Source organism: Hyperolius riggenbachi, chromosome 6 (assembly GCF_040937935.1).
Source record: "Hyperolius riggenbachi isolate aHypRig1 chromosome 6, aHypRig1.pri, whole genome shotgun sequence".
Taxonomy (NCBI): Eukaryota; Metazoa; Chordata; class Amphibia; order Anura; family Hyperoliidae; genus Hyperolius; species Hyperolius riggenbachi.
The window spans coordinates 281915265-282059443 of record NC_090651.1 but is presented as its reverse complement, the minus strand read 5'-3'; the positions used below and the strand labels follow the sequence as shown (position 1 = coordinate 282059443).

The window sequence follows — 144179 nt, the reverse complement described above, 5'->3', positions numbered from 1 at the left end:
CCGAATTTACTGTTTCCGTTTCAGGTAACTCCAAAACAGAAAAAAAGAGACGGCACTACACTGGTTGCAATTTAAATTGCTATATTCCTTGAATATAGAAATTTGAATTGCAGCCAGTGGAATGCTGTGAATGTACTGTATGTTAAGCAGGCAGTGCAGCATTGTCCCCAGACTGCGTGTTTGTAGCAAATGGATCTAATTGCTAGGGCGACAGTTTGGGGGCCCCCGATGCTATACAGAGGCATCACTAAGCAATGGCACACAATGTGTGTGTACAGCTTTACTGTTGTTTCATTTTTATTTGATCGTTTCATTATGATTGGTAGTGTTGCTCAGATACCATCCATGATCACGGCATAGCCCCCAGTGGTTACAGGTTGTACATCCACTGAGGTTGAATATAATAGATTATTATATCTAGCAGGCCAATTATGTTGAATATGACTGGAAATACAATATTATGCTGTTTTTAGATGTTTTAAAAAATTTTTGTGTATCATTGATATGTGTTTGCAAAGATTGTAATAAAGGACATTTTTTTTGTGATTGACACATATGGTCTGCAGTGGTGCTGTTTATAGGGGTATCTTTTCTCTTATAGTATTATGTGAATTTGCCAGATATGTTAAGAAGAACAGTGGGAACAAGAAGAAATCTTTTTTTCAAAAAGACCTTATAGTTTTTGAGAAAAAACATCCCTCCATTGAAGCGCAGGGACCCCCCGAAGTGCGGCAAGATAAATATTTACCTTCCGCGATCCTGCCCAGGCGCACTAACGACTCTTCGTTTGAGTAAGGCGGAAATAGCCAAACCCGATCGTATCCGCTTTACTGCGCAGGCGCGAGTCCTTTGCGCCTGCGCAGTAGAGTGGATAAGATCAGATCACGGAGAGGTAAATATATCACCGCTTGTTGGGGGGGGGGGGTTCGGGGGAGCCACGCTGGATTTCTCCAAGCTTCAGAGGTCAGGGAAGTCTCATTGGGACCCTGAGGCCTCCCCCCCCTCCCCCCCCGAGGTAAGTATCCCCCAGAGGGGTTTTTTTTTTGTTACAGATTCTCTTTAAGTAGCCGATTAGAGTCTGACACTTTGAGTCTAGAATATTGAACATTTTCACAATATTCTAACGGTCTGAGATTTTGATTTTTGGGTGTTCATAAGCTGTAAGCCATAATCATCAAAATTATAACAAATAAAAGCTTGGAATATCTTGCTTTGCATGTAATGAGTCTATTGCATATATTAATTTCACCTTTTAAGTTGAATTAAATAAACATTTGCATGAAATTCTAATTTTTTTAGTTTCACCTGTATACCTAGTTTCACTTTTAACCATAGCAGTAACTTATTTCCACCTACCTGTCTAGACAATGATCAGGATGCTTTATGTCTCATAATCTCAATCACTGTTATAAGTCACCCAAATTCCTATTACATGAAAAAGCTACGATATAGAGAACCTGAAAGCGAATATCTGACAGATTCAGGACATATTTCTGCTTGTTCAAGTAAATTAAAAAGCTGATTAAAGAGGATTGAAAATTAACTTTGCATGAAATTTGTATTATTCAGTTATTGTCCTGTTGGGTTTTGTTCAATAGTTTTTTGAAGTAGGATATCAAAGTATCCTTTTATAACCCCCCCCCCCTCTCCCCTTTATAAGGCCCTGAGAAAATTTCCCCATGTTTACCACCTGATCTTGTCCCACTCAACTGCCCCTCCGTCATACTTTCTCATTCTTCCCGGTCACATGATGAAACATAACTGCCAGGTTCGCAAGAATCTCGAGAAGCAATATTGGGGCCTATTTGCTGTGAGACTGAACTTGTAGATTTTTCCAGTTCATCCATACTGAGGATCTACTAAACAGCAAAGCCTCAATACACTGCATCAGAACAGATTAATATCAAATATAAAACATTTATTGAACTACATGACAATTAAAAACATTAATCAGAATCAAAAATGGCAGGGCATATGCAATAACATGAATATGAAATCAAGGGTTTTTAATGAGCAAAGTAATCCTGTGGGACAAATAAATAATGTCATAATACAAATAGAAATGTCGCGAACATAGAATTTTCCATTCGCAAACAGCGAACTCGAACTTGCGCAAATGGTTGTGAACATGCAAACCCGGCGAACCGCCATAGACGTCAATGGGCAGGCACATTTTAAAACCTACAAAGACTGTTTCTGGCCACAAAAATGATGGAAAAGTAGTTTCAAGGGGTCTAACACCTGGACTGTGGCATGCCAGAGGGGGATCCATGCCCAAAGTCCCACCATATATTACGGAGTTGAGGCAAAGTCGGGTATCTGCAGCAAGTCTGACCCTGCTCTCACTAACAGTCAGCAGCCAGCAGAGAATGAATGAATCCAATATGGCCACCACAACTGCTTTTTGATAGGGGGTGGGGTGTCCAGGAGGGGTGCTAGCTGATTGGCTGCCATGTGTCTGCCGACTGTAGGGTAAGGGTTTAAAGTTTGGCTCCATGATGATGTATGGGGGCAGGACGAACACGCCATATGTTCGCAGTTCGTCGGAGAACGCGAACAGCAGAAAATCGTCGGCGAACTCTTCGGGCCATCTCTAAATACAAACAATGACACAATACATGTAATGATACATCATATAACCCTTGGGAGTTTGAGGAGTTTAACTTATACCCTGGTAGGACTCTTCTTATGCACGGCACTGATATTGGCAATCTGCATTGTCATTTAATTTTCTCACTGATACACTCTTGATGCTGACTCTCATGTGTTTTTGATTGACTTAATTATGTATTATTTGGTGATTCATTACTTTGGTTCAGGCTGGTCCTTGGTTGCTCTCTAATGCTTTTTTTCCCTTATATTGCACATGCACTAGCACTTTACTGTCATCATATGCAGACATTTCTATGATGTATCCTTACACGTATTGTGCCATTATTTGTATTATGATGCACTAGCACTTTATTTGACCCCCAGGATTACTCTGATCATTATTACACTTGATTTTTATATTTATGTTATTGCATACGCCATGCCATTTTTTATTCTGTTTGACTTTAAATGTTTTTAATTGTCATGTAGTTCAATAAAGGATTTATATTTGCCATTAATCCGGTCTTGTGAAGTATATTGAGGCTTTGCTGTTTGGTGGATCCTAATGCGCCGTTCTGCGCATTCTGGATTTTATGTTTACTGCGAATGGGATTCATGACTCCTTGTGTAACATGATTGACTTGGCTTCATGATCTTCAGAAACCTGCTAGATTTCATGTATGTTTGCATGAGCTCACTGGCCTGCTGATCAGAAAGCTTGCATAATTTAACTTTATCAGTTAGCTATTAAAAGGTATTACTTTTAAAAGAATTTGTTTTTTTTTCTACCCACATGTTTAATTTGATTATTATTGTTGTTGATGGTGCTTGCCCATTTTTGTTGTGGCGTTCATCCACACTGGAGAACCTTGAAAAATTAAGATGTATTAGTCTTTTCTGGTACCAGGGACAGCACAGATAATCCTCCTTTCAGGTGCATCAAAATCACTGTATTTTCTTTTAAAATTAAGTTGACAAATACAGATTTTTTGGACTATAAGACTCACTTTTTCTCCCCCAAAAGTGGGGAAGAAAGTCACTGCATCTTATAGTCCAAATGCAGGGAGTTCCTGACTTGTGAACGCCTGCCAATATGAACCTCCAACCCACCGCAACATTGGGAACTCCCTGAACTCCCTGTACTGTGCCCATGCAAACGGAGGACACAGGGGGGCACAAAGGAACATAGAGGATACAATGTGGACACAAAGGGGCATAGAGGAGGACACAAGGAGGACAGAGGTGGACACATGGGGGACAGAGGAGGACCCAGGGAGACACAAAAGGTAGAAGGGGGCATGAGGTACAAAGGAGGCATAATCCACAAGATGCCCCTTCACCATGGATGCACCAGGTTTAGTATATATTTTTCCCCTGGTTTTTGTCCTCTAAACCTAGGTGCGTCTTATGGTCAGCAGCGTCTTATACTCAGAAAAAATACGGTAATAACTATGTATCATGTTTTGTAATGAGTTTGTGATTTTTCACTCTAAAATAAATTATTTTTTAAGTTGTTGTGAATTGTAGCACTAAATTCTTCTTTTTTTTGCGTTTTTCTGGGAATTTTCGCTATGTTGCTAAAATACAATGGCCCATATGCAATTTACTTTTTATGAGTTTTCTCCTAAAGGATATTTTCAAATTTGTCAATGAAATGCCTTTTAACCCACCAGCAAGCAAGAAAATACTCACAATAATTTGGATAGTACTTTTTCACCTAAGTTTTGGTAGTTTTTCAATTGCAAATGCTGAAAAGATATTTTAAATTGAAGATAGAAAATTATCTCCAAGGAGAAATGCATTTTCGTATTGAAAATGACTTTGGCAAGAATTCATGAGCAACACTGCTAAAAAATCCTACTCATTCAGTTTCTCCTCCTACATTCATGATTTTTTTTCTTGGGACAGTTTGATAAAGGATATCTTTTGTGCTTTACAATATGCGAACCATAGGCTGTATCCAAGTCTCCTTAAACCACCTGCCTCTTTTAACTTTGTCTGGATAATTATTATCAATCATGCAGTATTGTTCTACTAGTGGCACCTGAGTCAGCATTGTAAATCCCTGGTACTAACCAAGCCCATTATTGTTGCCATGTATTATGCAGCTGGCACAAGGCAAATATTGTAAAAATTTTGCATCCTGGTATTGCTTCTTTGGAACCTAAAATAGTAGGTAATTAGCAAAGAGACAAGTAGTGTTGTTTTGGTCTCACCAGAATCACACCACCACTGTAATCACTGTTAGGCCTTCAACCAACTAGCAGCGCTTTTCGAAGCCTTTTGTAAGCACTTGTGACTTGAAAAGCTCTTGCTAATGTGATGCTATTGGTGTGATCCCACTTGAGGGATGTAATTTTTTTTTTGAAACCATAACATTACATTAGTAAGAGCTGTACAAATCACAAGTGCTTAGAAAAACTCTCCTAGTGCCTTATTTTTTCCCTACAGAAGAGCTGTAAAAGTGAATGGTACCAAAATGGCATGGGAAGTCCAAAAAAAAAAAAAAAGGCAAAAAACTGAACAATAATGGAAAGTGGCTATTTTATACCGTTTCAAGGCCAGCACAGGAAATTTGATTTGAGATTGAGATGTGATTCTGTTATCCACTTGATTATAAACCCAATGACATTTTTCAGGTTTGATCAATGCAAATCAATCAAAACCTGTCAGATAGTAAAAAAAAACGCTTTGATCGTGCAGGATGGAATATTTCCATTCATTTTACATTTCCGTTACTATATTGTTTGCTCCATAAGATGCACCCCTCCCCCTAAAAAAACCCAAAACCCCACCAAAAAGTGTGTGTGTGGGGGGAGGTCTGTGCATCTTACCAAATAATACATCCTACCTAATAAAACCTAACTGTCCCTGCGTACTCCTGTCCCTGTGTGCTTGGGTCCGTGCTTTTTGTTACTTCGCATGTGCAAAACACGGACAGCCGTTGGGACAGGAGGATGGGGCCAGTAAGCCGGGATGGTGTGTGCGCGGGTGGACAGGTGTGTGCACACGTGCAGAAGGTGCGGGTGCGCGCGCATGCGCACTGACATGCTGTGATGGCAGCGGTGAGAGACAGACCTAGAGCCCGTTTTTAAATGGGCTTAGTTCTACTAGTTATTATTTTAATACATTAGGGCTGGCACAAGGTCTCCCCCCATGCTGTCTTTTCACCACTCCCAAGCTAATAGTAATCCCTTCGGCCCCTACAAAGTGTAGCAGCAGCAGAAAGCACTCACCTGTCTGGCCGCTGCCTTCCTCCCTGTCTTTGTCCTTCTTTCTTCATTGTGCTGGCGCCCCCAGTGATGGGGAACTAACGTACATGCTGCAGGATCATGGAGAGGGGGAGCCAGTAAGGATCAAATCAGAATGTTGGTATTCTGATCAAATCTATTTGTACTGCATGCAGGGTTGTAAACCTGAAGTGAAAATACATTTACCGTAAGTGATAATGAATTGTATGTGTAGTACAGCTAAGAAATAGAACATTAGTAGCAAATAATAAAGTCTCTTGTTGTTTTCCAGTACAGGAAGAGTTAAAAAAATGTTCAGTTGTCATCTATGCAAAAGAGCTTCTCTGAGCTCTTTGACCCACTGGGTTGAATACAGTTCTGTTTTCTGAAGCAATTAAACAGCCAAGAAACAGTGAGATACAGATAAGGTTTCACTGCAAGTAAGTTCAAAGGTTCATTATGTCTGCTTTATTTTATGCGTGTGGTTTCTGAACTGCAAATATGACAGAATTAATGAAAATAATAAGATGATCCTACACATGCAATTAATTATATCATACTTTTGCGTGCATGAAAAAAGGGCGCCGTAAAAAAAGGGCCCGACTTATTAATGAATTTTGTGCCAGGTATTAACGAAATTTGATAGTGAGAACCATTATTGTCAAGCTTTATTAATGATATTTACTGTTGCAAAAAAAAACGAGATATAATAACGAATAAATATTAACGTTAAATGTTTTCGTCAATACTGCTTAACCCAACCCCACCCTCACACAGAACCCTCTCCTGGTTGTGCCTAAAACTAACCACTCCCCTAGTGGCGCCTAACACTAACCACCTCCCCCGTTGGTGCCTAAACCTAACCGCCCCCCGATGGTGCCTAACCCTAACAACCCCCCTGGTGGTGCCTAACCCTAACCACCACCCCTGGTGTTGCATAAAACTAACCTCCGCCGAGGTGGTGCCTAACCCTAACTACTCCCCCTGGTGGTGCCTAACCCTAACCACTCCCTCTGCAGAAACACCCTTATACTGTACATTACATATTAACGATATTACATTTCAAAACTTAAAATCTGTACTTATTAATGAAATAATATGACAAAAACTATAACATTGTAGACTTCTAAAACGATAACTACCTCAAAAACTATAATGTTGTAATGTTATTAACGAAATTTTTTGCGGCGCCATTTTTTCTGTTTTTTTGCCGTATTAAAGGGAACCTTAACTGCTGCGGAAAAATAAATTCACTTACCTGGGGGCTTTCCCAAGCCTCCTGCAGCCGTCCTGTGCCCGCGCCGGTCCTTCGGTGCCCTCCGGTCTCCCTCCGCCGCTAAGTTTCGATTTCGGACGACTGCCAGTCGTCCTGGGGCCTCTTCCGCATTCCTGGTCGTAAACTGCAGTAAAGCGCGTCCGCATGACGCGTTTGACGTCATGCGATGACGCGTTTGGCGTCATGCGGACGCGCTTTACTGCAGTTTACGACAAGGAATGCGGAAGAGGCCCCAGGACGACTGGCAGTCGTCCGAAATCGAAACTCAGCGGCGGAGGGAGACCGGAGGGCACCGAAGGACCGGCGCGGGCACAGGACGGCTGCAGGAGGCTTGGGAAAGCCCCCAGGTAAGTGAATTTATTTTTCCGCAGCAGTTAAGGTTCCCTTTAACGATAATTGCCTTAAAGTCTATGATGGCGCCCTTTTCATCCACCCTCAGCCAGCGCCCTTTTTTCCTGCTACCATACTTTTTTTTGCTCCAGGACCCTTTCTTAACAAGGCAGTGCAGTATTTTTACCGCACCCCACCACCGGTAAATTAAAGCCTATGTAGACTTTCATATTTGTGCGTTGCGTTGCGATGCGGAGGAAGTGATTTTTTTTGTCACATCCTCGACGCAGGTCAAGAACTACATTAATGCTGCGGCAGGGCTGGCCTTAGGTTTCACAGGGCCCTGAGAGAAACCTGATTTTTGTGCACCCCCCTTCTTCCTCTTCGCGCATGCGCGCACACACACGTTCGCACACACACACAGGCCCGTATGCAATTTACCTTTTCTCCTGAGTTACCTCCTAGGACAGTGGTTCCCAACCATTTTGACATTGTAACACATCACGCCAAATGCTCAGAAATCCATGACACATCACATATGTATAATAGAAAAAATACTATTAATAACCATGAATGGATGGAAAGAGTGCATTATCCTGAATCCTAAATATACCGTATATACTCGCATACAAGCCGAATTTTTGACCCCCAAAAAGGGGGTCAAAAGTTGGCTATTACCTGCAGCGGCTTCCTCTTCCCCGGCGCTTCCTCTTCCCCGCTCTGCGCTCTCAAGGCCGTATGAAGAGATCACAGCAGCGCGCTCGGCGCTGCTGCTGTGACGATGCAGGGGGCAGGAAAGAGCGCGGCTCCCTGTAGCGGCGATCTGTATCGCCGTTACCAGGGGAACCGCTCTTTCCTGCCCCTTGCATCGTCACAGCAGCAGCGCTGAGCGCGCTGCTGTGATCTCTTCAATTCATACGGGCATGAGAGCGCAGAGCGGGGAAGAGGAAGCACCGGGGAAGAGGAAGCCGCTGCAGGTAATAGCAGCAGCAGCGGCGGCGGGAGGGGGGCGAGCAGGGCACTATACTGGCCACTACCTACCTACACTGGGTACTATACTAGCTATACCGGGGCACTACCTACCTAAACTGGGCACTATACTAGCTAAACTGGGCACTATACTAGCTAAACTGGGCACTTTACTAGCTATACTGGGGCACTACCTACCTATACTGGGGCACTACCTACCTATACTGGGGCACTATACTAGCTAAACTGGGCACTTTACTAGCTATACTGGGGCACTACCTAGCTATACTGGGGCACTACCTACCTATACTGGGGCACTACCTACCTATACTGGGGCACTATACTAGCTATACTGGGAATTACACTAGCTAAACTGGGCACTTTACTAGCTAAACTGGGCACTATACTAGCTATACTGGGGCACTATACTGGCTATACAGGGGCACTACCTACCTATACTGGGGCACTATACTAGCTATACTGGGAACTATACTAGCTAAACTGGGCACTTTACTAGCTAAACTGGGCACTATACTAGCTATACTGGGGCACTATACTAGCTATACTGGGGCACTATACTAGCTATACTGGGCACTATACTAGCTATACTGGGGCACTACCTACCTATACTGGGCACTATACTGGCTAAACTGGGCACTATACTAGCTATACTGGGGCACTATACTAGCTATACTGGGGCACTATACTAGCTATACTGGGCACTATACTAGCTATACTGGGGCACTACCTACCTATACTGGGCACTATACTGGCTAAACTGGGCACTATACTAGCTATACTGGGGCACTACCTACCCTTACTGGGCACTATACTAGCTATACTGGGACACACTGGGGGGATCACGCGGCCAGCATTTCCTACCCCCGGCTTATATGGGGGTCAATCATTTTTCCCTGGTTTTTCATGGAAAAGTTGGGGGGTCGGCTTATATGCGGGTCGGCTTATATGCGAGTAAATACGGTACTTAAAAATAAAGGCTAGAACCTTTCAGGAATATTAATAAAAACAATCAGAGGGACAGTAAGCCGCCCCACTCCCCATTTAGAATGATAGCACAGCACAGACAATTTGCACTTTATAGCTGCAGTGCGCCCCCCCTCCTCCCCCCCCCCAAAAAAAATGCCCTCAGACTCAGTATAGGTAGGTAGCCAGATATAGGTGCCACCAGTATAGGATCTCATGTGTAGGTGCCCTCAATATAGGTTGCCAGTATAGGAAGTCAGTTGAAGGTCTCTATCACCCCCATAGGTAGCTAGGCTGGGGTGCCTCCAGTATAGATAGCCAGGTGTTGGTGCTCTCAGTAAAGGTAGCCAGCTATAGGTGCCCCCAGTAAAGGAAATCAGGTGTAGGTGCCCTCGGTATAGGTAACCAGCTGACCACTCCGGTCGCTCAGGTCAAAGCCAAAGGCCGGCTATGCGAAATGGAAATCACATACAAATAATAAGTACATTTCTTCCAGAGTAAAATGAGCCATACATTACTTTTCTCTTATGTTGCTGTCACTTACAGTAGGTAGTAGAAATCTGACATTACAGACAGGTTTTGGGTTAGTCCATTTCTTCATGGGGGATTCTCAACATGGCCTTTATTCTTTGACATTCCCTGAAAAGGCTGAACAAGTTTTTCCCCAAAAAACATGAATACATATATATGCTTCACTGTTAATACGCTATATAAAACTAAACAAATGTCCACTAAAAATATATAACAGGAACGCATATGCTTCACTGATATTGCTTCACACTTGCTAGTCTCAGGGACCTCCAACACACCCTTTGTGTGTGACTCACCAGATAAAAAGACCCTCCAGGGTCTATAAGCGCCTTGGGACAGTTATGCGAATCGTCCCTCACCTCTCTGGCATCCACAACCTCCACAATCTCCTTAATACAGCTGGAGAACTTCCAATAAAAAAGTCTTGTCCCAAGAACCTCAAATAAAAAAGCTCACCATAGCGTAATACTGTTTAACATTTATTACAAATAAAAATCTATTGCACTCACATGTCCATTGTTGCATAAAAATGCTCAGAGTGATTTATTACACAGGCTCTCCCCCGTATGTTGGCCTCTGGGTGGGCTCGCCTACTAGGCTCCTAGGCTCCCCAATTCTAATGTCCCACTGCCACGCGCACAGCAAGAGCCTCGGTAACAGGTGCCGATAACAACCCTCTACATGTATCTCCTACAGCGTGATCAGGCTCCGCCCATCTAGTTTCGTCGTTTGACTCATCAGGGGTGAGCCAGAGAGGTGAGGGACGACCCGCATAACGGTCCCAAGGCGCTTATAGACCCTGGGGGGTCTTTTTATCTGGTGAGTCGCACATAAAGGGTGTGGTGGAGGTCCCTGAGACTAGCAAGAGTGAAGAAATATCAGTGAAGCATATGCGTTCCTGTTATATATATTTTTAGTGGACATTTGTTTAGTTTTATATAGAGTGAAGCATTAACAGTGAAGCATATATATGTATTTATTTTTTTGGGGAAAAAACATGTTCAGTCTTTTTTACACTGTGAAGCGCCAAACCTCTCTTATATAGTGCGTATGTGAACTGATAATGAGAGGGGGCGATTGTGTATCTAAAAGGTTTGTTTTTTGGCAGAAAATCGTTTTTCCTGAAATTAGCAAGAGTGAAGTAATATCAGTGAAGCATATGCGTTCCTGTAAAATGTTTTTAGTGGACATTTGGTCAGTTTTATAAAGAGTGAAGCATTAACGGTGAAGCATACAGTACAGACCAAAAGCTTGGACACACCTTCTCATTCAAAGAGTTTTCTTTATTTTCATGACTATGAACATTGTAGATTCACACTGAAGGCATCCAAACTATGAATTAACACTTGTGGAAGTATAATACATAACCAAAAAGTGTGAAACAACTGAAAATATGTCATATTCTAGGTTCTTCAAAGTAGCCACCTTTTGCTTTGATTACTGCTTTGCACACTCTTGGCATTCTCTTGATGAGCTTCAAGAGGTAGTCACCTGAAATGGTCAGGGCCGGATTTGTACTTACCAGTGCCCTGGCCACCACCAAAAAACATTCTGGCCAACTATCTGACTAGTGATCACTGGTTTGAATGGGCTCATTTCAGTTGTGCTGCTGTGCCCCTCATTGAACAAAGAATCAGTGGATGCTCTGTCCTCTCACGATGGAAATTTGCGCTCCTGCCCCGAATGTGCACAGCAGCCGATAGTGTTCTGGGCATGCATACTTGAAAAATTACGGTGATGTATGATCGGTACTTGTCAAGAATGCATAACACTATACTGGCCTCGGTTGCTGTGCACATCTGTGCAGGAACAGGAAATTACAGGGAGCGCAAGTGGCCAGAGCATGCGCTGCTTCTTTATCCTCTGTGCGATTGGCTGCAATCAGAGACACAAACAGGTGACAGGGCAGAGCAATGGAGAAAAGCCCATCCAAAACAGAGAACAGGTAAGTAGCAAACATCCTGTCAAGACCCACTTTGGATGTTCTGTTGTAATTACAGTGGACCTGAACTCAGAACTTCCTCTCTGCTCTAAAAGATACGCAACAACATAACCTTTACATAAAAACATTTTTGTTACAGCTGATACAAATCCTGCAATAAATAGACAGTGTGTCTAATTCCTACTTTCATGGAAGCAAATATATTAACATCTTGTGCTTTAAAATAAGCTTATATGCTGTGGCAGTCAGGTGACACAGGGAAGATATCAAATTTGTGATTAGACACAGATGTTCGAAAGGCTCTCTAAATACTTACAGGGCGCATTTCTCTGTTTTCCTTCTGTCCTGTGCAAGAGTTCAGCTCCATTTTAAAGCATCTGAATGACATTTATTTATATTTGCTGAAAAAATCTACGTATCTCTTTTGAATGCTGAATGTACATATGGTGGTGTGCTCTAACATATTGACAGTATACGGGGACAAAGTCTGAAGAAGGCTTATTAGCAGAAAGATTACTCTTTTTCTTTTAAGCCAATAAATGGTATCATCCTGATTCAAAACTCTCTGCTTTTGCTGATGGCTAAGATGGTAGAATGCTCTAATGCTACAGGAAAGCAGAAGGATGCCAAACCATACACACTAGCATAGAGGTAGTAACAGCTCAGCTGACAGTGACAGTTTAGCAATGAAAGGGAAGCATACAGCATTTTTATTCCAGGCTGCAGCAGTTCTTATAGATGGTCGGAGCTGACGGACAGAAAATTAGTCAGGAAAGAGTTAACTTAAGCAGAGACGAGATCACTGGCTAGGAAGAAAAAAAAGCAATAAATTACGGCTAGATAAGAAAGTGTAATTTACAACTGCTGTGGTCAGTGTCACAGTTGTAAAAAAGAAGGCAAAGAAGCTAGCAGAAATGTTTGTGAATGCCTGCATTAGAACTCAGCGGAACTTAGTTTTATCTGCTTTGTAATGTAAATCCCTGGTATTTCTCACATCCACTTGTACTGTGTGTCGATCATAATTGGATCATCAGGTGACAGTTATAATTGATCCTGATTGTTATAACACATCAGGAAGTGAGAGGTGCAGGGATTGGGGAACTCTGGAATTCAGCTATTAGTGCAGAGCAGGGCGCTGGATGGCTGTGCTGCGGGAACAGAGGAGATGATTTACTTTGACATATGACCTCTTCTCTCTCCAAGTCATGCCGCCCTTCTGATCTTATCTGATTTTATCGCCCTAGGCCATGGCCTTTGTGGCCTTTGCAGAAATCCGGGCCTGGAAATGGTCTTCCAACAGTCTTGAAGGAGTTCCCAGAGATGCTTAGCACTTGTTGGCCCTTTTGCCTTCACTCTGCGGTCCAGCTCACCCCAAACCATCTCAATTGGGTTCAGGTCTGGTGACTGTGGAGGCCAGGTCATCTGGCGCAGCACCCCATCACTCTCCTTCCTGGTCAAATAGCCCTTACACAGCCTGGAGCAATAAGATAACAGAGGCGCCAAAAGGATAAAAGGGACTAATAGTAATAGAGGAGGCAGTGGTGGACTCCCCCCCCCCCACCCCCCAAGCAGAACACACGACTGTAGATTTTCAGTCAAAAAACGTTGATTGGGTACGCCAAAATAAAGTACAATGCGTTTCGCAGGTTAAACCTGCTTCCTCAGGCAATACAGATAGGAGTAAAAGAGCATCTGCTAGTAACATCAAAGCTGAGCATCTCAGAGGCGCTCAGCTTTGATGTTACTAGCAGATGCTTTTTTACTCCTATCTGTATTGCCTGAAGATGCAGGTTTAACCTGCGAAATGTGTTGCACTTTATTTTCGAGTACCCAATAAACGTTTTTTTGACTGAAAATCTACAGTCGTGTGTTCTGCTTGGAGGGGGTAAGTCCACCACTGCCTTCTCTATTACCAAATTGGTTTTTAAAACCACTTAACAACCGCCTAACGCCGATAGGCGGCGGCTGGTCGTAAGTGGATTTCCATGGAAACGGTTCGAGCGGCTGTTCCATGTCAGTTCACGGAGGGTGTCTCCATGAACAACCTGCGGGCCTCCGATCGCGGCTCGCAGGCTAAATGTAAACACGTGGGGAAATAATCTTCTGTGTTTACATCCTACGCAGCAGCGCCGTAAAGGAGATTGGCGATCCCCGGCCTCTGATTGGCCGGGGATCGCCGGCATCTCATAGGCTGAAGCCTATCAGAGGCGGTACAGGACGGATCGCCATCCTGTACCGCCCATGGGAAGGAGGGGAGGGAGGGAAGGAGAGGGAGAGCGGAATAGCGCTGCGGAGGGGGGCTTTGAGGAGCCCCCCGCAAGGCACAACAGAGCGGTGGCAATCAGACCCCCCCCCCCAGCAGGATATCCCCCTAGTGGGGAAAAAAGGGGGGAAGTCTGATCGCCCTGCCTGCAACGTGATCTGTGCTGTGGGCTGAAGAGCCCACCCAGCACAGATCACACAAATGTGTCCCGGTCCTTAAAGTGAATGGGAACCGCATTTAAAAAAATGAGATAGATACTTACCCAAGGAGAGGGAAGGCTCTGGTTCCTATAGAGCCTTCCGGCTCGTCTCCTGGTCCCGTCATTCCGGTGCTGGCTCGCCCGGTAGCAGTATTTGACTAAATTAGTCAAATACTGCTTTACCCGGCCAAAGGAGGCTTCAGAAGTCTTCAGGGAGCCCGAGTGCTCCTGAAAAAGGGTGGCCCTGCACTGCGCCTGCGCAAGCACGATCTCTTGCACGCTCACGCCTGTGCAGTATGGAGCCCCACATCTTTGGGAGGACACGGCTCCCGAAGACTTCCAAATACCCTTTCGGCGGGGGATTGAAAAGGGGGGGAGCCAGCACAGAATAGAGAGCACCGAGAGAGTAGACGGAAGGCTCTATACAACCCAGAGCCTTCCCTCTCCTTAGGTAAGTATTTGCTTAATTTTTTAAAAAATGCGGTTCCCATTCACTTTAAAGGACAAGCGACACCCATGCTAACCTATAAATAAAAACCACATATGTAAGTAGATAAATACTACCTCTACTTACATAACAGATGTATTGTGCTATCCACGTAATGATTCCTGTGAATTTTACAAAGGAAAAGCAGAAAATCCTATTCTAGGCAGTGGCCATCTTGCCAAGCAAATGCTGACATCATATCCTCCCTGACTCTTGTTTCCCCCCCTCCCTTCTCTTGCTGATTGTGTATTCATTAGCTGCCCTCCTCCCAGAGTCTTTTTTTAATTTACACATCCAATCACTGAGTCACCTCAGCCTTGCTTGTAAACACAAGTTATCAGCTAGGCAGGGAAATAAATGGAAGAGGAGGAATATATTATAGATAAAAAGAACTCCCAGCATTCAAAAGAACTCCCAGCATTCAAAAGAACTCCCAGCATTCAACTTTTTGGCACTGTTTGGCCCTAGGGCCAGTGCTCCTATAGTATGTAAGAACTCCAAACCATAACAGCAGAAAAAAGTTTTGAATGCAGGATTAGCATCTTTATCACTTAATACACTCAGACCAGTTGCTGTTGAAATTTGATTTTTATGGTGACAATACTGCTTTAAGTGGCTCATTTAGTCCCTTTCATCCTTTTGGCACCTCTGTTATCTTATTGCTACATTGAGTCCACCCTAGGGGGAGGGTTGTACCCACTTCCTTCTTCTACTACAGAGAGTGACTTCTTAATCCTGAGTAGGGTCAGGACAATCTCCTCACCTGCCTTGACAGTGGTTGCCTAATGGTAACCCTGGTTTGTGAGTATTACATTTTGAATTACTCTATAAATCTTCCATTACCAGTACATACTACACTATATTGGGTTCTTTGTGTTCTCTTCTTCTCTTCCCTTACACAGCCTGGAGGTGTGTTTGGGGTCATTGTCCTGTTGAAAAATAAATGATGGTACAACTAAATGCAAACCGGATGGAATAGCATGCCGCTGCAAGATGCTGTGGTAGCCATGCTGGTTCAGTATGCCTTCAATCTTGAATAAATCCTCAACAGTAACTCACCAGCAAAGCACCCCCACACCATCACACCTCCTCCTCCATGCTTCACGGTGGGAACCGGGCATGTAGAGACCATCCGTTCACCTTTTCTGCATCACACAAAGACATGGTGGTTGGAACCAAAAATCTCAAATTTGTACTCATCAGACCAAAGCACAGATTTCCACTGGTCTAATGTCCATTCCTTATGTTCTTTACAGGGCTGTGGAGTCAGTACAAAAATCTTCTGACTTCAACTCCTCAGTTTATGAAACCACGACTCCGACTCCGTGTACCCAAAATGGCTCCGACTCCTCGACTCAGACTCCTTAGTCTAATACTTAACAGGGCTGTGGATTTTGTACAAAAATCATCCAACTCCGACTCCCGACTCCGACTCCTCAGTTTATGAAATCAACGACTCTGACTCCAACTCCGACTCCGGGTGCCCAAAATTGCCCCTGACTCTGACTCCTCGACTCCGACTCCGACTCCAACTCCACAGCCCTGGTTCTTTAGCCCAAACAAGTCTTGTCTTCTTGTTGCCTGTCCTTTGCAGTGGTTTCCTAGCAGATATTCTACCATGAAGGCCTGATTCACACAGTCTCCTCTTAGCAGTTGTTCTAGAGATGTGTCTGCTGCTAGAACTCTGTGTGGCATTGACCTGGTTTCTAATCTGAGCTGCTGTTAACCTGCGATTTCTGAGGCTGGTTACTCGGATTAACTTATCCTCCGCAGCAGAGGTGACTCTTGGTCTTCCTTTCCTGGGGTGGTCCGCATTTGAGACAGTTTCTTTGTAGCGTTTGATGGTTTTTGAGACTGCATTTGGGGACACTTTCAAAGTTTTTCCAATTTTTCGGACTGACTGACCATCATTTCTTAAAGTAATGATGGCCACTCGTTTTCTTTACTTAGCTGCTTTTTTCTTGCCATAATACAAATTCTAACAGTCTATTCAGTAGGACTATCAGCTGTGTATCCACCTGACTTCTCTACAACGCAACTGATGGTCCCAACCTCATTTATAAGGCAAGAAATCACACTGATTAAACCTGACAGGGCACACCTGTAAAGTGAAAGCCATTTCAAGGGGACTACCTCTTGAAGCTCATCAAGAGAATGCCAAGAGTGTACAAAGCAGTAATCAAAGCACAAGGTGGCTACTTTGAAGAACCTAGAATATTACATATTTTCAGTTGTTTCATACTTTTTGTTTATGTGCTATAACTTCCACACGTGTTAATTCATAGTTTGGATGCCTTCAGTGTGAATCTACAATCTCATAGTCATGAAAATAAAGAAAACTCTTTGAATAAGAAGGTGTGTCCAAACTTTTGGTCGGTACTGTATATACAGTGGCTTGCAAAAGTATTTGGCCCCCTGGAAGTTTTCCACATTTTGTCATATTACTGCCACAAACATGAATTAATTTTATTGGATTTCCACGTGAAAGACCAATACAAAGTGTTGTACACGTGAGAAGTGGAACGAAAATCATACATGTTTCCAAACATCTTTTACAAATAACTGCAAAGTGGGGTGTGCGTAATTATTCAGCCCCCTTTGGTCTGAGTGCAGTCAGTTGCCCATAGACATTGCCTGATGAGTGCTAATGACTAAATAGAGTGCACCTGTGTGTAATCTAATGTTAGTGCAAATACAGCTGCTCTGTGACAGCCTCAGAGATTGTCTAAGAGAATATTGGGAGCAACAACACCATGAAGTCCAAAGAACACACCAGACAGGTCAGGGATAAAGTTATTGAGAAATTTAAGCAGGCTTAGGCTACAAAAAGATTCCAAAGCCTTGAATATCCCACGGAGAACTGTTCAAGTGATCATTCGGTAATGGAAGGACTATGGCACAACTGTAAACCTACCAAGACAAGGCTGTCCACCTAAACTCACAGGCTGAACAAGGAGAGCGCTGATCAGAAATGCAGTCAAGAGGCCCATGGTGACTCTGGACGAGCTGCATAGATCCACAGCTCAGATGGGGGAATCTGTCCATAGGACAACTATTAGTTGTGCATTACACAAAGTTGGCCTTTATGGAAGAGTGGCAAGAAGAAAGCCATTGTTAAAAGAAAAGCATAAGAAGTCCCATTTGCAGTTTGCCACAAGCTATGTGGGGGACACAGCAAACATGTGGAAGAAGGTGCTCTGGTCTGGATCAAAATGAAACTTTTTGGCCAAAATGCAAAACGCTATGTGTGGCAGAAAACTAACACTGCACATCACTCTGAACACACCATCCCCACTGTCAAATATGGTGGTGGTAGCATCATGCTCTGGGGGTGCTTCTCTTTAGCAGGGACAGGGAAGCTGGTCAGAGTTGATGGGAAGATGGATGGAGCCAAATACAGGGCAATCTTGGAAGCAAACCTCTTGGAGTCTGCAAAAGACTTGAGACTGGGGTGGAGGTTCACCTTCCAGCAGGACAACGACCCTAAATATAAAGCCAGGGCAACAATGGAATGGTTTAAAACAAAACATATCCATGTGTTACAATGGCACAGTCAAAGTCCAGATCTAAATCCAATCGAGAATCTGTGGCAAGATCTGAAAACTGCTGTTTACAAACGCTCTCCATCTAATCTGACTGAGCTGGAGCTGTTTTGCAAAGAAGAATGGGCAAGGATTTCAGTCTCTAGATGTGCAAAGCTGGTAGAGACATACCCTAAAAGACTGGCATCTGTAATTGCAGCAAAAGGTGGTTCTGCACACGTACACATCATTCAGCTGAAAGGTTGACATGAAATCAATCCTATGTAAAAGCATAGAAGGATAATATTAAATCAACATCTCTATAACTCACCCAGCATATCTAAGTCTTTGATATGTAAGAAAAATGTCAGAATACTGAAAGCTCACAAATGGAAATATTATTTGCTAACTTCACAAAAATGTCTTGTTACAATTTCCTGCTCCAAAACTCTTGCTGTGCAGTTTACCATTTATTACCATATTAGCAACTTATCATTTTTCACACCTACGCCTACACCTACAGTATGCAATATTGCCATACAAGGGTTTAGTTGTACTATTGGAAAGAAGAAGGTTCTTTAACCACTCCTGACCATGTGGCTGCTATCTCCTTAGAGAGCAATTTTCACATTTCGGCACTGCTCCCATTTATTTGGCAACAATTTTATCACTACTTATCACACCTAAATGATCTATTTATATATATATATATTTAAGGAACAAATGATTCTTTGTATTAGTAGTTATTTTCTATGCATTTGAAAGGGAAAAATAATCATCCACTATAGTTTTAAAATAAGTAGCGCTACTGTAGATAAAACCCACACATTTAATTTGGCTATCTTGAATACTCAAGTATAAGCCAAGTTTGACAGTACCCAAAATGTTGTGACACATTTAGCTTTGGCTTACACTCGAGTCACCACATGACAGCCATCCAAAAATCCTACTGTGCATCCAAAAATCCTACTGTGCCTGCTGGTATTCAATAGAGACTGCTTCACAGGGTTGAGGCAGACGCTGTGAGCCCTCTTCCCCCCCAACTGTCCCCTCGCCATATGCAGAGTGGAGTGTGCAGCAGTTACTCACCTGTCGGCCCAGAGTATTAGTCAGCATCCCCCATTTCCAGAGTGGAGCAGAGCAAGCTTATAGCAGTGACTCACCTGACAGCACTGTCAGGATCTCTCTTCAGCCCTGTCTGTTACACACACAGAGTTGTATCTCTATGACCTCCTCCAGTGGTGCATTTAATGAGAGACACCATTAGAGGGAGTCATAAAGATGAGACACTGCGAGTGTGTCAGACTGGGCTCATGAGAGATCTCGACAGCGCTTGCAGGTGAGTCACTGCTACAAGTACTCTCTGCATGTGGGTGAGGCTGCCTAAAACTGTGGGGATATCTGGCCACCTATGATGAGTTAGGGGCTAGGTTCTCTGGTACATATAAGAAGGTTAAACTGACACTTACCTGGGACTTCTATCGGCCCCCTGCAGCTGTAATGTCCTGCGTCGTTTTCCTCCAATGCGTCGTTCCCCGCCGCCGGCACCGGGCTAATTATTTGTCTAACTAGACGAATAGAACTGCAGCTGCTCACTCCCGTGTGCATCAGCAGGAGCTTACTGCGCAGGCGCAGTACAAGAAAACTTCCACAGCCGCAGTTCTATTCGTTTATTTAGACGAATAATTAGCCCGGTGCCGGCGGCAGGGAATGGCGCATCGGAGGAGGATGGCACGGGACATTACAGCTGCAGGGGGTCGATAGAAGCCCCAGGTAAGTGTCAATTTTAGCTTTTTTTATATGTACCAGAGAACCCCTTTACTGTGGGCACATCTGGCTTTATACACTGGGTTGCAAGAGGCTACCTAAAACTTGGGGCACATCTGGCTATCTATACTGGGGAGAGGAGCTTCCTCATTCTGGGGCATATCTAGCTATGTATACTGCAGAGGGAGATAGCTAACACTGGGGGCACATCGGGGAAGTTACACTGAGGGGTGGGCTATCTAATACTAGGGGCACATCTGGCTAGTTATACTAGGGAGGAGACTACCTAACACTGGAGGCACATCTGGCTAGCTGCACTGGGGGTACTGTACTGTACTTTATACACGAGTCACTTTTTCCTTGTTTCATAGGTAAAAATGGGTACTGGCTTATATTCAAATTGGCTTGTACTCAAGTATATACAGTACAGTATTTAGCTTGGTTATCACTACTTCTAAATGATGTTCCTAGTACAATGTTTGTTGACAATATTTTATTTGGAAATAAAGGGGCTTTTTGTGTTTTTTCATTGCACATTATCAATAATTACATGCCCTTATTTGAAAAAAAATACAGTAACAGTAATGCATCCTCATGACATACATTAAAAGTTAAGAGTTAAGTTAAGTAAGCTGAAAGGTTAAAGGTTAGCTAGCACACCAAAGGTATTTTGCAGGAGTATTTATTAATTAATGCATGTGTCAACACAGAATTGACAATTGTTTTGGGGCCATGGGGAGTCTCCTTCTTCAGGAAGTTCAGACAAACTGTCTGCAATTTCTGAAGAAGGGAACCCCCCATGACCCCAAAACAATTGTCAATTCTGTGTTGACACATGCATTAATAAGGAATATATACTGCAAAATGCCTTTGGTGTGCTAGCCAACCTTTAACCTTTCAGTACTGGATTGGATGTTGCTTTGCATCCAGTTATGCACCCAATGACTTCATGGTAAGCTGTGCCGCTTCCAAACTGTTGATTACAATTGAGTAAGCTGGGTAATAATTTAATTTACACAATTTATGTATTTTCTTTTAAATCTTGTCACTTTCGTTTGTTTTTTTACACTTTTTTTTATTTTGTTCAGAGTATATGAAAATAATAATTTTACTGCTTTTGATTCAGTTTGTCACTGAAAAGAATTCACTTAGCCCCAATGACCCTTAAACTCCCTAAAACACTGTATAATCTATTATATTACTTATCATGGTTTAAATTATACCACATGTCTCATTTGATAGCTTTCTGGACATTTAGCAGGCAAAAAACCCCAAAATGTTCATGTGGTTTTCTACAGACCAATTTTTAGTACAACAACATATTATAATGCAATTCTTTCTTGGAAGAGCCACAAAAGAGTATGCATATCAAGAAAAAGGCCACAAATGTCACCATTATGAAAATGAAAAATCTAGGGTTATTCAAATATGGGAATCTTTTGAGTTTCTACTTCTGTAATTTTCCTGACAATTTTCCAAATTTGACCAAATGTTAGATTTAGTTTTTTACTAATTCCTACTTTTTTATGTGACATATGCCTTAATTTCATATCACCCTAAAATCTATTCTTATAATTGTTATGGTTTCAAATATTCCAATGATAGTGAAATACAGAGACTGACATAAGTCAAGAAGTGGACTGTGGATGAAGTCAGCTCTTCAAGAACCACCACACTCAGACATATCTGGTACATGGGCTACAACAGTCACATTCCTTCTGTCAAGCCACTCTTGAACCAGGGACTACGTCACAAGCATCTTACCTGGGCTAAGGAGAAAATGGACTGCACCGTTGCTCAAGGTACATTTTTCATTTCTTTTGGAAATCAAAGGCCTAGAGTCAGGAGGAAGAGTGAGGCACATAATCTAAGTTTCTTGAGGTCCAATTTGAAATGTCCATAGTCAGTAACGATTTGGAGAGCCATGTCATTGGCTAGTGTTGTTGGCCCACTGACGTTCATCAAGTACAAAGTCTGCACAGCCACCCATGAGGAAATTTTAGAGCACTTTCCTGACAAGCTTTAAATAGATGCTGAGTGATTTCCTTTTCCTGCAGGACTTGGCACCTGGTTTAATTAAGATGGTATCACTGTACTCAACAGCAGACTTGCCTAACCTAAACCCCATAGAGAATCTATGGGGTATTGTCAAGAAGAAGATAAGAGATACCAGACTCAAAACTGCAGACAAGCTAAAAGCTGCTATCAAAGCATCTTGAGATTCCATAACACCTTAGTAATCCATGCAAAAGAAAACCTGCAAAGCATACATGCTGTTATGGATATCACACGTTTCCCAATGATGCTTCTCCAGAGGTAAATGTCTGAAACACAGAACCAATTTAAATAGCAGGGATGATGTGCCTAATTAATATTCACTACATACATGGTCAAACTTTCCAGTAGGCCAAGATTTCTACATTAACCATCTTTTTTTTTTTTTTTTTTTTTTTTTTATAGATTTTATGTGATACACATTACCAAGGTAAACCTTTTTTCTTACCTTTTAAATATTTTTTTAAATCATTTTAATCTTTGAACGAGACTCCTCCCTCTATAGTGTATTTACTTAAGGAGAATCTGAACTGAAAATTAAAGGTCAAAATAAACATACATTGGTCATACTTACCTCCTGTGTAGTCTACTCATCAATCTCTTTCTCCTCCCTTGCATCCTGTTTGTCCCCTGTGATCAAGGGAATTCTCTGTCTTCCATTTTGAAAATAGCCTTCACAGCTTCCAGGTCAGCACACTGTTAGGCCTGGGGCACACCAGAGGAGTTTTTCTGAGCGTTTTGAGTTTTTAAATCTGCTGCTAATGTTATCCTATGTGTCTGTGCACACTGGAGCAATGAGGTTTTGTAAAAAACCCCATAGCATTACACTGGGAAGAGCTTTTGAAACCTCTAAAAGCTCTTCCCAATGTAATGCTATGGGTTTTTTTTTACAAAACATCATTGCTGCAGTGTGCACAGACACATAGGATAACATTAGCAGCAGATTTAAAAACTTAAAACGCTCAGAAAAACTCCTCTGGTGTGCCCCAGGCCTTAGACTGTAATATCTCCCACTTGAGTCGTAGGGAAACATTGACATTACCTTGCACATTCAGTTGTAACTGACAGCAGCTGCTATATAACTGACAGCAACTGGTATATTTCAGTTCTGACAAAATATTGTCAGAACTGGAAGCAATTGTTGTTAGAAGAAAATGGTGAGCTTCTGAAAGGAACTGACGGCGAGGAAAGTATGTAATATTCATTTGCAGCGGCATCATGTGTTTCTTTTAAATAATTTTACTCGGTTCAGGTTCCCTTAAAGTGTGGTTGTTTTTAAAGTAATAGCTATACTATAGCCTTTACCCTAATCCCATTTTATTAGGAAATGACCCAACCTTCTACCTTTTACCATCCGAGTGAAAATGGGTTTCTTCACAAGTGCTTCACCATGCTTGCTGCGCTGACTTAGCAACCCAGGTTTGTGAGTACCCTCCTTCTCATCATGTATATCCACCTGTATCAACATACTACACCAAGCAGGTCTCCCAATCTCCCTGTAACTTTTTCTCCATGTAAAGGCTCCTGTTTTCACCAGACCTGCCTTAAACCACATATAAAATCTACGGGCTATTGTTAAGAAGATAAGAGATACAAGACTAAAAAGTGCAGATGAGCTGAAGACTGCTATCAATGCATCCTGGGCCTTCATAACACCTCAGCAGTGCCACAGGCTGATTGCCACCATGCCACACCACAATGATGTAGTGATTCCTAAAAAAGGAGCCTTGACCAAATATTGCATTGTTACATGGTCATACCTTTCAGTAGGCCAGCATTTCTGTATTAAAAATCCTTTTTTAATTGTTTTTTTGCAATCTAATGTTCTGAGATATTGCATTTTGTGTTTTCATTACCTGTAGGTTATAATCAGCAAAATTATTGAATTATATCTCTCTGTGTGAAATAAATCTAGATAATATGAGTTTTACTTTGTGAATTGAATAACTGAAATACAATAGCTTTTTGATGATATGCTAATTTATTGAGATGAACCTGTATGTCAAAGAGGGCTGAGGAGCACGTCCCATGAAGATCCAACCATTTCATGATGGGCCACCATGCCAACTGACACAAAATAGCATGAAGGTATGTGAAGAAGTGAACTTTCTTATGGACATACAAAAAGTCCTCAGCATTGCATCACCACTGTTGTCTAAAAGTCTCTCTCTGTTAAAGCTGATTCATACTTGTATTATTTATCATTATTATTTTTTATTAAAAATTATAGATTTAGAGTAAGTTTCATGTATGGAACAAACAACAATAATCCCGGTAGCCATCACATATGAAAAATGTTTCAGTTCTAAATTAACCAACATATGAGAGCAGTTGACTAATAAGAAGTAAGACAGAGAGGGGTTGAGAATCAGTGGTGCTTGAAGGCCCTAGCAGGTGTTTCCTTACAAAACTAATGTCCGCAGGGACTTCCTCTCATTAAAAGAGGCAAATAACACATTGACTGAACTCATCTCTAAAAAAACATTATAAAGTTTACATAAACAGCTTATATTCAAAATCAGTGTCTATATTACAAAGTACAACTCATGAAACACTGCACAAGTCACATCCCTGGTACTATTTTCTCAGTACACTATTAATATAAACATTTAGTGTGCCCCAGAAGCTGCAATTAATACCTAAATGATTATCTTTTTTTCCTACTACTAGTACTATCCAACATCTGTTATTTTTTAGCTTCCTTGCTGGTGCATTTAGTTTGACACATTTGTTTTGTGGTCATGTGATGATGTCATCAGTGAAACGGGCACTTAGGGCTTATAAAAACCCTGATGAAGATGTTCTCTCTTGTCATCCTGCTTTCAAAGGTGAGAAAAGTTCCATACTGAGAGCCTTCAAACTGCCAAGCTGTCTACTTCAAAGACGAAAAAATCCAACCTGCTGTCAAAGAACATGCACTGGCAAAAATGTGAGTTTCCATACAAGATCTATGACATATATGTATAAGTTATATGCAACAGGCGATGGAATACATACATAAATGTATATTCTTTTAGAGACATGCTGTCAGAGCAGAAAGCTGGATAAAGAACATAATAAAAAGGTGTGAAATAATGATTGCAGTTGTATATGTTTAATCAAAGCATTTGTTTGAAGAAACTTTACTGTAATCAAAATCCAGCCATTAGCCATAATAATGTCATCATTACACCATTTTTTCAGGTTTCTGCTTTACAAGGTACTGATTTTGGAGCTATTTTAAAAGTTACCTTCCAAGATCCCAAGTGAAATCCTAAACGAGCCTATAGATCTTTGAGGGTTGTGTAATAAAGAAGTCTGACCAGCCATGTTTGTTGTAGTCTAGAGCATACATTAACATTAGCACTTTTTTTTATTTCGGAAACGACTTGTGTTGAAGTAGGGAAGGGAGGTAGGAAGATCTACTCTTCTGATTGTAGGTTATAGGAACTACTGACAGCCAATGAAACTGAACAATATTTACAAAATCAATGCAAGTATTACATTCTGTACCACAATTCAAAAATAATGTTGCTTTTTGAACCTAAGTATTTAATAAGTGATATGTTAAAGAAAAATCTACTGCTGATTTCTATAAATACATATGTATGCCTGTTCTGAAAGCAAGGTTTTTGATATGTATAGATGTTTGCTGTGAGAATTATTGATCTGTTTTAAGATGACACTGGCATCAGAGCAGGGACGCACCTACAAATCATGCCCCCTCCCAGCAAAATTTTGACAGGTCCCCCCAACGTTTACACCCTTTTCCTTGCCTAGTCCTGTTGACCCTCACAGCTTGAGGGTCCATCTTCTAAGGGTCATAACATGTGTGGGCATAATAATCTTCACACCCGTAACAACTGTAGCCACAAAAACACCTGATCTAAAGGATGGAACCCTGTATCAGAGGAAGTGAAGTAATAATTGGGGCCACCTTACAGCTCTGGACCCCCTGCAGTCACAGCGGCAGCTCCCATCTAGTTACACCCTACATCAGAGGCAATAGCAACAACATTCCAGGTTTGATAGAATTGTTGGGCAGGAAATCAGCTGGATAGAAAATCTCCTCTGGACTGCTCATTGCCATTTAGTAAATGTTGTCTATTGAAATAGTCTAAGACAATTAAGATTTTCTTATTATTATATGGAGCTCTGTGAAGAGTTTCATTGTAGTCCCTTCAAAACTATCCACTGAAAGCTTTCAAATCTGGGAGGTCCCTTCAACCTCCCCAACTAGATAAACACTAACCGTTTTTTTTAGTCCAAAAATGTCCAAACACAGCGATCACAGGCTGTGTTCCTCCTTTTAGGCAACCATCTGATTCCTAATCATACTCTTTGGGATCTTGTCTGTCTGGAACAATATTCACCTCTTTCCAATGGACACTAGTGTGGCTGGATAATGCATTGGTTACATTTATATATCACCTTTGACATAACTGTCCAGGGTCTGCATCCTGGTTGAAGCCAGTACCTTAGTAAAGAGTCCTTGGCCAAGACTCCCTGAAGCTTAAGGGTGACCTACTGAGTGCACCCTTATGGCCCATACCCACAATGCGATTTTTACAAATGATTTTTTTATGACAAACAATTTTTTCTGACATATCAAACATCTTTTAATGAAAATTCATAGTAGCAAAAACGTTTCTGTACCGTGTTAGCCAAACAAATTATATAGGTAGAAAAAAACAATGTTTTTGTAAAAAAGAATAGCTTTTAATAGCTAACTAATAGAGTTAAATGATGCAAGCTTTCTGGGATCTAGTCCCATTCTTCAGGCATATTTCCAGATGTTAGCTGAAGTAAAACACTGATGCAGATTATTATTAAGATACCATTTATCTGCATCAGTGTTTTACTTCAGCTAACATCGGGAAATATGCCTGAAGAAGGGGCTAGATCACAGATAGCTTGCATCATTTAACTCTATTAGTTAGCCATTAAAAGCTATTATTTCTCACAAAACATTGTTTTTTTCTACCTAATGAACTCATTAAATTGTGTTTCACAATGCACACCCCTCACAGCGATCATTCCTTTTTGAACAATTGCCATGTTGGATTACGTCATAGAGGATCGTTCCAATCCTCATTGACTTTCACGGGTTTTGCTGCGATGATGTAAATAAATGATCGTTTGTTTACAATGGCGCAAACGATGCTTGCAGATTTAGCCAGATGGATTGTAGAATAATTGTTCATTGATGGACATCCTCAATCCATCTGGCTGTGATGTGCCCATGGGTTAAGTAAGTTGAGTGGCTGCAGTTTTCAACTGCTTGCAATGTAACAAGACAAAAACACTGTACAAGTGATGGCATTTCTCTAAAAGGAAAGAGAGTAGCACTGGCAGGGCTCCATAAGAGCCCTCAGAATGTGGTGCAGTAGAGAGGAAGATCAGCAGACCAGGAACCCTTCTATTAGAAGGGAGTGTAGAAAGCTAAAGGTAGCCATACACTGGTCGATTTGCCATCAGATTCGACCAATAGATAGATCCCTCTCTGATCGAATCTGATCAGAGAGGGATCATATGGCTACCTTTACTGCAAACAGATTGTGAACCGATTTCAGCCTGAAACCGTTCACAATCTGTTGTGGTGGTGGTGCTGCTGCCGCCGCTCCCCCCCCCCTCCGCCGCATACATTACCTGCTCTGCCGGCGTGACTGCCCCCGGTCACGCTGCTCCGTCTCCGCTCTGGTCTCCAGGTCCGGCATGCTTTACTTCTTCCTGCCCGGCAGGAAGTTTAAACAGTAGAGTGCCCTCTACTGTTTAAACTTTCTGCCGGGCTAGAAGAAGTGAAGCATGCAGGACCCAGAGACCAGACCAGTGCGGAGACGGAGCAGCGGTGACCAGGGGCAGTCGTGCCGGCAGAGCAGGTAATGTATGCGGGCTCTATTGCGTCGGTCATTGGGTGCTCGAACGCCGCTAGCGACACGCTCCCTACCCGCGGGTGATCGACGGTAATTTTCCGCACGGAGCGATCAACGGGATCGGACGAAATGGATCGAAATTCGGCGTGTTGCGGGAATGATGTGACAGCAGATTCGATCCCAGTGATCGAATCTGCTGTCGATCTAGTGGGAATCGGCCTAGTGTATGGCCAGCTTAAGAGTTGATGGAATAATGCAGTGCCACACCTCCACCAGGGAGGAGGAAGGCCTAGAAGCCCAACCCAAATGTCATGTGACTGCAAGCTTTAGAAGAAAGCAAAAAAGGCCTTTCTACAGCTTTAAAATACTACTAATACTGATTATCTGCTTTGCGTGGGTGGCAGAAGTAGGAAACTGTTTTTCAAAATTCTCAGAATTCAACTCTTCTTGAAAAGATAACATCTTGTACACAAATCTCTGCTCCACCTCTTATATTTGATAATATTAGCACATTATTGTCACCAAAATAATTGACTGTTATCATAATGATGCCATGTTACCATTTCACGTAAATCATATTTCCTGACTGTTGCTGTAACTGGGTGGCACATCTTTTCAGCTTCTTAATCTTTCTTCATCCTCCAGCTTTTTTTTTTTTGTTAAGCTTACTCAACACCTTTTGTTCTTCTATGCTATCATTCTTACTGTAATAGTTTTTATGACTTTTTTTTCTGACACCAGGAAGGTATCTTTAGCAGTAGAGATGGCCCGAACGGTTCGCCGGCGAACGGTTCCCAGCGAACTTCCGTGGTTCGCGATCGCAGTGAACTTTTCCGGAAGTTCGGTTCGTCCCCATAGTGCACCATTAGGGCCAACTTTGACCCTCTACATCACAGTCAGTAGGCACATTGTAGCCAATCAGGCTACACTCCCTCCTGGAGCCACTCCCCCCCTTATAAAAGGCAGGCCCCGCCGGCCATTATACTCACTCGTGTGCCTGCAGTAAATAGAGAAGGGACAGCTGCTGCAGTGCAGACTCCCTCATAGGGAAAGATTAGTTAGGCTCTTGTAGGCTTGTTAGCTTGCTCCTTGCTGATTCTTATTGCTAAAATAGCAGCCCACAACAGCTCTTTTGAGAGCTAATCTTGTTCTTGTAATCTATTTTTTTTTCTGTGTGTCCCACTGACACTTGTGTTGCATAGACAGCCTTGATAATCTATACTGTGTGTGTGCCACTGCCAGGCCCAGCACATTCAGTGACTACCTGTGTGTTTGACAGATGCACATTGTAATACCCAGTACTGCATATACCTACCTACCTGTTGTTCACAGTGCACCCACCTACCTATGTGAGCTGAGCGCAAGCAGTGTCACTGTGCCTGTCCGCTACCTGTCTGTGTGTGACAGGTGCACATGTAATACCCATCCCTGCATATACCTACTACCTGTTGTTCACTTCAGTGCACCCACCCACCTACCTACGTGAGCGCACGCAGTGTGATATACCACTCAGTGCATACCTGTTAACTGCACCTGTGTGACTGACTGCACATGGTATTAGTCAAGTCAGTGCATACCTTTCACTTCATCCCCCCCAATATGGACAAAACAAAATGCAGGGGCAGGCCACCTGGCAGGTCTGTTTGAGGTCGCGCTGTTGTGATTTAGTGCTGTCCGTGTTCAGAAGAAGGCACGTGCCATCAACCCCCAATATTGTCAGGACGTAGTTGACTATTGAACACAGAACACCTCATCTTTCTCAGCTTCCGCATGGAAGCGTGACATATCTTCCTCCTCCTGCTCTGATTCTGACACCCCATTTAAAGAGACACTGAAGCGAAAAAAAATATGATATAGTGAATTGGTTGTGTACTATGAATAATTACTAGAAGATTAGCAGCAAAGAAAATATTCTCATACTTTTATTTTCAGGTATATAGTGTTTTTTCTAACATTGCATCATTCTATAATATGTGCACATTACACAACACTCAGCATTCAAAATGAGTCTTTCAGAGCAGTCTGTGAAGTAATGACCTCTCCTCTAGCAGAGGAAAAGTAAATAGTCCAGGAACAGTTGAGATAATAAAAGTCAGATAACAGCCCTCTCCACGACTAACTTAGTCGGAGAGCTTAATGGCTTGTTTGCATAGAGATAACAACTGGAGTTTCTCAACTCTTCCTGTACTGGAAACAATTACACTGATGTATCTGATCTTAATGTTTTATTTCTTAGCTGTGCTACACATACAAATCATAATATCATCATTTTTTTTTCGCTTCAGTGTCTCTTTAATACACAGTTAGCCGCCACCACCAAAGTGCCATCACCCCAGTGCTCAGCGGTGTGGAAATTTTTTTGTGTGTCTGCCTCAGATGAGAGCAATGCCATATGTACTCTCTGCCACCGAAAATTGAGCCGTGAAAAGACCAAGACCCGCGTAGGGACAACTACCTTACAAAGGCACATGATTACAAAGCACAAACTGCAATGGGATGATCACCTGAGGGGACGCAGCACACAAAAGCAAATCCACACACCGCAATGGAAGATATGCAATTATTACTCAAAAAAGGCGATACCCAAACTTTACCGTAATGTTGAAAGGCAAGTGGTGTCATCTCTGGCACACAGCGTTGGGTCAAGGGACTATCTGACCACGTGGTCTGCAAAGCACGGTCAGGCCTGCCCGAAGACTAAGTCAGTCCCCACACACAGCATCTCTGCCTGTACGCCGTGTGACTGCCTGCCCCAAGACTAAGTCGCTCCCCACACAGCATCTCTGCCTGCAGGCCGCTTGCCTGCCTTCTCCGTCACCACCAACAGGGTCCAGGACTCCAGGCGGATTCCTGAATTTTTAAGGCCGCTGCTAGCAGCAGCCGCTGTACTAATTTTTCTGGTGCATGTACATGCCTGCCTAATTTTTCTGGCTGCACTGCGGCTGCAACAACAAAACAAAAGGCATGTACATGTGCCAATTCTCTTTCGTGATCATTACCTTGCCGCGGTGAAGGGGCTTGCGTATCACAATGAAGCAATGACTGCCGGCTATGCGAGTGTCGCGCGGGGGGGAGGGGGCACACCCAAGATAATAAGGTTGTTGCTTCATTGTGGACAGACCAAATTTGATCAGCTGGACAGTCACTGTTCTGTTATTCAACTACCTCAGCACGGCAACCATATGGGCTTGAAAAGCGCCACGGCTTGTACTCTGGCCATGGTGCGAACCAGTCCAGCACGGCCGTCACTACGCAAACAGCTGTTTGCGGTGCGTTACACAGTGAGTTTGGTGTGTCAGTGTGAAGCAGTACTCTAATTACACTCCCTGATTGATGTATACACATGCAAGATATTTTAAAGCACTTTAGGCCTGCAATTTAGCATTCAATGTGATTTCTGCCCTTAAAACGCTGCTTTGCATCAAATCCAGATTTTTGCCCGGGACTTTTGGCGTCTATCCCACTCATCCATGCAAAAACTCAGATGTTAGACCCCTTGAAACATCTTTTCCATCACTTTTGTGACCAGCATAAATGTTTCTAGTTTTCTAAGTTCGCCGCCCCATTGAAGTCTATTGCGGTTCATGGAAGTTTGCTCGAACCAAACATTTTGCGGAAGTTCGCGAACCCAGTTCGCGAACCGAAAATAGGAGGTTTGGGCCATCTTTATTTAGCAGTAAGGAACAAAAATTTCTATTCATTTTCCCAATTTCTATAATTAGGGATATTTTTAATTGAGTGGATATAGCTTATGTTTCCTTTTCATGAAGTGAAGTGAGGTTTTCTCACACTATCTTCACATCTTACCTTTTAGTAAATCTATCTTCAGTTGATTTTAGTATTTTTGTCATGTGTGGTTGAGGTTATTATTCTTTAACAAGTCTTTAAACTGAATCTGAGGCGGACATTTTTCTAAAGAAAAAACAAGCTACCTGATCCGAAGGGCTAGACGGATGAGGTAGCCTTAATTACCACCGCTCTCCACCGCTCCTGTGGCCAGAAATCCTATACTTTTACTTTCAGTGGCCCCTGGGGTCACAAAGCTGCAAGCTCTGCTCTGTGTGTTTCGCCACAGAGCAGAGTGCAGGGAGGCAGAGCTGCCCAATGAGAGCTGGGGAAGGGGCTTTGGGAACACCCACAGCGTGCATTTTGCAAAAGTGCCTCTCTTCCCCCTCAAAATTTCCGCAAGATGCATGTCGGCAATTTCAGAGGGTGACAGTGTGGAGCAGGGGGGGGAGGGGCGGGCAGAGAGCGGCACATAGGGGACACAGGAACATGCTTCTGTGCTCCATCTCTTCCCCCCTCCCCCGCGCCGCCTCAGGAGCACATTAAATTAAGAGGAGTGTATTTTAGCAGAGCCATTGCCTGTGAAGTTTTGTAAACTGGAGTAGATATCCTGCATTGGTGACACATCATTTTAAACTAGCATTCACTGTGCAGGCATAGAGTGTGGGATGCCACTAGAGCTTATTTAGTGATTTGTGTGATGTGAGGTGTATGTGAGTGTGTTGTGACATTACATGAAGAGTGCTCTTCATGTTGTAGTTTATCGTTAAGTTTGACCTATTTGTATGTTGAAGACATTGCTATATTAAGGCATACATTTAAAATGGGTGCCATAAGAATTTCGATCCCAGAGAAAGCTGCAAGTAGAATATTGGAAAATTACCGATATTCTATTATGAATAACTTCACAATTCTGATAATAATATATCAGTAATCTTTACTGATATTTTCCTGCTGCCTAACCTAATCTTACTCTTACTAATCTTATCTTACTCTCACACGAGCCCTCCTTCTTGATGCCTAACCCTAACTGACCCACCCACGGATGCCTAACCCTAACCATTCTCCCACTGATGCCTAACCTTAACCAGCCCCCCACTGATGCCTAACCATAAATTACCACCCCCCCATGAAGCCTAACTCTGACTGAGCCCCCCACCCCCAGGCAATGCCAAACCAAACCAGACACAGACAGACACAGAACATTTATATTGTGCTTTTCTCCTGCCAGACTCAAAGCGCCAGAGTGGCAGCCACTAGTATGTGCTGTATAGGCAGTAGCAGTGTTAGGGAGCCTTGCCCAAGGTCTCATCCTAAATAGGTGCTGGCTTACTGAACAGGCAGAGCCGAGATTTGAACCCAGTTCTCCTGTGTCAGAGGCAAAGCCCTTAACCATAACCACACTATATAATGTCCCCCCACTCCCACCGGAATATCCACCAATGTGATGCCTAACACTAACCTACCACACTATACTGATTTCAATTAAGAAATGCATGCTTTGGGAGACAATTTAGGATTAAACTTAACTTTTAATGCATCAATAAAAACAGATGTTGACTGTGCAAATTTTTGACATGGAAAAGAGGTGAGAGATCAAAATTCTGAACACCCTATTGGAAGCCTATATATTATAGGGATGTTGGTCCTCTCTTAACCTCTTTAAAATAAATGCATATAATAAATAAGACAATCACCCCCTCCACCTATCCCAACATGTTTCACCCCATAAACTCTGTGGGCTTCATCAGGGGACAATTATAAAGTGCAGAATTGCATAAGGTGCAACAAGCAATTAAAATACAAAATACAAATATAATTACAATTAAAATACTATCATTACAAATTATGTAGCATATATGGCTATATGTACAAGCCAGAGAGAAGGGCATCCTAGAGCAAAGTATTTTATGAATGGGAACCAACTGGAGAAAATCTGACAGTTAAATAGTAGAACATTAACTATTTCAGACAGAGAAAGATAAAAAGCATAAATACATCACAGCATATTGATTTGATTGCCTGCCACTGTACACACACATATCACCTCATCATGTTACATGTCTCTTAAAGAACAAGCGACACACATGCTAACCTAGAAATAAAAAACACATATATAAGTAGATAAATACTACTTCTACTTACATAACAGATGTATTGTGCTATCCACGTAATGATTCCTGTGACTTTTATAAAGAAAAAGCAGAAAAATCCTATTCTAGGCAGTGGCCATCTTGCCAAGCTTATGCTGACATCATATCCTCCCTGACTCTTGTTACCCCCCTTCTATTGCTCATTTTGTATTCATTAGCTGACCTCCTCCCAGAGTCTTCAGACACTCCCACTGAGATGTATAACAACTGCACTTTTTTATTTACACATCCAATCACTGAGTCACCTCAGCCTTGCTTGTAAACAGAAGTAATCAGAGGGTGTTTCTGTAAGCAGCTAGGCAGGAAAATAAACGGTAGAGGAGGAATATATTATTGATAAAAAGAACTCCCAGCATTCAACTCTTTGGCACTGTTTGGCACTAGGGCCAGTGCTCCTAAAGTATGTGATAACTACAAACCATAACAGCAGAAAAAGTTTTGCAAGTTTTGAATGCAGGTGTAATGAATAGCAGAGATACCGCCGCGCGGTCTGACGGCGGGGCGGCTGTCTCCACATTCAGACCAGCGGTTTACGCACAGCAACATGTGTCTGGTTTGCCTGGGCCTTCTATTGCACACAGATGGAGAGCTACGCGCGTGCGCGCCAGAAGACAGGACCTTTATGCCAGCAGGAGAGGTATCAGCTGATCAGGACGATCAGCTGCTCCCAGCGAACTTCTGGTTGGCTGAGTTGCTGGGGGCGGCGCTGCGGAGCGCTGTAGTATATATTAATCTTGCTTGTCAGTTGCTGGTTGTCTGCTGTTGCGAATACTTACGTGTGAGCACTCAGACCTCAGTCAGATCCTACAGTGTGTTAGAACCAGTTGGAACTGAGAATTCACACTTAGCCAGATTCCGCTCTTGAAGTTTACTGTGTTATATCTTAGACCAGTTCCAGGGTGTTGAGACCAAGGACCTCACACCCAAGTATAGGATTACTGTGTCATTGCTGTGTTATACTTTAGACCAGTTCCCGAGTGTTGAGACCAAGAACCTCACACCCTAGCCTAGGATACTGTGTTATTCTTTATACTAGTTCCCGGGTGTCGAGACCAAGGACCTCACACCTCAGACTAGGATTGTGCTTATTGATATTTGTTATGACCTCTGGCTCTGTTGACCTCTCTCTTGCTTTCTGATTCGGTACCTCTGGCCATCTGTCTACTAGTTGCCAACCTTGCCTGTACCTGGTTACCGAATCAGTCTTCTGTCTCTGTAATTTATCTGCTAGTGTGTTGACGACCTGGCCTGTCTGACCCTTCTGGCTGTCACTCATCCCTTGAGTGATCAGTCTGACTGTGCTACTCGTGACACTATTCCTCCAGGTGTCAATTAGCTGCTAGGGCTTCCTGCTCCTCAGGAAGTCCTCCCTGCAGTCCAGCCAGGGGTCTCTACTCCATTGGAGTCCACTGGTTGCAGTACAGTCTGATTTCCAATCCATCAGGGAATCCTTGGCTGCAGTACAGTCTGATTCCCAATCCATCAGGGAATCCTTGGCTGCAGTACAGTCTGTCTCTCTTACGCTCAGAAAGAGAGATGAAGTACAGCTAGTGGCCACCTGCACCTCAGGGGTCCACTGGCTGCAGTAGAGTCTGTATCTCCCGCTCTTCGGGAGATAACCTTTCTTACTGTTGCACCAAACACTTTATCACTTTAGGTGTCCTGTGTTAGCTATACTGGTATTATTGGTGATTCTGCAGATCACACATAATCGGGTATAGCCTCTGCATTATTGGTGATACTGCAGATCACCAATAATCAGAAATCCACTGTGTGCTGACACCAATGGTTACAGCAGGATTAGCATCTTTATCACTTAACCACTTGAGGACCACAGTCTTTCTACCCCTTAAGGACCGGCCACTTTTTTTCCATTCAGACCACTGCAGCTTTCACGGTTTATTGCTCGCTCATACAACCTACCACCTAAATGAATTTTGGCTCCTTTTCTTCTCACTAATAAAGCTTTCTTTTGGTGCTATTTGATTGCTCCTGCGATTTTTACTTTTTATTATATTCATCAAAAAAGACATGAATTTTGGCAAAAAAATGATTTTTTTAACTTTCTGTGCTGACATTTTTCAAATAAAGTAAAATTTCTGTATACATGCAGCGCGAAAAATGTGGACAAACATGTTTTGGATAAAAAAAACCCCATTCAGTGTATATTTATTGGTTTGGGTAAAAGTTATAGTGTTTACAAACTATGGTGCAAAAAGTGAATTTTCCCATTTTCAAGCATCTATGACTTTTCTGACCCCCTGTCATGTTTCATGAGGGGCTAGAATTCCAGGATAGTATAAATACCCCCCAAATGACCCCATTTTGGAAAGAAGACATCCCAAAGTATTCACTGAGAGGCATAGTGAGTTCATAGAAGATATTATTTTTTGTCACAAGTAAGCGGAAAATGACACTTTGTGACAAAAAAAAAAAAAAAAAAAGTTTCCATTTCTTCTAACTTGCAACAAAAAAAATGAAATCTACCACGGACTCACCATGCCCCTCTCTGAATACCTTGAAGGGTCTACTTTCCAAAATGGGGTCATTTGTGGGGTGTGTTTACTGTCCTGACATTTTGGGGGGTGCTAAATTGTAAGCACCCCTGTAAAGCTTAAAGGTGCTCATTGGACTTTGGACCCCTTAGCGCAGTTAGGCTGCAAAAAAGTGCCACACATGTGGTATTGCCGTACTCAGGAGAAGTAGTATAATGTGTTTTGGGGTGTATTTTTACACATACCCATGCTGGGTGGGAGAAATATCTCTGTAAATGACAATTTGTTAATTTTTTTTACACACAATTGTCCATTTACAGAGATCTTTCTCCCACTCAGCATGGGTATGTGTAAAAATACACCCCAAAACACATTATACTACTTCTCTTGAGTACGGCGATACCACATGTGTGGCACTTTTTTGCACCCTAACTGCGCTAAAGGGCCCAAAGTTCAATGAGTACCTTTAGGATTTCACAGGTCATTTTGAGAAATTTCGTTTCAAGACTACTCCTCACGGTTTAGGGCCCCTAAAATGCCAGGGCAGTATAGGAACCCCACAAATGACCCCATTTTAGAAAGAAGACACCCCAAGGTATTCCGTTAGGAGTATGGTGAGTTCATAGAAGATTTTATTTTTTGTCACAAGTTAGTGGAAAATGACACTTTGTGAAAAAAAACAATAAAAATCAATTTTCCGCTAACTTTTGACAAAAAATAAAATCTTCTATGAACTTACCATACTCCTAACGGAATACCTTGGGGTGTCTTCTTTCTAAAATGGGGTCATTTGTGGGGTTCCTATACTGCCCTGGCATTTTAGGGGCCCTAAACCGTGAGGAGTAGTCTGGAAATCAAATTCCACAAAATGACCTGTGAAATCCTAAAGATACTCATTGGACTTTGGGCCCTTTAGCGCAGTTAGGGTGCAAAAAAGTGCCACACATGTGGTATCGCCGTACTCGGGAGAAGTAGTACAATGTGTTTTGGGGTGTATTTTTACACATACCCATGCTGGGTGGGAGAAATAACTCTGTAAATGGACAATTGTGTGTAAAAAAATCAAAAAAGATTGTCATTTACAGAGGTATTTCTCCCACCCAGCATGGGTATGTGTAAAAATACACCCCAAAACACATTGTACTACTTCTCCCGAGTACGGCGATACCACATGTGTGGCACTTTTTTGCACCCTAACTGCGCTAAGGGGCCCAGAGTCCAATGAGTACCTTTAGGCTTTACAGGGGTGCTCAAAATTTAGCACCCCGCCCACTTGCCAGGACAGTTAACAAACCCCACAAATGACCCCATTTTGGAAAGAATACACGCTAAGGTATTCCATGAGGGCCATGGTGAGTTCATAGAAAATTTTATTTTTTGTCACAAGTTAGCGGAAAATGACATTTTGTGAAAAAAAAAAAAAAAAACACAAAACCACAATTTCTGCTAACTTGTGACAAAAAATAAAACATTCTATGAACTCACCATGCACCTCACGGAATACTTTGGGGTGTCCTCTTTCCAAAATGGCATCATTCGTGGGGTCTGTCCTGGCATTTTAGGGTCTCTGCAATCATTACATGTATGGCCAGTATTAGGAGTTTCTGCTATACTCCTTATATTGGGCATAAGGGTAATGCACTGTGGGCTGAAAGGAAAAATGAACGTCAAACAATCAATCAATGTGGATGAAAAAATATCTGCCAAAAAATTTTGAAAAAAAAAAAAAAAAAAGAGGAGGAAGGCGTCTGCCAGGACATAGGAGCTGCCGCCCCAAATATCCAAACCCACCAGCTCGTATGCCCTGGCAAACCTGATTTATCCATTCACACTGATCGATGTGGATGAACAAATCATTGCCAGAGTTCTTTTTTGATACAAAGTGTTTGCCAAAGCATATGAATCCCCAACACCACTCCTCGGCCCATATGCCTCGGCAAACGTATCTTTTTGACTGCGGAGGAGAAATCTCGTCCTGCAGCGCTGCATGCACCGACTTGTGTGTAAGCTGACAGACGCGCAATGTTCTGTCAGGATGCACCATCAGTGCTGCAGCTGATTGGTCGGTCTGGATAGAAAAAAAGAGAGAAGAAAAAAAGACAAAACAATACAAAAAGGAGGGGAAGGCGTCTGCCAGGACATAGGAGCTGCCGCCCCAAAAATCCAAACCCACCAGCTCGTATGCCCTGGCAAACCTGATTTATCCATTCACACCGATCGATGTGGATGAACAAATCATTGCCAGAGTTCTTTTTTGATACAAAGTGTTTGCCAAAGCATATGAATCCCCAACACCACTCCTCGGCCCATATGCCTCGGCAAACGTATCTTTTTGACTGCGGAGGAGAAATCTCGTCCTGCAGCGCTGCATGCACCGACTTGTGTGTAAGCTGACAGACGCGCAACGTTCTGTCAGGATGCACCATCAGTACTGCAGCTGGTTAGTCATTCGCTCGGTCCACCTGGAAGGTTATTGGATGGAAAAAGAGAAAAAAAACCCCAAAAAACAAGCAAGCAGCAAAGCAATTACTTCATTAACATTAATAACCTTTGAACTTTTTTAATAAAAAACTTAACATTGCAAACCAAACATTAACTTCTTTGCTTACCTGTTTTTTGTTTTTTTTTAACTTACCTCCCGAGGACAAACCTCTCCTCCCCCATGGAACAATGTGCGAAGTGCAAATTGCACAGAGTTGTGGCGAAATACATTACACAATTTGTCCCAAGTGAAAGGAGAGGTTTCTGGCAGCCCTGTGTATTAGGGTCTCTGGAAACCCGATGTTTGGTTTCACACTGCATATTGACATATCCGGTGGGTCGAGCCCGCCGCACCGTATCGTCCAAAACAGACCTTCAGGCAATACCACAAGAGTAGCATTCGGCCTAGTAATGAACTGCGTCGCCATAGACTAACATGACTTCCGCGCCGATCGATATTGCCACAGAAGCCACGCAGTAACGTAGGCATGCACTAGCGTTAAGTCAAGCACTTCCGGCGTAGGGGGGGACCGCAAAGTGTGACTTTTGCTAGGCATTTTGCCCTAACGCATCGCAGCAGTGTGAAATAGCACTGAGAGACCCTTGTGTGCCTACCGCTGTGTGTGGAGTTCCCTACTCTCTAATAGTATACCTGCTCGTGGTACCTCTCAAAACACTCCCCTAGGCATAGGCCAGGCTGGTCAGGACAGGTGGGACAATAAACAGTGGTGTCACGCCTTATTCCAGCCCTGCTGCAGACACGACAGCGTTTTCTTCGGATTCGTTGACCTGGGGTAGTCGGAATTGGATAGGCGTAATGCCTTCCATGCAGCCGGCTAGTTGCATCTTGGGGTTGGGCCACGGCACCTCCTGGATACAGGAGTTCCATCACGATCTGTTTATTAAATTGAATAAACGAGCCAGTTCTCCCAGCCTTACTGTAGAGAACAAAGCTGTTGTAAATTGCCAATTGAATGAGGTAAAAAGACACTTTTTTATACCAGCGTCTTGTTTTTCGGGCAACTAAATAGGGCGCTAACCTCTGGTCATTGAAGTCCACCCCTCCCATGTTAGTATTATACTCGTGGACGACAAGGGGTTTTTCAATGACCTTAGTTCGCCGTTGAATTTCAACTGTCGTGTCTGCGTGAATGGTGGACAGGAAGTAAACCTCCCTCTTGTCCTTCCATTTCACCGCGAGCAGGTCGTCAGCACACAAGGCGGCCCTCTGCCCCCGTTGAAGTCTGGTGGTAATGAGCCGTTGGGGGAAGCCCCGGCGACTAGGCCGCACGGTGCCACAGCATCGGATTTTTTCTATTTTTAAGTGCTGAAAGAGGGCCACACTTGTGTAATAATTGTCCACAAAAAGATGGTACCCCTTCTGGAACAAGGGTGACACCAAGTCCCACACAACCTTTCCACTGCTCCCCAGGTAGTCAGGGCATCCGACCGGCTCCAATTTTGAGTCTTTTCCCTCATAGACCCTAAAATAAGATGTATAGCCTGTGGCCCTTTCACAGAGCTTATACAGTTTCACCCCATACCGGGCGCGCTTGTTTGGGATGTACTGTTTGATGCGAAGGCGCCCGGTAAAGCGTATGAGGGACTCGTCTACGCAGATGTCCTGGTCAGGGGTATAAGCATCTGCAAATCTGGATGACAGGTGGTCTATGAGGGGTCGAATTTTGTGGAGCCGGTCAAAAGCAGGGTGGTCACTTCGATGACAGGTTTCGTTGTCATTGAAGTGCAGGAAGAGCAGGATGTTCTCAAATCGTGTCCTGGACATGGCAGCAGAGTACAGGGGAACATGATGTGCTGGGTCCGTAGACCAATAAGACCGCAACACATTCTGCTTTACTAGTCCCGTGTGAAGGAGAAGGCCCAAAAAAATGTTCATTTCGGAAACTTGGACTGGTTTCCACCGAAAAGGCTGGGCAAGGTACTTTTCCGGATTGGCGGTTATATATTGTGTGGCCTTACGGTTGGTCTCTGCCACAATTAAGTCCAAGAGATCCTGGGTGAAGAACAGATAGAAAAAGTCTAGGGCCGATCCTAGATTATCTGTCTCCACCTGGACTCCAGACTGGGAGGTGAAAGGGGGAAGTACGGGTGCGGCGGAATCAGGGGATTGCCAATTTGGGTTTGCCAGCACCTCTGGTAAATTAGGGGTAGTACGGGCCCGTCTTCTTGGTGGCTGCGACTGGGATCTTACTGCACGTGCCACCGAACCAGTTTCAACTTCCATGCTGGTGCTTGCCACTTCACCAGGGTCTACGGAAGTACTGGTGCTAGGTCCAGGAGATGTTGTGCTGCTGGTGCCTGCCCCACCATGAAATCTCAGACCAGCACGAACACCACTCTGCTGCCCTTGAGGCTGATCCTGCGCCACCTGCGGTCCAACAACATGGGGTGTGGTACGCCTGGCTTTAGCCGGGACCTCAATCTCGTCATCACTATCGGTCAGTGAGCCACTGCTCAATTCAGGTTCAAACTCTGACCCGGAAGATTCGTCGAATGAGGCGTCCCAATCGTCCTCATCCGACTGGGCCATGTACCTGAGAACCTCATCATCGGAATACCCCTTTCTTGCCATGGTGGGCTGCTAAATTTAGGGGGTATTCCTCTGAGACTACGCAGAAAAAAGAGCACCTACCTAGCAAAAGGGAGTATTTGAGAGGTAGAAAGCTGTGCTCACTGAGTTTTGATAAAAAAAATAAATCAAAACTGAGGTTTACAGTGCCACAGCTATTGTACAGTGTTTTTTGCAGTGATCAGAAAAAAAATTCTGTCACTGCGGTGGGGCGGGCTGAACGCAAGTGCAGGCGAACGATCAGGCCTGATCGGGCAAACACTGCGTTTTTTTGTGTGGATCCTAGTGACCCTAATAGATCTGACTGCGATCAGTAATGATCACTTACAGATACTATATAGTACCAATGTTGATTAGCGACAGTGATGACGCTAATTAGTGACTGTGGTGCAGTGGGCTGAGCACTAACTGACACTTACAAAGGGGCCTAGCTAACTGGCCTAACTGCTAACACTAGTGATACTAAAAAAGTGACAGTTTTCACTGTTTTTAGATCACTTGGATAGTGACAGGGGGGTGGTGGCGAGTGGGGAATCGGAGGCAATCAGAAACAATCACAGGACAATCAAAGGCAATCACAGCGCAATCGCAGGCCAATCACAGGGCACTCAATTCCCGGGACAATCAAAGTCAATCACAGGGCAATCAAACCAATCACGACACAATCAAAGCCGATCACAGGCCAATCAAAGCAAATCACAGGCCAATCACAGGCCAATCACAGGGCAATCACGACACAATCAAAGCCGATCACAGGCCAATCACAGGGCAATCACAGGGCAATCAAAGCCGATCACGGGACAATCAAAGCCGATCACGGGACAATCAAAGCCGATCACGGGACAATCAAAGACGATCACAGGCCAATCAAAGGGCAATCACAGGGCAATCACGGGACAATCAAAAAAAATCACGGGGCAATCAAATACAATTACAGCACAATAAAATTGAATGTCAGCACAATGAAATTGAATGTCAGCACAATCAAATACAATTGCAGCACAATCAAATACAATGCACTGGGAAGGTGATTGGGGGGGGGGGGGGGGGGCTGAGGGCGATCTAAGGGTGTGGGGGGTTGATTAGGTGCCCGCACGGGGCAGACTGGGTCCTGATCTGGTGGGTGGCAGACACAGGGGGTGACGATAGGAAATCAGTGAGGGATTACAGGGGAGAATAGATGTAAACAATGCACTGGGGAGGTTATCAGGAGGGGGGGGGTCTGAGGGCAATCTGAGGGTCTGGGTGGGTGATCAGGTGCCCCCAAGGGACAGTTTAGGGTCTGCGCTGATGGGTGGCGGTGACAAGGGGTGATAGACAGGTGATAGATGGGTGATAGACAGGTGATCAGTGGGTAAGACAGCTATATAGCTGTATACAGCATACAGGGGGGTGGTCTGGGAGAGGGGTCTGGGGGGGATCTGAGGGTAGGGGGGGTGATCAGGGGACCCTAGGAGGCAGTTAGGGACCTAACCTAGGGGATAGCGTCCCTAGATAGTGACAGGGAGTGATTGATGGGTTTTTAGGTGGGTGGTGGGGTGCAGATGCTGGTGTGCTGGGGTGGTCAGGGGGGTTCTGAGGGCTGGGGTGGGCGATCGGGGGGTCTGTGTGGGGCAAAGTGTGTTTTTTTTTACTTATCTGTGGGCTGCCTGTCCTCCCTGATGGTCGCACGACGAGTGACCATCAGCGGAGGAGGCAGCCAGTATAATACACTTTGTTACAATAACAAAGTGTATTATACTCCTCTGATTGGCCGGATCGCCGCATTTGAAACCCGCCGGCGCTGCTAATTGGCCGGCGGGTTTCCGTGCAGAGTGGGCGGAGCCTATTGCCAGCGGCGATCGCGTCATTGATGACGCGATCGCCGCACAGCCACCGCTGATGCCGCCCCCGCCGATGGGCGTATTGCGGTCGTTTGGGCCCGGTCTTTGCCGCCGCCCATCGGCTGGGGGCGGTCCTCAAGTGGTTAATATACTCAGACCAGTTGCTGTTAAAATTTGATTTTTATGGTGACGATACCGCTTTAAAGTAGCCATATATCTAGTGATGATGGGCAGATTCGACCAAGAGACAAATCTCTCTCTAATCCAATCTGACTAGATAGAGAGCTGTTGGCTGTCCATACACCGTAGCCAATTCCAGCTCAATTTCATTCTGAAATCAATCCAGAATTTGCCCTGTGACACTGTACCCCTAATGTTCAATGTGCCCCCCCTATGCCCAGTGCACTATACATTACCTGTCTATGTCAGCCACTGGCTCCTGGGCTCCATCCTCCATTCATACATGCGCCCTATGCGGTTGCCGGATTAATGTGGGTGCATTTGTGACATCACACACATGCCCACATGTACGCTGGCAACCATGTAGGGCGCATTTGGACGGAGGAAGGAGCCCGAAATCAGTGGTCAACATGGACAGGTAATGTATAGTGCACTGGGCACTGGGGGGAGGGCACAATATATTAGGGGGGACAGTGTCGGGGGTTTCAATGAGTTTGTTGCTGATCCCGATATTGATCGCTGTTACTGCCGAGCACACAATCGACCACAACTGCCCGACATCTTGCATCATATGCGATTGACATGCTTTGCCCGAAATTGGTCAGATATTCAATCGACATGCACTTGGCGGCACCGATTTTCATACGATTGGATAGTAATTATCAAATTGGATGAACAGTCACCAAGTCGCTAGATGTATGGGTGCTTTTAAAAAAGGGCTGTCAGCCATACTATCTCAGAAAAAAACAGATATATAAGTAGATAAATACTTGTTCTACTTGCATAACATATGTATTGCACTGTCCATGTTTTGATTTTAGTGATTTTTCTATAGTAAAAAAAAAGAGAAAATCCTTCTTAGGATTCTCAATTTTAACTGTGTCTATCTTGAAGCCAATCCTGATGTCATTTCCTCACTTATTCTCCTTTGTTTGATTGAGTATGCATTGCCGACCTCCCCCTAGTCTTCAGGCACTCCCACCCAGCTCTGCAATGGAAAGTGCATTGTTGCAGCATGAAAAATATTAGCCAATCAGAGAGGAACAGAGGTGTGGGAGGGGAAAATAGGAAGGAAAGAGGCTTCAGCCAATCAGGCTGCATTAGTTAAGTCTGAGGGGAAAGTAAAGAAGCAAAAAAAGACAACCCAGCATGCCCTGCAACTTCCTTTGTGTGGCAGATGTACCAAATAAAAGCCAGGGAAACTGGGAAATGTTATTTTATGGATAAGAAAACTAAGAGTGATTTTAACTTTTGGATTGCCTGATTAGCAATCTTATTACCTGTTTACTAGATAAAAATAAACAATTGATTTTTGATGTTATGCCGGACAGTTACACTGTAAGGTTTCCTTTAAGCTACTAGATGGTACTGTACAGTATGTGTACATCTGTGACTAGAGATGCACTTTAAAGGGGAATTTGCAATGTTGTTGTTCCTTAGCAGTTATAACAACTGTGCCTTTGTCCTAGTGCACAGGCCAATATTTACTTCTACTATCAGATTTCCTGAGAACTGGATGTAAATTCTTCTGCAGATTGTTTGGAAACAATCTAGACTATAACTAGATTGTCTCCTGGTTGTTCAACCACTTCCGTACCAGCAGTCTCTCCCCCCTTAAGGACCAGAGACTGCTGGCACAGTACAATGGCGCTTACCAAAGAATACTGACGAATTGCCGCAATAATCCATCGCTCCGGCCGATCACACCATTCAGGCCCCGCCACAGGCTCCTCTCTCTGCTGTCTCTATAATGGCAGAGCGCTGTGCGCTAGTCAGCAGCTGCTTTCATTGGCTTCTGACCCTGTCAATCAATTTAAGCCAATGGGATTGGCTTACAGTGATAACAGGGCCAGGACCCAATGAAAGCAACTCCTGACCGGCTCACAGAGCTCTGCGGTCTTATAGATGGCAAAGCGAGCGAATTGCGGTGGGTGCAGAGCAGTGAGATCGGCGGTATCTGCCGGGGACACCCGATTTACTGCGATGTAGAGTCTATGTCCAGTCAGGGCCGCAGCACCACCTGCTGGACGTAATTAGTGCTGCGTTGGTCCGAGAGAGGTTAATGATCAGACATGCTGGTAATAAAACTATTGATCATACACATGTTGTACTGCATGTATGTCTGAATAATTAGTCTGTGCAATAAGACTAAAAGAGGAAATTGCTTAAAAACAGATGATTGGACCAAAGAGTCACCATTGCTATGTCATTTCTGCCTGATCAATTGGGACATTGCTCGGAAGGACTGATTAGCCACAATATTATACGGTATAAGGATCTGACTTGGGGTTGATTCACTAAAGTTATTACTCACAAGCAGCGTAGGTTAATAATACCGTGCTGTCCTGTCAGTGTAGCATGCGCTGCGATAGTGTGTCTGCGATACTTCACTAGCACTGCCGCTACTATGTCAATTAATGTTAATGTAGTAGTGGTCGCGCTAGTAAATTATTGTGGTCGTGCTACCCTCACATTGTGCACTTGTGTAAGTAAAGAGCGCGCAATGCACTGACTGGATGGTGCGTTTTTATTCATTTGTTATGAATTTTTACTAATGAAATATAGCTGTAAGATTGCTATTGACTTTCTTTTTTTTCTTTCTTTTTCTTATTTTTTTACATCATTTTTTTTCATCACTTATTTTTACATCATTTATTTTAAAATGAAATGGTTATTTTTTTCTTCCGTAGCGAGGCAAACTTGATCGCTAGTTAAAGTAACAGGGCCTCTAGTGGTTTCCGTCTCCAGTGACACCCTGCCTTACAAAATCATGCAGACACCAGTCTCAATGCAATATATTTATTACCCACAGACCAACGTGGTCTAATGGGGTAGAGTAAGAAATAGAAAGTATAGCACTAATCAAACAGGGTTGCCAACCCAATTTCTAATTTTTCCTGGACAAAATGGGGAAAAAATTTGGACACCCCAAGTTTTGGAAGGACAGGGGGTGGAGTCAGGGGCAGAGTCAGTAGCAGGCTTTTTAGGCAACTTCTTCTGAATTTTGGGAGGAAAGATACATAGCTGAAGCAGGTGATTACTGCATAAGGCTCATGTGAAATAGCCCTCCTGAACTGGGAAGACTTTTTTCCCCATAAAAGAAACATGATGTCAGTGCTAAATAAATACATAATAATAATAATAATATGGTAGGGCATTAGACTATGACTATGGTAGGATTGGATTGTGAGCTCCACCGAGGACAGTCAGTGACATGACTATGTACTCTGTAAAGTGCTGCGGAAAATGTCAGTGCTATATAAATACATAATAATAATATGGTAGGACATTATACTAGGACTATGGAAGGATTAGATTGTGAGCTCCTCTGAGGACAGTCAGTGACATGACTATGTACTCTGTAAAGTGCTGCAGAGGATGTCAGCGCTATATAAATACATAATAATCATATGGTAAGACATTACAGTATGACTATGGTAGGGATTAGATGGTGAGCTCCTCTGAGGACAGTCAGTGACATGACTATGTACTCTGTAAAGTGCCGCAGGAGATTGTCAGCGCTATATAAATACATAATAATAATACATTAGGACATTAGACTATGACTATGGAAGGATTCGATTATGAGTTCCTGTGGGGAAAGTCACATGACTATGTACTCTGTAATGTGCTGCAGAAGATGCCAGTGCTATATAAATACATAATAATATGGTAGAGCATTAGACTATGCCTATGCCTATGGTATGATTAGACTGTGAGCTCCTCTTAGGACAGTCAGTGACATGACTATAAAAACAATGAACACCAAGAGCCCCAATAGTGTAATATGTACTGGTAAATGGTTACTAGATAGAGTAAATATTAATACTCACAAACCAGGGTTACCATTAGGTAACCACTGTAAAGGCAGGTGGGGAGATTTTCCTGACACACACACACCAACTATTTTTGTTTTTGACAGGATTATGCACATATCTGTGATCTGTTATCTGCACATCGATCCTGGTTATTGCTCTCATAATCCCTTCCTGCCTGCTCATGCACGGACTACTGGTAATTTGGAATTGTATATATATATATATATATATATATATATATATATATATATATATATATATATATGCAGTGGTGTGAAAAACTATTTGCCCCCTTTCTGATTTCTTATTCTTTTGCATGTTTGTTACACTTAAATGTTTCTGCTCATCAAAAACTGTTAACTATTAGTCAAAGATAACATAATTGAACACAAAATGCAGTTTTAAATGATGGTTTTTATTATTTAGTGAGAAAAAAAACCTCCAAATCTACATGGCCCTGTGTGAAAAAGTGATTGCCCCCCCTTGTTAAATAATAACTTAACTGTGGTTTATCACACCTGAGTTCAATTTCTGTAGTCACCCCCAGGCCTGATTACTGCCACACCTGTTTCAATCAAGAAATCACTTAAATAGGAGCTATCTGACACAGAGAAGTAGACCAAAAGCACCTCAAAAGCTAGACATCATGCCAAGATCCAAAGAAATTCAGGAACAAATGAGAACAAAGTACTGTAATTGAGATCTATCAGTCTGGTAAAGGTTATTAAGCCATTTCTAAAGCTTTGGGACTCCAGCGAACCACAGTGAGAGCCATTATCCACAAATAGCAAAAACATGGAACAGTGATGAACCTTCCCAGGAGTGGCTGGCCGACCAAAATTACCCCAAGAGCACAGAGAAAACTCATCCGAGAGGCCACAAAAGACCCCAGGACAACATCTAAAGAACTGCAGGCCTCACTTGCCTCAATTAAGGTCATTGTTCATGACTCCATCATAAGAAAGAGACTGGGCAAAAATGGTCTGCATGGCAGATATCCAAGGCGCAAACCACTTTTAAGCAAAAAGAACATTAAGGCTCGTCTCAATTTTGCTAAAAAAACATCTCAATGATTGGCAAGACTTTTGGGAAAATTCCTTGTGGACCGACGAGACAAAAGTTGAACTTTTTGGAAGGTGCGTGTCCCGTTACATCTGGCGTAGAAGTAACACAGCATTTCAGCAAAAGAACATCATACCAACAGTAAAATATGGTGGTGGTAGTGTGATGGTCTGGGGTTGTTTTGCTGCTTCAGGACCTGGAAGGCTTGCTGTGATAGATGGAACCATGGATTTTACTGTCTACCAAAAAATCCTGAAGGAGAATGTCCTGCCATCTGTTCGTCAACTCAAGCTGAAGCGATCTTGGGTGCTGCAGCAGGACAGTGACCCAAAACACACCAGCAAATCCACCTCTGAATGGCTGAAGAAAAACAAAATGAAGACTTTGGAGTGGCCTAGTCAAAGTCCTGACCTGAATCCTATTGAGATGTTGTGGCATGACCTTAAAAAGGCGGTTCATGCTAGAAAACCCTCAAATAAAGCTGAATTACAACAATTCTGCAAAGATGAGTGGGCCAAAATTCCTCCAGAGCGCTGTAAAAGACTCGTAGCAAGTTATCGCAAATGCTTGATTGCAGTTATTGCTGCTAATGGTGGCCCAACCAGTTATTAGGTTCAGTGGGCAATTTCTTTTTCACACAGGGCTATGTAGGATTTGAGTTACTTTTCTCACTAAATAATAAAAACCATCATTTAAAAACTGCATTTTGTGTTCAATTATGTTATCTTTGACTAATAGTTAACGGTTTTTGATGAGCAGAAACATTTAAGTGTGACAAACATGCAAAAGAATAAGAAATCAGGAAGGGGGCAAATAGTTTTTCACACCACTGTGTATATATATATATATATATATATATATATATATATATATATATATATAAATATATATAAAAGTAGCTAGATGCTTCTAATATCTCTTGAGTGGAACACCATCTGAAATGGATTATAAAATGTAGTGACTCACCTGTCCCAGCTGAAGCGCTCCTCCTTTAGTCCGTAGCTCCGTGCATTGCTGGATGCATACTCACTATCCATATCTTCTCAGTGACCCCCTACCCCACCTGCGTCAATGAGAAAATGCAGGCAGTGGGGATGATAGGAATGCAATGGACTACTTATGAGGAGCATGTCTGCTGGACCGGTGAGTGGATGATACACTGCTGAAAACTTTGCAGGGGCACTGGGACCACAGCAAAGTTGGGGGAAGGGGGTGGGGGATTTGGCTGTTGGAGTTAACATCTGGAATCTAGCAAAATGTTTTCTTTCAAAGTTTTAAACTATTGAAAATAGGGCCTGGACAAGATTCTCAAGCAGTAGAGGAGAGGTGGAGATTTCAAAGTGCGCCACCCCCCCTGAAAAAAAATATTGTGCCTGCTCAAGTATAGGAGCACCCCCTCTTCAGTTTGCATAGCCAGTTGTGCCCTCAATGTTAGCTAGCCCCCTGCCCCAGTAAAGTTGATCAGATGTGCCCCCAGTATGAAGGTTGGACCCTCACCAATATAGATAGTCAGATGCGCCCCCAGTATTAGGTAGCCCCCTCCTCAGTGTAGCCATCTGTCCCCCTGCTCGGTATACGTGCACCACTCTGCATATTGTTAGGAGAGGAAGGGACTTGGGGGCTCAGTGCTCCCTCAGAGCAGTGCACCCAGAGGCTAGTGTCTCTAACCTGGGCCCGGCCCTGTGTGGAAATTTTCATTACATTTTGTCTTGGCGTCGGGACTAAATAAGATACTAATTTTTAGCAAAAAAGCAGATATTTTACCTGGATAAGCTATTCAAGTAAAAAAAATGCACATACGTTTTTCCTTGCAATTACTTGCACTTCAGAAGCATAAAAAAGGCCCTAGGCCCCCAAGCCTAATCATCATTTAGCCCCCTGCACTACCCCCTCATACATAGTGGCACCAACAACAGTAGTGCAGGGAGCTGTGTGTACTTGCTCTTCATGCATTGGGTCTGCTTTCCCTTTCAGCAGCCACTCGCTTTATGCACCATACCTTGCTCATGATCACATGACATGCATTGGGAAATGATGACAGCATAGAGCTGAGGGGAGGAAGAGGACAGCCAACGCAGCAAGAAGAAGTAAATATGCTCCTTTACGTTACTCTGCCCACATTGGCCTCAATTCACTAAGCTTTATCAAACACTTATCAAACATTTGATAATTTACCTCATGGGTAAAATCTAATTTTGAATTCACTAAGGTGTTATAGATTTATCAAATGTTTTATCGATAAAACGTTCAATAAATCAATAACACCTTAGTGAATTCCAAATTATATTTTACCCATGAGGTAGTTTATCAAACGTTCGATAAAGTGTTTGATAAAGCTTAGTGAATTGAGGCCATTGGTTATTGCATACCTGAATGCTAATTTATGCAATTCCTGCTAGATTTGGTACAGCAGGCAAAGACTGTATAACAGTACACCTGATTGGCTGACTGGCGTCTGCTGACCAGGACATTGCTCTAGCTGGGAGCAGGACATTGCTCTAGCTGGGAGTTAGCAATTTTGTTTGTTGCAGTTAGCATTCAGTTTAGAGGTGGTGGGGGTGAGTTCCCTGGAGGTGAGAGGTCCAGGGCTTGCCCACACTTCCCTCTAGGTATCGCATGGTGGTTTGGGGGCCCCAGCTAGTGAGAGAGACCTGGGGCCCCCGGCTGTCGTGCGGACCAGTGTTTGTGATAGTAAGCAGTGGAAATCTGAAAGAACTGACAAGTTTTGGGCTAGCCCATCTCCTCAAGGGGGATTCTCAGGGTTTTCTTTATTTTCAAAAGAACTTAGTGAGTAACAGTTGCTTCGTCCAACTGCCAAAAAAAGTGTAAGGTGAACAGGGAGGCTGGCCAGCATCTTTATATAAATCCTTTTCCGGGAATGTCTTTATAAAGAATACAGGCTATGCTGAGAATTCCCCATGGAGAGATGGACTAGACCAAAACCTGTCGGTTCTGTCAGATTTCTACCATTCACTGTAAGTGATAGCAACATAGGAGAACAGTAATCTATGGCTCATTTTACTATGGAAGAAACGTACTTCTTATGTGTATGTGTTTACATATATTTTAAATTTTAAGATTTTCACAACAGTGGTCCTTTACTACAACCTGGGGACTTTACCTTCACAGTCATCTACCTGTGGAAAAACCAGTTCCTAGACAGTATCCTTATCTGTATGTTATGTCAAGTTACACATTTCTAAAATGTTAATTGATTTCCAAACCTATGTGGATAATGTCACATTAGCTAATTTTACACATTTTATGATTCGTAACAATAGAGGAACTAGTGGTGCGATTTTACACTTCTAAGAGGTATAAAGTCAAACTCAGAGACAAACTCTCAAGATCAGGCATCTATCTAAAGGATCTTTCTAGAGGATCACTCTCTCTCTCTCTCTCTCTCTCTCTCTCTCTCTCTCTCTCTCTCTCTCTCTCTCTCTCTCTCTCTGTCTCTCTCTCTCTCTGTCTCTCGTATGTGTCTAATCCAGGCATGGGCAAACTTGGCCCTCCAGCTGTTAAGGAACTACAAGTCCCACAATGCATTGCAGGAGTCTTACAGCCACAGTCATGACTCATAAAGGCAAATGCATTGTGGGACTTGTAGTTCCTTAACAGCTGGAGGGCCAAGTTTGCCCATGTCTGATCTCTATATTTCATTTTACTTAATTTGCAACATCCTATAACACTTGTACTCATGCTACTGAACACCCACATTATTTCCTCTACATGGTTGAGTCACAGCTCAACCAGATTTCATTTTAGTCATTTTTTTGTTCTTTATTATGAGTCAGTTCATTTAATGATGTTTACTTTCCAAAGTCTTTTGTCGTGATCTCATTTATCGACACATCTTTTTACTTAGTACTGTAATTGTCTAAATATTTTTTTTTACTTCAAAGTTGTTTTGGCAGATGGTAAGTCTTACAAATGTTACAAAACAGAAAAGAAAAAAAAAAAAAAAAAAAAAAACTATGATATGATATGTGGTAATAATACGAAAAGAAAGCATTTCACTTGTGTCTATTGCACTGGTTAGAGTGTAATTTAGGGTATTGCTGTTGTGGAGAGAAATGAATCCCTCCTCCTTCTCTTACTAAAGCTTTACATGCTCTACTGATCAAGTAATAATCACTGTCCTCTGACCATTAAGATGTAATGGGACCCTAGGCAAGGTAGTATGTTTGAGGCCCTCTTGTGGTCCTTGTGGTTAGCTGAAGTACTAGAGACGAGAGAGGTCAGAGAAGGTGGCAGGTGGGCCCTTTGACACCCACTAGGTCCCAAGCACCCGCCTAGGTTGCCTGGTAGATGATCCTGTTCTGCATCTGACCACTATTATTCTTCCTAAAACTCCCTCTGAAATTCCCTCAGTGTAGGGCTTCTTGTTCAGGAATTACAGCTGTTAGCCACCACATTCACCACCGTTAGCCGGCGTTCATCTATATTATAACTAAAAGACGGCACATCTGGTGCCCCAATTACCCGCAATTTAAATTCAATGCATTGTTACCCATGGCAACGCCCGATTAATGTTGCATTCATCACACCCAAATTACCTGTTTCGGTATGACAAACCAATTATGTGTCAACCATTCAGTGCCAAGGCAATGGAAACAATGGCCTCAAGTTAAAAGACATTTGAAGGCCTATAGAGTTGTAGGAAGCACCATCAGCAGATTATTGTAGTCCACTGCTGCTACCCAGGAGATCAGGGCTCCACTGAGGTAGGAAGACACCGAGGCTGATCGGGAAACATTGGCCTTACTGGATGTCAGCTCTGTTCATCCACCGGTTGCTGCTCCACCGCAGCAGGGACACCTCTGCTTCAGCCCCTCCATGATGCTAGCCACTAAACCGAAAGTAAGGGCCACCGCAGCTGGATGCTTCTGTGGCAGCCAGATTATCATGACCAACCCTGATGAATGCTGCCCAGGAGTCGGGACCCACCACAGAAATGAACACTACTGCACCTTTTGAATTTTAACACTTTGGCCAGCACTGCCAGATGCGTCAGCCATCACTGCAGGTTTCTATGAAGAACTGGGCCATCACTGCTGAACCTTCACCTCCCTCTGTCCCACCTCCCCCATGTCTCCTTAGGAAAGACAGGTGATTGCCAGTTGCAACCAGTGGCACTGTAGCATGGCGGCCTTGGCTCTTGGACATTATGCCGCACCATCCTTCCAGAACCTGTATGAGCGAAAACCAATTATGGGTACAACTCACCGTTTGCACTTGGCGAAATAAATGATTCTAATTCTGTACGTTACTAATAGAAACTGTTGTTTGTCATTGTATGAACTTTAGATTACATGTAAGAATTTTTTTTTTCTTTGCACTCTACCTTTAACAATGATATTACTTCACCTTAGTAAAAGCTTGCAGTTTTCTGGAGGTTCCAAATCTGATTAAAGCAGGCCTAAAATCAGAACTTCCTCCCTGCTCTAAAAGATAAGCAACAACATAATCAAATTCAAAGAAAAAACATTTCTTTGTTACAGCAATAAATATGCAGTGTGTCCACTTCCTGCTTTCATGGAAGCAGACATAGGCTTAACATCCTGTGTTTACAAATTAGATGCTCTGCCGAGGCAGCCAGCTGACACAGCTGAGATACCAAATTACAGTGGTGATCAGTCACAGACGAGGATAAATTATACAGGCTAAACTCTCTAAATACATACCGGGTGCATTTCTTTATGTTTTCCTTCTGTCCTGTGCAAGAGTTCAGGTTCACTTTAATCATGGCAATAGGGGATAATGGTGTGAAACACCTGTACTGACGTTTTATCTGTATATGTAAAAATCATTCAGTTTGTTAATACACATGAAATATGCATAGATTTTGAGCATATTAATGATAATGCTCGAAACTCAAAACTACACAAGTACCTCTTTTGGGCAAGTACCAGGTAACTTTTAATTTGTTTTTTCCACTAACATTGGGGGTCACCTAAGGTGCGCTTTTAAGATCTATATTACGTACTGTATGATCCATGTTGGTGAAATAATATGTAGTTAAAAAAGAACTGTGATGAAAAAAAATATAATGAATAAAGTTGTTATTTTTTTACAATATTCATTTTATAAAATACTAGTCGACCCAAGACCGTTTAAAAATGGGCTCTTGGTCTACTTTCTAACGCCACCGCCACCGCATGTCAGTGCACATGCGTGCGCACCTGCCACGTGTGCGCTCGCACTCACCCGCTGCTCGTGTGCGCGCACACATCTGCCCGCGCACAAGCCCCCCCAGCTCACTGGCCCCGTCCTCAAGTCCCAACGGCTGTCTGGGTTCGTGCTGCGCACATGTGCAATAGCGAAGAGCACGAACCCAGCAACACAGAGACAGGTGTACACAGGGACACCTGTCTCTTATTATATAGGATTTAGTCAGTGTTTGCCCATTGTAAAATCTTTTCTCACCTTAATTTACATTGTGAAATTTATCACAAGCGGTAACATCTTTACTGCTGGCAGGTGCATTATTGCGGAATGCTTGTGTACTGTGTGTTCTGAACCCAATAGAAATAATACCTGGTCTCCCAGGGTGCACTGGAAAGAAAATTACACATATTCAAGCAGCCTAGGCTGTGACATCACTGAAAGGGCAGTACTGCATACCAATATACAGCAATATATATACAAAGGAAGTGTTTTTGAAGCCGAAACCAGGATAATTACTGTAAAAGAGGGTATGCTGAAAAATGTACTACATTTATAATGCCACCACTACAGAGCCTCGTTAAAGTGAACCTGAGACGAGGGGGAAGAAACGTTTTATACATACCTGGGGCTTCCTCAAGCCCCCTCTGCACTGATCGCTCCCTTGCCACAGTTCGAAGCCTCCTAAATCCTCCGGTAGCAGCCCCGATCTTTGTGCGGGCAGTCGAGCATACTGCGCATGTGTGGCCCAGCCGTGCACCCGCCCCGCCACTCTACCGGTGTTGGTAACGTTCTGTGCCTGCACAGTACTACTGCACAGACGCAGAATCCTCCAAGCAATAGGGGCAGAGTGCTTGGCTGCACTGTGCCGACTGGCTGCAGAGAACGGGGCTGCTACTGGAGGATCTAGGATGCTTTGGACTGCAGTGAAGGGAGTGATCTGAGTGGAGGGGGATGGAGGAAGCCCCGGATATGTATAAAATATCTTTCCCCCCTCGTCTCAGGTACACTTTAAGCATAGCTCCCAACTGTCCCTCTTTTGGAGGGACAGTTCCTCTTTGGAAGCCCTGTTCCTCTTTCCCTCTTTCCTCCTCATTTGTCTCTCTTTCAGGACTATGTCCCTCTTTCTATGTAAATAAATATATATCTCTATTAAAAAATTGGTTTGATTGACTCTAAACTTTATTCATATCCTTTAAATTGATATTTTACTAATTGTAAAATGTTACTATGAAGGAAAATGAACCAGGATAGAAAGGACCAGTGTGGTTTAACCACTTTGAAACCCTTGCTACGCTTATCTACTCCCCACAAAACTTCATCTGAAGCTCAGGGGAGTAGATAGGCGTACTTGTGGTAAACAGTGTGCTGTATGCCCAATAAGCTATCTGATTATGTACAGTGGTGTGAAAAACTATCTGCCCCCTTCCTGATTTCTTATTCTTTTGCATGTTTGTTACACTTAAATGTTTCTGCTCATCAAAAACCGTTAACTATTAGTCAAAGATAACATAATTGAACACAAAATGCAGTTTTAAATGATGGTTTTTATTATTTAGTGAGAGGAAAAAAACTCAAAACCTACATGGCCCTGTGTGAAAAAGTAATTGCCCCCCTTGTTAAAAAATAACTTAACTGTGGTTTATCACACCTGAGTTCAATTTCTGTAGTAACTCCCAGGCCTGATTACTGCCACACCTGTTTCAATCAAGAAATCACTTAAATAGGAGCTATCTGACACAGAGAAGTAGACCAAAGCACCTCAAAAGCTAGACATCATGCCAAGATTCAAAGAAATTCAGGAACAAATGAGAACAAAAGTACTGTAATTGAGATCTATCAGTATGGTAAAGGTTATAAAGCCATTTCTAAAGCTTTGGGACTCCAGCGAACCACAGTGAGAGCCATTATCCACAAATGGCAAAAACATGGAACAGTGATGAACCTTCCCAGGAGTGGCTGGCCGACCAAAATTACCCCAAGAGCGCAGAGAAAACTCATCCGAGAGGCCACAAAAGGCCCCAGGACAACATCTAAAGAACTGCAGGCCTCACTTGCCTCAATTAAGGTCAGTGTTCACAACTCCACCATAAGAAAGAGACTGGGCGAAAACGGCCTGCATGGCAGATATCCAAGGCGCAAACCACTTTTAAGCAAAAAGAACATTAAGGCTCGTCTCAATTTTTCTAAAAAAAACATCTCAATGGTTGCCAAGACTTGTGGGAAAATACCTTGTGGACCGCCGAGACAAAAGTTGATTTTTTTGGAAGGTGTGTGTCCTGTTAAATCTGTCTTAGAAGTAACACAGCACTTCAGCAAAAGAACATCATACCAACAGTAAAATATGGTGGTGGTAGTGTGATGGTCTGGGGTTGTTTTGCTGCTTCAGGACCTGGAAGGCTTGCTGTGATAGAAGGAACCATGAATTCTACTGTCTACCAAAAAATCCTGAAGGAGAATGTCCGGCCATCTGTTCGTCAACTCAAGCTGAAGCGATCTTGGGTGCTGCAGCAGGACAATGACTCAAAAGACACCAGCAAATCCACCTCTGAATGGCTGAAGAAAAACAAAATGAAGACTTTGGAGTGGCCTAGTCAAAGCCCTGACCTGAATCCTATTGAGATGTTGTGGCATGACCTTAAAAAGGCAGTTCATGCTAGAAAACCCTCAAATAAAGCTGAATTACAACAATTCTGCAAAGATGAGTGGGCCAAAATTCCTCCAGAGCGCTGTAAAAGACTTGTTGCAAGTTATCGCAAACGCTTGATTGCAGTTATTGCTGCTAAGGGTGGCCCAACCAGTTATTAGGTTCAGGGGGCAATTTCTTTTTCACACAGGGCCATGTAGGTTTTGAGTTTTTTTTCTCACTAAATAATAAAAACCATCATTTAAAACTGCATTTTGTGTTCAATTATGTTATCTTTAACTAATGGTTAACGGTTTTTGATGAGCAGAAACATTTAAGTGTGACAAACATGCAAAAGAATAAGAAATCAGGAAGGGGGCAAATAGTTTTTCACACCACTGTATATAGGGTATCATTTTAACCGTGACAAGTGAGAGAATAGATTTTGTGGTGTTTGACAACTGAGGGCTAAGTCATGTGATTTTTTTTACCGGAAAACTGAATGAAAAGCAATACAACTGTTATTTTCATGTACTCTATACCCCCAAATAAATACTTGTAAAAACAACAAATGTGACAGCATTGAAAAGAGAATACATAGTTACCCTAGGGACTTAGCTTTTAAAATATGTATGCCATAAGAGTGTATTACTGTTAATCATGAAGATAAGGGCTTTTAATTACTGATAGAGTACAATGAGAAATCAAAAAACACAAACCAGAAACTAATATATTATCGCCATACATTGTACTAGGAACATTATTTAAATGTTGAGATAACCAGGACAAATTAGCAAATACAATGTGTGAGTTTTACCTATGGTAACATTGTTTATTTAAAAACTATAGTGGATGAAAATGGAGAAATAGTGTATTTTTTCTTTTTTTTTCTCATTTTTCCCTTTAAAATGCACAGATAATAACATAATTACTAAAAGCAAATATCACCCTCACAAAGCATAATTTGTGGCAAAAACAACAAGATATAGATCATTTACATCTGATGAGTAGCAATAAAGTTTTTGGTGAATGAATGGGAGGAGCGCTGAAATGTGAAAATTGCTCTGGTTTTTAAAGTGAACCTCCAGACTAAAAATCAACTCAGCAGCACTAAAAAGGCCTGGTGTTTCTTTAACAGTTTCACAGCATCAGAGCTTTGTTTCTCTTATACAAGCCTCATTTTTAGCTGCACAGAAGAAAACTGCCCGGGCATTTTTCCCCTGATGCTGTGCAAAGCATGATGGGATTTCTGATGATGTTGTTCTCGTTCTGCTGTTTTGGTGCAATTTTTTTTTTTTTACATTTTGAATTTGGCATTTGAAGCCCAGCGCATGCAGCTAGGAGGGGTTATCAGGACACAGGACAGTTGAAACTGTGTCTTATGCTCCCTGTCACCTCCTTTCAACCAAAAAGATGGCTGCCCCTATGACAAAGATGGCAGCCCCCATAAATCACAAACATTTGCCTGTTCTTTTAAAACAGGGTGGGTAAAAAAATTATATTACTTCTCTATTCTAATTAACATAACTAATGTAACTTAATGACAGTATGTTTGTTTAGGCTGAAGTTCCCCTTTAAGCAAAAAACCCTGTGGTGCTGAAGTGGTTAACTTATAAAACAACATATTTTTGTTATGAAATCTTTATGGTATGCGTGACTAGGGGTGTGACAGAGGCATGGCGAGGGGTGTGGCAGGGGCGTGGCTTAAGTGTCCCTCTTTCTCATCTCAAAAAGTTGGGAAGTATGCTTTAAGCTCGATACATTTAAATTATTTTCCAGAATATTAAAGGGACCCTGAGCACTAATTAAAAATGAAGTTGGGACTTACCGGGGGCTTCCTCCAGCCCACCGTAGGCCGCAAGGTCTCCTGGCATCCTCCTGGCTCCTCTCCGGGTCCCAGCTGGCGTCACCTTTACTAGACGACTTCAGCCAGGGCTGCTGGGAGAGGAGCCAGGAGGATGCCGGGGGACCTTGCGGCCTATGGTGGGCTGGAGGAAGCCCGGGTAAGTCCCAATTTAATTTTTAATTAGTGCTTAAGGTCCTTTTAATCAAATGAAAAAAATAAATAAAATTTTATCTCGAAGATGTTCCATTGCTACTACAAAGCGTCAGGGTTGAGCTCAGACTTCCATTGAGTTAGTAGGAGAAGGAGTAAGATGGACAAAGGTACATAGATTGTCAAGCAGGTCTAAATTCTTTCAGTGGATTGGTCCATTTGGCAGCAGATTGGGAACCAACAGCAAAGATACTGCTAAACACTTTAGGGTTCATTTCCTAATGCTGGAGTTTGGTGATGCACACTGAAAAAGTTTTTTTTGTAATATTGCTTTCTATTAAGAAAAAAATGTGCAACCTTGTCAGAACATAGTAAGAATTACAGAAAGGATAGTGAAATAGCAGCTGCGTGACTGCAGTCCCCCGCAGCACCCAAAGCGAGATCCCCTTTTTAATAAAAACAAGCTGTTCTTGACTTATTAAATGTATGTATTTCCTTTCTGTTGATGTCAGCCTGTCACTGCGATACAACAAACTCAATTTCACTACCCTTTACATACAGTACTTCTCACTGTATTCTGATATATGGCCCATCGGAACTGTCACCATCTTTGGGGGATGGGAGAGTAACACTTTGGAATATGTACATAGGCTTTAACGGAACTGGTAGACAGGCGTTTCAAAGTTTGCTGCCAGTTAATCGATCAGTGCAGTCAGGGTCAGATTCATGGGCCTATGGCATGTACCTATGTGGGCTGTTTCCCTAGAAGGCAGCTGGACATGAAAGAGAGAGATTTTTTAAGCAATAGAAAGATAGAACTTACAGTTTTGTACACAGTAGAGAGGAATGGGAGCACATCTAAACAAAGCAGCACCTAACTGTCCCTATCTGCATAGAGCTGCAAGGCCTCTTAAAGACACAACTGCACTCGTTACAGCTGAGATTGGTGCTAAACACCTAATTGCTTCCAAAACAATTTGCATGCAAAGGGTTTCATACTAGACCCTTCCACCGCAATGAGGTCATCCTGTTGAAAGGGAACCTAGCAACTAGCCATTATAATGGAGGAAGCGGTGCAGTGTGGACCATGCACAACCATAACCTCTGTTTAAAATGACCGAAAAACCTGACAAAACATAAGTGTTGACCTGGGTGCAGCTAGCCATTAAAATGTAGGGAGGGGGTGCAGGGTGGACTGTGCACACCCTTTCAGGTTTTTACACAATATAAAGATAGAACTTTTTTGGGCTATCTTGGTAAATCCTTCCCACGATGGACATCTCAGAATTATCTGAATAGTTGTTACAGAAGAGACACTGTGTATATTTTCTGGTTAAGCCCTTGCTACTGATCACTCAGTCATGCGTCTCAGTGGCTTCCCAGGAAGCTATGTAACGCCTGTTCATAAAACTTTCCACACCTACACACCTCATTAAAAATAAAGTCTTTTTGAAGATATTGATCTTCTGAGCGTTCCTATTCTCAATACTAAGAAATGAAAAATGAAAGCTATGCTTGTGAGCAGATTTATGACCTGAGCACAATTTGCTTCTTTGTAAGCAAATATCATAGTTTCAAATGTTCAGAGGTGGTAACTTTCATCTTTAAATTTGCATACAATGCTAGGGATATTTTCTTGGAAACCAGCTTACTGTAAGTCCATGACTTGGAAACCAACCACTTTGCATTTAGTTTGAGGTCCAGCTGAGTTTTAGTTTTACAGCTGGTGGGCGGCATGCAGAGTCAGAGGAAGTATGTTGCCACCATCATAAACATTACTAAGATCTCCACAGATGGCATAACTCCACAGATGACAGAGAATAGACAATAGTGAGCACAAATTTCGCAAAGTCGTAATTTCGCATCGTAAATCACAATTATGATGCAAAGTTTTAATGCAAAATTACAGGAAAATGTGTAATAAATTTCGCATATAAACGTAATCCATCCATAATTTTGCATAATTTCATGAAATTTTGTGCCGATTTTGGTGGTTAATAGCAAAGCCCCATACATGTTATCATCACCAAAATTGCTACGTATGTCAAAAGGAATACTGGGAACAAGTAAAAAAATAATTTTTTTTAAAGACCTTGTGGTGTTCGAGGAAATTGATTTTAAAATTAAAAGAAAACATGTTTTTTAAACTGTCATTTTTCTGAGTTGAAAAACCATTTTCTTTGCATTTTTAAAATCAATTTTCTCAAAAACTACATGGTCTTTTTTTTTTTTTTTTTTTTCCTTGTTCCCAGTTTTCTCCTTAACAAATGTAGCAATGGTGACAATAGCATGTACGGGGGCTTTGCTATTCACTGCTAAAGTCGTCACAAAATTAACATTAACATTTTGCGTAATCATAATTAGCTGATTACGATCATCACTATTAAGGGACCCATACACCTAATGATTTTCCCGCCGATATACAGCAGATTTGATCACTGTGATCGAACCTGCTGTGAAATCGTTGCGCAAATGCGAACGCAAACGATTGATTTCAGTCCAAAATCAATCGTTCCCGTCATTTCCTGTCCAGCTGTCCGTGCGGAAGATTTTGCTCGATCGCCGGCGGGTCGGGAATGCGTCGATAGCGGCGTTCGAATGCCCGACGACCGACGCAATACAGCGGCAATACATTACCTGCACTGCTGGCGTGTGTCCCGCTGTCACCGCTGTCTTCTTCTCCTCTGGGTTCTGGATTCCTGGACCGGCTAGCTACTTCCTGTCATGGCAGGAAGTTTAAACAGTAGAGCGCCCTCTACTGTTTAAACTTCCCCCGACAGAAAGAAGTGAAGGCAGCCGGTCCGGAACCCAGCAGAGAAGAAGACAGCGGTGACAGCGGGACACGCGCCAGCCGGAGCAGGTGATGTATGCGCTTGGCAGCGGCAGCACCACCACAATCACAGATTGTGATCGGTTTCATGCTGAAATCGATTCACAATCTGTTTGCCGTAAAGGCAGCCATACGATTCCTCTCTTATCAGATTCGATCAGAGAGGCATCTATCTGTTGGTCGAATCTGATGGCAAAACGACCAGTGTATGGCCACCTTTAGACAGTTTCCCAAAGTGATTTACTTTTGTTGCCACCTATCACAATACCAGCAGAGCTCACTAAAAGTCTAAAGCTACATACACGCGCCTGATCTCTTCCATTCTGACGACAGTTTCCCCATGTGTACAGTCTGTCGGCAGGCTGATAAGGCTGGTTTTGACTGATCTGCTCTGCCGATCTGTCAAAACGGCCGTCCAGGGGGCAAGTCTGATGAGGATCCGTCATTTGAAGAAATCAGGCGTGTATACGCACCTTAAGTGGGACTGTCTTAAGTCCTCTTTGGTGCTCCAGGATCCTCTTTTCCCCTTCCCATAAATGATTGCCTTTTTTAAGCTCTTGTATCTTCAGTGCTGCTTTCTTCAAATCTGACAGCTTGACACTATGGAGTTGATTCATCAAGTGATACATTGATGACCGCGAGTTAAATGTAATGCGCACACGCTATGCTCGCTGGAAACAGCCTAATGTGCGCTCTTAAGGTGTGCGCACTCCTCGTAAAGTACCCGCGCTAGTGCAGGACCATGACTGCTACTACGTCAATTAACATAGTAGTGGCCGTGCTAGTCAAGTAACGCGGTTGCGCTTCTGCATTAGCATGCAAGAACAAGAATTGCTTGTAACAGGTGTTCAGTGATAACATATAGCAGAGTTGACAGCAGAGTTGTGCAGCGTAACTTGTAGTATGCTAGCAATGTGTGCATTGTGTACATTACACAAATATTTGCTCAATGCCCATTACACTGCTTCTTTAAACACTGGTAAAATTTACGTGCGCTGTGTACACACATACATTTTACCAGAGGCCAATGTAAACAACATTATATGTGATTTAACAAATAAATAAATGGATATCTTATTTTTCTGACCATAAGATGCTCCTGACCGATGCCCCTTGGTTTAGAGGAAAAAAACTGGTGAAAAAATACACTAAACCTAGGTGAGTCCATGTGGCAGGGCATCTTGTGGAGCTTATCCCCACCAGCTACGCTAACTAACCAGCTACACTAACTACTCCACCAGCTACACTAACTACCCTACCAGCTACACTAACTTCACTACCAGCTAAGCTATACACAATACACTAAATCAAATACCAAGTAATAGCACAAATACAATTAAAGACATATATAAAATTGTGAATGAAGCCCTATCTTGGGCTAGTAAAGTTTATCTATGCAATCAAAATAAGGTGCAATAGTGCTATATAATGCATGCGGCATATGAACACTTGAAAATACAGATACTGCGCTGATATTAAAAACCAGGGTGTATCAACTGGTGGTGTGCTGCCCAAATATACATAATGTCCACACTTCTCACAATTGGCTGCGCACTAATGTTCCTATGAACAAACAGTCTTCATACACAAGAAAGCTGTCTCAGTGGTTACTATATTCAGCAATATTGCTTCAGCAGGTAGTCTGCCCAGTTCCACTTCAGTGAGACTCCACCACCACACCCCAAGCAGTGGGCACTCACCGTATTTATATGACCCTCTGTTAGATGCGTCTTGAGTGCCTATGGGGTCATCAGGCCACCCCCTGCCTCACCAAGCAATCTCTGTCCTCTGATTCCACCTCCTCATAGGATCATTTCACCTCAAAAAGACATAACCGGAGCCACCATAGTGTAAAACCATAAAGACTATTTAATGATAAAAGAAATTTGCACTGTCAAGCATATTCGTGGTTTTATGGCACAGAGTTTTTTTTATGTTCGCCCCTTCTCCGCGTCCGCCTCTGTCCCCACGTCACCTGTAATTAGCCGCGTACGCTTGTCTAGTTCGTCACCGTTTGCAACTCATCAGAAGCATGTACGGCCATTATCTGATCACCTAAAATACCCTCTACCGATATTTTCCCCTCCCCCCTCCCCTCCCTCCCTAACCCGGAAATTCCTTTCCACATCAAGGCTCATACAATGAGCAGCGCTAATTACCCGGAAGTGTCCCCTCCCAGGTTTTCCCGCGGGTAATGACGTAGCCGAGCAGGCGCCCTCCCTTCATTGTTGCCGAAGATCAGCCGGCGTGATGTATCCATGAATACGGCCACGTCAAGCCGGGCCCACCCATCCTGCCTTCATCACTCTCCTAGCGTTGCCTTGGGGACGGATGCCTCTCACTAAGGGCTTCCCCTACTCTGAGGATTTTACCACCCACCCGTCGCCACAGCAACCTCTCTGATTCTCCCTCACTAGTTACAAGCTTAGAGCGCTGCGCTCATAGCCCAAGGATTCGGCCCTGCATATGGCTTCACTTAGCCTGCTTCTAAGCCTGCCATTTCTGCGCTCATACACAGTGCACTCGATTTTCCAAAGACCTACTTGGGGCATTTCCCTCACATACACATTATACAATTGGGTACATTCTAGTTACAATCTTGTTAGCAGCCAAGGTCTGAAGATTCGTATCCTATGATATTCTTATTAACATACATTCCATTAATACAAGATGGTAAGCTTTATGCCAAATTAGAGGTGTGCCTATCTTTACACTATTCCCCCTCCTCACCCTCATGTATTAAAATTCCCCCTATCAAACTAATAATTCATTAGGAGTCAAAAGACTCTGATCCTAGACAGTAGGTAATGAATGTATTTTATGGCTTGGGGTCTGAATACAGACCTCCCTGCCAAAAAATTAGAATCACTCGTATCCTACAGTTACCAACACAACCAGTTCATGGAACTATTAAATTATAAATGATAGGTATCAAGTGTAATTACAAAACATATATTACTTTATTGTATCAAAAATAGGGATAAAAAATAGGACATACATTTAAAAAGAAGGAAAGTGTTGCAGAGTTTACAAAAAAACACATTCCTGGCCAGCCAGTAAACCATGCACGCCAGCTCAATCAGCTCATACATACTCCCCCAGTCTGCTTGATATTATGACAGCGCTGCCTGTAATGTATTTAGTAGTGATAGCTTGGTACGATTGGGTCTCACTTTGACTTTAAATCTCTGTACAGCCCCCAGAGAGATACGTTCTATCAACACTTCATATTTAGAATGTTGTTTGTATTCAGTGCTCAACTACTCCATGCGTTCCCATCATGCATACGCATTCAAACGCAAAAAAAGCTCTAAGATCTAATTCTCTATTTAGGCCATGTGGATACGTATTGAGCTTATACATCCACGTGGCCTCTTTACAATACTACACGTCATCATAGTCACCACGTCCACCCGAGATGTTCAGTTTGTATATTCCCTTTACTTTTGTCCCAGTCCGATTACTGTCATGAAATTCTGCGTAGTGAACTGCTAAAAAGCTTTTTTCTTCATTTTTGTCTTCAATTAATCGAAAATGTTTTGGACTCGGTCCTTCATCAATCTTTTAGTTTTCCCTATATATTTTAATCCGCATGGACACTTAATCATGTTGACCACTTTTTCTGTTTGGCAATTAATGTGGGATCTGATCTCAAATACAGTATATTTTGACCAGAGCTATCATTGAAGTATTTATTTCAGTACGATTGATAAAGGGGCATAATTTGCACTTAGAACAACACCTATATGTCCCCTTGGGGATATGCCTATTTAGCCATGTAGAAATGTCTCTCTTATATTCACTACTTACAAGTTTGTCACGTAGGTTAGGTGCGCGTTTAGCCATCATAAGAGTTCTTGGGCCTACTATTCTAAAGATCTCAGGTGAGGGTGTCAAACTACCCCAATTCTTTTCCAATATGTTGCGCAGGGGTTCCCAGTGTGATTGACGAGGCTTGGAATAAAGAATTGATCACAGAGGGTGAGCGGGAATATATGAAGGTGGATACTTTCAATGTCCCCACCTTCTATACAATCGCCAAAGTCCACAAGAGTTTAATTAACCCTCCTGGCCACCCTATAGTGGCAGGCATATGGAGCCCTACTCATCCCACACAATGGATGCCTGGAGAACACTAGTGATGGGTCCCCTGGACCTCTAACAAGCCGGTGCCTTGTCTCAGCCAGATTGCTCCTACGGCTTCAGGATATCTTCAATAGAACAAAAGAGACGGCACACCACTGGCTGCAATGAACTTTGCTGTATTGGAACAAGTGTACACTACATGTTACGGATATTACATCCTTCCTCAGGTGTATAACAACAACTGAAGGTACATACAGCATTATAAACATTCAGGGCGAGCCACCACACCCACTGTGATAGGCCACACCCATTCACTTAACCCATTGTGCAATGTCCATCAGTACATCTTCACGGTCACATGGCACTCCATAATGGCTACTAATAAAAAACAAAACATAACTGACCGTCGTCCAGGCACTTCCATCAATGGACTACCACTGACCACCTATGAAAAAAACATGCAATAAACAACATGTGTATATGTATACAATTCTGCAACATTAAAATAAAAGCATAATATTAGAACCAGCAGGTTAGCACCAAACATCATAAAAACCCTTTTGAGGCAATTGGCATGAAATATCATAGAAAACGTTTTAGAGGCAACCTCTCATTCATGCCCCTCGGGGCTACCACATCCAGCATATGGATCCATCTTGATTCTTTCTGTTTTAATACTTTTTCCATATCACCTCCTCTATTTGATGGACTCATAGATTCCAGTATGCACCATCTCAGCTGCGCGGCACCATGCCCATATGGAGCCCTACTCATCGACTGGGCAAATACATAGATGAGCGCCTGAAATCATTGGTTAGTCAGCTACCAGCCTTCGTGTTGGACACTAAGAGCCTCCTGGGTGTGTTGGAGGACCTGCGGGTCCCCCCGGGATCCCTCCTCGTTGGAGTCGACGTGGAATCATTATACACGTCGATTCCTCACGAGGAGGGTCTCCGGGCAGTACGTTTTTTCTTACATGGCCATTACCCTTGAATTTATTGAATTGTACCAATTTATTTGTGATACAGTTGAACTCATCCTGCATCTCAACTGCTTCTCATTTGAAGGAACCTTCTACAGGGCCGCTTGTGCACCGGCATAGGCGCGCCTCCAATTGGGACTCTGGGAGCACCGCGAGGTGTATGGTGATTCGAGGTTCGCCCTATGGCTTCATTACATTCATGACGTGCTTCTAGTCTGGACTGGTACTGAGGAGGAACTTGAGACGTTTATGACAAGACTGAATCAGAATGATAAAAATATTAAATTAACTCATACAATGAGTCGACAGTCTTTGAGTTTTTGGGATTTCCAATTAAAGGTGGATGGGGAAAAAGTATCAACGTCCACCTTTCGCAAGCCTACAGCAGGCAAAAGCCTACTTCATGCCTCCAGCCACCATCCTCCCTCGCTAATTAGGGGGGTAACATATGGACAGTTCATATGTTTACGATGAAACTGCTCGAGTGACGAGATGTTTCGAATAGAAGCTAGAACACTGTATGATCGCTTCAGACAAAGAGGATATTCACATAGTATCCTGCGCAAGGCTCTGCGTAAGGCGTGGGATGTGAAAAGAACTGATTTATTATGCTGCCAGGAGACTCCCAGAGATGATGGTGATAACTACCTGCGTCTAATCAGCAGGTTTGGTTCACACTGGGAACCCCTGCGCAACATATTGGAAAAGAATTGGGGTATTTTGATAGCCTCACCTGAGATCTTTAGAATAGTAGGCCCAAGAACTCTTATGACGGCTAAACCTAACCTAACCTACGTGACAAACTTGTAAGAAGTGAATATAAGAGAAACACTTTTACATGGCTAAATAGACATATCCCCAAGGGGACATATAGGTGTTCTAGTTGCAAATTATGCCCCTTTATCAATCGTACTGATAATAAATACTTCAATGATAGCTCTGGTCAAAATATATTTGAGATCAGATCCCACATTAATTGCCAAACAGAAAAAGTGGTCTACATGATTGAGTGTCCATGCATTCTAAATATGAAGTGTTGATAGAATGTATCTCTCTGGGGGCTGAACAGAGATTTAAAGTTAAAGTGAGATTTCCGTGGAGGGCGATGTATGACAAAATGCAGCCGAGAATGGATGGACTTATAGTTCATATCTTGGTGGACGCCTATACTAAGGAGTGATAAACAATAAAGCCACTAGTAGGCTTGAATGAACTTGAACTGTCTTGATCTAGTATTATAAATTTGAAGAAAAATGAAAGATGGGCTTGTCCTAGGAAATAGAGTTGACATATATAGAAATATGTACTAGGCACAGAGACCCCCTGAAATGAAACTTTGAAATGCTAATATCAATTTGGAGTCAAAGATGACCATCTATATGAATATGCAAGACGGTATATAATATATGCCGAAAGGCGATGTTTAAGATGCAATGCACTCTATCTGGAGTCTCTCTCCCCTAAAGAAGTCTGTTTAAATGTATTGCCGGTATTATCTGGCCACAGTTTATCATGCGGGCGAATGACGTGCACCAAGGGGTAGTTCCTGATAGTGTTGGGCGAACAGTGTTCGCCACTGTTCGGGTTCTGCAGAACATCACCCTGTTCGGGTGATGTTCGAATTCGGCCGAACACCTGATGGTGTTCGGCCTTTTAAGTTCGGGTTCGCCCCGAACTACTAAATGGCCGCGAACAGGGCCGAACAGGGCCCCTGTTCGGCCGAACAGGGCCCTGTTCGGCCGAATACTGCCCCCCTATGGGGTCGCAGGCATAAGGGGGGAGCATGCCCCAATCGCGGGGGGGGGTCGGAAATTTCTGACCCCCCCGCGATCGGGGCATGCTCCCCCCTTATGCCTGCAACCCCATAGGGCCCCCAAAAGCGGGATGTTCGGGGAGTTCGGGGTTCGGCCCGAACATGCCGAACATCGCGGCCATGTTCGGCGAACTTTCCCGAACCCGAACATCCAGGTGTTCGCCCAACACTAGTTCCTGATGGCATAAGACAGACTGCACAGGGGGAAGGTGTTACACCCTGAAGAAACGCCCACGGCGTGAAACGCATTGTTGGGGCGGAGTTTACCACACGCCCGGCCGTCCTGCCCGCTCTTAGCTGGAAAAGACTACCCGAGAGCCTCTGCAGGCAGAACCGCTGGTGTTCTGATGAGAGAGGAGCGTGGAGAGCACGGTATGTGCTGAACTGGGACGCCAGTCAGCTGTCGGTCCACACAACATCTACCCGGCGGACTAACCCACAGCGTCAGACCAGTAAGGGCCCCAACACATCCCCCTGACCTGTCGGAGGAAGTTTTCAGCGCTGCAGAGAGCCCTACATTGCGGGTGAGATCTATTCATTTCTTTTCCACCCAATTTTTTATCGGCGTATATTGAAGCCTATGGAACGATTCATGCAATGAATGGACATTTGTCCTGCAGTCCGTGACAAATTTGATGCATCTATATGTTAGTCAATTTGGACCCAATCGTACCAAGCTATCACTACTAAATACATTACAGGCAGCGCTGTCATAATATCAGGCAGACTGGGGGAGTATGTATGAGCTGATTGAGCTGGCGTGCATGGTTTACTGGCCGGCCAGGAATGTGTTTTTTTGTAAACTCTGCAACACTTTCCTTCTTTTAAAATGTATGTCCTATTTTTTATCCCTATTTATGATACAATAAAGTAATATATGTTTTATAATTACACTTGATACCTATCATTTATAATTTAATAGTTCCATGAACTGGTTGTGTTGGTAACAGTAGGATACGAGTGATTCTAATTTTTTGGCAGGGAGGTCTGTATTCAGGCCCCAAGCCATAAAATACATTAATTACCTACTCTCTAGGATCAGAGTCTTTTGACTCCTAATGAATTATTAGTTTGATAGGGGGGTAGGGGGAATTTTAATACATGAGGGTGAGGAGGGGGAGTAGTGTAAAGATAGGCACACCTCTAATTTGGCATAAAGCTTACCATCTTGTATTAATGGAATGTATGTTAATAAGAATATCATAGGATACGAATCCTCAGACCTTGGCTGCTAACAAGATTGTAACTAGAGTGTACCCAATTGTATAATGTGTATGTGAGGGCAATACCCCAAGTGGGTCTTTGGAAAGGCGAGTGCACTGTGTATGAGCGCAGAAATGGCAGGCTTAGAAACAGGCTAAGTGTAGCCATATGCAGGGCCGCATCCTTGGGCTATGAGCACAGCGCTCTAAGCTTGTAACTAGTGAGGGAGAATCAGAGGGGTTGCCGTGGCGACGGGTGGGTGGTAACATCCTCAGAGTAGGGGAAGCCCTTAGTATGAGGCATCCATCCCCAAGGCAACGCTAGGAGAGTGACGAAGGCAGGATGGGTGGGCCCGGTTTGACGTGGCCATATCCATAGATACGCCACGCCGGCTGATCTTCGGCAACAATGACGTAGCCTGCGCGGCTACGTCATTACCCACGGGGAAACCTGGGAGGGGACACTTCCGGGTAACTAGCGCTGCTCATTGGGTGAGCCTTGATGTGGAAAGGAATTTCCAGGTTAGGGAGGGAGGTGAGGGGGAGGGGAAAATATCGGTAGAGGGTATTTTAGGTGATCAGATAATGGCTGCACATGCTTCTGATGAGTCGCAAACAGCGACGAAACTAGGCAAACGTACGCGACTAATTACAGGTGATGTGGAGACAGAGGCGGACACGGAGAAGGGGCGAACATACCAGCGCACACTAGCCCATCCAGCGGCCAACGATTGGGGTAGAGCCCAAAAAAACTCTGTGCCATAAATCCACGAATATGCTTGTGAGTGCAAATTTCTTTTATCATTAAATAGTTTTTATCGTTTTACTATGTTGGCTCCGGTTATGTCTTTTTGAGGTGAAATAATCCTATGGGGAGGTGGAATCAGAGGACAGAGATTGCTTGGTGAGGCAGGGGGCAGCCTGATGACCTCATAGGCGCTGAAGACCCATCTAACAGAGGGTCATATAAATACGGTGAGTGCCCACTGCTTGGGGTGTGGTGGTGGAGTCTCACTGAAGTGGAACTGGGCAGACTACCTGCTGAAGCAATATTGTTGAATAGTAACCACTGAGACAGCTTTATTGTGTATGAGGACTGTTTGTTCATAGGAACATTAGTGCGCACTACGCAGCCAATTGTGAGAAGTGTGGGCATATGAACACTTGTTCATGGATCCGGTCAGTGCAGACGCCTTAGATGGAGGAGCCGACCTGTTGCTGCAATTACTTTCTGCTTCTGTGAACAAGTGCTAGATCCAGTCAGTGCAGATACCATAGTTGGGGGCGGTTTATCTGCTGCAATGACATTCTGCTGCTGTGAAAAAGTGCTGGTTCCCGGTCAGTGCAGATGCCATAGCTGGGGGCGGGACATCTGCTGCAATCACATTCTGCTGCTGTGAAAAAAGTGCTGGATCCCGGTCAGTGCAGACGCCATTGTTAGGGGGCGGGACACTGTAGCTCTGACACTGTACACACACAATGATTCTTAGATGCAATGATCGTTATCAGCTGTTTCTGCAGACAATTATAGCCTATATGTACTTACCTTTATAAGTATAGAAGATGTAACTCTTGTTTAAGTTAATAAATATCATAAAACTTAGTCTACTATTTTATAAATGCTGTTTAATGTAGCCAATGGTAGTAACGTGTGCAGACATCTGCTTAACTCTCTAACTCCACTTATAAACCAGGTGGTACTAATTCCAAATATGGCCTTTTGGTCTCAATATTACTAAACACAAAGCTAAGAAATGAAAGTAGCATATGTATCTAGAGTTAAACCCAAAAAATGCCTTGACAACTGGTATCTCTTATTCATAGAGTGAAACATTCCTGAAACTGATCTGTAGTCCAGGAAAGATCACGAAGCTGGAAATGATGAAACAATCTGCTTTGTATTCAGTGCATGTTTATACAGTAAATAGCACATTTACTAATCCTGTTCTGCATAACTTCTGCTGTGTTTTACATTGCTTCAGCGATAGGACTATAACAAAATGGCTTATAGGCAGGAAATAGCTTTGTTCTCACTTCCTCATTTGTAGATAAATATTTAGTACAAAGGCAAGACAGAGCATCACTGTGTTATAAAATTAATGTTGTATTTTCATGTCAAACACATTAAACATCTTCATTTCCCTTTATATCTTCAGGAACATAAAGTATGCATTTGGTTTAAAAAAAGCAAACAAAAACATAAAACAAAACAGTGTTGATTCAGGATTTTAGCCAATTGTCACACAAATCTGGTACTAAGGAATACCAAGACATCTCATGGTGGTCCAGAACCACTAGGAAAGTAATGGTCCAAGCCCTAGCCAACAGAGCCATATTAATCCATGTCATGCACTAATGATGATCACTAATGTAATTCAAGTAAGCCACAGTCTTGTCATAGACACTGGTGTTTGCTTCACGTGGATACCTTGAGCTTTGTACGTAATAAAAGGGCGCCTGGAAAATTGGGCACCCAGGAAAGCCAATAGTAGAATATCTGTAAATGTACCGAAATTCTACTAATACTAATAAAGTGAAGGATCGTAAAATATCAGTATTAAATACTGATATTTTACTATAACTAAACCTAAGTCTACTCTGACACAGAACCATCCCCCCGCTGCCTAACCCTAACTGCACCCACCTCCACTCAGACACCCTTTCTGACTCCTAACCCTAGCCATCCCCCCACACTGAAATTCTTCCGGATGTCCAACCCTAAATACCCCCAACCCCCACACAAACAGCCTACCTGATGCCTAACCATAACTGTACCACCCACACAAACACCATACCTGATGCCTAACACCCCCTGCACAAGAACACTACCTGATGCCTAACCTTAACCACCCCTGCACACTTAACCTTAACCACCCCCGCATGCGTAACCTTAAACACTCTACAACACCTAACCTCAATTACCACACCCTGCCACCCATTGCAGCAGAAAAAGAAAAATTATGTGCTGCGGCTCCCCCCAACACCCTTCCTGATGCCTAACCCTAATCACCCCCCAATCCCCACACAGGCACCCTTCCTGACGCCTAACTCTAACCAGTTACCCCGCACAAACACCCTACCTGATGCATAACCATAACTGCCCCCCCTCCTCGCACAAACATCCTACCGAATGCATAACCCTAACTAATCCCCTCTCCTAACCTTAACCCACCCCCCCCAGCCAATCGCCACCGCCAATTGCAGAAAAAAAAATCATGGCATCGAGGTAATTGGGGTGCCTCTGGCACCTGATAAACATTTGGCACTGGACCGTTATTTAACGGGTGCCACAAGTGCCCAAATTACACCTGAATATCGCTAATTCAACAGGCGCCTATGGCAGCACCCAAACTTTTGTCACTAAATTTTCTGCTTCCATTGTTTCTGCTCACTTCGGCATTCACAACAAACAAATATTCCACAGTGATGCTCCTTGAGAGCAGTAAAGATGTTGCCTGTGAAAAACTGAAATTGGTAAATCGAGAGGAAAGATTTTACGATGGTGCTGCTGAACACAAAGCTGCCAACTGCAGGCTGTCCTCGAGTCGAGGACAAAGTGCTCTGTTATCTCCCTTGATGCACTTGGTTCACGGCTCAAGGACACCTTGCCAAAAAAGTTGCTATAGAATCTGAGTGTTGACTTTTTTGCTGGGGATAATAGAGTGGCTGATTGGTCAACAGCCTAATACTTAGATACTGATTTTTACAATGAGCAAACATTGACTAAAAAATGTATAAATAAATAAATATGATTTATTTCTTAGTATGAAAAGACTGTGAATTTGTGTAGGTAAGCTAAGGCCAACTGAAGCGAATCCATGCACTGGAATTACTTCATAAGGGTCTAACTTTAATAACAGTTGAGTTATGATGGTGATGTCACTTGATATAGTACCACAGGACCAAGAACTCATATTTTGGACAGCAACTGCTGTAGCTTAGAACGGTCAATTCTCACTTATTTAACCACTTCAGGACCAAAGTGCTAAACCCCCTAAAGATCAGGCTGTTTTTTTATTAATTGGTCACTGCAGCTTTAAGGCCAAGCTGCAGGGCCATGCAACAGAGCACACAAGTGATCCCCCCCCCTTTTCCCCCCACCAACAGAGCTCTCTGTTGGGGGGGGGGGGTCTGATCACTCCACAGTTGTTTAATTTTTTTTTATAAATATTTATGTTATTTATTTTTGAATAAAATTGCTTTTTTTTATTTTGAATCCCCTGCTCCCTCCCTCCCTCCCCCCACCAGCCAATCAGGGTGATCAGCTGTCATAGGCCAGCCGATCACTCCCCAGCCTCAGGAGGGGACAGCCGTGTCACACGGCTGTCCCCAGTACAGCTCTGCTGCCGATCCCAGCGCTGTAAATGTAAATAGATGGTGATTACGCCATCTAACATTTTTAGACTGAAGAGGGGGCGGAACTCCGCCCCCCGAGCAGGAGATGCGCACGCATCCTGCACGCGATCTCCTGCAAACTGCAGCCCCAGGACTTGACGCCAATCGGCATTAGGAGGTCCTCTGGCTGCTGCCGCGGCCATGCCCATGGGCGTGGAGCGGTCTTAAGGTAGTTAAACAACAGATGTCCCTACTTGTGGATTTAAAGTAAAGTAACAACAACAGAGGGAAAGCTGCCTACTGTTGCATAAACCAGTTTCATATCATGTATATATTATGTATTCAGAGCTCACAACTGTCCCTCTTTTGGGACAGCAGGATCAGCCGTATACCGGCTTAATCCTGCGCCCAAGTCTCCAGCGCCGTTATCTCTCATATGCACTGGTGGACCTTGTCCCGACTCTGCCGCAGTGTTAAACCCACCTAAAGACCAGGCCATTGTTTAACCAATAGGCCACTGCAGCTTTAAGGCTTTGCTGCAGGGCCATTCAACTCAGCACACAAGTGATCCCCCCCCTTTTCTCCCCAACAGAGCTCTCTGTTGGTGGGGTCTGATTGCCCCCCTGATGTGTTTTTTTTTTTACAAATATTTATGTTATTATTTTTTTAATAAATGTTACTATTTATTTATCCCCCCCCCCTCTTTCTTCCCCCCCGCAAGCCAATCAGCATGATCGGCTGTCATAGGCTTCAGCTGTGCCATCGGCTTTGGAGGTCTCTAAGCTTTCAGATTTTTGCGACAGTTCCTCTTTAAGTATTTGACTGTGTAACCAGGGCTCATAGATGGATTAAGGCGAAATGAGCCCCTAGGAAAGATAGCAACTTTGGGCCATCCCTGATGGAAATCTGGCCTTTATTGGTGAGATTTGTTCGGGCTAGAATTAACCAAGCCCCTTTCTATCTCTAGGCACCTTCCTAAATTGCCCAGTGGATGATATGGCTCTGCCACTGCCAGGGCTGGTCTTATTGTGGAGTGTGAGAAGAGAAGACCCCTTTAAGTATGAGAAATGTTTTAACTGTTCCATGCTACTTACTCACATTGAAGGTTGGTGGTTAATTATGATTAATCAAAAAAGCAGAGCGCTCAACAGACTCTATAAATAGATAACAATTATAGTTCACAACATATATAGTTCACAACATATATAGGGATTCTTCCCTCGTGTTCAGCCTAAGGCTGCAACTATTAAAGTTCATAAAAGTTCATCAGTTCATTCCTCCTCCATTGTGGCTCCCTTAAACAATAAATGTCCAGGTCCTTTCATAATAGTAAACCTATACGCTCACCAGAACATCCAGCCAATAGTGTTGGGCGAACAGTGTTCGCCACTGTTCGGGTTCTGCAGAACATCACCCTGTTCGGGTGATGTTCGAGTTCGGCCAAACACCTGATGGTGTTCGGCCAAACTGTTCGGCCATATGGCCGAACTAAGAGCGCATGGCCGAACGTTACCCGAACGTTCGGCTAGCGCTGTGATTGGCCGAACGGGTCACGTGTAGTGTTGGGCGAACATCTAGATGTTCGGGTTCGGGCCGAACATGGCCGCGATGTTCGGGTGTTCGAGCCGAACTCCGAACATAATGGAAGTCAATGGGGACCCGAACTTTCGTGCTTTGTAAAGCCTCCTTACATGCTACATACCCCAAATTTGCAGGGTATGTGCACCTTGGGAGTGGGTACAGGAGGGAAAAAAAGTAGCAAAAAGAGCTTATAGTTTTTGAGAAAATCGATTTTAAAGTTTCAAAGGGAAAACTGTCTTTTAAATGCGGGAAATGTCTGTTTTCTTTGCACAGGTAACATGCTTTTTGTCGGCATGCAGTCATAAATGTAATACATATAAGAAGTTCCAGGAAAAGGGACCGGTAACGCTAACCCAGCAGCAGCACACGTGATGGAACAGGAGGAGGGTGGCGCAGGAGGAGAAGGCCACGCTTTGAGACACAACAACCCAGGCCTTGCATGAGGACAAGAAGCGTGCGGATAGCAATTTGCATTTTGTCGCCATGCAGTCATAAATGTAATACAGATGAGAGGTTCAATAAACAGGGACCGGAAACGCTAACCCATCACAGATGTTCATTGTTCATGTTACTTGGTTGGGGTCCGGGAGTGTTGCGTAGTCGTTTCCAATCCAGGATTGATTCATTTTAATTTGAGTCAGACGGTCTGCATTTTCTGTGGAGAGGCGGATACGCCGATCTGTGACGATGCCTCCGGCAGCACTGAAACAGCGTTCCGACATAACGCTGGCTGCCGGGCAAGCCAGCACCTCTATTGCGTACATTGCCAGTTTGTGCCAGGTGTCTAGCTTCGATACCCAATAGTTGAAGGGTGCAGATGGATTGTTCAACACAGCTATGCCATCTGACATGTAGTCCTTGACCATCTTCTCCAGGCGATCGGTGTTGGAGGTGGATCTGCACGCTTGCTGTTCTGTGTGCTGCTGCATGGGTGTCAGAAAATTTCCCCACTCCAAGGACACTGCCGATACCATTCCCTTTTGGGCACTAGCTGCGGCTTGTGTTGTTTGCTGCCCTCCTGGTCGTCCTGGGTTTGCGGAAGTCAGTCTGTCGGCGTACAACTGGCTAGAGGAGGGGGAGGATGTCAATCTCCTCTCTAAAGTCTCCACAAGGGCCTGCTGGTATTCTTCCATTTTGACCTGTCTGACTCTTTCTTCAAGCAGTTTTGGAACATTGTGTTTGTACCGTGGATCCAGAAGGGTATAAACCCAGTAATTGGTGTTGTCCAGAATGCGCACAATGCATGGGTCGCGTTCAATGCAGTCCTAGGCCGAAGAGGTCATAGCCTAGGGTACAAAAAACATGTTTATTTGGGCAATTTCAATGGTAGTGATGCTGACGTACATAAATCTCAGCCATGGCCGTTAGCAACGTCTGAATTTCACGAAATGTCTCATGCAGGTAGAAGACATATTGTTAGACTTGGATTCCAAAGATGGGGTCCCTACATCTCTGCAAACCAGAGTTACAGGGGTCCAAAATTGGTACAATCCCCCATAGGCTTTCATTGCCTCCCTATTTCACTTTCCAAAATCTCACATCTTTTCAAAGGGCAATTGCTCAGCAGTGGCAAATTTTCTAGCATTGTAGGGACCCTTAGGGGGAACATGACTGGTGAGTTTCGGGCCCCTAGGCCGAAGATGTCATAGCCTAGGGTCACAAAAACCTGTTTATTTGGGCTATTTCAATGGTAGTGATGGTGACGTACATAAATCTCAGCCATGGCCGTTAGCAACGTCTGAATTTCACGAAATGTCTTATGCAGGTAGAAGACATATTGTTAGACTTGGATTCCAAAGATGGGGTCCCTACATCTCTGCAAACCAGAGTTACAGGGGTCCAAAATTGGTACAATCCCCCATAGGCTTTCATTGCCTCCCTATTTCACTTTCCAAAATCTCACATCTTTTCAAAGGGCAATTGCTTAGCAGTGGCAAATTTTCTAGCATTGTAGGGACCCTTAGGGGGAACACGACTGGTGAGTTTCGGGCCCCTAGGCCGAAGAGGTCATAGCCTAGGGTCACAAAAACCTGTTTATTTGGGCTATTTCAATGGTAGTGATGCTGACGTACATAAATCTCAGCCATGGCCGTTAGCAACGTCTGAATTTCACGAAATGTCTCATGCGGGTAGAAGACATATTGTTAGACTTGGATTCCAAAGATGGGGTCCCTACATCTCTGCAAACCAGAGTTACAGGGGTGCAAATTTGGTAAAATCCCCCATAGGCTTTCATTGCCTCCCTATTTCACTTTCCAAAATCTCACATCTTTTCAAAGGGCAATGGCTCAGCAGTACCAAATTTTCTAGCATTGTAGGGACTCTTAGGGGGATCATGACTGGTGAGTTTTGCCACTGCTGAGCCATTGCCCTTTGAAATGGTGTGAGATTTTGGAACGGTAAATAGTAGGCCCAATGAAAGCCTATGGGGGATTTTACCAATTTTGGAGCCCTGTAACTCTGGTTTGCAGAGATGTAGAGACCCCATCTTTGGAATCCAAGTCTAACAATATGTCTTCTACCTGCATGAGACATTTCGTGAGATTCAGACGTTGCTAACGGCCATGGCTGAGATTTATGTACGTCAGCATCACTACCATTGAAGTAGCCCAAATAAACAGGTTTTTGTGACCCTAGGCTATGACCTCTTCGGCCTAGGGCCCCGAAACTCACCAGTCATGTTCCCCCTAAGGGTCCCTACAATGCTAGAAAATTTGCCACTGCTGAGCAATTGCCCTTTGAAAAGATGTGAGATTTTGGAAAGTGAAATAGGGAGGCAATGAAAGCCTATGGGGGATTTTACCAATTTTGGACCCCTGTAACTCTGGTTTGCAGAGATGTAGGGACCCCATCTTTGGAATCCAAGTCTAACAATATGTCTTCTACCTGCATGAGACGTTTCGTGAAATTCAGACGTTGCTAACGGCCATGGCTGAGATTTATGTACGTCAGCATCACTACCATTGAAATTGCCCAAATAAACAGGTTTTTGTGACCCTAGGCTATGACCTCTTCGGCCTAGGACTGCATTGAACGCGACCCACACATTGTGCGCATTCTGAACAACAACAATTACTGGGTTTATACCCTTCTGGATCCACGGTACAAACACAATGTTCCAAAACTGCTTGAAGAAAGAGTCAGACAGGTCAAAATGGAAGAATACCAGCAGGCCCTTGTGGAGACTTTAGAGAGGAGATTGACATCCTCCCCCTCCTCTAGCCAGTTGTACGCCGACAGACTGACTTCCGCAAACCCAGGACGACCAGGAGGGCAGCAAACAACACAAGCCGCAGCTAGTGCCCAAAAGGGAATGGTATCGGCAGTGTCCTTGGAGTGGGAAAATTTTCTGACACCCATGCAGCAGCACACAGAACAGCAAGCGTGCAGATCCACCTCCAACACCGATCGCCTGGAGAAGATGGTCAAGGACTACATGTCAGATGGCATAGCTGTGTTGAACAATCCATCTGCACCCTTCAACTATTGGGTATCGAAGCTAGACACCTGGCACAAACTGGCAACGTACGCAATAGAGGTGCTGGCTTGCCCGGCAGCCAGCGTTATGTCGGAATGCTGTTTCAGTGCTGCCGGAGGCATCGTCACAGATCGGCGTATCCGCCTCTCCACAGAAAATGCAGACCGTCTGACTCAAATTAAAATGAATCAATCCTGGATTGGAAACAACTACGCAACACTCCCGGACCCCAACCAAGTAACATGAACAATGAACATCTGTGATGGGTTAGCGTTTCCGGTCCCTGTTTATTGAACCTCTCATCTGTATTACATTTATGACTGCATGGCGACAAAATGCAAATTGCTATCCGCACGCTTCTTGTCCTCATGCAAGGCCTGGGTTGTTGTGTCTCAAAGCGTGGCCTTCTCCTCCTGCGCCACCCTCCTCCTGTTCCATCACGTGTGCTGCTGCTGGGTTAGCGTTACCGGTCCCTTTTCCTGGAACTTCTTATATGTATTACATTTATGACTGCATGCCGACAAAAAGCATGTTACCTGTGCAAAGAAAACAGACATTTCCCGCATTTAAAAGACAGTTTTCCCTTTGAAACTTTTAAAATCGGTTTTCTCAAAAACTGTAAGCTCTTTTTGCTAAAAAAATTTTCCTCTTGTACCCACTCCTAAGGTGCACATACCCTGCAAATTTGGGGTATGTAGCATGTAAGGAAGCTTTACAAAGCACGAAAGTTCGGGTCCCCATTGACTTCCATTATGTTCGGAGTTCGGGTCGAACACCCGAACATCGTGGCGATTTTCGGCGAACGTTCGCGAACCCGAACATCTAGGTGTTCGCCCAACACTACCGGCCAATCCTCTCAGATCAGCAGTCAGCGCTTTTGGCCTTGCCAGCCAGCTTTCTATTGGTGTCTCACCGGCCTCCTCACGGATCCGTACATGTATAAATATAAATGCAAAAGCAGCAATAGTGTGATACCGTTTGAGCAATATACTCTATGTTGTCACCAGTGCACCCCGCATCCAAACGTGACACCCAACGTGCCTCCACCACAGATACACAGGGCGCTCACCAGATATACAGGCCAACCCGCAACAGACCGGCAAAACAGCGTGTTCCTGTCACTCTAACTCCAGAGCTCAGTGAGTAGTCTCCTAGGGCTCAAAGACAATCGACCATAGCATAATTCCATTAAATTTAATAGTGTAAAAATACTAGTGCACTTACAAAGTTCCAGTAAAATTTGCGCATTTAAAACAATCACAGGATCATCCAGCGTCTTGTCAGCTCCTCAGGCTCCGCCCTACTAGTTTCGTCTTATGACTCATCAGGGGCTCGGCCATTCAGAGCTGAAAGACGCTATATGCACTCTCCCCCTCTCCATCACGTGACCAATGGCTTAGGCTTTCCTTATTCGCCACCATAGCTGCCATTCCATTCAGCAGTTCCTTCTATTGGTTGGCTAAGTTAGCCTACAACCCCCATAGTTCCTCACGTCTGCCTTTCAATATAGAGACGATGCAACTCTACTTCTCATATCCCTACGCAAAGAGCCTTTCACATCCCATATTCCTAAGCGTATTGCCTGAGCATGCGCAGCCCGCGTTTCTGCCCGCCTCCTTTCTACAATACATTCTGGGCCCCGCTGGACTCCTCAAAGTGTTGGCGCCGGATATGTCAAAGGACAGTTCAATAGCAAATTTTAAAAATATGGTTTTAAAGGAGATTGAACTCTTGCAACCGGACAAAAATAAGGGTGAAAATCAGCCAATAAAAGAACTCAGTGAGAGGAAAGAGATTTTGGTGAGGCCAGCAGACAAGGGGGGAGGGGTGGTTGTTATGCACCATGAACAATACACACAAGAAGTGAGAAACATTTTGAGTGATAACGTAACCTATAGAAAGTTAAAAGGAGACCCCACGACTGAATATATGGAAACACTTAGGAAAATCCTTAGGAGTGGTCTGGAAAAGGGTATCTTAAATGATGCCGAGTTTCGATATTTGATGGTGGATGCTCCACGCATCCTGGTTATGTACATTAACCCTAAAATCCATAAAAGTCAGACTCACCCACCGGGACGACCTACTATTAGCGGCATCGGGTCACTTAATCAAAGAATAGGTGAGTATGTTGACATTTTCTTACAGCCAGTGGTTGGTGCTCTGCCATACCTTCTGAGGGACACTAAGGATTTTTTACGGACCATTAATGGGATAAATATTGGGGATGGAGACATGTTAGTTACGGCGGACGTGACGTCATTGTATACCATCATCCCGCATGAGAAGGCACTGGAGGCTGTTAGAGAGGCACTAATTGAATTTGGTCAAGTGGGGGAGGATCAGATTGGGTTCATCCTGCAGTTACTGGAATTTTCTTTATCCCACAATTATTTTTGGTACGGCGGTACATTTTATGTGCAGGCTGTCGGCTGTGCCATGGGGGCAAAATTTGCACCCAGTGTGGCAAATATTTTTATGGACCAGTGGGAAAGAAGGATCCTGAGGGCACAGGAAAGTAGCAGGGTTTCAAATTGGAAACGGTTCATTGACGACCTCTTCTGGATTTGGAGGGGTGATAAAAGTGAACTGGAAAAATATATAGAGTGGACCAATGCTAATGATCTGGGCATTGAATTGACGATGAAATGTAGTGCTGATGAGATAGATTTCCTGGATGTGGTGGTTATAAAGAAAGAAAACACTGTGGGAACTAAAACTTTTTTTTAAAAAACTGACAGGAACTCAAATATACCTGTGTATAGCTGCCATCATCCTAATTGGATGCGAAACATCCCTAAAGGTCAGCTAAGTAGGATACGGAGAAATTGTAGTACTGAAACTGACTATATCTTACAGTCTGAAATGCTCATTGATCGGTTTGTGGAAAAGGGGTACAATAAGGGATACCTTGATGGGATATCAGCTGAGGTGCTAAAGACACTGGGTCTGATGCTATTCCAGGGGATAAGTAGCTTGCAGATGTGAGCTACTTATCACCTTGCCATCGCACGAGGATTACCGGCAAATCCTATTGCCAGTTTCACTCGTGCGATGGCCGATCGTTAGGGAGCATTACTCAGGCGAAAGCCTGAGCGATGCTCCCTATTACCGGGCGATGGGGTGCGAGGTTTACCCTGTGGTGCTGTCCATCAGCACCACGGCTTTGCTCCCCACACATGCGCACAACCCGCCGAACATCCGCCGCCATCTTTCGCCGCTGCATCTGGGGGTCTCCTTTAATAAGGAGACCCCCAGAGCTCCCCGCCGGCCACCGCTCGTCTCTGCAACCCCCCACAAAGTTGCAAAGCTACAAATTGCTTAAATTCCTTACCGCTGCTTTACACCCGTCGGCCGCCGCATCTCGCCGCAAGTCCCCGCTGTGTAATTACAGTGTACGATGGTCTCCTTATTAAAGGAGACCCCCAGATGCATTTTCATTGGCTCAGCCTGTGAACCAATGGGGAGCCCCGGCGGCTGATTCAAAGATGCTTTGCCGGGACTCTGTTCTTAGTGAGTGTAATTACAGTAACTCGTACACTGTAATTACACAGCGGGGACTTGCGGCGAGATGCGGCGGCCGATGGGTGTAAAGCGGCGGTAAGGAATTTAAGCAATTTGTAGCTTTGCAACTTTGTGGGGGGTTGCGGAGACGAGCGGCGGCCGGCGGGGAGCTCTAGGGGTCTCCTTATTAAAGGAGACCCCCAGATGCAGCGGCGATGTCGTGCGTTAGCATGTTTAGACCTGCTTTTTGCAGGTCTAAGCTAACGCTCATGTCTGCCGGGAAGCATCGCTTCCCGGAGGCATGCAAAGTGTAATAGGATAGGGTGTAAGGAACTTGCTGGGCGATAATATCGCCCAAGCGAGTTCTTTTAGCACCCTGCCTAGGGCTAAATGCAATTGAATCTGGCGACTTTATAGTAGCCTGATTATCGGACTCACCAGTGTTTAACACTGGCGAGTCTGACAATTGCATCAGGCCCACAGAGAGAGCATTACCTACTGGACAGAAGAGAAGGGAACGGCAGATCCAGTGCCTTTGAATACGCGGTTTTGATGGATTACAATGCACAATACAAGCAGATTGAGAGGATCTACAGGAAGCACTGGTGTCTCTTGAGAAATGACCCCATTTTAGGAAGGTGCTTGCCGGAACGACCAAAATTCATTTATAGACGAGCTAACAATTTACAGCAGAAGCTGGTCAAAACATATGTTGATGGTCCTGTAAGTAGAGATAGGACTGATATGTGGGGGAATGTAGGGTTTTTTCCTTGTCAGCAGTGTGGGACATGTGAGAGAGCACAGGGGATAAGAAAACGGGAGGTCACATCCTCACAAACTGGGAGGACTCATAAGATTAGGGAATTCATTCACTGTAGCAGTAAATATGTAGTATATCTTTTATGGTGCCCGTTTCTAAATATGAAACAAGGTGGATTTATGAACTAAAAACATCGGCACCCGGCGGGTTGAATGTGGAACTTGATATTAATTGCTTTATAGCAGATGACTAAGTTACTTAGACCTATGGGATTGGGAGATGGGGAGGAGTCTATGATAACTGTACAGGGGGGCACAGGTGTGTAATGTTTCATATGCTAACTGTTGTGGTAGGCTGTGATAAATGGCCGTGGCTGGATCTGTGAGCTGCATTTAAATTTATTAACGCAATATGGGCTGGTGCCCTTGGGAGTAAATAGGTTTTTCACCTTTAGGCAATAATCTATGTACATTGTTAGTACAGTTGGGCTCTATGTGGGAAAGTAAGGGTTAATCCCCCTAAATATTAATGATAATGATCAGTGTAATAAAGGTTGGTTTTAATAACTAGAAATTTCATTTTTATTTTATAATTTTTATGTCTTAATTTTTATATAACTATGTTCATTGAGGTTGTGTTGACCTATTAGGGAACCCCCTGAATTACTGGCTATGGGATCGGCCGACACGGGGGTCATACTGGCCCTTGTAGTCCGCCTGATGTTGATAACATGGCCGCCGCCAGCACTTTGAGGAGTCTGGGTAATGTAGTTCTGGACGGACATACTTGTCTTTGTAGTCCGCCTTATGTTAACCAACATGGCCGCTGCTAGCACCTTGAGGAGTCTGGGTAATGCAGTTCCGAACGGACTGGAATGGAGTGAACAGCGGGGCCCAGAATGTATTGTAGAAAGGGGGCGGGCAGAAACGCAGGCTGCACATGCTCAGGCAATACGCTTAGGAATATGGGATGTGAAAGGCTCTTTGCGTAGGGATATGAGAAGTAGAGTTGCATCGTCTCTATATTGAAAGGCAGACGTGAGGAACTATGGGGGTTGTAGGCTAACTTAGCCAACCAATAGAAGGAACTGCTGAATGGAATGGCAGCTATGGTGGCGAATAAGGAAAGCCTAAGCCATTGGTCACGTGATGGAGAGGGGGAGAGTACATATAGCGTCTTTCAGCTCTGAATGGCTGAGCCCCTGATGAGTCATAAGACGAAACTAGTAGGGCGGAGCCTGAGGAGCTGACAAGACGCTGGAGGATCCTGTGATTGTTTTAAATGCGCAAATTTTACTGGAACTTTGTAAGTGCACTAGTATTTTTACACTATTAAATTTAATGGAATTATGCTATGGTCGATTGTCTTTGAGCCCTAGGAGACTACTCACTGAGCTCTGGAGTTAGAGTGACAGGAACACGCTGTTTTGCTGGTCTGTTGCGGGTTGGCCCGTATATCTGGTGAGCGCCCTGTGTATCTGTGGTGGAGGCACGTTGGGTGTCACGTTTGGATGCGGGGTGCACTGGTGACAACATAGAGTATATTGCTCAAACGGTATCACACTATTGCTGCTTTTGCATTTATATTTATACATGTACGGAACCGTGAGGAGGCCGGTGAGACACCGATAGAAAGCTGGCTGGCAAGGCCAAAAGCGCTGACTGCTGATCTGAGAGGATTGGCTGGATGTTCTGGTGAGCGTATAGGTTTACTATTATGAAAGGACCTGGACATTTATTGTTTAAGGGAGCCACAATGGAGGAGGAATGAACTGATGAACTTTTATGAACTTTAATAGTTGCAGCCTAAGGCTGAACATGAGGGAAGAATCCCTATATATGTTGTGAACTATATATGTTGTGAACTATAATTGTTATCTATTTATAGAGTCTGTTGAGCGCTCTGCTTTTTTGATTAATTTTTTACGTTTCAGGTGTAACACACACTTATATGCAGATAGCGACCCAGAAACTGATTAGGGAAAAGGTTTTAGGAACACCAGTGAGGAGCGCATGGTTATTATTATTTATTTTTACGGTTAATTATGATTATTATGATTTTCCTTTGACAGTTTGTAGGGTCTTATCGTGGTGTATTGGAGCTGTAAATCTGGAGTAGGAATTAAGCTTAGTCCCAGCTATGAAGCTAGGGGATCGCAATTTTACACCCTGGGAATCATATGCCACTGACACGATTGTTCCTCTAGCGCATCCAGGGTTTTTGTTGGAGTACTGGGATTAAGGGAAATTGCAGCTGTGAACAGGGATGCTATAGTGGATGAAGAGAGTCAGGCTGTCATTTCCCATAAAGCCAGGCCACTCCTACATTAGATAGAAAGATTTGAAGGGTGAGAGAAGCCAATGTGAGCGAGCGTAATGGAGCTAATCCACATGGCCACTTCGGAAGTATGATAAGAAAAAAGGCTTTCACAGCACAGTTCCCAGTTCCAGTAAGCACCCGGAAGAGAGAAAGGGAGAGGAGACTTTCCAGAGAGACTCCTCAGGAAAATGTAATCTCCAAGGACTTGACAACAGGAGGTAGAAGGAGAACAAGACAGTGAAGACCAGAAGCCTGTCGACTGTGAATTACATTCCACTGTTAAGCCAGAGCAGAGTCCGTTCTTACTGCACCTATGTGAGATGGATGTGTAAAATAAGAAATTATGTTATTCAGATATCATGTTAGCTGAGATGAGAGGACAGGCTAGTTCCAGTATTCCTCAGAAACAGAAGAAAAAAAATGTGTAGTAAATAAAATGTGTAGTAAATAAAATAGTGCATGTGAATCCATAAGGTGGCAGTGTTATCTTTCATTTACACAGCCGTTTGCTGGAACTAAAAGTTGTTCAATGTGCTCCTGGTTTGGCAGGTGAGTCACTGACGTTCTCAGTAAGATTAAAACAATAAACTACCTGAAACCTTATTCTCCTTATTATTCTTTGGTAGGAGAAGAAATGGTAGCAGCAGTACAGTGTGGTCCTATAAACAGTGCAGAATGTACCAGCAGGGCTCCTCAGGGACCATTTGTGGTAACATCTGTGAATTACAATGTCACTATGTCCTTGTACAGTATATATATATGAAGACAACTTTAAAATATTATACTATTAGTAACGCTGACTTTTTTGAATCTTCCTGATACTTTTGAATATTTATAGAATCCTTGTTACCACAAGATGCTACCACAACCACTTGCTACCACAGATGGATAAATATGGAGGCATTGGTTCTTGCAAAAGATTTCATACCTTTCCTGAGTATGCAAAACTTGCTGTTTATAAAAGAACAGTCATTCATAGCAAAGAGTGGATGCGGCACCATGTAATAAATTGCACCTTTATTTCAGCTGGGTGACAGATACAGTGAAAACGCGGTGAGGGTGAAAAAAACATTTTGCAGTTTTCCCAATTGGCCATAGGCCCATAAACATCGCATCAATTCACTGGAAACAGCAGCATTATTAAGGAAGGTTCTACCCTGCCCCTAGGCACTACGAAGAAAGCACAACCCTTACAGTACACGAACTCTGAATTAACCGCTTAAGTACCAGCGTTCTCTGCCCCCTTAAGGACCAGAGACCGGTGGTACAATAACGACGGAAACACATCTGTGAGCCCTTTGGAGGCTTTGGAAGAACTTGTGCCCCCGAGTGTTTCTGAAGACTGTCGGCTCTGTAATGTGCTTGAGTTAGCGCAACGATAGTGCGAGAGCCTTACGCCAATAGAGCAAGAGTGTTACCATGGCAATGCCTGTAAACAGTGTACGCATGGTACAGGGGTAGCATAGCACCTTCAATGCTACTGCTATACTACGTATACATTGTTTATGTGTGTTGCTCTGGTAATGTTCTCGCACTATCAGGCGTTACTAGGCTTAGTACAGGCCGGTAACAGTGCTGCGCAGTGTGCAGATAAATCTACACATACATTTCCGTTTCACATACTTTACTATTGGCTTTCCTGGGCACTCAAATTTCTAAGCGCTCTTTTATTACATACGAGTGGGCCCTCTTATAATCAAATTCTTGTATGGAAGGGCACAGGCAAGTTTAGGGGGGGATTACTGGTGCCAACAATCCCCCCTCAGAGGCACAAGTTGAGACACAAGAATGTCTGCAGACACCCTGCAGCTCACAGCACCATGTTGCTGTCTGCACTATGTGCTGACCCACCCTCTTTTTTTCCCGGCTATGGTTGACTGTTGATGTAGCAGCAGTGTGTGGATGTAGCAGCAGCATGTGTACAGAGCATGAAGCAGCTCTGGGGAACTTGACAGAGCACATGATTATGAGCACAGCTCTGTGTCCCTAATGTGTGCTAGTAAAGAGGGAAGGCAGGACCTTACAGAAAGCTTCACTTCCCTCTTCATTACAGATATCGGCTGTCTTTATTATTATCTGTATTCACTGGCTCCTGTACACCAAACTGAATATGTTGCAGAGGCCAGTGGATACAGATAACAATGCTTACAAATAGCCAACTTCTGTAGTGATAGGAGAAGAAGTCCTGTCCACAGAAGTCCTGTCTACATTCTTACATTTATTGCCTTTAATCTCCCTGGCGGTATGATAAATGTGGCTGCGCTGCCGCGGGAGGGTTTTTTTAAAATTATTTTCTTTTTTTAGCATGTAGCTAGCCTTGCGCTAGCTACATGCTTCCCCCCTCCCTGCGGCGCCCCCCCCCCGTACCTACCGATCGCCGCCGGCGCCGCTTGCCCATAAGGAAATCCCATTCTGAGCGGGATTTCCTTGAGGGCTTCCCCTGGCACCATGGCAACGAACGGAGTGACATCATCGACGTCGCCGACGTCGTGACGTCACAGGGAATCCCGATCCACCCCATAGAGCAGCCTGGCTGCACAAGGGGTATGCGGGGGGGGGGGGGGACTGTTTCCGCGGCGGGTAGCGACGCATCGGCGGCGGGCGGCGGCGATCAGACCAAACACGCAGCTAGCAAAGTGCTAGCTGCGTGTTTGAAAAAAATTATTGTAAATCGGCCCAGCAGGGCCTGAGCGACACCCTCTGGCGGCTTACCCCGTGTCACACACGGGGCTGCCGCCAAGGAGGTTAATATGCTATAGAATAGATTTCTATGTATGTAACTAGGGTAATATGCTTTGGTTAGGGCATTCTGTGAACTCTCTATCATCTGGGGGGCATGGGTCTAAGGAATGTCTAATGTGAGAAAGTGTTGTTTTTTTTCATGTGCAACCAAAAACAAGCTTATTTGGTAGGGATGAGCACACAGAATTTGCTAAATACTAAATTCCAACTTTCATATCCGAATTTTGCAATTTCAAGCTTAACCCATTCGCGTGCCGTCGTTTTCAAGTGAGAAATGTTCACCTCCCATTCATTAGCCTATTACTTTATCACTACTTATCGCAATGCACTGATCTATATCTTCTTTTTTCCGCCACCAATTAGGCTTTCTTTGGGGGGTACATTTTGCTAAGAGCCACTTTACTGTAAATGCATTTTAACTGGAAGAATAAGAAAAAAATGGAAAAGTTCATTATTTCTCAGTTTTCAGCCATTATAGTTTTAAAATAATACATGCCTCCATAATTAAAACTCACGTATTGTATTTGCCCATATGTCCCGGTTATTACACCATTAAAATTATGTCCCTATCACAATGTATGGCGACAATATTTTATTTGGAAATAAAGGTGCATTTTTTCCATTTTGCATCTATCACTATTTACAAGTTTAAAATAAAAAAAATATAGAAATATTTCATCTTTACATTGATATTTAAAAAGTTTAGACCCTTGGGTAAATATTTACATGTTTTTTTTTTTTTTTATTGTAATGTTTTTTTTTTTTATAGTAAACATTTTATTTGGGTAGTTTTGGGAGGGTGGGAGGTAAACAATAGATTTATTATTATTATTATTATTTGTTTTAACTATAACAGGTTTTTATGTATTATTTAATCAATGTATTTTAGGTAATTATTGATTACCTTTGTAGATTATATATATGCGTGTATGCAGTAAGGTCGTGTACCATACACATGGATTCTCATGGTATACATAACTCAGTGCTGATGGTATTAGGCCAGGTGCTTGTTGTTACCATGGTTTCAGTCTCTCTGCATACTGTTCTTGGTTGTAGGTCATTTCCTCTTCTTCCTTGGCAGAGTTTTCTCTTCTATGAGCTTAGTACTTCCTTTTCATCCTGTTGGTGTACAGTGGTTGCCCTGTTTCCTGTTTGGTAACAACAACCTGCTTTCCTCTGTAACAGATCTGTTGTTGATTGAATCTATATAGTACATGAAGGAGAACCCTGGTACAACACAATGACAGTGGCTCAGGCCGTATTTCTGCATTGCAATTCTAAGGCCCTGTGTCTTATTTACACAAAAGCACACCATTTCCATTAAGTTTGTATGTTTTTCTCATTTTTGCATGAGGTTGTTTTACTTGATATTGATTATTTAACTAAATATTGTCTCGGATGGAGGATATCGATCGTTTGGCACTGGGCTGGGAGTGGCGGCAGATTAATGGCCCATGGTGTTGCACCGCTTCAAGCAGTGCAATGCTGTGGTTAGATGTCATGCTGAAAACTATTACAAATCTTTCTGCAGTGTGGAAAAGAATTCAATCAGATAGGTCCTTCTCTAACCAGATTATGATCTGAGCGGGCTCTATCTCTTGACCACATCGACCAGTGTATGGCCAGTTTTAGTCAGAGATTTAGAATCTGAAGAAATAACTTACTATATACTGAAAGGTACATGAATCGATGTGCGGCATCTATCTCTGGTAAATTGAGACTGATGCCGCAACATCGATATCAAAAATATCGATCTGGCATGTTGGAAGGATCTTGCTTGAAAGAGGGTGGTTGGATGCAAGACGGTAGCAGCACTCAATTTCTGGACCATGAACAGACCTCATGGACCCCCGGATAGTCTCCCTCCTTGTGTAATGTGTGCCCCTCTGGACCTGTGGTGAGTGTAGCAATGCATGAGCTCACCTGTCTGCTGGTGCACTCCTCCTGTGTTCTGTGTCTTCTCTCCATGGCTGCCGGGCACCTGCCTTATACACCATAACCAGTGGTGTAGCAATAGGGGTTGCAGATATAGTGACCGCATCGGGGCCCTTGGGCCAGAGGAGCCTCATGGGGCTCTTCCTCAACCAAAGTATTAGCTATTTATTGATCCAGTGGTGGTAATAATCACTTCTATAGATCCTTTGAATATACTAATCATTAACAAACTGTTCCCCATCCCCTTCTTGCACCTCTAATACTGTGGATGACCTTGGCAGGTTTTGTTGAGCTGTATCAAGTGTTACGTATAGACTCACACCGGGGCCCATAGCTCCATAGCTACGCCACTAACCATAACAGCCAGAGCAGGGACAAGGTCCTCCAGCACCCAAGGCTGAGACACCAAAGTGCGCCCCTCCATCCCTCCCATCCCAGCTGTCACACACTGATTGCTATTAGACTAAGAGGGCCACAGGGCCCACAACCTCCCCAACACCTTAATCTCTAGTTATCTGGCTTGCAGTCACTGCTGTGTATCCCCTTTTCTTATTTCTTTCTGCGTCATACACAATTAGGAATGACAGCTGAATGAATTGTGCGCCCCTCCTACACTGCGCCCTGAGGCCGGAGCCTCTCCAGCCTATGCCTCGGCCCGGCCCTGATAACAGCACAGGAAGCTGCATAGATCTGTGTGCAGTACACTGACAGCAATACATGCTTCTTTAATCAGATTAAATCAGATAGTGATCTATCTGATGGTGGAATCTAGTGGCCATATGCCAGTGTATGGGCACCTTTACTCTTTGATCACACCTAGCCCTAGTGGTGTACCTTCATAGGTAGACAAAGCTTCTCATCAGCTGAAAAGGAGGTGGTCAATGATTTGCATCTGAAGACATACCACCTCCATTTATAAGACCATGAATATAGCCATATTAGAGCGAATGGATGTGTTAAGCAAGCAAAACCCTAAAGCTAGCTTATGTGATATGAACAGGATGAGTCGGGGCTGTATTGTAGCTTCCTTTATTTGAGGTGCATCATATTGCACTCTATATGGTTCAGTTGGTCAGAATATTATTATTTGCATTTATATACCGTCAACAGCTTCGTTAGTGCTGTACATAGTACAAAACAGACAACATTAATTATTATTTAGTATTTATATAGCACTGATATCTTCCACAAATCCGCAGTGCTATACATATACTATTTTACACAGGCCATCGTTATAGTGCTGGACAGATGCAGGTACTTTACACTCTTGGACATATTTATTGATTATTAAACATTAGTTGTCACAACTAGATTGAGTGTTACATATTATTGTTATCTATGCATTGTGCACTTATTGCATTGTTTGACTACTAGTCACCCCTGTTTTTAATTGGTTTTAAAAAATATTGCATATTTTTTTTTACATGAAGTGATGCATGTGTCTTTTGCTTGGGGTCATGGTTGTCTGGTATAGCTAAGATTTTGCTCATACATCCATGACCATGGATTGTTTTGTTTCATCTGGCTCTATTCATTAGTGTCCTGCCTTTCCAACATCAGGCGCCTGTAGCCAACAGGCAGGGCCGGTTCTAGACTTTTTGCAAACTTATGAGAGACCACCGTGGGGGTGGGGGGGCACCGAGCTGGAGGTAGTAGCGGACAGGAAGGGGGTATTAGGCACAGTGGCGGGATCAGACCCCCCCCTCCCTCACCTGGGTTCCCCGATCTGTGCTCCCCCTTCAGCTATTAAGTACAGCAGCAGTGTAATGATATCAGGCAGTGCCAGCGAGCTCTTTCGTGTTCCAGCGTGCGTTCCACTCTCGTCACTTCCTGCAATGCCGTCCACTTTCAGTACAGTGGGCGGCATTGCAGGAAGTGACGAGAGTGGAACACACGCTGCAAAGTGGAAGAGGTGAGTTATCCCCGCTCGCTGGTGCTGCCTGATATCACTACGCTGCTGTACTTAATAGCTTGAGGGATAGCGCAGATCGTGGGATCCAGGTGAGGGTGGGGGAGGTCCAATCCCCCGCCACTGTACTCAATACCCCCTTCCTGCCTGCTACCCCCTCCAGCTCGGCAGCCCCCCACACCCACGACCAGGCGGGTGCCACCCCACCCCCACTTTGGCGCCTGAGGAACCCGCCTCACCCCGCCTCATGGGCGGAACTGCCTTGCCTACAGAGCCTTATGGTAAATCCAGCCCTGGCCAGGTCAAACAACGATACAGATATATACATAGTTTGTGTGTGGCTTGTGACATCACAAATACTGGTACATGTTTATTTGATAAATTACAGCAAAATACAGTAAAATAACAAACGGTAGGAGGAGGTCCCTGCCCTTGTAAGGTCACCATCTGGAGGATAGTGGGTTGGAGACATTAGGGAAGGGGACACAGGGGTCAGCAGATGAAGCAGTGAACCTCCACTGCTACCTATAGCAAATTATAGGCTTGTCTGAACAAGTGGTGTACCTAGGGCATTTGAAACCCGGTGCTGGACATTATAAGACACCCCCCCACACCACCCCCCCCTCCCAACCCCCCCCCCCCCCCCAAAAAAAAAAGGGAGCGAGTGTGAAATACTAAGCGTGCCACAATGGGTTATGCTAGGTATAGGTGCTCCCTGTATAGTAAAGTGGGCAGCATTTCACCAGAAATCGTAAAGTGGGCAGCATTTCAACAGAAAATAATCATAAAGTGGGCAGCATTTCACCATAAATTAATCGTAAAGAAAGCAGCATTTCACCATAAAATAATCGTAAAGAGAGCAGCATTTCTCAAAAACTATAAGGTCTTTTTGAAAATGTTTTTGTTCCCGCTGTTTATCCTAACATAACCTGCAAATTTGGTGTTTCTAGCATGTAAGGGGGCTTTGCTATTAACCGCTAAAGTCGGCAGGTTTTTAATCATGAATACGACTCGTGATTCGTGATTACATGCAGTTAGTCGACTTGAAATCGCACTCGAGTCGGATATCCCTTTCTACTTGTGATCGTGGTCACGAGTCAATTCGGAAGTCATGCTCGTGATCACTCGTATTCGTGATCAGGGGTGTCCGAGCAACTCTGGTTGTTATGCCAGCTCTTTAGGATATCCTTTGGTCTCTTTGAAGAAGTTATTTCTGCATCATCTACTGACAGCAATGTGTTTTGGGGTTTTTTTTGTGGCCCACTGACACTGCATATACAGCCCTGTCTGTCGCAGCTGGCCCTTGCTAATTGCTATACTCAGGGGCGTAGCAATAGGGGGTGCAGAGGTAGCGACCGCATCGGGGCCCTTGGGCCAGAGGGGCCCCAAAGGGCCTTCCCTCAACTACAGTATTAGCTCTCTATTGGTCCTGTGCTCACAATAATAACTTCTATAGATACTTTGAATAGTGGTAATCATTAACAAACTGCTCCCCATTCCCCTCTTGCACTTCTGACACTGTAGTTTCCATTGGCAGGTTTTAGTGCGCCGTATCAATTGTTATGTAAAGAGTGCTTGGGGGGCCCCAATGTAAAACTTGCATCGGGGCCCACAGCTCCTTAGCTACGCCACTGGCTATACTGTGCCAGGCCCAGCACATTCAGTGCCTTGTGTGACTGCTGCACATTGTATTATAATACCAGTCACTGCCTACCATTCACTGCACCTGTGTGACCGCACGCAGTTTTATATAGCAGTCACTGCATACATTTCACTGCATTTGTGTGACCGCACGCTGTTTTATATACCAGTCCGTGTATACCTTTCACTGCATCTGTGTGACTGCACATTGTTATACCAGCAGTCACTGCAACCTTTTCACTGCACCTGTGTGACCGCACATTGTTATACCAGCAGTCACTGCAACCTTTTCACTGCACCTGTGTGACTGCTCTAGTGAACTTATGGTGATGTCGGACATGCGGATATTCTATAGTCCAACGCCTCGCCTTAGCCATTCCGGATCCACCCTCCACCAATGCCTCGACCGTCAGGTAGCCGACTACCTGGCCTTAAGTGCGGATGTAGACACTCTGAGCAGCGATGAACCCCTGGACTACTGGTGGGTGTGTAGGCTTGACATGTGGCCAGAGCTGTCACAATTAGCCATCCAACTTCTGGCTTGCCCTGCCTCAAGCATCCTGTCAAAAAGGACCTACAGTACAGCTGGAGGCATTGTCACTGAGAAGAAAAGTCGTCTAGGTCACAAAAGTGTTCAGTACCTCACCTTTATCAATATGAATGAGGCATGGATCCCAGAGGGCTACTCCCTGCCCGAAGACTAAGTCAGTCCCCACAAACAGCATCTCTGCCTGCACGCCGTGTGACTGCCTGCCCCAAGACTAAGTCGGTCCCCACACAGCATCTCTGTCTGCAGGCCACTTGACTGCCTTTTCCACCACTACCAACAGGGTCCAGGACTCCCGGTGTATTCCTGAATTCCTGCTAGCAGCGACCGCTATAATTATTTTTCTGGTGGGTGTACATGCCTGCCTAATTTTTCTGGCTGCACTGCGGCTGCAACAACAGAACAAAAGGCATGTACATGTGTCAATTCCCCTTCGTGATCGTTACCTTGCCGCGGTGAAGGGGCTTGCATATCACAATGAAGCTATATAAGTGTGTTGGGGGGCACACCCAAGAAAATAATGCCGTTGCTTTAATGTGGACAGACCAAATTCGATCAGCTGGACACTCAGTCACTGTTGTTCTGTCATTGAGCTTGAGCCTGACCATATGGGCTTGAAAACCGCCATCCCCTACACTCTCGCCATGATGCGCACCAGTCCAGCACGGCCGTCACTACACAAACATCTGTTTGCGGAGCGTTACACATTGAGTTTAGTCTGTCAGTGTGAAGCAGTACACTAATTACACTACCTGATTGATGTATACACATGCAAGATGTTTTAAAGCACTTTAGGCCTCCAATTTAACAATGCAATGTGATTTCTGCCCTTAAAACTCTGCTGTTCGTCAAATCCTGATTTTTTTCCCCGGGACTTTTGGTGTGTATTCCACTCTGCCACGCCCTCCTCCAGGTGTTAGACCCCTTGAAACATCTTTTCCATCACTTTTCTGGCCAGAAACAGTGTTTGTAGTTTTGAAGGAATTGCCTGCCCATTGAAGTCTATTGCGGTTCGCGATGTTTGCCGGTTCGCAAACTTTTTTCACAAGTTCACGTTTGAGGTTCGTGAACCTAAAATCGGAGGTTCGAGACAACTCTAGAGGACACCAGGGAATGCAGTGAGTCCCTGACATCACGGCAGGCGATTGTATGTCGGGACTCCCTGTATTCAGCTATAACACGCAGAGACTTTTTCTCCCCACTGTTGGTGGAGAAAAAGTACATATTATAGTCTGAAAAATGCGATACGTAAAAAATTGTGCAATTTCTATCTGCCATATATGGAAGCATAAAAGTAATACATTTAAGCATGTAGAAATTGCTGCCCAAAAAGTTTTAGATGTCAGCTTGTTGAGCAAGCCATAGCGAGTGCAGTTTTACAAATGGAAATGATCTTCTCCATACGTTCATTCTCTATTCTGCATTTTTCTCAAACCTTCTTAGCATTAACAGCATGTGATGATGAAGCAGAGACAGAAATCCAGACAGCAGAGAGAAACGTAATATAACTGTGAATGTGGAAATGGGGAGAATTCTTGGCATCGGCTAATAGAAAGATAATAAAGGCATCTTGTTTTAAATCCAGACCTGAGCATTGTAAACTCCTGGAGCATGTCCAGGGACAATAAGCAGATTTCAATTATGTAAATACCCAAAAATACAAATGAAAATATGAGTTTGGTCTGACTCATATGGTAACAGGCACTCCAGAAGTATATTTGCATAGTGATTGAACATTATTATATCTAACTATTATAATAATACCAAACTCATTCTAAAATTATTTAATTAGTCCTTTCTCTCTTTTTAAATTTAAACAAATATAATGATTATTTATTCAATTTTTATGAGTGAGGTTGAAATGTAGGAAGTAAGAACAATCTGCCTAGATGGGGTTAGTGCCTCCACAATTGGATTACAGGCAGCACTAAGGTGGGGATTAGGGATGCTCACAGCGTACCGCAGAATTAATTTTTCCGCTTTGGAAATTTGTTGGTTCCATTCTGTCACATCGGAACGGAATTGCCATAGGGCTATAGTGGAAATTCCGCGGAACGATGCGTAATTCCGGCGGAATTCGGATTTTTGTAAGCCAATCACAAGGAAGTCCCTAGAAGAAGCTTAAAGTGAGAACAACAGGATTTCTTCCTGAAAATAGGAATTTCTGCACCAATCAGAGGCTTACAAAAACCACTCAAACGGATTTCTGCAAGAAAATCAGAATTATTTCAGTTCCAATTACAGTCTTAACAAAAACCAATCAATCCTATGTTAGCAACCAGCTCCCTAGCTATCTCACCTATCCCAACCATTTTGTATGGGTCCCATAGCCTATGCGACACCTCCTGCGGCGCCAAAACCACCGCTATGGGACCACCGCCAGGTCTCAAAGTTTACGCGACACTTCCTTCGGCGCCAAAACCACCGCCATGGGACCACCGCCAGTGCCCAAAGCTTATGCGACACCTCCTGCGGCACCAAAACCACCGCCATGGGAGCACCGCAAGATCCCATGGCGTAAGCAACACCTCCTGTGGTGCCAAAACCACCGCCATGGGACCACCGCAAGGTCCCATGGCATAAGCGACACCTCCTGCGGCACCAAAACCACCGCCATGGGACCACCGCAAGGTCCCATGGCTTAAGCGGCACCTCGTGCGTTGCCAAAACGACCGCCATGGGATCCCCGCTAGGTCCTATGGCGTAAGCGACACCTCCTGCTGCAAAAAAAAAATCAAAAAAAAAAAAAGACTGGTGGAACAGCCACTAGGTCTTATGGGCTACCATTTAGCAAAAACGAGGTTTCATTTGCGATTACTTAAATTTTTCCGCCGGAATGCGGAATTCCGCGGAAATTCGCAAAATTCCACGGATATGTAACTGCGACGGAATTTAGCGCTGGCGGAATTCCGCCATTCCGGCAGAACGGAACTTGCTCTTTCCGATCATCCCTAGTGGGGATCAGACAAAAATGGCCCAGGACTAGCGCCAATAAAAATGGTGCCGCCATGGGCAGCAATAGTATAAGCCATGATTAGCTGCAAGAAGGCTTAAGTGGACCCAAATTAAAAATACAAGATTTCAGAAATAAAATCTATTTTCTAAATTATAATAATAAATAGTAGCCTTTTTTCAGCTGTATGATGATGATGACAAATATAAAATATTTTACATTTATTGGAGGAACCCCTCCCTTCCTTTTATATTGCTGGGACAGAATCCGGCAGACTGGTGGAGGAGATAAAAAACAAAAACAAAACATAGGGTGCTACTGATGATGTCACAGGGGAGGTGATCTCAGCTTGAGTGAGATTTCACATAGACGACGCCTCTGTGAGAGAGAGTAGACGATGACAAACACACCCATGATCTAAAACCTCCTACTAAGCTCAGATGTAATGGCTGCCATCTGTATAACTCTAGTTATGAAAAGAGAAGGGTGAAAAGCATGCACTGAAATGCTCATAGAATTGAAGGAGTGTTTATTTATCTTTGTATGTGACAGAATGGTGCAACTAAATATGTTGAATAAAAAAAATGTTTGGTTTGGGTCCGCTTTAAATTATGGAGCCTGATAAATATCTCCTTGCCCCTAATCACAGCTTGTACTATTGCCCCCTGTGGCGGCATCGAGTAGCTAGAGGCAGGGGAAGAGAGGAGTAGTCCAGAGTTAGCCAGCAGGGTAGAGGGGTAGGAGTAGTCCTGGGTTAGGCAAGGGGGCTGGAGTGGTCAGGTTTAGGCATAGGTAGAGGGAGGGTTCAGTGAGAGAGTAGGCAGGGGGGTTTGTATACATTACCTGCTCCAGGGCAATTGTGTCTTTTCCACTTTCTACATAGTTTGCAAGAGTCCGGCAGTCAGCCAATCACCATGCGGCTTCAGTCCATGCATGGTGATTAGCTGGCTGCAGGACTCTTTCAAACTATACAGGAAGTGGAGGAGACGGGATCGCCGAGACCAGGTAATATATGGCAAATGCCAATAATGACATCTTATTGCTAAGGTTATTAATGTTTAAGGACATCTCTGAAACATTAAATAACTTTAATAGCAAGATGCTATGAATATCGGCATCACCCTGCGCCATTTTTTGCCATGCCTCTTTTTAATGTACCCACAGGGTGGCTGAAACCAACATAATCCCCCTCCCCTAACATATAATATAAATTGTAGGGGTATATAAAGCAAAAGTATCATGACATTCCCTAACCCATCCCCCTGTATGTGACCAGGCACAAACTCCCCTAACTCCCCCCCCCCACCACCACCACCACACACACACACACACACACACTCACACATTTCCCAACAGGGTAATCACAGGGAGCATTTACCTGTTCCAGACCAGCAACAGGTCTCCTCTTCCTCCCAGCAGCCACACGCTCTATGCTAATCACCTGAAATTGGAAGCTAAAGATTGGCAGCATAAAGTGTGCAGCTGCCAGAAGAAGAGGCAACCCGACGCAACACTGCTGAAGCAGGTAAATGTAAACTGCTCTGCTGCACTTACTATACAACATGGGGTTGGAGGAGCAAGCCCCCATAGCCCCCCCCCCTTAAGACTGACAATAAATACCAGATTTTACTTAACCTGTAATGGAGGGGGGAGGTTACTTAATAAGCGTCACTGCAACAGCACTCATTTTCTGGTGGTATTAATGCACAGTTTTGTGGCCAACTCAGCCAACACTTGATAGAGGGGGGTGCTGACTGGCCTTCTTCCATATCAGCAGAAGCTCTAGTAACATATTTAGTGTCAGTGGGAGCTAGCGATGTACAAAGTAATTGTCGGTGCAGTTTTTGGTTACTGCTGGTTAGTACTAGATATGAGAGGGTGTAATTTTCAAAATTGCTGTGAAGACTATAGTGTACACAGGAGAAGAGAGTTTTTTGAAAATACATTGGGCTCGATCTAACTCACTTTTTCTCCCAGGTTATGTTTTTATTTGGCGGCAATTGGTAAAGGGGAACATGTGTTCCCTGAGCCAATCTCAGGTTCTATGAATGAATACACATGCCTTGCGATGCATGTTGATTCCTAAGAACTGAAGCCTGATTGGGAAATACCACTATTTTATTGATTATTAATATTTTTGATGTACTCAGAAACAACCCTGTGTCAAACCTGTCACAGTGGTCACTGAGATTTAGACTTAGGCTAAGGCTGTACTGTATACAGCTTCACACTTCTCCTTATAATGCCTGTTTATAAAAGCAGTGTTGCTAATAGCTGTTTCTTTGTTTATGTTAATTCTGCAGCCAGAAGCAACCATAGCCACCCCCACCCTCATCACCCTCATCTTGACCATACGCAGCCACCTGAGGCTTCATGGAAATTGACCACAAGCCTGACTATAAACCAGCCTTGTGCTAATTGCAGGGAGTGTGTATAGTCATTTGGGTAAACAGGCATGTAGTTACAGTCCTTCTTTATCGAGAAGTACAGTATATTGCATGGTCTATTTAGCTCTCTACAGCCTTTACTGTAAGGAGGTAGATAAGGCTGTACATAATAAAGCCTTACCTTGAGCATATATTGTGTAAACTTTGACACAGTTCTACTTTAATTGGGTGAATTCCATAGAGGCACAACTAAGTGCCTCCCCTTCATATAAAATATGAGAGCCTTGTCAACAGCACAAGTATACAATTTATACAACTCTACAAAATTCTGAAAATATCTTGCTGGGTAGAAGCCAGAGTGGTTAACCACATACTGTTCTGAAAATACCTTCAGAAGTTACTAAATGGAGAGGCAAAGGCTGTAACATTCAAGAACTGTGGGGCAGCCAACAGAGTTATACAACACAAAAAAATAGCACTTCAACAAGTAGTACAGCTATAACTAAGAAACCCCAGCCGAACCAGGGGTAGGGGTGAAACCCTTTCCAAATTTCGCAATAAAGGGGAAATGTTACTTCCTCTTTTGTGTGAAAGCCCAATTGGCCAACACTTCATTTACTATTATAGTTTGCCATCAAGAATTTGTTTGCTCTAGGCTAGGGGAAAAAAATACATATTTTTTAAATATTCAACGTATCTGCAGAAACCAATTCTGATTAAAGCTAATCTTCTCATTTTACACCACAAAGGAGGCTAAGTGCCCAAGAAAATAAAATATTTAATATGTTAAAATAGAAGCAATTGAGGTAGTTTACCTCAAAGATGACACCACTTACGGCACAGTAAAAGCTACCTCAATTTCTTCTGTTTAATATTTTAAATATCTTATTCCCTTGGGTGCTTCTCCACCTTTGTGGCTTCATACACTCCCCTTTCTGAGGGTGACCTCCTCAAGCCCCTAGGTTCTGGTATCCTTCTTCCAGAAAGCGACCTACATACGGGTCCTGTCTGTACCCACCTGTAGACAGTTATTCTCCTACAGCACTGGATGGTTGCCCAGATTTGCAACCCAGCTTTGAGAGTACCACAGCCAGTGCTGGGCCGAAATTACGCATTAGCGTAATTACGCATCGTAATTCACTACAAATGCACCGTAAGCGTTACGTGTAAGGTTACGGTATTACGCGTAATTAATTACGCGTAGACCGTAGGGTTACGTTTTACGCGTAACAAATTACGCGTAAGACAGTAAACTCCCATTGAAATTACACAGTCTGCCGTAATCGCGTAATATTACGCTCCCGTATAATATAAAAAAGCCGCCGACTTTAAGGGTTAATAGCAAAGCCCCCTTAAGTGCTAAGAGCCTCAAATTTGGAGAATATATTAAGGAGATCAGAAGGAATAAGAGGAAAAAAATTTTTTTCAAAAAGACCTTATAGTTTTTGAGAAAATCGATGTTAAAGTTTCAAAGGAAAAATATATACATTTAAAAACCCGCCGACTTTAATGGTTAATAGCAAAGCCTGCTTAAAATTTAGAAACACCAAATTCACAGGGTATATTAAGGGGATCAGTGGGAATAAGAGGAAAAAAATTTTTTTCAAAAAGACCTTATAGTTTTTGAGAAAATCGATTTTTAAGTTTCAAGGGCGAAAATGTCTTTTAAATGCAGAAAATGACAATTTTCATAGATTCCCCCAAGTGGGAAGAGTTTTACTTACTTCGTTCTGAGTGTGGGAAATATAAAAAAAAAACGACGTGGGGTCCCCCCTCCCAGACCTCTATAACCCCTTGTCCCCCATGCAGACTGGGATAGCCAGAATGCGGAGCACCGGCCGCGTGGGGCTCCGCACCCTGACTATACCAGCCCGCATGGTCCATGGATTGGGGGGTCTTGGAAGGGGAGGGGCAGCCAAGCTTTCCCCTCCCCCTCCGAGCCCTTGTCCAATCCAAGGACAAGGGGCTCTTCTCCACCTCCGATGGGCGGTGGAGGTGGAGGCCGCGATTTCCTGGGGAGGGGTTCATGGTGGCATCTGGGAGTCCCCTTTAAAAAGGGGTCCCCCAGATGCCCACCCCCCTCCCAGGAGAAATGAGTATAGAGGTACTTGTAGTACCCCTTACCCATTTCCTTTAAGAGTTAAAAGTAAATAAACACACAAACACATAGAAAAAGTATTTTAATTGAACAAAAAACATAACCACGAAAAAAGTCCTTTAATATTCTTAATTAACCATTAATACTTACCTGTCCCTTTAAAAGCCAGTTCCCACGCAATATCCTCGGAAATATACTAATCAGTTACAATGTAACAAAGTTATTACAATGTAACAACTTTGTTACTTTGTAACACCACCGCACCCGACGTCACTCGCCGCCACCGCCGCACCCGCACGCACCCGACAGAGCTCTGAGCTATATAGCTCAGAGCTCTCTAAGCATCTTTGTATTTGGGCTCCAAGGAGCCCCATTGGTCCTTAGCAGACCAATGGGGTTCCTTTAAATCAGAAGGAACCCCATTGGTCTGCTAAGGACCAATGGGGCTCCTTGGAGCCCAAATACAAAGATGCTAAGAGAGCTCTGAGCTATATAGCTCAGAGCTCTGTCGGGTCCGTGCGGGACGCTAAGTCCCCGCCGCCTCCCGCTGTCGACCCCGCCTCTCCCACATGTCACCCACATGTCACCCACATGTGGGTGACATGTGGGTGACAGATGTGGGCGGGGCTGACAGCGGGAGGCGGCGGGGACTTAGCGTCCCGCACGGACCCGACAGAGCTCTGAGCTATATAGCTCAGAGCTCTCTTAGCATCTTTGTATTTGGGCTCCAAGGAGCCCCATTGGTCCTTAGCAGACCAATGGGGTTCCTTCTGATTTAAAGGAACCCCATTGGTCTGCTAAGGACCAATGGGGCTCCTTGGAGCCCAAATACAAAGATGCTTAGAGAGCTCTGAGCTATATAGCTCAGAGCTCTGTCGGGTGCGTGCGGGTGCGGCGGTGGCGGCGAGTGACGTCGGGTGCGGTGGTGTTACAAAGTAACAAAGTTGTTACATTGTAATAACTTTGTTACATTGTAACTGATTAGTATATTTCCGAGGATATTGCGTGGGAACTGGCTTTTAAAGGGACAGGTAAGTATTAATGGTTAATTAAGAATATTAAAGGACTTTTTTCGTGGTTATGTTTTTTGTTCAATTAAAATACTTTTTCTATGTGTTTGTGTGTTTATTTACTTTTAACTCTTAAAGGAAATGGGTAAGGGGTACTACAAGTACCTCTATACTCATTTCTCCTGGGAGGGGGGTGGGCATCTGGGGGACCCCTTTTTAAAGGGGACTCCCAGATGCCACCATGAACCCCTCCCCAGGAAATCGCGGCCTCCACCTCCACCGCCCATCGGAGGTGGAGAAGAGCCCCTTGTCCTTGGATTGGACAAGGGCTCGGAGGGGGAGGGGAAAGCTTGGCTGCCCCTCCCCTTCCGAGACCCCCCAATCCATGGACCATGCGGGCTGGTATAGTCAGGGTGCGGAGCCCCACGCGGCCGGTGCTCCGCATTCTGGCTATCCCAGTCTGCATGGGGGACAAGGGGTTAAAGAGGTCTTGGAGGGGGGACCCCACGTCGTTTTTTTTTTATATTTCCCACACTCAGAACGAAGTAAGTAAAACTCTTCCCACTTGGGGGAATCTATGAAAATAAAACACTATTGTTACCTGTGCAAAAAAAACTGTCATTTTCTGCATTTAAAAGACATTTTCGCCCTTGAAACTTAAAAATCGATTTTCTCAAAAACTATAAGGTCTTTTTGAAAAAAAATTTTTTCCTCTTATTCCCACTGATCCCCTTAATATACCCTGTGAATTTGGTGTTTCTAAATTTTAAGCAGGCTTTGCTATTAACCGTTAAAGTTGGCGGGTTTTTAAATGTATATATTTTTCCTTTGAAACTTTAACATCGATTTTCTCAAAAACTATAAGGTCTTTTTGAAAAAAAATTTTTTTCCTCTTATTCCTTCTGATCTCCTTAATATATTCTCCAAATTTGAGGCTCTTAGCACTTAAGGGGGCTTTGCTATTAACCCTTAAAGTTGGCGGCTACCTAACATTGACCCATGCGTCAACTTTTCCGCTTGGCAGCATGACTTTACGCTTTAATTGCCAGTAGAAATTTACGCGTAAGCCTATAACGTAACAACCTGAATTACGGTATTCTTACGCGTAATTGCGTAAGGGCAATGCGTAATTACAGACATGTAACGAAATTGATTGTCTATGCCGTAAGCGTAATTTCGTAATGCGTAATAGCGTAAAATTACGCGTAATGATCCGTAAGCGTAGCTTTTTCCATTACGACCAGCACTGACCACAGCCTTTAATTATTTTTTCCCTGTACCATCTCTAAACATACTACATCATCCAGGCTCCTGGTGTCTCTGTGTTTTTGTTTTTTTTGGAAGGTGCACCTTATCCATTACATAGTTTTAACATTTTACAGCCTTGACAATGAAGAATGCTTTTTGGAATTGTATATTGAAGTTGTGTTTTGGCATTCTGGAAGTGTTTCTTAGACTTTTTGCTAAATTTTCTATATGGGTTAAATTTGTACAAATAATTCATTCTGGGAAAACTGGGATTTGTTAAAGGCCCCAAAACCAACTTTTTCTAGAGCAAATTTAGCATCTACAAATGTTGCAAAATAACCCTCCCAGAAGTGTAGGTGAATGTATAGTGTTGTTTAAACATCAAGTTTATTTTGAATACATGAAAGTGTTCAAGGTTTAGAAATATTTGGTAGAAAAAAGAATGCGTAGACAGCATACAGGCAATGTTATTGGTCTCATGGGAAAATAATTGGATATTTTGGAAGACTTCTTAAGAACCTAGAGTAAAATGAATACAACAATGTCCATTTTGCTGCATGTTTGCTCAGCTTCATATGAATTAGCTATTATTTATATATTCAGATTCTTTAAGACTGAGCAAACTCTGGAATATTTCAAGAACTGAGCAGAAGCAGGGTCAATATTTGCTCATTGTTCTTTGATTTGGCAGCTTTCAATATCCAGGCGAAATGTTATCTTTAACTGTAAAAAACTGCATTTATATTGCACAGCATTTATCCGTAGTTAAAGAAAAACAGATTTATCAAAACCAGTGCAAAGAAAATTAGAGCAAAACTGGTGCAAAGCAGGTGCAGCAAGTGAATTAGAATTCATGCTTTGAGCACCTGCTCCACTTTTGTATCATTTCTGGACCAATGAATCAATGGGAAGATCTAGCAGGAGATTTAACCTCATGGGCAGTATGCCCGACACTGTGTTGGGCAAGAAAAATTAGCTGAAAGTGGTATGCCTGACACTGTGTCGGGCATGCAGCCCATGAGGATTTAGAGTGCACCATGTGACCCCAGAATAGGTTTGCTAGCTATAGGTGCACCAGCCTAGGTTAGATAGCTGTATGTGCCCCAGTATAGGTCTCCCCCCCTTGTGATCCACTTTTTTCACAGAAATCCAACAGAAAGTGAAAGCCAGGGAGGTTAAAGATGCTTTTGGGGGCTCCCTAGTTTTGTGGTGGAGTCCTACAGTGTACATGTGTAGTCCAGAGGTGCTGCGGCAGTAGTTCAACAGAGACAGTTATGTGGTTGGTAACTCTGAAATCAAGATTTTAGAAGACAGGAGGCACATGCAAGGCTATCTCCCAGCCAAATGCATTTGACCCACACTCTGTCTCAGACCAGCCTTTCTGTTGCCTGAACGGGGTCAATCTTTGCAGCAACTTGACTTCTGTACTGCTTTTACCTGGGTGCATGTATGGGAAGAGGAGAAACAGCTACTCAGCTGCCGGGGCTCTCTCACAGACTATTTCTTTCGGGACAAATCCAAGATGGTGACTACCTAGCATAATGCCAGGTGATCGGAGTTCTCAACCTTGCTGGCGAGTGTTGCATGCAGTACTCGAAGCTGTTGCAAACCACTGTAAAACTGTTCCACTCAGGGGCATAGCAATAGGGGTTGCAGAGGTTGCGACCGCATTGGGGCCCTTGGTCCAGAGGGGCCCCGATGGGCCCTCCCTCAACTACAATATTAGCTCTCTATTGGTCCTGTGCTCATAATAATCACTTCTAAAGACACTTGGAATAGTGGTAATCATTAACAAACTGTTCCCCATCACCTTCTTGCACCTCTAACACTGTAGTTGCCATTGGCAGGTTTTGGTGCGCCCTATCAATTTTTATGTATACAGTGCTTGGGGAGCCCCAATGTAAAACTTGCATCAGAGCTCCTTAGCTACGCCACTGGTTCCACTTTCTTTTTATAAGCTTCAGTTGTTAGAGCATTCAGGTGAAACTCGAGAAATTTCCATTTATTCCAGTAATTCAACTTAAAAAGTAAAACTAATATATGAAATAGGAACCCTTTGCAGGTGTTTTGGATTAGCTGATTAGAGTCTGACACTTTGAGCCTAGAATGTTGAACATTTTCATAATATTCTGGTGGTCTGAAATTTTGATTTTGGGGTTTTCAGCTGTAAGCCATAATCATTAAAATTATAACAAATAAAGGCTTGAAATATCTTGCTTTGCATCTATTTAATATATTAGTTTAACCTTTTAAGTTGAATTGCTGAAATAAATGAACCTTAGCATGATGGTCACATTTTTTCGAGTTGCACCTGTATGCTTGAATTACTGTTATGTAGAATGTTTTGAGATCATTTTGTCAGGTTTTGAATAGTAACTAAGGTCTCATGTCATTGATGATGATGATAGCTACTCAATTTGTTGTATATGTTTCGTGACCAAAGGGGAAAATTAAATATATATCTGACAAAAAATGATGAGCACTAGTTCATTTTTGGTGACCCCAATATGTCAATGTTGAGTAAGTTTGGTCGGAAATGACGATTTCCGATACCACACAAATTACGATTTCCACCAATGCAATTCCGCAGATTTCCATTTTCCAATTCCGATTTCCGAAGAGGTTTTTTTGGTTGATTTTTGCATTTCCTGATTGGTCAAATACTTCCGAGTTGACTCTCCATTCTCTGATTGGTCCAATGCTTGCGAGTCCTGTGATTGGGCTAAATTTACTGAGTTGCAGTAATGCAGTATTTCCTCAGAAATCCAATTTTTGTTTTCTGAGGAGTCCACTGGTGGTGGGAGCATCGAGGCTCACCTGCAATCCCCTACTTGGTGTCACATGTGGGTTTGTGGGTCCTGGGTGGTGTCAGAGCCTGGGGCCCCATTCTGTCATGTGCACCAGTGTTTGAGTCTTTTTTGGTCATTTTTTGCATTCTCTGATTGGCCAAATACTTCCAAGTTATGCGATTGGGCTAAAATGACTGAGCTCCAGTAATGCGATATTTCCATAGAAATCTGATTTCTGTTTTCCGATCAAAAATGCAGAAATTCTATTTCCGCGGAATCCGAATGAGCATGTTTAACTGCTTTAGGTTCCAGGACATAGAGTCTATGTCCTAATTAGTCCCCCTGTCTGTTCTAGGACATAGAATCTACGTCCTTACGTCCTGCATTAAAGCCTGCTGTCTGCCGCCACTGCGCATGCACGCACGGTGGTAACCGCGTGTGCACGTTACCATGCACGCTCGTGCACAGTCACGTAAATGGTCCTTTGAATGATTGTTGCTGTTAGCTAGCAACAATTATTCAATAAAGTTAGAAAAAAAGAAAAGTTGTAAAAGTAAAAAGAAAAATTTAAAGTGACATGGGCCCAAGTAAAATAAATAAAATAAAATAAATAAAGTAGTTTTTTTTGAATTCCCCATTAATTTTTAACCCAAAATTAGCCTATTAACCCATTATTAACCCCTATGCCTGTTTATAAACATTTAATGACTGCCACCAGTAGCGATCGGATGCAATTGCTAGGGCGAAAGTTTCAGGCCCCAATGCTCTACAGATGTAACGCTCAGCCATTGCCTTGTGATGCATCTGTACATCTCTATTCCCCCTGAACTGTCGCCCTAGCGAACGCATTTGATCACCACAGACACGCAGATTGAGGATAACGGTCCACCACATGCTCAGATAGAAGTAAAATGTGGCATGTGGGGTATCATTTTAATCAGGAAGGGCCAAATACTTTATTTGTAAATGTTTTATAACTGAGGGACGTGTGATGTGAAAATTAGGGAGGGGGAAACATGAAAAAAAAATGTGTTTTCTGCATTTACGCCTAATTTTTCCCCATAAATTTACTATGAAACAAAATAGTTTTGGGAGAAAAATATTACCCAAAGAAAGCCTAGATTGCACTGAAAAAAACAAGATATGTATCACTAAGGTGGCATAGATAATTAAAAAGTTACTGCTATATCAAAATGACACAGCTAAAGTGTCAAAAAATGTCAGGAACTTTAAGTTGTAAAAACTGTGGAACGCGAAAGGGTTAATGTTGATCCTAGTCATTTGACCTTAGATCATGCTCAGTTTTCCTTGATTCATAGATCTCACATTCCACGCTCTAATGGTATATTGGTTCTTACAGCATCAGATTGCACTTTTCTTGATCTTGGAGCTGCTTAGCAGTTAGATGTCTTCTCACCTTTAATCCATGAACATCATTAGCTCTACTCATACTTGTCTTCTTCAAACTTGTGAGGTTATCTTCCTAAGCCATATTGACATAACATTGGTTGCTTGTGTTCATTTATATTCCAAAACCTTTAATTGTACATATCATGATAAACTGTTGCAGCTACTCATAGAAATGGGGATGCTAGGTCCTCATAGAAACCAGATACTCATACAAATGGGGATACCAGGTCCACTGCTATACCTTTTGAGGAACTTCTATTCAAACCATGAACTAACAGGTAGAACTAACCATGTTCACAATTGGGAAAAGAGTGTGATAATAAGGCTGCATATTGTTTCCCTACTTATTTAACTTATTTGCTGAATACGTAATACAGAATGCTGGTTTGGATGAGTCATCTGCTAGAATTTAAATCACTGGCATGAATATTAACAATCTGAGATATGCCAGTTACACCACCCTGATGGCTGAACGTGAGGAAGAGTTGAAAAAGTTGGTTATGTATGTCAAAAAAAAGCACCAAAGTTGTTTTTCTACTTAACATTAAGTAAACTAAATATATCTAATCTGCAGTGGCGTAGCTAAGGTGCTGTGGGCCCTAATGCAAGTTTTACAATGGGGCCCCCCAAGCACTCTATACATAGCAATTTATACGGCGCACCAAAACCTGCCAATGGCAACTACAGTGTCAGAGGTGCAAGAAGGGGATGGGGGACAGTGTGTTAATGATTACCACTATTCAAAGTATCTATAGAAGTGATTATTATGAGCACAGGACCAATAGAGAGCTAAAACTGTAGTTGAGGGAGGGCCCTTCGGGGCCCCTTTGGCCCAAGGGCCCCGATGCGGTTGCAACCTCTGCAACCCCTATTGCTACGCCCCTGCTAATCTGCATCAAAGACCTCTGCAGATAGTGACTGCAGCCATGAAATTAGAGACACTTGTTGCTTGGCAGAAAAGCTATGGCATATCTGGAGAAGATGCTAAATAATAGAGAGGTCACTTTACCAACAAAGATCAGGTCTTTCCAGTAATAACATATGGCTATGAGAGATGCACTATCAGCAAGGAAATGTCTAGAAAATTGGTGCTTTTGGCTGGATTTGCATGTGTTATAATAATGTGTGTGAAGTGCAATGGAGACTGAACATAGACGTTAATTAATATCCTGCATGCAGTGTGTACACTATATCAGTTGCTCTCAGTTATAACTGAAAGGACATCTGATCAAAGTAATATCCATGTTTTCCTATGGCTCAGTTCACACTATACGCATTTTAACTGAAAGCTTTTTCACAATGTACAGCTTTGGAGATTTAAAATGCATCAGTTTCCTTTTTTCATGAGTTGCTTCCCATTTTCAGCCTCTTTCATACGTTGACACCCCTCTTTCATGTTCAGGTGCCCCTTGGGCTGCAGCCACCTAAGGCCTGGGCCTTTGTGGCCTTTCCAGAAATCTGGCCCTGCGATCTGTTACAACAGAGAGATGTAAACAGCAGAGGCTTCCCACGTCCTCCTGTTCCCAACCGTTATTGCACATGGATCCCCGGAACATATCCGACAAGAGCTTGTGTTGAATATGTTATTGTGGCTGCGCTCCTCTTCATGCATGAGCATTACTGTGCCAGCTCGTCCATGCAACTGCACAGGGGTGGCCATACAAAACGGAGCATGAATGCAATCTTTCACAGGGTCCTGGGTGGTCTGTAAGAGTACGTGGGAAGCCTCTGCAGGATCCAGAGGCTTCCTCTTCTTAGGTAAGTATATCATTTTTTTTTATTTTACTATGCCTCAGGTTCCTTTCAACTGTGAATGAAGTGTGAAGAGTAGCAACACATTGACATGTTATTACTGTTGCATCTCCTTATTAGGGCAACCCATGGTGTAAACATTAAGCAGCTAAATGAAGTGTGACAAAAATGTCCGCACAATAAATATCAGGTGCCGAGGGGTATTTCAACTGCAGCTACCAATAGCGGGTGCGAAGCATTCACTATTAGTAGTCACAGTTTGGTTAGCGGGCGACCATCAAGGTTAGGCCCTACTGGGGGGGGGGAGATTATTAGTTGACTGGGGAGGGGTTATCTGTTATCCGAAGGGAGGGGTTATTAGTTGTGGGGGTTGTTAGTTGTCCGGGGGGTTATTAGTTGTCCAGGGGGGTTATTAATTGTGGGGTATTATTAGTTGTCCAGGGGGTTATTAGTTGTGCGGTGTTATTAGTTGTCCAGGGAGGTTATTAGTTGTGCGGTGTTATTAGTTGTCCAGTGAGGTTATTAGTTGTGCGGTGTTATTAGTTGTCTGGGGGTTATTAGTTGTGAGGTGTTAATAGTTGCCCATGGGGTTATTAATTTGTGGGGTGTTATTAGTTGTCCAGGGAGGTTATTAGTTGTGAGGTGTTATTAGTTGCCCAGGGGGTTTTTAGTTGTGGGGTGTTATTAGTTGTCCGGGGGATTATTAATTGTGGGGTGGTATTAGTTGTCTGGGGGTTATTAGTTGTAAGGTGTTAATAGTTGTCCGGGGGGGGGGGGTTATTAATTGTGGGGTGTTATTAGTTGTCCAGGGGGTTATTAGTTGTGCGGTGTTATTAGTTGTCCAGGGAGGTTATTAGTTGTGCGGTGTTATTAGTTGTCCAGTGAGGTTATTAGTTGTGCGGTGTTATTAGTTGTCTGGGGGTTATTAGTTGTGAGGTGTTAATAGTTGCCCATGGGGTTATTAATTTGTGGGGTGTTATTAGTTGTCCAGGGAGGTTATTAGTTGTGGGGTGTTATTAGTTGTCCGGGGGATTATTAATTGTGGGGTGTTATTAGTTGTCTGGGGGTTATTAGTTGTGAGGTGTTAATAGTTGTCCGGGGGGGGGGGGTTATTAATTGTGGGGTGTTATTAGTTGTCTGGGGGGCTATTAATTGTGGGTGTTATTAGTTGTCTGAGGGGGTTATTAGTTGTGGAGTGTTATTATTTGTCCGGGGGGGTTATTAATTGTGGGGTGTTATTAGTTGTCTGGGGGGGGTTATTAGTTGTGGAGTGTTATTATTTGTCCGGGGGGGTTATTAATTGTGAGGTGTTATTAGTTGTCTGGGGGTTATTAGTTGTGAGGTGTTAATAGTTGTCCGGGGGATTATTATTTGTGGGTGTTATTAGTTGTCCGAGGTGGTATTAGTTGTGGGGTGTTATTAGTTGTCCAGGCCAGGGGTTATTAGTTGTGGGGTGTTATTAGTTGTCCGGGGGGGGGGGGGGGGTATTAGTTGTGGGGTGTTAATTGATGTGGGGTTAATAGTTTCCCACCAGGGCAGGGTTCTGTGTGAGAGTAGGGAGAAGTTAGATCATAGTGAAATAACGTCAAATATTACTGATATTTCACTATATCAATTAAGTAAATTTACTGACAAAGTTTCACATCTGTAGTTCACCTTAACTCAACTCTCTGTCATATGAGCTTTCCCAGCCCCCCTGAATATTTAGCCAAGATGGGGAGATTAGAGGCGACAGAATGAAGCATTTAGACCAGGTGAGCAGTTTTTTAAGATATACATTTAATGTATTTGAATTGAATGCAAAACTGGCTTAAATCGTGAGGTTTATGTTTACTTGGAGGTTATAGATAAAGCTTTATGTGAAGAAACGTTTACAAGAATAGTTATTATTTAACTGTGAAGCTAAATAAAAACTGAGCTATAGTAACAATTACATTAAAGGAACTTTCACATGCCAAAATTCATATAGATTTATTGATTTGCACTAGAAGTTAATGCATACTGTTACGTTTCAGGAAGTGTTTTCATCATACCTTCCTAAATACATAGAATTATTAACTCTAATATTTTTTAGAGAGTTAAATACACTGTGAAAAGCAATAGATTTCTCATGTAAAAGGGGGTATCAGCTACTGATTGGGACGTTAAATTCTTGGTTGGAGTTTCTCTTTAAATAGTAGTAGTCATTAACAAACTGTTTCCCATCCCCTACTTGCACCTTTGACACTGTAAAAATCCTTGGCAGGTCTTGATGCTCTATATCAGTTGTTATGTATAGAGTGCTTGGGGGGCCCCATGTAAAGCTTGCACCGGGGCCCATAGCTCCTTAGCTATGCCACTGCTCGCTATCAACCTTGTGGGGTAATTTCCAAGGGGGGAGCGACTAACCTCCTTTCCCTACTTCCTTGAGAAGATGAGCAGATCCATACTACACACACGAGTTTGGGCTTGTGCATGTGCAGTACGGATGGGCCCATCTTCAGAAGCTCTCTCGTTCCCGAAGACTTCTGAGGAGTCCCGAAGGTGTGAAAATTTAAACAGAACAATTGCATAGGCATAGGACCAAGAAGATGCTGTAGGATTCAGAGCCTTCTCCCTCCATAGGTGAGTATGTAACCTGAAGTGAGTTGCTCTAAGTCTGTGTGTTCTGATTTATGATTTCTGTTAATTACAGTACTAGAGTGATGACTGTCAGAGCTGTTTTACAATAAAGTATTTGTTGTGTTGTGGCTAGGCAGAGAGGTAAAAGGCTGTTGCTGGGTGTAATGTTCTAGCATGATTACAGTCTAATATTTCTTTTTTGGGTAAATCAATTAACCTAATAGTATGTTTTTGTTCTTGTTTTGTTTTTTATGTGTAAACCCTAGTGTCAAGAGGAACCTAACACGAACACAGGGAGAAAATACAAACTTAGTGCAGTTAGTGCCCTGGATGAGATTCAAACCTGGGATTAGCCACTTAACCACTGAGCATGTGCCATAATTAAAGTCTTTGAAACTTATCTCACATTCTTGCATCTAAGACCATATTCGAGCTTATGTCTCCTGTACAATAACTCCAGTGTGTAGGAAGTAGAGATAGGTGGGGCAGCGCAATATGTACACAGTCTTGTTTAAATGACTTCTTGACACGTTGAAAATGACTAAGTGTGCATTTTATTACTAACTACCTAACTACTGTTTCTGTAACCACAACTTTTTCGACACAACCTTTGCACTGTACATACATACACCTCTCCCACATTCAACTTCAAAGACATACTAATATATCCATGCTCATAAGCAATACGTACACACTTTCAAGCATGTCTCTAAGTTTGATCCCCTTTGCAAAATAAAAATATATGTAATGTCAAACTAAAACTGGGATGGTATGACATTATTATAATATTGTTTACAAAAGTACTCTGAATCAAAAGAAAATTGTTAACTAAGGTTCTGATTTACATACAATACACCATCTAAAAAGTTAGCCAGAAAAATGCAAACAAAACCTCATCTCAAGGAAACCTTAAAAAATATCAGGATACAATATGAAGGGCTAACAGAAAAACATAAATAACACTTACCTCCCTGTCAGTTGCAGAAGGTAGGCTAGCACGGTTGTATGTATGTATGTGTGTCTGCTCATGCAGCTCTCAAATAGAAGCTGCCGCAAAGAGGGGGCAATACTACAATCATGAACTATCTTAGTGCTGTTTAAAAAGTGTCAGCAGCGAGATAAAAATGGCCAATAGGAATGATTGTAATGACCGTTTATAACTATGGTTCGCTGTGCCATAATTTCAGTCATTACAATTACACTGGAATAAGAATTACAAGTAGTGATGATGGTAATTACGGTCATAATTACTCCTTTCATGTGCTTGTATTGTATATACATAGTCATACATACATATATACATGCATATACAGTATACATGTATACCATCAAACATGTAACCAAGAAAAAAATATATATATGTATCTCAATGAACTCTTTTTCTTCTTCTTTTTGGCATGTAACATTGGCATGAGCGCATCCATTTCTTGATCTCAATGAACTATTCTTTTTCTTCTTCTTCTTCTCTTTGGCACGTAACATTGGCAGGTGCCCCCAAGTTGCTCAAGGCTCGATCACGTGGTAGTAGAATAGGCCGTTAAACCTGGTGGGACTACAGCATAAATTAAATTACATTATGACAGCAGCAGTACCTGGAGTTGGTGGTAGCAAAATAAGCCATGGAACCTGGCAGTGGTACCACAGCATTAATTAAATAAACTTAAATTATGACAGCACTGGCAGGAGGATTGGTGGTAGCAAAATAGGCAGTGGGTCCTAGTGATGGGACCACAGCATTAATTACATAAAATCAAATTATGACAGCAGCAGTGTAACGATTGTGGAATTATCTCCGTGATCAGCACACAAGGCGTGCGCTGACACGGCGGAAATCCTCCACAAGCGTATGAAAGGAGAGAACCCAGCTTTGGTGCAAAGCACCAGTAGAGGGAAATTCCCACCAGCAGGTGGAGCTGTGAAGTGCAGAGGAGCAAGCCTCTGTACTGCCACAGATGCCAGATGGGAATTGTCCGAATTGCAACCGAGCAGGGCATGATAGCCCTTCAAAGAGAGAGAGCACAGCGACAGGGTGAATGTGTGTTCACCAATCTAGTCGCAACCTGCGACGATGAACACACAACTGTGAAGCTCAGGGGGGAAAGCAATCGCAAGAGATAGCGATTGCTAATAGCGACACAAGACTGAATAAGCACAGAAAAGGGATGTATGTATGTCCACCAATCTTGTCGCCAACCTGCGACGGTGAACTGTTGTGCTGCCTGCTCCATACCACAGACTGTTGTGCTGCCTGCTCCATACCACTTGCACCATATCTGTGCCACAGTCTGCGCCGTGCGGCCCACCCCACGCCCTCTGACTCGTGCCACGCACTGTGCCAGGCCGCTGCCTCTTTCCTACCTCCATCTTCTGGTAGCCTCTTCACTGTGCTGCCCGCTTATCCCACCTACCGGGGCCACACACTGTGCCACCTACTGAGGAAATTGGACCATGAGCGCGAAACGGACCGCCACCCTCTCCAGAGAAGCCCTTCTTGAATGGGAACCCCCGGACAGCCCCAACCCAACACCGGGCTCTCCCCTGTGGGATGCTGTCACTGCACACATCGAATACCTCTCCACCAAGCGAGCACCAAACAAGCGCCGCCACAGAGGAAGGAGGGCGGGGGCCCAGGTCCGACTGAAAAGGAAAGGCCTACGCTCGCCTGTCCCTGCCATCCTACTAGCAAACGTCTGCTCGCTCCCCAACAAACTGGACGAGCTGCTTCTCCTTCTCGACAGCAAACCCCAGATCAGCAAGAACACCCCTGTTCTCTGTTTTACCGAGACCTGGCTGTGCGAAAGCATCCCCGACGACTCCCTACAGGTACCAGACTACAACCTCCTAAGAGCAGACCGTGATGCAGCCCTCTCTGGGAAAACGAGAGGCGGCGGAATCTGCTTTTACATAAACACCTCCTGGTGCTCCAACACCACCACTCTCCACAAGGCCTGCACCCCAGACGTTGAGCTCCTTGCCATAAACTGCAGGCCCCGGTACTCTCCGAGGGAATTCTCTTCCCTTGTCCTCGTTGGGGTCTATATTCCACCCGATGCATGCTCCAAGTCCGCCCTGCATGTACTCAGTGACTGTATCTCGCGGTGGGAAACAGCCCTCCCAGAGGCCCTGTTCATCATCTTGGGTGACTTCAATAAGGCGAACCTTCGGCACGTGAGGCCCCTCTACAAGCAGCACATCACCTGCCCTACCAGGAGCGGTAACACCCTGGATCACTGCTACACGGTTCACAAGAACGCCTACAAAGCCACCCAAGGAGCCCCCCTGGGAAACTCTGACCACAACACAGTACACCTGATCCCCTCCTACAGGAGGCTCCTAGAGACTTCAAAGCCCATCACCAAAACCGTCAAAAAATGGACTGCAGACGCCAAACTGCAGCTCCAAGCTTGCTTTGAAACCACCGACTGGACGGCTCTGGAGGCACCTACCCTTGATGAATGGGCCGAGAACATCTCCTCCTACATCACCTTCTGCGAAGAAGCGTGTATCCCGTCCAAGTCCTTCAGGGTCTACCCCAACAACAAGCCCTGGTTCAACGACAGGCTTCGCCGACTTCGGAAACGCAAAGAGGAGGCGCACAGGTCTGGCTCCTTAGAGGAATTCAGAGAAGCTAGGCTCGCCCTGAAAAGAGAACTGCGATCGGCAAAGAGGGCCTACGCTGAGAAGCTGGGGCTCTGCCTCCAGTCCACCAACACACGGGAAGTATGGAAGGGCCTGAGAGCAGCCACAAACTTCAAACCAACATCCCAAACGGCGACCCCGAGCCCTCGACTGGCGGAGGAGCTCAATGAGTTCTACTGCAGGTTCGAGCAACATTCCAACCAGCCCGTAGGCAAATCCACATCGACCTCTGACGTACTCGGCGCCCTGGCTCCTAGCGCTGTTCGGGAATCCGAGGTACTCCGGCACCTCCGGAAGCTGAATCCCAGGAAATCTTCCGGCCCGGACGGAGTGTCGTCTGTCTGCCTGCGAACCTGCGCCGATCAGCTAGCCCCTGTGCTCACCTCCTTGTTTAAGCAGTCATTATCTGATGGTACAGTCCCCTCCTGTTTCAAGAGGTCCATAATTGTACCAGTCCCAAAAAAAACAGGCAGTTCCGAGCACAATAACTTCCGCCCAGTGGCCCTAACCTCTAACATCATGAAGCTCCTCGAGCGGCTGGTCCTTGCCCACCTGAAGAGGTCCACAGACGCCCTTTTAGACCCGCTCCAATTTGCATATAGGGCAAACAGATCCGTGGAGGATGCCATCAATGTCAGCGTGGCACACATCACTGAGCACTTAGACAGGCCGGCCTCCTATGCCAGGATCCTGTTCCTAGACTTTAGCTCAGCGTTCAACACGATCTGCCCTGACATCCTGATCACCAATCTGACACAGCTCGGAGTTGATCCCACTCTCCGAGCATGGATCAAGGACTTCCTGACAAATAGAACACAACAGGTGAAGCTCGGCAACTATTACTCCAGCATTCGAACCACCAATACTGGGGCTCCACAAGGCTGTGTTCTGTCACCTCTACTGTTCTCCCTTTATACCAACGACTGTATCTCATCCGCTGACTCTGTGAAGGTCATCAAATTTGCGGATGACACCACCATTATTGGCCTAATTGGAAGCAACGGAGAGCATGAATACCGGAGCGAGGTCGAGAGAATATGCAATTGGTGCAGGGAGAACAACCTAGTTCTCAACACTGCAAAGACTGTTGAACTAGTTGTAGACTTCAGGAGGAACCCTCCCCCCCCCTCGCCTGTCCTCATTGGAGGAACAGAAGTTTCTATAGTGTCATCGGTTCGGTTCCTTGGCACGACTCTCACCAATAATCTGAAATGGGGGCAGAACACCACTAAAATTCAAAAGAAATCCCAACAGAGGCTGTTCTTCCTGCGCCAACTGAAGAGATTTGGCATGCCACGGGAGCTGCTGGCCAGCTTCTATACCGCCACCATAGAATCCATCCTCTGCTCCTCAGTCATTGTTTGGTACGCGGGTGCATCGGCCAGTGATAAACATAAACTGCAGAGGGTCATAGCTGATGCAGAGAGAATCATCGGGTCTCCTCTTCCACCTCTTGATCTCCTCCACTCCGCTAGATTGAGTAAGAGGGCCACCATGATCTCCCGTGACCCCTCTCACCCTGGCAGCCACTACTTCAGGCTCCTCCCGTTGGGCCGCCGCTTCAGGACTATACCATCCAAAACCACCAGGCGGAAGAACACCTTCTTTCCCCAGGCCGTTCGGTCACTGAACTCTGACTTTCCCCAGTCCGGCCTGCACTCATAATTGCCGGGCCGACAGCTGGTCCCCGTAGCTGCCTCCTCTGTATATCTGATTACTGCATTTCAAATTGTATGTGCTGTTGTATCTGTCTATGCCATGTGTACCACAAATAATTCCGATTATGGCTCTTGCTGTACTTGGTGAAATAAAACTGATTCTGATTCTGATTCTGATTCTGAACACACAACAGAGGAATCAAGTGAGAACGCAATCGCAAGAGATGCGATTGTGAATGAGAATGAGCACAGGGACAGAATGCATGTGTGTGCACCAATCTTGTCGCCAACCCGCGACGGTGCACACACAACAGCAGAAACCGAGTAGGAACGCAATCGCGAGAGAGGAGATTGCCAGAGGTGACACAAGACTAAGCAGAGGTAAACCCAGGAGCAGAGCAAAGGCACAGTAAATCATACAATGAGAATGATAAGGAAAATAACAAACGCTAACTAAACGCGAACGCCGCACTCATTCGCAACAGTGAACGCGTTAACAGCGCGGTCTCCACATGTTAAGCGCAACAGAGACAAGCACGCCACCCTAACTAACCACCAAAACACAAACACGAAACAGAAAACGCGAGCGCTTGCTTAACGGTTACCTCACCGAGCCTATCGCAAGCGTTTGTATCAGACAAGACAGACAGACGGACAGACAACAGGAATATGAGAGATACGATCCACCGCTCTTCCGCCAGAGCGAGTGTGAACCAAGTAGGGAAACAGAGTTAGCAGGATCCACTGCTCTTTCCGCCAGAGCGAGTGTGATCCAAGTAGGGAAACAGAGTTAGCAGGATCCACTGCTCTTTCCACCAGAGCGAGTGCGATCCAAGTAAAGCAACAGAGCTAGCAGGATCCACTGCTCTTTCTGCCAGAGCGAGTGCAATTCAAGTAAAGCAACAGAGCTTAGCAGGATCCACTGCTCTTTCCGCCAGAGCGAGTGTGATCCAAGTATAGAAACAGAGTTAGCAGGATCCACTGCTCTTTCCGCCAGAGCGAGTGCGATCCAGGTACAGCAAGATGAGGTAGCCAGTAGCAATCGCTGCTCCAGCTTACCCTCCAAGAATACAGATCAGAAGGATCCACAGCCGCTACCGCTAGAGGCTAGTGCGATCCAAACAGACGAAAAGAAGGAGCTACCAGTAGCAACCGCTGCTCTGGTTAGCACCCCCAGACAGACAGAACAGGCAATACAAATAATACAACCTGACTGAACTAGAGGGGTGTCTAATAAAGCCCACAGAATACTCTAAGATAACTTTAACAATCCAACAGGAAAGGCTGACACTCCAGGAGTGTGTTAACTAGAGTGGGGCCGAACCTCCGATTTTAGGTTCGCGAACTTTGAAAAAAAAAATTATGCTGGCCACAAAAGTGATGGAAAAGATGTTTCAAGGGGTCTAACACCTGGACCCCCAGGTGGAGGAGTGGGATACATGCCAAAAGTCCCCGGGAAAAATCTGTATTTGACGCAAAGCAGCGTTTTAAGGGCAGAAATCACATTGAATGCTAAATGACAGGCCTAAAGTGCTTTAAAACATCTTGCATGTGTATACATCAATTTAGGTAGTGTAATTAAGGTACTGCTTCACACTGACACACCAAACTCACCGTGTAACGCACCGCAAACAGCTGTTTGTGTAGTGACGGCCGTGCTGGACTGGTGCGCACCATGGCGAGAACAGGTATGCAGTGGCGGGTTCACTGAACAGAACAGGTATGCAGTGGCGGGTTCACTGAACAGAACAGGTATACAGTGGCGGGTTCACAGAACAGGTATGCAGTGGCAGGTTCACTGAACAGGTATACAGTGGTGGGTTCACTGAACAGGTATGCAGTGGTGGGTTCACAGTACAGGTATGCAGTGGTGGGTTCACAGAACAGGTATGCAGTGGCAGGTTCACTGAACAGGTATGCAGTGGCAGGTTCACTGAACAGGTATGCAGTGGTGGGTTCACTGAACAGGTATGCAGTGGTGGGTTCACTGAACAGGTATGCAGTGGTGGGTTCACTGAACAGGTATGCAGTGGTGGGTTCACAGAACAGGTATGCAGTGGCAGGTTCACTGAACAGGTATGCAGTGGTGGGTTCACTGAACAGAACAGGTATGCAGTGGCAGGTTCACTGAACAGGTATACAGTGGCGGGTTCACTGAACACAACAGGTATGCAGTGGTGGGTTCACACACCAGGTATGCAGTGGCAGGTTCACTGAACAGGTATGCAGTGGTGGGTTCACTGAACAGGTATGCAGTGGTGGGTTCACTGAACAGGTATGCAGTGGTGGGTTCACAGAACAGGTATGCAGTGGTGGGTTCACAGAACAGGTATGCAGTGGCAGGTTCACTGAACAGGTATGCAGTGGTGGGTTCACTGAACAGAACAGGTATGCAGTGGCAGGTTCACTGATCAGGTATACAGTGGTGGGTTCACTGAACACAACAGGTATGCAGTGGTGGGTTCACCAAACAGGTATGCAGTGGCAGGTTCACTGAACAGGTATGCAGTGGTGGGTTCACTGAACAGGTATGCAGTGGTGGGTTCACTGGACAGGTATGCAGTGGTGGGTTCACAGAACAGGTATGCAGTGGCAGGTTCACTGAACAGGTATGCAGTGGTGGGTTCACTGAACAAGTATGCAGTGGTGGGTTCACAGAACAGGTATGCAGTTGCAGGTTCACTGAACAGGTGTGCAGTGGTGGGTTCACAGAACAGGTATGCAGTGGTGGGTTCACTGAACAGGTATGCAGTGGTGGGTTCACAGAACAGGTATGCAGTGGCAGGTTCACTGAACAGGTATGCAGTGGTGGGTTCACAGAACAGGTATGCAGTGGTGGGTTCACTGAACAGGTATGCAGTGGTGGGTTCACAGAACAGGTATGCAGTGGCAGGTTCACTGAACAGGTATGCAGTGGTGGGTTCACTGAACAGGTATGCAGTGGTGGGTTCACAGAACAGGTATGCAGTGGCAGGTTCACTGAACAGGTATGCAGTGGTGGGTTCACTGAACAGAACAGGTATGCAGTGGCAGGTTCACTGAACAGGTATACAGTGGCGGGTTCACTGAACACAACAGGTATGCAGTGGTGGGTTCACACACCAGGTATGCAGTGGTGGGTTCACAGAACAGGTATGCAGTGGCAGGTTCACTGAACAGGTATGCAGTGGTGGGTTCACTGAACAGGTATGCAGTGGTGGGTTCACTGAACAGGTATGCAGTGGTGGGTTCACAGAACAGGTATGCAGTGGTGGGTTCACAGAACAGGTATGCAGTGGCAGGTTCACTGAACAGGTATGCAGTGGTGGGTTCACTGAACAGAACAGGTATGCAGTGGCAGGTTCACTGATCAGGTATACAGTGGTGGGTTCACTGAACACAACAGGTATGCAGTGGTGGGTTCACCAAACAGGTATGCAGTGGCAGGTTCACTGAACAGGTATGCAGTGGTGGGTTCACTGAACAGGTATGCAGTGGTGGGTTCACTGGACAGGTATGCAGTGGTGGGTTCACAGAACAGGTATGCAGTGGCAGGTTCACTGAACAGGTATGCAGTGGTGGGTTCACTGAACAAGTATGCAGTGGTGGGTTCACAGAACAGGTATGCAGTTGCAGGTTCACTGAACAGGTGTGCAGTGGTGGGTTCACAGAACAGGTATGCAGTGGTGGGTTCACTGAACAGGTATGCAGTGGTGGGTTCACAGAACAGGTATGCAGTGGCAGGTTCACTGAACAGGTATGCAGTGGTGGGTTCACAGAACAGGTATGCAGTGGTGGGTTCACTGAACAGGTATGCAGTGGTGGGTTCACAGAACAGGTATGCAGTGGCAGGTTCACTGAACAGGTATGCAGTGGTGGGTTCACTGAAGAGGTATGCAGTGGTGGGTTCACAGAACAGGTATGCAGTGGTGGGTTCACAGTACAGGTATGCAGTGGTGGGTTCACAGAACAGGTATGCAGTGGCAGGTTCACTGAACAGGTATGCAGTGGTGGGTTCACTGAACAGGTATGCAGTGGTGGGTTCACAGTACAGGTATGCAGTGGTGGGTTCACAGAACAGGTATGCAGCCAGGAACAAGCTAAGCCTAACTAATCTTTCCCTATGAGAGACAGTCTGCAGCAGCTCGCCCTACTCTCACTAACGCAGGCACACGAGTGAGCGTAATGGCCGCCGCTGCCTGCCTTTTATTAGGGGGGGAGTGGCTCCAGGGGCTAGTGTAGCCTAATTGGCTACACTGGGCCTGCTGACTGTGATGTAGAGGGTCAAAGTTGACCCTCATGGTGCATTATGGGGCGAACCGAACTTCCGCAAAAATTCGCCTGTGGGACGCGAACGCGAACCACTGAAGTCCGCATGGAACCGTTCGCAGGTGAACCGTTCGGCCCAACTCTAGTGTTAACAAACCATTATGACCAGCAAAGGATTGTGGGAGAAGAAGGCTTTTATACTGCCAGCCCTCAAAGGAGATAGCTGGGCAATTTGCATGTATGCAAATCCTTCAGCAAAGCAACTCTGAAAGTTGCAAGATGAAGCCAGGTCTCTTTTCCAGAGACCTGCATCCCTCAGACATAAGAAATAGTCAAACAGCTGTCTGCCTGTGCAGCCAGCTGAGCGGATCATTACAAGCAGGAGGATTTTGTGATAACAGAATAGGCCATGGAACCTAGCAGTGGGACCACATCATAACCCTTAGCCTCTTCCCTGGCGGTGCCTAACCTTTAACCCTGCCCTGCTGGCATCTAACCGTTAACCAACCCCTGTGGTTCCTAACTCTTAATCCCTCTGCAAAGCTGCGATTAGCAGTAATAAAGTTAAATTTAGGCACCCAAGGCTAAGGATACAAAAACGGGTGCAGGGCCTACTTGTCATGCAAATTGCAAGTAGTCCTGGTGCCCACTTTGCTTTGTTCCTACTAGAGGCAAAAGTGGCTTACGAAAATGGGCAAATACTTAGATTACTTAGAATTACAAGAGTTTACATTCCACTCACTTGTCACTTGTCCTTCACCTGCATTGAACTTATGCTTGATGCACCTCAAAAAAAAACTATGGCTTTTATGCTTTTCATATATGAAAAAATATTAATGCAACTGTCTTACATGATTCGTTTTAAAACAAACACAAAAACTAACATAATTGTTTGATTTTTTTAACCTTTTTCACTACCATCGATGAGGTTGCCTATAGAGAACCTATAGAGAACCTGTCTTACATACTGCTACTGTATGTTATAGCATAGAGGCACATGAAGGAAAAAAACATAAATTGCTCTATACGTATTATACATTGCTGCACAAGTTTCACATGCAACTGTAAAATTAGAGGAGTTGTTACTTTATTAAAACACTAAATATGGGATGTAGTAGAGCACTTTAGGGACAATGCTTGTTTACAGTTCTGTGTATTTTTTTTTCAATATTTTTAAACTCAGCAATGTCTCATCTATTAACTTCAGAGAGAATTTTAAACACTTGGTTCTATGTATGTACACTAATAAAATGTTATTATATTTGTCACTTTGCAGAAAATCTGCACAAATATGATTTGGTTTACAAAATATTATATTTAAGTGTTTTTAGTTTCTTTGCTTTCCACAAAAATGTGGTTTAGAGAGTGTTTATTAAGTTTTATTTGTGTAATTTGCATTTTATTTCTGCAAATGAAAACTTACTGAAGTGCTTGGCAAAAGAGTTAACACGAACGTGTAGATTATTCAGAAAAGACATTACAGACATATATTAGTGCAGCATATTCTGTAATTTAATGTTAGTAAAAATTAAAATTCCACTGTAATTTGCAGCCAGCCATGAATTCTCCAAGTCTTATTTCAAACATAAATTGCACTTATTTTCAAGTTTGGAATTTGTACACTTTCTGCAGTATGGGCTGGTTAGGAAATTTCCTTTCCTCCACGAGTAACTAAAGTGGACCTGAACTCATAACTTTCTCTCTGCTCTAAAAGATAAGCAACAGCATAATAACCTTTAACCACTTGAGGACCGTGGGCTTTACCCCCCTTAAGGACCAGGCACTTTTTTCCATTCAGACCACTGCAGCTTTCACGGTTTATTGCTCGCTCATACAACCTACCACCTAAATGAATATTGGCTCCTTTTCTTGTCACTAATAATGCTTTCTTTTGGTGCTATTTGATTGCTGTTGCGAGTTTTACTTTTTATTATATTCATCAAAAAAGACATGAATTTTGTCAAAAAATGATTTTTTTAACTCTCTGTGCTGACATTTTTCAAAGAAAGTAAAATTTCTGTATACATGCAGCACAAAAAATGTGGACAAACATGTTTTTGATAAAAAAAAAAAAACATTCAGTGTATATTTATTGGTTTGGGTAAAAGTTATAGCATTTACAAAGTATGGTGCAAAAAGTGAATTATCCCATTTTCAAGCATCTCTGACTTTTCTGACCACCTGTCATGTTTCATGAGGGGCTAGAATTCCAGGATAGTATAAATACCCCCCAAATGACCGCATTTTGGAAAGAAGAAATCCAAAAGTATTCACTGAGAGGCATAGTGAGTTCATAGAAGATTTTATTTTTTGTCACAAGTTAGCGGAAAATGACAGTTTGTGACAAGAAAAAAGAAAAGTTTCCATTTCTGCTAACTTGTGACAAAAAAAAAAAAAAAATGAAATCTGTCACGGACTCACCATGCCCCTCTCTGAATACCTTGAAGTGTCTACTTTCCAAAATGGGGTCATTTGTGGGGTGTGTTTACTGTCCTGGCATTTTGGGGGGGTTGCTAATTTGTAAGCACCCCTGTAAAGCCTAAAAGTGCTCATTGGACTTAGGGCCCCTTAGCGCAGTTAGGCTGCAAAAAAGTGCAACACATGTGGCATTGCCGTACTCAGGAGAAGTAGTATAATGTGTTTTGGGGTGTGTTTTTACACATACCCATGCTGGGTGGGAGAAATACCAATTTGTGACAAAAAATAAAATCTTCTATGAACTCACCATACTCCTAACGGAATACCTTTGGGTGTCTTCTTTCTAGAATGGGGTCATTTGTGGGGTTCCTATACTGCCCTGGCATTTTAGGGGCCCTAAACCGTGAGGAGTAGTCTTGAAACAAAAATGACCTGCGAAATCCTAAAGGTACTCATTGGACTTTGGGCCCCTTTGCGTACTTAGGGTATAAAAAAATGCCACACATGTGGTATCGCCGTACTTAGGAGAAGTAGTATAATGTGTTTTGGGGTGTATTTTTACACATACCCATGCTGGGTGGGAGAAATATCTCTGTAAATGACAATTGTTTGATTTTTTTTACACACAATTTACAGAGAGATTTCTCCCACCCAGCATGGGTATGTGTAAAAATACACCCCAAAACACATTATACTGCTTTTCCTGAGTACGGCGGTACCACATGTGTGACACTTTTTTGCAGTCTAGGTGCGCTAAGGGGCCCAACGTCCTATTCACAGGTCATTTTGAGGCATTTGTTTTCTAGACTACTCCTCATGGTTTAGGGCCCCTAAAATGCCAGGGCAGTATAGGAACTCCACAAGTGACCCCATTTTAGAAAGAAGACACCCCAAGGTATTCTATTAGGTGTATGGCGAGTTCATAGAAGATTTTATTTTTTGTCACAAGTTAGTGAAAAATGACACTTTGTAAAAAAAAACAATAAAAATCAATTTCCGCTAACTTTTGACAAAACATAAAATCTTCTATGAACTTGTCATACACCTAACAGAATACCTTGGGGTGTCTTTTTTCTAAAATGGGGTCACTTGTGGGGTTCCTATACCGCCCTGGCATTTTACGGGGCCAAAACCGTGAGTAGTCTGGAAACCAAATGTCTCAAAATGACTGTTCAGGGGTATAAGCATCTGCAAATTTTGATGACAGGTGGTCTATGAGGGGGCGAATTTTGTGGAACCGGTCATAAGCAGGGTGGCCTTTTAGATGACAGGTTGTATTGGGCCAGATCTGATGGATAGGAGTGCTAGGGGGGTGACAGAAGGTGATTGATGAGTGCCTCAGGGGGTGGTTAGAGGGGAAAATAGATGCCAACAATGCACTGGGGAGGTGATCGGAAGGGGGTCTGAGGAGGATCTGAGGGTTTGGCCGAGTAATCAGGAGCCCACACGGGGCAAATTAGGGCCTGATCTGATGGGTAGGTGTGCTAGGGGGTTACAGGAGGTGATTGATGGGTGTCTCAAGGTGTAATTAGAGGGGGGAATAGATGCAAGCAATGCACTGGCGAGGTGATCAGGGCTGGGGTCTGAGGGCGTTCTGAGGGTGTGGGCGGGTGATTGAGTGCCCTAGGGGCAGATAGGGGTCTAATCTGATAGGTAGCAGTGACAGGGGGTGATTGATGGGTAATTAGTGGGTGTTTAGGGTAGAGAACAGATGTAAACACTGCACTTGGGAGGTGATTTGACGTTGGATCTGCGGGCGATCTATTGGTGTGGGTGGGTGATCAGATTGCCCGCAAGGGGCAGGTTAGGGGCTGATCGATGGGTGGCAGTGACAGGGGGTGATTGACGGGTGATTGACAGGTGATTGACAGGTGATCAGTGGGTTATTACAGGGAAGAACAGATGTAAATATTGCACTGGCGAATTGATAAAAGGGGGGGGTCTGAGGGCAATCTGAGCGTGTAGGCGGGTGATTGGGTGCCCGCAAGGGGCAGATTAGGGTCTGATCTGATGGGTAACAGTGACAGGTGGTGATAGGGGGTGATTGATGGGTGATTGATGGGTAATTAGTGGGTGTTTAGGGTAGAGAACAGATGTAAACACTGCACTTGGGAGGTGATCTAACGTTGGATCTGCGGGCGATCTATTGGTGTGGGTGGGTGATCAGATTGCCCGCAAGGGGCAGGTTAGGGGCTGATTGATGGGTGGCAGTGACAGGGGGTGATTGATGGGTGGCAGTGACAGGGGGTGATTGATGGGTGATTGACAGGTGATTGACAGGCGATTGACAGGTGATCAGTGGTTTATTACAGGGAAGAACAGATGTAAATATTGCACTGGCGAATTGATAAGGGGGGGGGGGTCTGAGGGCAATCTGAGCGTGTAGGCGGGTGATTGGGTGCCCGCAAGAGGCAGATTAGGGTCTGATCTGATGGGTAACAATGACAGGTGGTGATAGGGGGTGATTGATGGGCGATTGATAGGTAATTAGTGGGTGTTTAGGGTAGAGAACAGATGTAAACACTGCACTTGGGAGGTGATCTGACGTCGGATCTGCGGGCAATCTATTGGTGTGGGTGGGTGATCAGATTGCCCGCAAGGGGCAGGTTAGGGGCTGATTGATGGGTGGCAGTGACAGGGGGTGATTGATGGGTGATTGACAGGTGATTGACAGTTGATTGACAGGTGATTGACAGGGGATCAGGGGGATAGATGCATACAGTACACAGGGGGGGGGGGGTCTGGGGAGAATCTGAGGGGTGGGGGGGGGTGATCAGGAGGGAGCAGGGGGCAGTTTAGGGAATAAAAAAAAATAGCGTTGACAGATAGTGACAGGGAGTGATTGATGGGTGATTAGGGGGGTCATTGGGTGCAAACAGTGGTCTGGGGGGTGGGCAGGGGGGGGGGTCTGAGGGGTGGCGTGGGCGATCGGGGGCAGGGGGGGGGAAATCAGTGTGCTTGGGTGCAGACTAGGGTGGCTGCAGCCTGCCCTGGTGGTCCCTTGGACACTGGGACCACCAGGGCAGGAGGCAGCCTGTATAATACACTTTGTATACATTACAAAGTGTATTATACACTTTGTATGCGGCGATCCGGGTGCTAGTAACCCGCCGGCGCTTCCGAACGGCTGGCGGGTTACAGCACGAGGGGGGCGGAGCCAGTCCCCGGCGGAGGATCGCGTCACGGATGATGCGATCGCTCCGCCCATGCCCCTACAAGGACCGCCGCCTCTGGGCATGAGCTGGTCCTTGCGGGATCCACTTTCCGGCCGCCCCTGTGCAGTGGGCGGTCGTTAAGTGGTTAAAGAAAAAAACATTTCTTTGTTACAGCTGATACAAATCCTGCAATACATCTGCAGTGTGTCTACTTCCTGCTTTAATAGAGGCAAAGATAGGGCTAACATACTGTGTTTACAAGTTAGTCGCACTGCTAAGGCAGCCCGCTGACACATCTGAGGGTTCAAACTACAGTGGTGATTAGTCACAGATGAGGGGGAATTAGGCAGGCTAAACTCTTTAAGTACATACAGGGTGCATTTCTCTAGGTTTTCCTTCTGTCCTGTGGAAGAGGTCAGATCCACTTTAACTGCGTAGACCAGACCTCCATACGTATTTTCGGTACTGATGACTGAGTATGGGAGTTTTTGTTTCTCTATAATTTCTGCAAAAATTATTTTTGCACAGATGAGGATATTTACAAAAAAAAATGGTCAAGAGAAAACACATTTTTGCACAGACAAGAATAGTTGTTGAAGATTAATGGGCAAGAGAAAGCTAGTGCCAAGGCTAAATGCATTGAAGTCTAAGGGCATGAGAAAACATATTTTTGCACAGATTATAATTATTATTATTATTATTATTATTTAGTATTTATATAGCGCCGACATATTACGCAGCGCTGTACAGTGTATATATATATATATCTTGTCACTATGATGCACAGATGAGAACATGCGTGAAAATGTATGGGCATGTCTGCAAAAACACATTTTCACTAAATGCTTTGATGTCAATGGGGATGAGAGAACACACTTTCAACAAAGTTCTAATTTGTGCGAAAAATCATTATACCGTATTTTCAGAAAATATTGAAAAGGTTGAAAATGCAAATTTTGATGTACAAATGACTTTGGTGGCCATTACAACTCATTCCTGATTTTTAGTATTGACCACAGGCCTCAACACTCCAAACTGACAGTCTCTGTTAGGAACTCTGTAGGATGGCAGTGTTTTATATATGTTACAGCCAGAACCCAAAGTCTGGCTGGCCAAAATGGGAAGTGGCCGTGTTACAGTGGCCAATGTGAGAAATGAATTGATGCCGGCGGCTTCGGCTCCTCTCCTTGCTCCCCTCCCTGGCCTTGACACCTCCCCCTGCCCCTTCCTATAACCTCTGGCAGCCGGGCTGGTATACCTACCCATCCTCCATTTCTCCTTGCACACCCAAGTCGTTCGTTACTGCAGGGAAGCACTTGGAGGAGCAGGCAGTGGGAACACTGCAGACATTGTTTCTGCCAGCACCCGCTCTATAGTGCTCACCTATAGGAACAAAAGTGGTGACACGAATCCCTGCTTCTCTCTGTACTTTCCTGCAGTTACAAATGGTAGCAGGGAAGGGGGCGAGGGGGAAGATACAGGGTGGGTAGGGATACCAGCTGCCAGTGGCGAGAGGAGGGGGCGGGGAGGAGTCGGCAGACTCTATTTACTTATTAACTATTGGCCGACTGGTGAGAGGAGGGAGGCAGGGGGATGAGCCGGATCCGCCGGCATCAATTCATTTCTGACATTGACCGCTGGAACACTGCCACTTTGCATTTTGGCCATCCATAAAGTGGCCAGACTTCGGGTTCTGGCTGTAACATATACACAAAATGTAAATAAGTTGAAATAATTGCTTTTAATACTTGCAATGTTGAGATAAATTTAAAGAGTAACTGCCGGGCATAAAATCAAAAATCTATTTTTTATTTTTATCTGGTAAACAATAAGGATGCTAACCAGGCAATCCAAAAGTTACAATCACCATTACTTTTCTTGTTGATGATAATTTAATGATCATTCCCCAGTTTACCTGACTCTTATTTGGTACACACAAAATTTGGTACAGAAAAAGAAAGTTGCAGGACCTGCTGGGTCGTCCTTTATTGCTTCTGTGCTTCCCCTCAGACTTAACTAGTGCAGCCTGATTGGCTGAAGCCTCTTTCCTCCTGTTTTCCCCTCCCACACCTCTGTTCCTCTCTGGCCAATATTTTTCATGCTGAGACAATACACCTTCTATAGTGAAGGGCAGGAAAAACATTTTCTGGGATAGTACGACTGACAGTTCCTCTTTAAAGAGAACCTGAACTAAAATTAAAAAGTCAAAATAACCATACACAGGTCATACTTACCTCCTGTGTAGTCTACTCCTCAATCTCTTTCTCCTCTCCTGCGTCCCATTTGTTCACTGTGATCAATGGAATTCCCCATCCTCCATTTTGAAAATGGCCATTACCCTATAACAACTTCCTGGTCAGCACACTGTTAAACTGTAATATCACCCACTTGAGCCATAGGGAAACATGGACATTACCTTGCACATTCAGTTGTAACCGACAGCTGCTGATATATAACTGACAGCAACTGGTATATTTCAGTCCTGACAAAATATTGTCAGAACTGGAAGGGATCTCTATAAGAAGAAAATGGTGAGCTTCTGAGAGGAACAGATGGTGAGGTACGTATGTAATATTTATTTGCAGTTACATCATGTGTTTATTTTAAATAATTTTACTCGCTTCAGGTTCCCTTTAAGGGATTGTCCATTTTCCTGTAACACTGGAATTCCATAACTCACAAAAGTGAGTACACCTCTCATGTTTTTGTAAATATTTTATCATACCTTTTCATGAGACAACACTGAACATATGACACAATGATGCAATGTAAATTGTCAGTGTACAGCTTGCATAACAGTGCAAATGTGTTGTCCCAATGAAATAACTCAGCACACAGTCATTTATGTCTAAACCACTTTCAACAAAAGTAAAAATTCTGCCCAGTTAGACATTTTCCCTCCCCAGGGTCATGTTACTTAATGTTACAAAGTCTCAGGTGTGCATGGGGAGCAGGTGTGTTAAATGTGGTGTTATCACTCTTGCACCCTCTCATACTGGTTAACCTCCCTGGCGTTCTATTAAAATCGCCAGGGAGGCTGCGGGAGGGTTTTTTTTAAATTAAAAAAAAACTATTTCATGCAGCCAACTGAAAGTTGGCTGCATGAAAGCCCACTAGAGGGTGCTCCGGATCCGCACTTTCGATCGCCTCCGGCGATCAAAAGTAACAAGGAAGGCCGCAATGAGCGGCCTTCCTTGTTTCGCTTTCCTCGTCGCCATGGCGACGAGCGGAGTGACGTCATGGACGTCAGCCGACGTCCTGACGTCTGCCACCTCTGATCCAGCCCTTAGCGCTGGCCGGAACTGTTTGTTCTGGCTGCGCTGGGCTCGGGCGGCTGGGGGGACCCTCTTTCGCCGCTGCACGTGGCGGATCGCCGCGCTGCAGCGGCGATCAGGTAGCACACGCGGCTGGCAAAGTGCCGGCTGCGTGTGCTGCTTTTTATTTGATAGAAATCGACCCAGCGGGGCCTGAGAAATCCTCCTGCGCAGGTTACCCCGAGCTGAGCTCGGGATAACCGGCAAGGAGGTTAATGGAAGATCAACATGGCACCACATGGCAGATGGCCTAGGCTAGTGATCTGCAAACTTGCCTCTCCAGCTGTTAAGGAACTACAATTTCCACAATGTATTTGCCTTTATGAATCATGACTGTGGCTGTCAGACTCCCGCAATGCATGTAGCTCCTTATCAGCTGGAAAGCCAAGTTTGCAGATCACTGGCCTACGTGAAAAGAAGATTGCCTACCCTCTGAAACTGAGCTGCAGCATGTTGGCCAAGACCATACAGCTGTTTAACTGGACAGAATCCACTCAGAAAAGGCCTTTTCATAATAGACCATGTTAAAAACATGTATTCAACATCACATCCAGAGGTTTCTGCAAATACGTAGATGCATGAGTGCTGGCACCATTGCTGCAGAGTTTGAAAAGGTGGGGGTAAGCCTATCATTGTTCAGAACAAACACCGTGCACTACATCAAATTTAGTAAAATATGGCTAATTTAATGAAGAAACGCAGACTAAGGACATGGTTTATTGAAACCATGTCCTGTGGTCTAATAAGACCAAGATAAACTAATTTGGTTCAGATGGTGTCAAGCATGCATGGCATCAACCAGGAGAGGCATACAAAGACAAGTGTGTCTTGCCTACAGTCAAACATAGGGGTGTGAATGTCATGATTTGGGGTTTGATGAGTGCTGCCGGCACTGGGGAGCTACAGTTCATTGAGTAAACCATGAATGCCAACATGTTCTGTAATGTACTGAAACCGAGCTTGATTCCTGCCTTCAGAAACCAGGCAGCAGGACAGTATTCCATGATAATGACCCTATACACACCTCCAAGATGACCACTGCCTTGCTAAAGAAACTAAAGGTGAAGGTGCTGGACTGGCTATGCATGTCTCCAGACCTAAACCCTATTGAGCATCTGTTGGACATCCTCAAATGGAATGTGGAAAGGTGCAAGGTCTATAACATTCACCAGCATTGTGATGTCCTCATGGAGGAGTGGAAGAGGATTCCAGTGGCACTGGCAACCTGTGAAGCTCTAGTGAACTCCATGCCCAAGAGAGTTAAGGCAGTGCTGGAAAATAATGGTGGGCACAACAATTATTGAGGATTTGGGTACAATTTTTAGATTCTTCACTTAAGGGTATACTCACTTTTGTTGATGAGACAGCAAATTTACACTGTTATTCAAGCTGTACACTAATACTTTACATTGTGTCAAAGTGTCATATCTTCAGGACGGGTTTACACGGCTGGCTACTTTGATTTGGATGTATGCTTGAAGTTCAAGTTAAAGAATACAGCATAATGTTCACTACAGATAAACTTCTTACTTTGTGTAATCATGCAATGTATGCTTTTCTCTCATGATCTAACTGAAATATATGTTATAGCTGTGATTTCAGATCAAAACCAGAATAATCAGACTAGGCCGTACCTTGGTGTGAGGGTAAAGGAACCAGTTAAGGAACTTCTAAAAAGGAAAAGAGGAAATGTCAGTGGGACCGTCTCTACTTCAGCCCCGGTACTGTAAATACTGTACTTTATAGCTATCCCTTGGTTTATGAGAAAGCTAAGCTTTGAGTTTTTCAGAACTTAATATGAGCTTCATACTGAAACTACATGAATCAATAGGACAGGTGGGGGGAGAGGTTACATTGTTTACAGGAGAGTAAAATCCCCCCACTCCACACAATGCACTTATTCCCACTTCTGATGTGCATCAGATTCTTTTCCATCTCATGAGTTCATGTTTGGTAAATCTCTTAAGATCTCCTGTGTTCTCTGCAGTTTTCCAGTATTAGTAAATCAACCGCCTTACTTAGAGCAGCTGCATATAACATTATAAATAATGGCATAGGGATCACCATAGCAACCCCCCTCCCCCCCCATTAACAGTCAAACATGTATAAAATGTACATTACATACATTAATAACTGTTTAAAAAATACATAAATACCAGTAGTTGCCTTAAAGGAGTTATCAGGCATCAGGAGTAAAATAAGGGCTACTTACCCAGGGCTTCATCCAGATCCAAGCTCCCAGCATGTCCCTCGCCGCAGCTCTCCCCGCAGCCGTTCGCCGCCTCTCCCTCCTGATCCGCGGTGATGACGTCAGGCCGATGCCTGCGTGAGCGGCGCTGCCAATCACCGCCACGTGGACCGGAGCGTACTGCAGGCGCAGTTAAAAACCTCCAGGTCAGCCTGACGTCATCACCGCGGACCGGGAGGGAGAGGAGGCGAACGGTTGCGGGGAGAGTTGCGGCGAGCGACATGCTGGGAGCTTGGGGCTGGATGAAGCCCCGGGTAAGTAGCCCTTATTTTACTCCTGATGCCTGATAACTCCTTTAAGTATATTACTGTTATTTTAGCAAATAAGAGCTTTATTTCCAAATAATATATTATTTCTATACATTGTACTAGGAACATAATGTGAACGTTATGCTAGCCAGGACTAACAGGAAAATACAATTGGTGGGTTTTATTTATTGCATTGCTAATTTTAAAACTAAAAAATATGGAGTTGGAGAAATAGTGTAATTTTTTTCTTGTTTTTCCCTAAAAACTGCATAGATAATAAATTAATTACTGAAAACAAGTATCACCCACAAAAAGCAAAAAAACAAAAAAAACAAGATTATTCAGGTCTGAGAAGCAGTGATAAAGTTATGGCCAAATGAATGGGAGGAGCGCTAACAGGTGAAAATGGCTCTTGGTGGTGAGGGTAAAATGGTCTGTGGGCTGTTGTTTCTAATATTGGGTCATTGTTAAAGTAAAATATATTTTCACTGTTTGTCCAATTACAGTTGCAGGAGTCATCAGGGAAAATAATTTAAAATGAGTGCTACTTACCGGGGGCTTCCTCCAGCCCCAAGCTCCCAGCATGTCCCTCGCCGCAGCTCTGCCCGCAGCCATTCGCCGCAGTTCCGTCCCGGTCCCCGGCGATGACGTCAGGGCGACCTCCAGGTCACCCTGTACTGCGCCTGCGCGAGCGGCGCTGTCAATCACCGCAACGTGGGCCAGACCGGACTGCGCAGGCATAGAACTACTGCACCTGCGCAGTCCGCTCCAGCCCACATGGAGGTCGCTCTGACGTCATCGCAGGGTACCGGGACGGAGCTGCGGCGAATGGCTAATGACTCCTTTAACTTTGCCAGAATATTACAAAACTGTTGTAGCACCACTTTTTACTTTGATAGTTACCTTTCAATGTTTGTTTACAGGTATCATCAACATACCAGACATATCCATCCTACACGCCAGTAGGTAATATAATATATACATAATATTACAACATCTTTACATTCATTTTGTCCTTAGATTATTTTCCTGGCAAAATTAATTATTATAAATTATGATTAGTGAAGGCTCATTCACACTTGTCAGTGTGAATTCTGCATGGGATTTTTCCCTTTTAACCACTTCCCGACCGCCGTATTGACAATTGGCGGCCGGGAAGTGGACCCCGCAATGACCGCCGTATAGACAAATGGCAGCGGTCCTTGTAGAGCATGGGCGGAGCGATCGCGTCATCCGTGACGCGATCCTCCGCCTCCGCCTGTCGCCGCTCACCCGCCGCAACATCCCGCCGGCCATACGGAAGCGCCGGCGGGATGTTAACCATGCGATCGCCGCATACAAAGTGTATAATACACTTTGTAATGTTTACAAAGTGTATTATACAGGCTGCCTCCTGCCCTGGTGGTCCCAGTGTCCGAGGGACCACCAGGGCAGGCTGCAGCCACCCTAGTCTGCACCCAAGCACACTGATTTCCCCCCCCCCCCGCCCCAGATCACCCACAGCACCCCTCAGGACCCCCCTGCCCACCCCCCAGACCCCTGTTTGCACCCAATCACCCCCCTAATCACCCATCAATCACTCACTGTCACTATCTGTCAACGCTATTTTTTTTATCCCCCCCTCCCCCCTGCCCCCTCCTGATCACCCCCCCACCCCTCAGATTCTCCCCAGACCCCCCCCCCAGACCCCCCCCCCCCCTTGTGTACTGTATGCATCTATCCCCCTGATCACCTGTCAATCACCCGTCAATCACCCATCAATCACCCATCAATCACCCCCTGTCACTGCCACCCATCAATCAGCCCCTAACCTGCCCCTTGCAGGCAATCTGATCACCCACCCACACCAATAGATCGCCCGCAGATCCGACGTCAGATCACCTCCCAAGTGCAGTGTTTACATCTATTCTCTACCCTAAACACCCACTAATTACCCATCAATCACCCATCAATCACCCCCTATCACTACCTGTCACTGTTACCCATCAGATTAGACCCTAATCTGCCCCTTGCGGGCACCCAATCAACCGCGCACACGCTCAGATTGCCCTCAGACCCCCCCTTATCAATTCGCCAGCGCATTACTTACATCTGTTCTTCCCTGTAATAACCCACTGATCACCTGTCAATCACCTGTCAATCACCCATCAATCACCCCCTGTCACTGCCACCCATCAATCACCCCCTGTCACTGCCACCCATCAATCAGCCCCTAACCTGCCCCTTGCGGGCAATCTGATCACCCACCCACACCAATAGATCGCCCGCAGATCCGACGTCCGATCACCTCCCAAGTGCAGTGTTTACATCTATTCTCTACCCTAAACACCCACTAATTACCCATCAATCACCCCCTATCACCACCTGTCACTGTTACCCATCAGAACAGACCCTAATCTGCCTCTTGCGGGCACCCAATCACCCGCCTACATGCTCAGATTGCCCTTAGACCCCCCCCCTTATCAATACGCCAGTGCAATATTTACATCTGTTCTCCCCTGTAATAACCCACTAATTACCTGTCAATCACCTGTCAATCACCTATCAATCACCCCCTGTCACTGCCACCCATCAATCACCCCCTGTCACTGCCACCCATCAATCAGCCCCTAACCTGCCCCTTGCGGGCAATCTGATCACCCACCTACACCAATAGATCGCCCGCAGATCCGACGTCCGATCACCTCCCAAGTGCAGTGTTTACATCTATTCTCTACCCTAAACACCCACTAATTACCCATCAATCATCCCCTATCACCACCTGTCACTGTTACCCATCAGATCAGACCCTAATCTGCCTCTTGCGTGCACCCAATCACCCGCCTACACGCTCAGATTGCCCTTAGACCCCCCCCCCCCCCCCTTATCAATTCGCCAGTGCAATATTTACATCTGTTCTCCCCTGTAATAACCCACTGATTACCTGTCAATCACCTGTCAATCACCTATCAATCACCCATCAATCACCCACTGTCACTGCCACCCATCAATCACCCCCTGTCACTGCCACCCATCAATCAGCCCCTAACCTGCCCCTTGCGGGCAATCTGATCACCCACCCACACCAATAGATCGCCCGCAGATCCGACGTCCGATCACCTCCCAAGTGCAGTGTTTACATCTATTCTCTACCCTAAACACCCACTAATTACCTATCAATCACCCCCTGTCACTGCTACCTATCAGATTAGACCCCTATCTGCCCCTAGGGCACTCAATCACCCGCCCACACCCTCAGAACGCCCTCAGACCCCAGTCCTGATCACCTCGCCAGTGCATTGCTTGCATCTATTCCCCCCTCTAATCACACCTTGAGACACCCATCAATCACCTCCTGTCACCCCCCTAGCACTCCTATCCATCAGATCAGGCCCAATACAACCTGTCATCTAAAAGGCCACCCTGCTTATGACCGGTTCCACAAAATTCGCCCCCTCATAGACCACCTGTCATCAAAATTTGCAGATGCTTATACCCCTGAACAGTCATTTTGAGACATTTGGTTTCCAGACTACTCACGGTTTTGGGCCCGTAAAATGCCAGGGCGGTATAGGAACCCCACAAGTGACCCCATTTTAGAAAAAAAGACACCCCAAGGTATTCTGTTAGGTGTATGACAAGTTCATAGAAGATTTTATTTTTTGTCAAAAGTTAGCGGAAATTGATTTTTATTGTTTTTTTTCACAAAGTGTCATTTTTCACTAACTTGTGACAAAAAATAAAATCTTCTATGAACTCGCCATACACCTAACGGAATACCTTGGGGTGTCTTCTTTCTAAAATGGGGTCACTTGTGGGGTTCCTATACTGCCCTGGCATTTTAGGGGCCCTAAACCTCGAGGAGTAGTCTAGAAAACAAATGCCTCAAAATGACCTGTGAATAGGACGTTGGGCCCCTTAGCGCACCTAGGCTGCAAAAAAGTGTCACACATGTGGTACCGCTGTACTCAGGAAAAGGAGTATAATGTGTTTTGGGGTGTATTTTTACACATACCCATGCTGGGTGGGAGAAATCTCTCTGTAAATGAACAATTGTGTTTTAAAAAAAATCAAACAATTGTCATTTACAGAGATATTTCTCCCACCCAGCATGGGTATGTGTAAAAATACACCCCAAAACACATTATACTACTTCTCCTGAGTATGGCGGTACCACATGTGTGGCACTTTTTTACACCTTAAGTATGCTAAGGGGCCCAAAGTCCAATGAGTACCTTTAGGATTTCACAGGTCATTTTGCGACATTTGGTTTCAAGACTACTCCTCACGGTTTAGGGCCCCTAAAATGCCAGGGCAGTATAGGAACCCCACAAATGACCCCTTTCTAGAAAGAAGACACCCAAAGGTATTCCGTTAGGAGTATGGTGAGTTCATAGAAGATTTTATTTTTTGTCACAAGTTAGCGGAAAATGACACTTTGTGAAAAAAAACAATTAAAATCAATTTCTGCTAACTTGTGACAAAAAAGTAAAAACTTCTATGAACTCACCATACTCCTAACGGAATACCTTGGGGTGTCTTCTTTCTAAAATGGGGTCATTTGTGGGGTTTCTATACTGCCCTGGCATTTTAGGGGCCCTAAACCGTGAGGAGTAGTCTTGAAACAAAAATGGCCTGTGAAATCCTAAAGGTACTCATTGGACTTTGGGCCCCTTAGCGCAGTTAGGGTGCAAAAAAGTGCCACACATGTGGTATCGCCGTACTCGGGAGAAGTAGTATAATGTGTTTTGGGGTGTATTTTTACACATACCGATGCTGGGTGGGAGAAATACCTCTGTAAATGACAATCTTTTGATTTTTTTACACACAATTGTCTATTTACAGAGTTATTTCTCCCACCCAGCATGGGTATGTGTAAAAATATACCCCAAAACACATTGTACTACTTCTCCCGAGTACGGCGATACCACATGTGTGGCACTTTTTTGCACCCTAACTGCGCTAAGGGGCCCAAAGTCCAATGAGTACCTTTAGGATTTCACAGGTCATTTTGAGAAATTTTGTTTCAAGACTACTCCTCACGGTTTAGGGCCCCTAAAATGCCAGGACAGTATAGGAACCCCACAAATGACTCCATTTTAGAAAGAAGACACCCCAAGGTATTCTGTTAGTAGTACGCTGAGTTCATAGAAGATTTTATTTTTTGTCACAAGTTAGCGGAAATTGATTTTTATTGTTTTTTTTCACAAAGTGTCATTTTCCGCTAACTTGTGACAAAAAATAAAATCTTCTATGAACTCACCGTACTACTAACGGAATACCTTGGGGTGTCTTCTTTCTAAAATGGGGTCATTTGTGGGGTTCCTATACTGTCCTGGCATTTTAGGGGCCCTAAACCGTGAGGAGTAGTCTTGAAAACAAATGTCTGAAAATGACCTGTGAAATCCTAAAGGTACTCATTGGACTTTGGGCCCCTTAGCGCAGTTAGGGTGCAAAAAAGTGCCACACATGTGGTATTGCCGTACTCAGGAGAAGTAGTATAATGTGTTTTTGGGTGTATTTTTACACATACCCATGCTGAGTGGGAGAAAGATCTCTGTAAATGGACAATTGTGTGTAAAAAAAATTAAAAAATTGTCATTTACAGAGATATTTCTCCCACCCAGCATTGGTATGTGTAAAAATACACCCCAAAACACATTATACTACTTCTACTGAGTACGGCAATACCACATGTGTGGCACTTTTTTGCAGCCTAACTGCGCTAAGGGGCCCAAAGTCCAATGAGCACCTTTAGGCTTTACAGGGGTGCTTACAAATTAGCACCCCCCAAAATGTGAGGACAGTAAACACACCCCACAAATGACCCCATTTTGGAAAGTAGACACTTCAAGGTATTCAGAGAGGGGCATGGTGAGTCCGTGGCAGATTTCATTTTTTTTGGTGAAAGTTAGAAGAAATGGAAACTTTTTTTTTTTTTTGGTCACAAAGTGTCATTTTCCGCTTACTTGTGACAAAAAATAATATCTTCTATGAACTCACTATGCCTCTCAGTGAATACTTTGGGATGTCTTCTTTCCAAAATGGGGTCATTTGGGGGGTATTTATACTATCCTGGAATTCTAGCCCCTCATGAAACATGACAGGGGGTCAGAAAAGTCATAGATGCTTGAAAATGGGAAAATTCACTTTTTGCACCATAGTTTGCAAACGCTATAACTTTTACCCAAACCAATAAATATAGGCTGAATGGGTTTTTTTTTTATCAAAAACATGTTTGTCCACATTTTTCGCACTGCATGTATACAGAAATTTTACTTTATTTGAAAAATGTCAGCACAGAAAGTAAAAAAAAATCATTTTTTTGCCAAAATTCATGTCTTTTTTGATGAATATAATAAAAAGTAAAAATCGCAGGAGCAATCAAATAGCACCAAAAGAAAGCTTTATTAGTGACAAGAAAAGGAGCCAAAATTCATTTAGGTGGTAGGTTGTATGAGCGAGCAATAAACCGTGAAAGCTGCAGTGGTCTGAATGGAAAAAAAGTGGCCGGTCCTTAAGGGGGGTAAAGCCCACGGTCCTCAAGTGGTTAATTATGTTTTTAATTAACATAATAGATAATTTTTTATGCACCTAGTTTCTAATTGAAACAAAAATTAACATGCAAGCTTGGATACAGGCTGAGAGCAGCTAGCCTTGTAGTTACATTGTATATAGCATAAACAAAAGGACTAGGGGGGGTGGGGGGGGGGGCAGGGGTGCTGCACATCTAAATGATAAACCTCTCAGGTATGCACCACCTCTAATAAACTAAATATACACCTTGCATACAAACAGATACTACAATTTTTCAACTATGGAGGATGTTAGCTTCCATAAATAGTTTTCTTTTCAAGAGACAGCAAACAATTGACAGCACTCCTAGGCTGCAAATGAAATGAAACCAACAGAGGTATGCAGATCCCCCCAGGGGCTAAAATGCACACCTTGAACATGAATCATATGCAAAATATGCACTAATCCCTAATCTAAAAATTGGAACACAAACTGAAGCACATGGATGCAGCTAGCCATAAGTATACTTACGTTTGTTTTGTACTGCCATAAATAGTTTGAATGCAGAATATTCAGTACTGGACTCTTCCACAATGGCGAGGCCTTCCCCTTGGAAATGGAGGTCACTCTTCCAAGATGATGGCCTCACCGTGGTGGAAGGGTCCAGTAACATCCTCCATAGTAAATGTAGCATCTGTTTGTATGCACGGTGTGTATTTAGCGTGTTGGAGGTGGTGCACACCTTAGCGGTTAATCATTCAGATGCGGCACGTCCATTTTTGGGATGCACAGCCCGCTTCCCCCCTTTTTTGTTTCTGCTAAAGTGCATATCATTTGGCACCATTTCAGATGTGAACCTTATGCTTATAGCAACATACTGTTGCATTAGATGGAGGAGGTGTTTGCAGAAGAGATCCTCTGTGTTTATAGTACAGTAATAATAAAAAAAAAAGCAGGGATTCATTGTTTATTAGGCATTGGGAGATCAATTCCTATCCATTTTGGAAACATTTTAATTTGTGCATGTTTTATTAGCAGTCTCAAGTTCAGCTGATCTTTCCTATGTTGACCTGGAGGCGACGACAACAGCATTGCCAACACATGATGAAAACATCTTATACACTGGATGGATTTCCCAACCATCCTCTTTTCAGCCGATAACTCAGTGGGCATCATGCCCAGAGTACATTTCACATGAAACTGTTAGCTGTCCTTATACAGCGGATATGTACGTGCAGCCAATGTGTCAGGGTTATACCGTGGTTGGTCCACCTTCTGTACTGACATATGCTTCACAGCCACTTTTGACAAATTTCACAGTAAGTAATCATTTTAACTACCATCATTTATAAATTGTTCAAAAATATCTTTGCATGGATCAAATCAACACATCCAAATGCATTTCTAAAGCAAGCCCATTTAGACTGTTTACCTGCTCACTAAATTTAGCTGCTAGTCTGCTGATGTGTATAAAAGCCATATAGTTAGTTCTCATGACTGTTCAGAAATCTAGGGCCAGATTAAGATCCCATTGAATTACCTTTCCTAAAAAACTGACAACAGAGAGATGGAAAACGTCCAGTATTCCAAGTGCACCGGTCATAAGCAAACTATGAGAGCCACCATTGCTGATATTCTGTTGATGACCCTGGTGACCTGGCTATAATTCTTGCGGATATATGAGTGTCAGGACAGCTGACCGGTATTCTCTCTACAGGTAGGTGTTTTAGAATGTATAAAGCTAGCCATACACTGGACTATGTGGCCGACAGATAGATCCCTTTCAGATCACTATCAGATAATCAGCGAGGGATCTATCTAATCAAATTATTCTATACACTGTGTACAGATTTTTAATACATTTCAGCATGATTGAAAATATGTGTGCACTGGCTACTGGGTCCTCAGGTCTCCCAGTCTGCTCAACCCCCCCCCCCCCCCCCCAGCATGCAGAATGTAGGAATGTAGGGGCAGCTAGTGTAGGGCCGGGGCAGTGGAGCTATTCTCAATTGAAGCCAAATACAAGGAGCACCAGGGCAAGTACCTTAAATGACCCCTAAAGGCCTCTAGTATTGGGCCTCTAGTGTTTGTCAAGTGATACACAGCTCCCCGGAAGTCAAGAGAAATGGAGAAGCCCTGTTCCTGGAGTCAAGACACGGGAGGAAGCATTGGAGGACCCGTGAGAGTAGATCCACTACTGCATCAGTTGGCCAGAATTGGAACGCCGCTAGTAACTCACTCTTAATGCCTATTGAGCAACATTTTCTGTCCAGCTGATTGACTGAATCAATTGATTTTGGCAGGAAATCGATTTATTGAGAAAATGTTGTGCTGCATTGATGTCTAACAGATTGGATCAAAAGATTGAATCGGCCAGATATTGATAAATATCGGCTAGTGTATGGCCACCTTTATAGCCAGAGGAACAGTAATACAACCGTCTAAGTAGCATTTACAGAAGTAGGTCAGCACTGCCTACTTTCAAATTCCCCCTTACACTTCCACTTTTTCTCCTTTACTGATGCAATTATAATTTATGTCATTTTTTGCAGACAAGAAACAGCACTCTGTGTGAAGCTACTCAACTAGAATATGTGGAACAGCAGACGCCGTTGACGTACTTCCCATGGGCTCAGCCAATTCCAACACTCCCAGCAACAGCTCATTCTATATCCTACCAAACAACTGCAACCACTATCCAAAGCCCACAGTTTGTCCCAATACCAATTCCTGTATCAGATCCTGTACCAGAAGAACTCAGTGACTCCAGGCAAGCCCTCAGTATGTCCATTGACAAAATACTAGAGGACGACGAGAGTGACTCCTATGTTCTACATCATACTCTCTCTCTTGACGACCTTTAGAATGTGTATTATCTAAAATATTTTTTTTTTATAAATTACATTTTTGATTTGTATCTTGCTGACCTAATTTTAAGAAAAGTGAACAAAAAGTATTATGGTACACAATGAAGTAAATCCAGATTTGCTAAATGGTAGATTTTTTGTTAGCTTCGCCTAACTGTTGAGGATATAGCATGTCATTGACATGGTATGATAATGTAATCATAACCTAGGGCAGTGCTCTGCAAATTTGGCTCTCCAGCTGTTAAGAAACTACAAGTCCCAAAATGCATTTGCCTTTATGAATCATGACTGTGGCTGTCAGACTCCTGCAATGCATTGTGGGACTTGTAGTTCCTTAAAGGGATACTGTAGGGAGGTCGGGGGAAAATGAGCTGAACTTACCCGGGGCTTCTAATGGTCCCCCGCAGACACCCTGTGCCCGCGCAGCCGCTCACCGATGCTCCGGCCCCGCCTCCGGTTCACTTCTGGAATTTCTGACTTTAAAGTCAGAAAACCACTGCACCTGCGTTGCCGTGTCCTCGATCCCACTGATGTCATCAAAAGCGCGCAGCGCAAGCCCAGTATGGTTTGTGTCTGCGCAGTACACTCCTGGTGACATCAGCGGGAGCGAGGACAGGTCAACGCAGGCGCAGTGGTTTTCTGATTTTAAAGTCAGAAATTCCAGAAGTGAACCGGAGGCGGGGCCGGAGCATTGGGGAGTGGCTGCGCCAACATAGGATGTCTGTGGGGGACCATTAGAAGCTCCGGGTAAGTTCAGCTCATTTTCCCCCGACCCCCCTACAGTATCCCTTTAAAGAGGAACTC

The 144179-nt window shown here is 44.1% G+C and overlaps 1 protein-coding gene across 1 annotated transcript; it reads left to right on the top strand.

The window, feature by feature from the left end:
- The first annotated feature begins 25004 nt into the window (after nucleotides 1-25004).
- Nucleotides 25005-143372, top strand: POU2AF1 (POU class 2 homeobox associating factor 1). The gene is made up of 5 exons (XM_068242829.1): nucleotides 25005-25075; nucleotides 133108-133238; nucleotides 134937-134979; nucleotides 141544-141827; nucleotides 143061-143372. Exons 1-5 carry the CDS (start codon nucleotides 25060-25062, stop codon nucleotides 143370-143372), a joined length of 786 nt encoding a protein of 261 aa, XP_068098930.1. The 5' UTR covers nucleotides 25005-25059.
- The last annotated feature ends 807 nt before the right edge of the window (nucleotides 143373-144179 follow it).

Coding starts and splice junctions, on each gene's coding strand:
- POU2AF1 (XM_068242829.1), top strand. Junction 133,239..134,936: donor CCGTCTCTACTTCAGCCCCG/GTACTGTAAATA, acceptor GTTTGTTTACAG/GTATCATCAACATACCAGAC. Junction 134,980..141,543: donor TCCATCCTACACGCCAGTAG/GTAATATAATAT, acceptor ATGTTTTATTAG/CAGTCTCAAGTTCAGCTGAT.